General features: G+C 58.8%; 2 protein-coding genes and 1 long non-coding RNA gene across 6 annotated transcripts; 1 reads left to right on the forward strand and 2 right to left on the reverse strand.

Moving 5' to 3' along the window:
• Positions 1–2,878: 2,878 nt before the first annotated feature.
• On the reverse strand, positions 2,879–5,792 carry LOC131090391 (uncharacterized). 2 transcript variants are annotated; one of them, XR_009115318.1, is made up of 2 exons: positions 5,714–5,792; positions 2,879–5,463 (listed from the first exon to the last, which is right to left on the reverse strand). It is a non-coding gene; the product is annotated as an uncharacterized LOC131090391 (long non-coding RNA). The 2 variants fall into 2 exon arrangements; XR_009115317.1 differs by lacking the exon at positions 5,714–5,792 and adding an exon at positions 5,554–5,631.
• On the forward strand, positions 5,181–6,734 carry LOC131090387 (uncharacterized). Of its 2 annotated transcripts, none has more exons than XM_058035726.1 (2): positions 5,181–6,043; positions 6,102–6,734. In XM_058035726.1, the coding sequence occupies exons 1-2, from the start codon at positions 5,181–5,183 to the stop codon at positions 6,301–6,303; spliced, it is 1,065 nt and encodes a 354-aa protein (XP_057891709.1). In that variant the 3' UTR covers positions 6,304–6,734. The 2 variants fall into 2 exon arrangements, with proteins under 2 accessions (XP_057891709.1, XP_057891710.1); XM_058035727.1 differs by having other exon boundaries at positions 5,181–5,988; positions 6,077–6,734.
• Positions 6,735–6,830: 96 nt separating this feature from the next.
• PRKCB (protein kinase C beta) lies at positions 6,831–92,574 on the reverse strand. Of its 2 annotated transcripts, none has more exons than XM_058035724.1 (17): positions 92,390–92,574; positions 92,133–92,164; positions 53,032–53,114; positions 46,110–46,221; positions 44,263–44,391; positions 37,189–37,345; positions 36,605–36,739; positions 34,890–34,986; positions 33,188–33,334; positions 28,454–28,627; positions 25,105–25,196; positions 24,208–24,270; positions 22,926–23,064; positions 20,951–21,031; positions 20,602–20,709; positions 18,164–18,304; positions 6,831–7,381 (listed from the first exon to the last, which is right to left on the reverse strand). In XM_058035724.1, the coding sequence occupies exons 1-17, from the start codon at positions 92,560–92,562 to the stop codon at positions 7,229–7,231; spliced, it is 2,016 nt and encodes a 671-aa protein (XP_057891707.1). In that variant the 5' UTR covers positions 92,563–92,574; the 3' UTR covers positions 6,831–7,228. The 2 variants fall into 2 exon arrangements, with proteins under 2 accessions (XP_057891707.1, XP_057891708.1); XM_058035725.1 differs by lacking the exon at positions 6,831–7,381 and adding an exon at positions 11,981–12,226.
• Positions 92,575–104,110: the final 11,536 nt, after the last annotated feature.

A 104,110-nucleotide genomic window follows, 5' to 3' on the forward strand; every position in this document is an offset into this window, starting at 1 on the left:
TTGAAGGAAGAGAGGCTGAGACAAGGCGAGTTTGGGTCATAGCGATGCAGGGAGGTGCTCCAGCCCTGCCCAGCCTTCACTTCACTCCCTGCTCCCGGGGGCTGCGAGGGGATGAGGGCTCCGGAGCCTTGGGCACATTGCGCTCATCCTTCCCCACTCCTACGAGGGGATTATTTATATCTGCACCACTTTGGAAGCGCTGGCTGCAATCCCCTGGCTCCAGCAGGGCTCCAGTGGTGAGGCCGGGCTGTCCCTGTGTGAGGAGCTGCCAGGGGTGCCAGCGATGCCACTCGTGCCACACCACAGGGCCCATGGCACGAGCAGCTGGCTCGGTGCAATTCCCTACCAGCTCTGCTCTCCCTGCTGGATTTCCGACAGTTGAGCAGCAATAAAAATAGCAGGGCAGGAACAGAAATCCATTCTGATTAAGCTCTTTATTCTGGGAGATGCTGGGGGAGCAGGGGTGGCTGTGTGTGGGCCGGCCCCACGCACCTTCCGGGCCTGGGCGGCCGCTCTGGCAGCAGCTGTGCCCAGATCCGGCTCTTTGCCCGCGCTTGTGATGCTCCCCCAGCATTTCCCCCTCCGTGCTGACACCGACTCCCTGACAGAGGGGCAGCCAGGTGGGGCTCAGTCCCTTCTCCCAGGGAACAAGGGACAGGACAAGGGGACACAGCCCCGATTTGCGCCAGAAGGTTTAAATTGGATATTTGGGGAAATTTCTTCGCTGAAAGGGCTGCCGGGTGGCAGAGTCCCCACAGCTGCAGGGGTTTAAAAGCTGTGCAGATGCGGCACAGGGGACCATGGGGCAGTGGTGGCTCGGCAGTGCTGCAGGAGCAGTTGAACACGATGGGCTTAGAGAGCATTGCGAAGCCGAGTGGTTCCACGATCCTTCCATTCCCTGGGCAGACAGAACAAGCAGAGGACATGGGAAGGGATGGCACAGGACAGCAAGCATTGTGGCAGTGCCCCTGGGCTCCCACAGCCGCTCCATGGCCAGCAGCTCCCCACCTTCCCAAAGAGAATCCCTTCCCCAAGGTCAGACGGAGAGCAGCCTGCACATGGGACGGGTGGAAGGATGGACAGGGAACAAAGGCATCTGTGGGCAGCGGTAGCCCAGAGGCAATAAAAGAACAAATAGCAGAAGATTAAACCCATTCTGCAGTCAGGTCCAGCCGGACCACGCTGAGCCACGAGGAAAGGTTCGCTGCTGCTCCAGCCTGCCACAATTTAATTGATTTGATTTAAATCCTTTGAAGAAGAAGTGGATGAGGAATAATGAGGCAAACAGGATTGTAATGCAAATGAAAGAGATGAAAGATGGCTTCGGGGAGACGCTCTTGAAGGTCAGCACCCAATGCAGAGCTGCTGCTGGTCACTCGGTCCAGCACTAACGAGGCCGTGTTCCCTGGCGCTTTGGTGGATGCAGGGATGGATCGGGACCAGGATGCCCGGCCTTTGTCCCCTCGCTGCGGGCAGTGCTCCCTGCCGGCCGCGGGAGGGTTCACCTGGAGCCCGGGGAGCCGCGCTCCTGCTGCCCGCGTCACGCTGGGCGAGCGCACCTCCTAATCGGGCTCCTCCAGATACTCCGATGGAGGCGCTAACCTCAGAATTAATTAACTTCACTATCAAAAGCTGAGTCATTTGTCACAATGGTTTTGTCATTAGCTCCCATAATTAAGGAAAGTGTCACAAAACCAAATGTTTCACTTACACAAGCCAGGAGAGGCAAAGCGCAGGAGCGTTCCAACAGCGAGGCTGGGGAGGGGCTCAGCCAGGCACCCCAAATCTCTGTCCTGGCACCCCAAACCCCTGTCCCGGCACCCCAAACCCCTGCCCTGGCACCCCAAATCCCAGTCCTGGCACCCCAAACCCCTGCCTTGGCACCCCAAATCCCAGTCCTGGCACCCCAAACCCCTGCCCTGGCACCCCAAATCTCTGTCCTGGTACTCCAAACCCCTGTCCCGGGCTGGGGTGAGGGGAGAGCGGGGGCTGGGGCTCGGGGGCACCCCCAGGGCTGCCCAGCCTGGAGCAGATGCCAGGGGGTGCCCGCAGTGCCAGGGCTGGCTGAGCCGGGCATTTTCCCACCCCCGGGTGAATTGGGGTGTCCCTGGTGACCGTCAGCCGCATGGAGTGGCAGAGACGAGGCCATTTTGCTGGAAGCTTGGCTAACGTCCCCAAAGACAGGGGGAGAAGCCGCTCCCGACGCACTCACCCGGTTCCACACGGACACTTCCTAAAAACGCGGATTTCCTCGATGGAGACGGGCAGGGACGTGCAGGCGCTGCGGGGCTGGGCAGAGACTGGGGGTGCACCGGGCCAGGAGCCCCCACAGCCCCCGGAGCCGCTGCGGGTACCAGGGGATCCCGGAGGGTCCCGACCCCCCTGCCCAACGCCCAGCGCTGCAGCCGCCCGGTGCCCGCAGCCCGGCGCCCACAGCCCTGCCCGGTGCGGTGCCCCCAGCCCGGTGCCCGCAGCCCTGTGCCCCCAGCCCGGTGCCCGCAGCCCTGCCCTGTGCGGTGCCCACAGCCCTGCCCTGTGCGGTGCCCGCAGCCCTGTGCCCACAGCCCTGTGCCCCCAGCCCCGCCCGGCTCCAGGGGCTGCAGCTGCTGCTCCGGGGGAGCCTCTGCGGCAGCTTTAGTAGCTCATCAGCGGGCAATTAACTGACAATTAACCCTCTGTCCCCTCCGTGCCCCTTTCGGTACCGCCGCCTCTCTGGGGCAGCTGCACTCACTGCACAGCTGCGCTCACTGACCGCACAGCTGTGCAGGTTTTTGACCAAACCCCTGAAAATTCCCGGCATTTCCTGCTGTGCGGCCCCCCAGGACACCCCGACCCCAGAGACCCCGGCTCGTGGGCAAAGGAAGCCAAGCTCTCAGGGTTTCTTTAAAATTAAATATTTTATTTTTTCATACATGCAGCAAATTGAATCAAGAGTATATGCCCATCTAAAAGGAGGTCTTCATGAGAACCGTTTGACAACACACAGCAGGTAGTCTAGGATGTAGAAAAGTCATCAAATACTTGCAGGTGAAATCAAATTCACAAACACAAACTCATCAACAATAAACATTTTCTCTTTTTTTTTATTATTTTTTAATTTTTTTTCCCTCCTTGTTTTAACTGCCACTTTGAATGTGATCAGAAATAAAGAGCTCAGGCGACACTCCCATGCATGGAGCCAGAGGCTGTGCTCACACAGCTGCTCCTGCCCCAGGGCAGTGGGAGCAGGTCTGGGCACCCTGCAGGTGCCATGCCAGCCTCTGGCACAGCCCATCCGTGTGCTGTGCCCCAATGCCCTGGGCTCCTCCCGGGGTCACAGCTCTGGGACTCACAACCACCGGAGCACAGCACTGCCCTGCACTCACCTCCCTCTGCCTGCCTGGGCCGGCCACTGCACAAACCCCCATTTATTCATTCGTTAAATGGATTAATCAATCGATAGCTGCTTTGGCCATGCTCTCATGACGAGCGGGCTGCTCAGAGCCCCAACAGGGCACAGCAGCAGCAGCTCCCAGCCAGAACCAGTGGAGCTGCACTGGGAGCAGGGCAGGAGCTGGAGCTGCCCCAGAGCAGCAGCCAAGGGCTCAGCACAGCCCAGGGGCAGCTGGCTGACCCACCCTGTCCCAGGGAGAGCCTGGGCCCACTTACCTGTAGCACTGGGGTGTAATCCACGTGGGACAAAGCCAGGACGTGCCATCCTCGCATGTCCTGCCAACTCAGCCCCTCCTCTGCCCTGCCCCGGGCTCTGGGTGCCCCTATGCCACAGGGGACCCCTGCCAGCCCCACTGAATGCAGAGCTGAGGCCCCCTCCCCTGCCAGCCCCACTGAATGCAGAGCTGAGGCCCCTTCCCTGCATCCCCAGCAGCTCCAGGCAGGGATTCCTTGGGCTGTCTCCACACACCTGAGGAGCACCTGGGCTCTCCTGAGGCTCTGAGCATCCTCCCAGAGCTCTGCCTTCCCCATCCAACTGTGAGGATTAAATCATCAAATGACATAAAGAGTGACTCAAACCCTGTCACTCTGCCCTTCCTTGGAGGAGTCCACACAGATCTGAGTGTCTGTGCAGGGCCAGCACACCCCACTGTACATTCCCCCACAGGAGATACAGGACATCTGGAAGTCTTGCAATAACTGTGGCAAGCAGCAGAGCGGACAGGGTCAGGGATGCTCAAGGTATGAGTCCTGAGAGGGGGACCTGGCACTGGCCCAGCTCACCCTGGAGCGTGGATCTCAATCCCAAACTGCCTCCAAAGCTGCCTGGTGCCACATCCCTGGTGCCACATCCCTGGTGCCACATCCCTGGTGCCACCTCTCTGGTGCCACACCCCTGGTGCCACACCCCTGGTGCCACGTCCCAGCCTCCCTGCAGGTCCCCTCGGAGCCGCCTGCTCTGCTCAGCATCCAGCAGTGCCTGCTCCATGCACCAGTGTCACCCCAACACAGACACAGCAGCTCCAGACAGAAAGGTGTGACTGCCCCACAGCTGCTCCTGCACGGTGCCCCTCAGCCCCGAGTCCTCCCAGCACATCCCGGGGGCACCCTCAGAGCCAAAGGTATGGAAATGAAGAACATTGACCACTGAAGTGATACAGATGCTGCAGCAGCAGGTTTGGAGTCACAGGAACACACAAGCTCTGATGCAGCTGTGGTCTGCAGAGGATGGCCCATGTCCTCAGGGTGTGCCAGGCTTGGGGAGCCCCCAGCAGCCCCCAGCCCTGACCCCTGGGCCTCGCCTGCTGCAGAGCCCCTCGTGAACCCCTCCTGGATCTGGCACAATTTGCAGTTTTTCTGGGTTTGTTTGGGTTCCTCCAGCCCAGGGCAGGACCCGAGGCCACGGGCTCAGCCCTCACCCCCAGCAGGCCAGGACAGTGCCCGTGGCTGGGTGACAGGGAGGGGACACTCATCCCCTGACAGCGCCTCAGCTGCTGGCAGCCTCTAGTTCTCAAGGAATCATTAAAAGAAAAAAATAATTTCCAAAGCTCGAGTTTCATGTTTATAAAAGATCTACAAACTAGAATTTCCTCTGTAGAATTCCTCATGATTGATAAAATCCCCCCCATTTCCCTGGGGCCTGGAGGAATGGCTGCATGCAGCAGAACCAGGGCTGGCTCAGAAAACCCTCCTGGGGTTCTGCAAACCACTGTGGGCCGTGAGGGGAGCGGGGTGACAGGGCCTGGGGGATGCTCACCTGGGGCCCGGCCTCTGCCAACCCAACAGTCAGCCGGGCTCACCCACTGGCTGGCCACCGATGGGCAGTGCCCGCCTGTTCCTGCCCTCCTCTGCCTGCTCCTGCCCTCTTCTGTCTGTTCCTGCCTGCTCCTGCCCTCTTCTGTCTGTTCCTGCCCTCCTCTCCCTGCTCCTGCCCTCCTCTGCCTGCTCCTGCCCTTCTCTTCCTGTTCCTGCCTGCTCCTGCCTGTTCCTGCCTGCTTCTACTCTCCTCTCCCTGTTCCTGCCTGCTCCTGCCTGTTCCTGCCTGCTCCTACTCTCTTCTTCCTGTTCCTGCCCTCTTCTCCCCGTTCCTGCCCTTCTCTTCCTGTTCCTGCCTGCTCCTACTCTCCTCTCCCTGTTCCTGCCTGCTCCTGCCCTCTTCTGTCTGTTCCTGCCCTCCTCTCCCTATTCCTGCTCTCCTCTGCCTGCTCCTGCCCTTCTCTTCCTGTTCCTGCCTGCTCCTACTCTCTTCTCCCTGTTCCTGCTTGTTCCTGCCTGCTCCTACTCTCTTCTCCCTGTTCCTGCCTGTTCCTGCCTGCTTCTACTCTCTCCTCCCTGTTCCTGCCTGCTCCTGCCCTCCTCTCCCTGCTCCTGCCCTCCTCTGCCTGCTCCTGCCCTTCTCTCCCTGTTCCTGCCTGCTCCTGCCTGTTCCTGCCTGCTTCTACTCTCTTCTCCCTGTTCCTGCCTGTTCCTGCCCTCCTCTCCTTGTTCCTGCCTGCTCCTGCCTGTTCCTGACTGCTCCTACCCTCCTCTCCCTGTTCCTCCCTGCTCCCGCCCTCCTCTCCCTGCTCCTGCCCGTTCCTGCCCTCCTCTTCCTTCTCCTGCCCTCCTCTGCCTGCTCCTGCCCATTCCTGCTCTCTTCTCCCTGTCTCCCTGCTCCTGCCTGTTCCTGTCTGTTCCTGCCCTCCTCTGCCTGCTCCTGCCCACCTCTCCCTGCCCCGTCTCTCCTGCCCACCCGTGCCCACCCCTGCCTTCTCCCTCCTGTCCTTGCTCCCTCCTGCCCCTGCCCTCCCGCACGCCACGGCTCTGCCTCACAAGCAGCTGCTGGAATTGTCTCTTCTCACTCAGAATTTTAAAAAAATTATTACTGACTAAAACCCCCAGGAATTTGGTGGGAATCAGGGAAATCAGGATGTCTGTGAAATCCATGGGTTTGGAGCCTGGAAGAGAATAGCAGAGGGTGGAAAGTAGAAAAGTTTCCGTTATAAATAGCCCTCAGTGCAGCCCTTTGGTCTTGGGCGTGTTTTCAGTCGGTAAATTGTAAACCAAGAATATAAATGTGTTTTGTTTTGGCAGAATATTAATATCCTTTACAGAGCTGTTACATCTCAACAGCGTCTGTGAAAGATTTATGCGAGTGCTGACAGAGCGTATCAAAACTGCAAACTGTTCCAGATGTTACAAAAACCCCCCACCTCTCACTTAGAAAAAGGTTTGCTCTGATTTACAAGAACTGGCACGGGAGTGCTTGGGAGTCGCGATGCCCGAGGCAGGGAAGGCAGGTGGTGGGAGCTGGGCTGACCCTATGGACAATGCATTGGGAAATAGAGGTCTAGAAGCAGATTTTTCCACACTGATCAAATATATCCATGTCTTGAACAAAAGGCTCCTCTAAGACAAGCTCACACTCATCGCAAGCTTCAGCACAACGCTTTAAGCGATCAACCATGCTTAGCATTCCACAGCAACGCTTTGGGACTAGCTGGGCCACCGGGATCTCAGCGTCCCGCTGCGAAAATTACAGAGACCGTAGCGGTTTGGTATATTTCTGTTTAAAAACTCTATTAGTCACCACCAACTATAGTTCCTAGAAGTATCACTGACCGGTAACTGGCACCCCGGACACTCCGGCTAGGGAAGCCAAGCTAGCGAGTGGCACGGACACGGAGAGGCTCCGGGGAGAAGCGGCCGGCGTGTTGGGCGGGAGGGGACGTGTGTCTGCACTGCTAATCCCGGAAGACTAGTGTCCTATGTACAGGGCCACCTGGCGAGGGACAGCGAGGACAGGGCTGCGCCGCGACTACACGTTAATGACAAACTCGGGGTTGGTGTAGGAGAAGCCAGCAAACTCGTTCTGGTCCAAGTTCATGATGAAGAGTTTGTCCGTGGGCGTCAGCTCCACCGGCTGCCGGGTGAACTCTTTGTCGAAGTTGGAAGTGTCGCGTTTGTCCTTCTGTTAAATGGAAAGCACAGAGTTAAACTGGGGAAGGAGCGAGCCACCAGAGGGGACAGCACCACCAGAGGGGACAGCACCACCACAGGTGACAGCACCGGGGCTGTCCCCAGGGAGCTGCACTGTCCCAGCACTCCACACTCCACGCTGTTTCTCAAGCTGCCCCCGAGCAGGAGCTCCCAGCCCTGTGGAACAGAAGCAGCCCCACACCAGCAGCAGGAAGAGGAGAACACCGGTTTAACACGCCTGAGACACACGAGCAGGACACAGAGGGACAGGTGAGAGCCGTGGTGGGAAGGGAGCATCCCTCCTGCCCTGTTTGCTGCGGGAGAGAGAGAGCACGGAGCAGTACTCAGCATGCAGAACCCCCACTGCAACCAGAGCTCGGCACTGCACAGGAGGAAGGAGCCTGGAGGAAGCAACATGCCTCGAAATGGCAGCAACAGTCACTACCATGTCAAAATCTGCACAAAATAATCAGCTGTAAGAGCTCTTTCTGCTTTAGGCTTGATTTTTGAATGATGCCGTGATATGGTGTTAAGCAACACTGGTTCATTGATGGAGGATGTGATTTGCTCCAGGGTTATACAGAGAGAAAACACACAGCACTTCAAAACCTCTCAGAAGGAAAATTCCACATATGCAACATTTCCTCCTTGCATTTTCTTAAGGAGAACAACTTTGCAGCTACACCCAAGCCAAAAAAGGGAAAGAAAGGACGTTAGTGTCAGGATTAGCACTGGGAACCTGCTCTCAGCACTGCGGAGCCTGCGCCGGGAGCGCGTGGGCTGCTCCTCCACACCCTGCAGATCCCAGAGCGCCCGCCTCGGGGCTGTCCTGCTGTGGGAGGGGGCACAGCCATGGCTGGAGGGTGACTGAGCACTGAGGGTACAGCACGAGCACCCCAGGCCCCCACCCACAGTGACCGGTGGTGGAGGGACACTGGCAGCCAGGAGCTGGCTCTGCTCGTTGCCAAAGCCACCAGGGACAAAGGGCTTCTCCAGCCCTTCTTCCATGTCCCCACACAGGACAGACCCCAGCTCCCTGCTGGAGGTCACCTTCCCCTGCTGTGACACAGGTAGGACCCTGCCAGCCTTGAAGAAACTGTATTTGTTTTCTGTTTTTCCCAGACTTTGCCTTTGAAGTGTGGCCCCACCATGCCAGGCCCTCGCTGGGCTCTGCTGCACCAGGATTTCCAACCCTGGATGAATCTGCCGGCTTGAACTGAGGAAAGTGACTGTGGGGGTCCTGCAGTTCCTGCACCCCATCCCATCCCCATGGCTGAGCTCCCATGGCTGTGCTGGGGAAGGACCTGGCAGGACAGATGCTGTGTCCTCCCTGCAGCCCCTCCTGGCCCACTGGGACACTGGAGCACCTTCATCCTCGAGCAGGAGCATGGCCAGGACACCGAGCCAGGTCTTCCTGCCAGGCTGGACGGGCCAGGGGCACCACACTGCAGCTGGACTGAGCCCTGGGAGATGAGCCAGCAGTGCATCAGGACCTCAGGGGTGCTGCAGATTCCACTGCCCCAGCAGAAATCCCATCAGGATGGCTTCAGCCTCGGGGAGGAAGATCAGGAAAAGCCAAGGATGATGGAGCAGAGACGAGGTGGGAAGAAAACAGGTCTGGATGGAGCTCGAGGAGCCGAGAGAGGAGAAGCAGAAGAGGCAGGAGGAGAGGCAGGCTGTGCCTGTGCTGTCAGGCTGTGAGCACAGGGAGATGTTCCCCAGGGCACCGGTATCTGTGGCTCCCAGCCGGGCCCTGGGCACCAAGGTCCCTCCAGGGCACCTCTCTCCACCACAGAGAAGGAAGGAGATGTGGATTCAGGGGCACAGAGCAGGAGCAGGGAGCAGACAGGGTGACAGGGTCAGCTTCAGGTGCAGAGTTCTGCAGGCAAAGGGTGAAGCAGTGGGAATGTGAGGACAAGCCCACCTCGATGGCAGCAGGGTGCCCCAGGGTGCTCCCTGGCCGTGGCTTGCTCGGGGTCTCTCTGTGGAAAGTTGTCCAAGGCTCCTGGAGAGCGCTGAGATGGTTCCTGAACGCCACATCCATCCAAAGCAACGTGGGCCAGACAGCACTGTCCTACCAAGCCAGGAGCTTCTCCTGAGCAGGAATGCTTTGGGATGCTGCAAAGGGAATGACACATCCACATGTGACTGCTGCAGGCTGCCACCGCGGTCCCCAGCCCTCGGGAGTGCTCAGCCTGGGAGCCCTGGAGTGGGAAATCCCTCCTGCTGCTGCTTTTGGGCAGCAGAAAGCTCTGGGAGAGGCTGCAATGAGCCCGGGAGGGGGCTCAGGGCAGCCCACTCCCCTGCACTGCCCTCTGCAGCAGCCCCCACTCCTTGGGGCCTTGGCTGGAGGCTGAGCACAGCTAAGTGTGGGTTTGCTGGAATCTTACCTTGAATTCTGCCTGAACTGGTGGCAATTTGGCCTCTGTCAAGATGATGAACAACCTCTCTGGGAGCAGGCAGGGAACGGCTGTGCGGGTCTCACGGAGAGAGGGGAGCGCAGGGGAAAATCAGGGCTGGCAGTGCCTGCAGCGATGGGCAAATTGACTCTGGGAGGTGGTGAGGGGCACAGCGAGGAGCACAGCGGGGTGGCGTGGTGGTGACACGGCGCGGTGGTGGCACGATATGCTGGTGACACGGCGCGGTGGTGGCACGTTGCGCTGGTGGCATGGCTGGGGTCCCTCTGCCCCTGGCACTGTGCCCAGGTAGGGCTGGCCCGGAGCAGGATCTCTGCCTGGCCCAGGGAGCCCCCTCTCCACGGCAGAGCTGCAGCAGCTCCTGCTGATGGTCAGGACCTCTCGGAACAACCTTGCAGCGTCCGAACTTGGCAGCGGCCGATTCCCAGAGGCAGCAGGGAGGTTCACAGCAGCCTGTAATCCCTCTTTAGATGGAAGTGCCAACCGCTTCTAACGAGTGCTCCTGGGAGAGCGGGCAGGGATGGATGGATGGATGGATGGGTGGATGAGTCACACCGGGCTCTGCAGCTCGGGGAGTGCGAGGCGGTGCCAGGGATGCGCTGTGCCGGTCCTGGACCGTCCTTCCTGCCGTGTCCTCACCTCTGACTGTCCTTCCTGCTGACCCTGGACCGTCCTTCCTGCCGTGTCCTCACCTTGGACCATCCTTCCTGCTGACCCTGGACCATCCTTCCTGCCGTGTCCTCACCCTGGACCATCCTTCCTGCCGTGTCCTCACCTCTGACTGTCCTTCCTGTCGTGTCTTCAGCTCAGACCATCCTTCCTGCTGTCTCCTCATCCAGGACCGTCCTTCCTTCCATGTCCTCACCCCGGACAGTCCTTCCTGGTCTCACCCACACCACCAGCTCCTTCCCGGGCCATGTGGAGCCCAGAGCAGTGGGCACTGCTGCAGGAGGCTGTGGGCAGTCGCTCCCTCCCAGATGATGCTTCCAGCACATCCAGCTGGGGTTTTTGGGACAAACAGAGGAACGACGAGGAGCGGCTCCACCGCTGCCCCTGAGCCAGCATCCCCCCGCAGCCAGGGCGGCTTCCAGCCCCGGCTGTCGGCAGGAATCACCTGGCTGAACTGCAGAAACTCATTATTGCCAAACACAGGCAGGTTTCTGGGGCGGGTTTTCTTTCTTTTTATTTTATCGTCGGTATCAGAAAAAAACAAATTGGCACATTACAAATCAAGCAGATTGATACAGTGACAGCCCACGAACACCTGCAAGGGTATAAAAGGAAGCAGGGTGATTGTTATCCTTTGAAGAGAAACTCACCCTTCCCGAAATATTTCCTTTGATGCCAGAAACAAAACTCGGGCCATTTTTAAGGACAGAAGTACCCGTTGAAACAAGGATTTTACACCCTTCAAATCAGAATTCACAATACTGGTCAGAGTTAAGTACCTCCCATTACGGTCAATACCATTTTTGACACATTTAAAGCACAGGTAACAAACTCCATCAATGGCTTTGGCATTTGAGAAGAAGAAGAAGCTTTGCTATGGAATGGATGTTGGTGGTGTTTACTAGGGTGACCAAGGGTTCAAAGGCAGCTCTTCCAAATTTCCCATTTACCAGGGGATGTTTGCTTTGATTTTAAAAAATGCTACTTAGAAGCTGCACTATCAGGAGAAATCTCTGCCAAGGGCAGCTCTGCCTTCCCCAATAACTTATCCCACTGCTGGGGACCCAGCCAGCCCAAAGCATCTGTGCAGGGAAGGGGAGCTGTGCTGGGGCTGGACACACAGCAGGACACGGCCAAAAGGGAGCCAGAACCAGCACCTTGGCTCTCCTGAGCTTTTGGGAGGAGACACTCTGGGGAACGGTTTCATTAAAAACACTTCTTGCCACTAAGGCTGAGAAGGCTAAATATTAAATTTTCATGGTTATTTCAAAGACTAGAAAAAGGAAAGAGCAGGAATTAAAGCACATGATGAAGGGATTTCTCCCAGTTGTCACCATGTCTCCGTTTTTGTTGTCACCCACTGAGCAGTTTGCATTTTCTCCAAACAAAACGTTACAAAAGCCCATTTGCAGCACTTCTTGCACATCACTCCCCTCCAGCGACACCCCAGATAACAGGAAGACACTTGAGACATGGTCACTCTAGTAAGGAACTAAAGCAAGCCCATGGATGCGAGTTCTGCAATGGAATGTGTCACCACAACGACAGCGGGGACCCGACGACAGACGCGGGGATGAGATCTGCACAGCAGCTTAGCTCTTGGCTTGAGGCTTAGAAAACTCTGAGTTAACAAAGGAAAATCCTTCGAATTCTGACTGGTCAATGTTCCCGACGACTTCCTGGTCGGGAGGAGTTAGCACGGGCGGGTGCCGGGTGAAAAACCGGTCGAAGTTTTCAGCATTGCGTCCGCACTGGGGGAGGAGAAAAGAACGGAGGTGGGTGGGGCGGGAAGGTGGGATGGGCGGGGAAAGGGGCAGAGCACACCTGGGTGGTCATGGGGGCACGGCATGGCATGGCATGGCATGGCACGGCACAGCCAGGGCCGGCTAACCCCGCTGTGCCACGGAATGAACGCAGCAGGAATGAGATGGGCTGCGATGGCTCACGGTGCTCCTGCCCACACACACCTGGCACCTGCGCACACACACCTGGCACCTGCCCACACACACCTGCTCACACACACCTGGCACCTGCCCACACACACCTGCTCACACACACCTGGCGCCTGCGCACACACACCTGGCGCCTGCTCACAGGGCAGTGCCCACATGGGCATCCCCCCTTCCCAGGGGGTTTCCAGAGCAGGGGGTTCCCATCGAGGCTGGACTGCTCAGAGGTTTCCTCCTGGTCGAGGAGAGGAGAGAACCCACCCCAGGCCAGGCTGGACAGGGCTGGGAGCAGCCTGGGGCAGGGGAAGGTGTCCCTGCCATGGCTGGATGGGATTTAAGGTCCCTTCCAACCCAAACCAGGTTGGAATTCCATGGTTCTGATTCCCAGGGCCGTCCCTGCCCTACAGCCCAGTCAGACCACAATAGTCCACAGCCTTATGGCCCCAGTGGTGCCAAAACCCGATTTAATTTCCTTAGCAATCAGAACAAGGGTGGTGCAGCTTCCCAGGCTGCAAACCCTGATTTAAGGGAATAACAACAGCAGCAGCTGGGGTCAGGTGGATGCCAGGTCACTGCACAGCCACGGACCAGGATCCATCCCTGCCTGTCACCCTCGTGTCACATGCCCATGGATGGCACGGGGCTGGCACTGTCCCTCCTGTCACACCCAGCTCAGGCAGCAGAGCCCAGTCCCTTGGGCAGCAGCTCCCAGTCCCCCAAGGAGAACACACGCTCCAAGAGCTGCCACAATTTTTCCTGGGCATTTAACTTGCATTTGTTAAGTAAACAGATTTGCATTTTTAATAAACATCAGACTAAACGTAATAAAATATTAATGACAAATACATGCAGAAGTCGATGTTTCCCAATTCCTTCCTCTGCTCAGAGCTTTCAGGGAAGACAACACGAATATCCATCAGCCTCTGATGGGCTGCTCCTTTGGCAGCTCTGGAATGTCCTTACAGCACCAAGTGAGACCCTTGCTCTCAAACCTGTACACAAAGCTCAGGGACAACGTTTGAGTGGATTTAACCCCAGCTCCAGCCCCTCCAGCATTGAAACCACGGTACCCTTGCCTTGGTAGCACCACATCTTCACATTTCTAGTCTGGCTTGGTTAAACTGCAAGGCCTGAGCTCAGCAGGGCTGGACCCAGCAGAGCCCAGTGCACACCCAGAGCCCCCCAGAGCCCCCTGCCCCATTGCCAGCCCCAGTGCAGACAGGCAGGGCAGCCCATGTGCTGTGTCTGACAGCCCTGCCTTTGCCTCATGGCTACAGAGAAATCTGCTGCCTTAGGGAAAAAAATAAAATAAAATAAAATAAAACCAAACCAGCAACCCCCTCAGAAGGATTGGAAAATTAATCCTGATGAGAGGCTGCCAGTTATTGGAATAGGAAGCACAAATATATTTTAATATGCATATTGGCAAGCGAGGATTTCTCACTATCACGCGACGAGGGAAGAATATGTGGATGGAAAATCTGAAAAGTTGCATCTACCCATGGTATTTCCTGCCCTTCAGTGTGGAATTTATGGGCTTTCTGTTTGGATGCAGACAAAATGGATGGGTGAATTCAATACCTTGAAGTTGGAAACTGCCTTTGAGTTTCTGGAGGGCACATCCCAGCCCAAGCCCTGGAGGAGGGGAGTGCCAGGCTCCAGGTCTGGCCCAGCCTGGTGAGGGGAGCAGGGAGGCTCCTGCTGCTCAATCCCACTGCTCCGGGCAGGAATGGTCGCTGTCTGCACGGGCACCTTCTCTACAGCTTCCCAAACCGAGCTCCTGCTCAGTGGACACAGACGCCATATGAAATTTTACATTTATCTAAAGCCATCTAGTGAGAAATTGTGCTCATTTTAGTGTGGCATTAACGTACAGGCATCACTCCATCCTGCCTGGAGAAAGGGGGAGGCTGGGAATTTATCTTACATAAATCCCAGTGTGTCCTGCCCAATATTTATAGCCAGCACAGAATGGCTTTTCCTCCTGAGCTGCAGAAATAAACCTGTCAGCTCCAAAGATGGCCTTGTATTTAATCACCTCCCTGCTTGGTTTCAAATAGAGACAAAAGGCACAATAAAATATTTGCCATTGATCCCGGGATGCAGTCAAGGACCACCAGGAGCTGAGGATGCTGCTGCCCCCCACCCTCACTCCATGCCAAGGGGAGATGCTCACACCCTGGATTTCCCAGGGTTTGGTCCCAAATCGTGGCACAGCCACAATCTCACTGGCTTTGCAGGCACCTCCTGGGTGAGTCTGACCTTCCTGGGGCTGCTCTGGCTCCCTGCTGCACCCTGGGCAGGACCAGGGCTCTTCTGGCAGTCCCATTTAGGGGAATTTGGGTGACAGCACAGCCCTGGGGCCACACTGGGGATCCCTGTGCTGGTCAGGGGTGCCTTTCACTGTGTGTGGCTCAGTTTGGGATGCTGCAGCTCATCCCTTTATCCCTGCTGCTCTCAAAGGGAGCATCCAGTGCTCCTGGTGTGGGACCATCCCTCTGCCAGGGAAAAGCCAAATTTCTGCCCTGAAAACAGAGGCTGAAGAGTCTGGGAAATCCCAAAGCCTTTACAGGGCCCTGGGTCTCCCAGAGCAAACCCTGGCTGGGTTACCTGAGGTGTTTAACCTCAGCACATCCACCTGCCCAATGTCAGCCCCTCGATCCTTAAATCCCATCCAATTAGGAAATCACTTGTGCAAACATCAGAACTCACCCTGCCCAGGCTGGACTAAGGCTGCAAACCCCCGTGCACGGAACTGGTGTTTTCACACATCCAGGTCTGTAAGTGGCCTTTCAGCATTAATTAACTCCGAGCAGTTAGGGGGAAATTAATTTATGCAATTAAAAATTATTAGATTAAAAGCCATTTTTTTAACCCCCCGTGCTGTTGTGAATAATCCTGGGCTCTGCTGTGCGATTTCAGTGCTTTCAAAATGAGACTTTTCAAATCACTAGGCTTTATGTAAAGTAAAGGAGTAATTAGATACCAAAAACAATAATTATCTCAACGAGAGACAGGGAGAGCAGGGAAGTGTAAACACACTCCCAGGGTAGCTGCAGACCCAGGAAAGGAATTGTTATGCACCAGCCCGAGCGGGGAGCAGCCAAGCAGAGCCCCACGTCAGAACCACCAAAGACAAGCCAGCCCCTGATCTGTCTTGTTCCTGACTCTGTGATAAAGGTTAATCAAGCACAAAGCAACACAGGAGCTCCTGGGAATTGAGGAATTGGCTCTGAGCTGCGGCCAGGAGCCTCCATCCACTGCTGTCAGTGGGAAATGATGGAGCTTCGGGCAGGGATCCACGGCAGCAGCGCTGGGCAGGCACTGAGAGCCCCCCAGGACCCCCTGAGCCCCCACCCCAAACTGCAGAGGGACCCCAGGAGCACAGGGATGTGCCCAGAGGAGCCGTGGCTGCTGCTGCAGGGGCACAGGGGGCTCTGTGGGACCAGGAGGGGCTGGGGAGCTGAGCCCCAGCTCACAGAAAACATGAACTCTGAGGGGCAAAACAAACCTGGAGACAATCTGGGGAGCTGAGCCCCAGCTCACACCAGACACGGACTCTGAGGGGCAAAACAAACCTGGACACAACGTGGATGGGGCTCTGCTCCCCTTGGCTGGTGCTCCCAGGGCTGGGCATGCTCTGCAGAAGGGCAAGGCTGGGGACAGCAGCTCGGGCTGACTCCCAGCCCTCATTTGCATCTCACTCCTTGTTTTGAAGCTCTGGATACAGGCAATTACTGCAGCCTGACCTTTACAGATGCTAACTATGAAAAAATAAAAGGAAAACAAAATAGCCTCAAGCCAAGGAGAGGAGCCAAGCCAGCACCAGCCCTGTGTGCAGCAGCACTTGGCCCTGGTGTGGCCATCAGGACGATCACAGGTCACAAACACTGGGGCACATGTCCTCTGTCACCCCAAACCCTCCCTGCAGTGCCCAGCCCCACTGCCATCCCTGCTGCTCTGCCCTGTGCTGGCACCAAAGAAAGAGCTTTTTCCAGCACTGCAGGAGAAATATCAGCTATCAGCAGGTACCTGAGTTGTCTTAATCCTCCCTAAATCCCAAATCAGCTGCAGTTAATCTCCCTGTCCTATCACACAGGGAATTTTCCGGGTGCCAGCCGCCGGGGGAAGCGACAGCCGGCAGCTTACAGCAGGGCTGGTGTCACAGGGATTTCTAGAGGAAGGAGGCATCTAAAACAGGACAGAATTTGCACAGTTTAAAGCAGCAGAGCAGTAAGAAAGGGCTCTTGATGGAATTCAGTGGTTTTTCAGTGTAAAGCACCAAACACCAGGGCAGGCAGTGACACTGGGAAGGAAGAGAGAGATGGCAGGAGGGGACACAGCAGCAGCAGCTTCACTGGGAAATGGGCACAGAGGTGGGAGATGGCAGCAGCTGTGGGTTCAGGAGACAGGGACTTGTGCAGAATGACCCCACGGTGCCCCTTCAGTGAATCCAGGTGTGGACCAGGATCCCTCCACAGCTGGAGCTCGGGGATCCCCCCTTGTGCCTCAGCACAATCCCTGGCACAAGGGTCAGATGCCAGCCCCAGACAGCGAGTCAGGGGGGCACAGACAGCCCCAAACACTTGCACAGTGCTGATACCTTGATACCAAAGGTGCAGCTCTGCCAGCGATGCTGCTCCTGCAGGGTCCATGTCCTGGAGGGTCCCTCCCCTCCAGGGAAAGGCAGCAGGCAGCACCCAGACCCCTGTGCTGCCCACCCTGCATGCCCCCACTGCCAGGCAGGAGGGAGAGCAGCACACTGCCCCTCTGAGGGGGCACAGCTCACACTGTGAGGGCAGCTCTGAGCCAAGGACAGCACCACGAGCTCCCTGCAGAGGCTCCACTGCCAGCCCTGAGCCCGGGGGAGAACATCTGCCTGAAATTCAAACGCCAGCCCCAAACACAGGGCAAGGGGCAGCTCTCCAGGCCAGCACCCCTGCCCCATCCCTGCCCAGCCACCACAGGGGTGTTCCATCCCAGCTGGACCAGGAAAGGAGCTGTGGGAGGGAAAATCCTGCGGGAGCAGAGAGGCACAGAGAAAGAGCAGAGCTAGAGGCACCCAGCACCCTCCACCAAAGGAGCTCCCACTGCACGCTCTCCCTGAAAGCAGAGTTTTCCAAGCACCAAAGGGGCCCTCAAAGGAGCAGGGCATCTGTAAAGCAGAGGAAAAGCAGAGGTGCAGAAGGCTGTTATGGGCACAGGGACAGCGAGGCTGCAGGTGAGCACACAGAGCATTCCCGAGCTCTGCGCTGGCCTGGGAGGATGGATTCAGGATTAACGTCCCCACACTGACCACAAATAGCAGCCACGAGAGCAGATCCAGTGGGGATCCAGCTCTCTGTGAAACAGCAGAGCCCAGCTGGGGCACTGCAGCCAACAGCACCCGGGGGAGGCACGAGAACAATCCAAGCCTTGAGGACCTGGAGCCCCACAGAGGCTCTGCTGTGACCCTGCCAGACCCCAGTGACAAAGGGAAATCCAGGCAGGGACATCCCTGCTCCTGTGTGTACATAAGGGCAGGGAGAGCAAAGGGACAACACGGGGCCATGCAGAGTTTGGGGCACAGAGCAGCACCATGGGCAGGGACACCCACACTGGGGCTCAGGGCGGGACCCAGCAGTGGGACAGGGGGGGACACAGCAGTGGGACATTGGAGGGCCATCAGTGGGACAGTGGTTGCCCATCAGTGGGACAGCGGTTGCCCAGCAGTGGGACAGGGGGGCCCAGCACACTTACAGCCTTTGGCTTGAAGGGGGGCTGGATCTCCTTGCGCTCCAGCTTGTCCCAGTCGATGTAGCGGAAGAAGGCGTGCTCCTTGATGTCCCGCTCCCCCTCGGGGCCGCAGCCCAGGCGCTTGGCAGGGTGCTTGGTCATCAGCTGGGGACGGGAGGCAGGACACAGTCACACCTGTCCCTCTGCCCCCCAGAATGTCCCCTCTGGACGCCCCACATCAGGGCCCCACCTCCTGCAGGTGCATTGGGGCTCCAAGGAGAGGAGGACCCTGAGGAAGGAGCTGGAGTGACTCAGGGGCAGGGCAGGCTGACAGTGCTTTATGAGAGCAGACTGTGCAGATGGCAGGTACACGAGCACTGGCAGGATGGGCACATCCCCTTCCCGTCTGGGAATGGAACTGGCTTGCCAAGGAACATCCCCAGGAGCTGGCAGGGCTCCCTCAAGCACCTGGCTGCAGCAGGGGAGCTGCCCAGCCATCCCTTTGCTTGGCACAAACTTCTCAGCACCTGCAGGGTTAACTGCAAACCCCACTGCCCCTTTGACATGGTCAAGCTGCCCTTTGGAGGGAAAATAGCACAAACAGCCCATTAATGTTGTTTATCATCTAAACTTCTCCTCTTCCCTGGCTCAGTAAGGGAAAGGGGCCCCAGGAACCATGGGCAGCTGTACCACATTAATATCCTGGGGCAGGGTCTGAGCCCTGCTCACAGATCAGATGGAGATGCCAGAGATTCACAAGACGTCGATAAGGATGGAGAATATGAGCTTTGTGCTCCCAACAAAACACTGCTTCATTAAATCCGGGCAGTTCACCCTGATGCCAGGGCTGCAGCAAGCCTGGCCCTGTGTGCCAGGGCTGGGGGCTGTGAGACCCCCGTGGGGGGCAGGAGGTGCTGAGACACCCCCACCACTGGGTACAGGTCAGCCCTGCCACCCCAGGGCACAGAACAAACCTGCTCAGGAGAGCCCATCTTTAACTGCAACAGGGCACTGAAAGCAAGGGAAACCCTGGGAAAAAAACCCAAACTAAAACCCTGAAATGACAAAAAAACCCCTCCAAGAAATACAAGGAGAGAGCAAAGCCACCGACTGCTCTGTGAGCAAACAGCAGCGCATCCCTGCTCCAGCTGGGACAGCGTCTGCAGCTGGAGGAGTGCTGGAGAGCAGCAGCCTCTCCCTGGAAAGCCCTTGCAGAGGCAGCGAGGGGCTGGCAGGCTCTGCAGGCTGGGCAGCCCCTGCTCGGTGATTCACAGCTCCCAGCCGTGCCTGGGGCAGCAGCACACACCGAGTGTAGCCCAGCCCCTGCCAGGCCAGGAACACTCTGGATTTTCCCTCTGCATCCCAGACAGCACCAGCAAGAGCATGGCAGATGGCCACAGCCTCGGTGGGATGCCCCTCCAGCCACCCAGCGGTTTCTGAATGAAGGATTTGATTTTCCTGCTGGCTGTGGCAGGGCAGCACCCCCTCCCCGTGCCCCATTCCAGGTGGGAGCTCCTGCAGCAGCTTTTCCCCACGGGACAAGGGAATGCTCCTCTTTAGCAGCAGCTCAGAATCCTGGCAACGCCAGCAAGAGGCTCTGAAATGCCGCAGTGGGAGCGAGAAGCGCAGGATGTGTCATTTGGAGATAGAAACTCTATTTTGAGACACAGAACATTCAGATATTTTCAATATTAACTATTATAAGCAAACATTTCTTAAATTCCTACACAAACACTTATTTATAGCAGTGTGGCACTGGGGGGTGAGATGAGGCTCAGTCCCAGGCACACAGAACAGCACCAGGACCCCGCCAGCCTTTATCCATCACCTCCCAAATTAACTCAGGCTGCAATTAAGCCAGGCCTAGGCCCAGTCCACGGAGAGCCCAGCTTGTTATGCTGGGCAAGGCAGAGCTTCACTGCAAATTAAGAGGCAGGATAATGAAAATGCTGCCCTGACCTCATGGAGACACCAGCAGAGCTTCGGGTTGTCCTGAAGGGCAACTTATCACAGCTAAGTGGGAGGATGAAGGTTTTGTCTCTGATCTTAGGAAAACTGTTTTGGAATCACATCCGTTTTCCCTGAGCATCAGTTTTCACTTCAGGCAAAGCCCTCAGAGCTGCCCTGTCCTCACTGGCAGGAGCCCTCCCTGCCCACCCTCCAGCCAGCACCCCAGTTCTCCCAGGCCAGCCCCAGTCCCAGCTGCATTTGTGCTCAGTGCAGGGGCACAGGGAGGATGCAGGTGTCATTTTAACCTGGGTTTAGGACACACACACACAGTGGCACAAGCTGTGGCTTTAGCCCTGGCGGGCACAGGCACCAGAACCCAAGAGTGCCAGAGCCTGGCCATGGTGGGAGCAGTGGGGGGCTGGGACCCGGGGGGGCAGGCTGGGACCCAGGGGGGCAGGCTGGGACCCAGGGGCAGGCTGTCCCTCCCCACACTCCCCCAGCCCTGCCCTTACCCCTTTGCAGATGGCCACGGCCTCCTTGGACATGGACTTGGGGTAGGCGACGTTGTGCTCCATGATGGACTGGAAGAGCTCATCTTCATCTTCTCCCTCAAAGGGGGCCTGGAGCCAAGCAGACACAGCTTCAGGGGCCCTCCTGGGTCCCAAAGATCCCTGGGGCTGCCCTGCTCCTTGGCCTGGAGCCAGCCCCACAGTGACACTGGTCCTGTCACTGCGATCCCCAGACCAGCATCGCCCCCAGCTCAGAGGGTGCCCACCCACGTGCCAGGCGTGGCAATGCCACAGCAGCCTGTCCTGTGCCCACAATGGACCCAGCCCACCCAGAGGAGCCCAACTCAGTCACCTGGCCAGCCAGCATCTCATAGAGCAGCACTCCAAACGCCCACCAATCCACTGACTTCCCGTAGGGCTGGTAGGCAATGATCTGCAAACAGCAACAGCACAAAAATCACACAAAAATTACAGTGCAATATCAGTGCAATATCAGTGCAATATCAGTGCAATATCAGTGCAATATCAGTGCAATATCAGTGTAATACCAGTGCAATATCAGTGCAATATCACTGCAATATCAGTGCAATATCAGTGCAATATCAGTGCAATAGCAGCAACAGCAGTGTTACCCCCCAGCTCTGACACAGGGCAAAGCCACCCCAGCTGCAGTGGGTCACAGGGATGGGGTTATTCCCTGGGACACACTTCAGCACTGGAACCCCACCCCGAGGGACCCCAGACCCTCCCCTTGCTCTCTACAGTGCCCTGGGAAACTCAGGTGGGAGCAGTTCACACCACACAGGCCTTTAAAGGGAAAGAGCACTTGAAAGAAATCCCCTGTCCTGTGCTGTTCCCACTGCTGGTGTGGGAAGGTCACAGCCCTGCAGGTGACAGGGCCATTCCTGGGTGCCAAAGTGATTTGCATCCTAATTTCCCACTTGCTGTTCTGCTTTTGGAAAAAGACAAATTAGGGCAAGGAGAAGAAAATAAGAGTTAAAGTGAAAACACTTGGGCATACACAGGGAGAGCTGGTGATTTGTCCTGCTGTGAAGGAGCATTAATCACCCACAGTCACCAGCTCTGCACCAGCAGCCCCAGAATTAATCCTGGTGGGATGAGGGATGGATCCAGGAATGGGAAACCTCACTGGAGCAGCAAACACAATGTGGTTCAGCACACAAGAGCACTGATGTCCCAGCAAAGAGAATCTCTCTCTCTGAAATATCTAAATGTATAAATACTAACTTCATCATTGCAAATTCAGCAGAGTGACAAGAGTTTGGAGAGACACTTTTAAGTGAAGGGAACAGACATTTGAGAATAATTACTGCTCTGAATTTCACAAGTCTGGATTAAACTGTGCCCATACAGCACCTCATGGAAGTGTCATGTGTGACTCTATCACACCAGTAGTAACCAAATCCAAATTCATATTGCGGGGATCCAGAGCCATGGATGGGGAGCCTCTCCCCATCAGACATGGCCCCTCACTGCAAACAGTGAGCTAGAGAGATCCAAAGATTTCCCCTCCACGTGGAAATATTATTCACTAATAATCCCCCGTTTCTCACTAGTCATGTTGTGCTGGAAGCTTCTATCACACACAGTGAGGGGCAGAGCTGAGCCCTGGGTTTGCCATTTCCAGGAGTGAGTCAGGAACAACCTGCAGTGGGTCTGAGCATGCCAAGGACAGAGCAGGCTCAGAGCTGGCAGCAGGATGGACACAGGAAAACCCCAGTGAGGAAATCCCCCTGCAGGGAGAGCGGCATGAGGATGTGCTGCTCTTGGAGGTGGGAGCAGCACACAGCACCCCAGGCAGGCAGATCCAGCATCCCTGTTCCCTTAGGGGGATGTGGGGATGCACAGGGCCGGGGGCATGAACTCTGCAGGCTGATGGTGGATTCCTGAATGTCCCTGTTTCAGCTGCAGAGCTGCCCAAGGCCAGGAGGGAGCACAGGGAGCACAGGGATGGTGAATTTGGTGAATTCCTGAATGCCCCTGTTTCAGCTGCAGAGCTGCCCAAGGCCAGGAGGGAGCACGGGGAGCACAGGGATGGTGAATTTGGTGAATTCCTGAATGTCCCTGTTTCAGCTGCAGAGCTGCCCAAGGCCAGGTCAGGTCACCCCATGGCAGGGAGCACAGGGATGGTGAATTTGGTGAATTCCTGAACCCCTGTTTCAGCTGCAGAGCTGCCCAAGGCCAGATCAGGTCACCCCATGGCAGGGAGCACAGGGATGGTGAATTTAGTGAATTCCTGAACCCCTGTTTCAGCTGCAGAGCTGCCCAAGGCCAGGAGGGAGCACAGGGATCAGTTCCGTCCCTACCTCGGGCGCGATGTAGTCCGGGGTGCCACAGAAGGTCTTGGTGGTGACCCCATCCCAGATGTTCTCCTTGCACATGCCAAAGTCGGCGATCTTGATGTGCCCCTCGCTGTCCAGCATCACATTGTCCAGCTTCAGGTCCCTGCAGGGCAAAGCAGACCGTGACACAAGTTCCTGCCTCACCTGCACTCCGCCCCCTGCAATACAAAGCAGCTGTGTTTCCCCGTGCTGCCCAGCCCCAGAGTGCCTGTTTGTGGTACCAGCCCCCAGCTCTGCTCCTTTGCACCAGCTGCAGAGGTGGATCCAACCACACATCCCTGGATCTCAATCCCAGCCTCGAGCCACCCTCCAGAGGTGGATGCTGCAGCCTCAAGGACACCTCTGTAGCAAGCACTGGGCATTCTGGTGCAGTTTCTACATTCTGGCTGGGTTCAAGGCTGTGTTTTCTAATTATCCTGTCAGTGCTCAGAACCCTGACAGGCCAAAGGCACACGGACACGAGCTGGGATTCAGATTCCGAGGAAGGAAGGAAGCAGAGCCACTGGGGACCAGCAGACCTAGAATCTCTCCACAGCAGCTGATGGCAAGAAACAGCCCTCACGTCAAGTTTGCTCCACTTCTTTCATCTTTAGCATCTCCTGACTCCAGCAGCACTGCTGGCATCTCCCTTCACAGAGCCCTTAATGGTATCTGACACTCATTAGGATGCTGCGCTCCACCCTGGGCTCTGCCAGCTCTCCCGGCAGGGAGGAGCAGCGAGCGCTGCCTCCAGAGCTCAGCCAGCAGCCTGTGAGCCTGGTGCTGCGCATGGCAGCGACCTCTGGCTGCTGGCAGCACACTGGGGATGGCACTGAAGCCTCGGTGGCCAAGCAGAAGCGACAGGGTGGCACCGCAGAGCTCGGACAGGCCACTGGCACACGCTGACTCCAGGGGCAGCGTAAGAGAGCAGGGCCCTGCAGCCAAACCCAGGGCTTGGAGCTGGTCCCGGCTGCCAGGGAGCATTTGTGTTGTGTGGAGAGAACACATGGAACAGGGCAGGGGAGAGCCAGAGCTGCCTTCCCATCAGCTGGGGTGAAGCAGGAACCTCCCCCAGACCAGGGGCACCCACGGCTCCTTTTGGGACACACCACGTGCATGGCTGCACCCAGTGATCCCACAGGTCCTTCCCAACCCTAAGGATGCTGCCATGGTGCTGTGGGCAGCTGCCAGCCCATCCATAGCACGGGCAGGGACAGGCCCTGAGCAGCTCTGGGACAAGGAGGGAGGCAGGAACGAGCTCACCTACCGGTAAATGATGCCTTTGCTCTGCAGGAAGAACAGCCCGATGGCTATTTCTGCTGCGTAGAACCTGAAAGAGGAGGTTTAAAACTGACAATTACAGGAGATAAATAAAACCTTCCCAATGGGGTGGCAGCGAAGGGAGCGCGTCAGGCAGGTGCGAGCAAGGACAAGGCAGGGAAATTCCAGAGGAGGGTCACAGGGGATGATCCAAGGCAGCCTGAGCTGGCAGGGATGCCTCTGGGGGCTGGCACTTCTGGTGGCACAGATTAAGCAAGAGCTGGACCCAGGGCTGCTCCTCAGGACAGGCTGGCAGCACGGCTCAGAGAGCCATCCCTGCTCCTGGGGCCAGCAGGCACTGCCACAAGTACTGCCACACTGCCCTGGGGCATGCCCCGGGTCTCAGAGGGCTCTCAAACACCATTGAGCCCACCAGGCTGTGCTCAGTGTTTGTGGGTTTATGTGAGCACCTGGAGGCTCCCAGGAACACATCCTGCTCTGCCCAGCTCTCAAGGAACAGGAGCCAAGAGTTAACACCTGGCAGAGCAGCCAAACCTGCCCTGGGAAAGGACCAGGGAGAGCAGAGCCCTGGTGTCTCCCAGGAAGCCCCCACACCCTCTGCATGGTGCCTTTATGTGCCTACGTTTATCTATTTCTACTGCCTTTATGTGCCTACATTTATCTATATCTATTGCTTTTATGTACCCACATTTATCGATTTCCCTCAATTACTTACAATACAATGCACCCCAAGGGCGAGGTGGAGGCAGCAGCGCCAGACAAAGAGCTCTGCTGCACCTTCCCGTCGCTGATTCCTGCCAGGAGCTGCCCTGCAGAGCCCGGGCTCTGTCTGTGGCACAGTGCACCCCACAGGTACCCCGGGGTGCCAAAGCAGCGCACTCACACAGCGTGGGGCTCCTTGAACCTCCCGACCTGCTGGATCTGGTACATCAGGTCCCCACCGTTCACATATTCCATCACAAAGTACAAGCGATCCTGGGGGAAGAAGGGAGCAGTTAGCAGCAGGATGATCAGAGCAGGGAGCCTGCAGGGTCAGGAACGGGCGCCAAGGGGCCTGGCAGCCCCAGGCTGTCACTGCAGGGAGCACAGCCACCATCCCCGTGCTGCCCAGGGGCTGCTGACCACACAGAGCCCACGAGCATTAATGCCTTGGGACCGGAGCTCTGCCCCTCTGCAGACACATCCCCTGGAGAAGGCAAGTGCAGGAACCCCTAAACCAGAGGTTTTTCCCTGCCAGGAGCACATTTGCCCTTCCTGCAGAAGCCATTTCCAGAGAGCTGCTCTGCAGGTCCCCGCTGGCATTTCCCTGGCACTCCCTGGCTCCAGTCAGGGCATGCACAGAGACACGAGCAGTTCCCAAGGGGACTGAGCTCCATCCAGGGCCACCAGGGCTGGGCCAGGCCCAGGAGGGGCTGCGACACCCCCAGCCCTGTCCCAGGATGGCAGTGCTGGGGTGCAGGGCAGGCAGGAGGGGGCTGCTCCCACTGCTCACCCCTTCCAGCCTGCTCTGAGGGTCGCTCTGGCCATGCTCAGAGGGCAAAGGGGGTCCAGAGGGGAGGACATGGAGCATTTCCCAGCCTGGCAGTGCCCACCCAGCACCCACAGGGCATTTCCCAGCCTGGCAGTGCCCACCCAGAGGATCTTGGCTCCGCAGTGCTGCCCCCCCAGCTGTGGGGCAGCCCCAGGGATGGAGCACAGCAGCACGGGGCAGTGGGGCTGTGTAAAACACGCTGCACTCATGGGATAGAGCAGGGAATTGTGTAAAACACACTGCACTGAGGGGACAGAGCAGGGAATTGTGTAAAACACACTGCACTGAGGGGATAGAGCAGGGAATTGTGTAAAACACACTGCACTGAGGGGACAGAGCAGGGAACTGTGTAAAACACACTGCACTGAGGGGATAGAGCAGGGAATAGTGTAAAACACACTGCACTCATGGGATAGAGCAGGGAATTGTGTAAAACACACTGCACTGAGGGGATAGAGCAGGGAATAGTGTAAAACACACTGCACTGAGGGGACAGAGCAGGGAACTGTGTAAAACACACTGCACTCATGGGATAGAGCAGGGAATTGTGTAAAACACACTGCACTGAGGGGATAGAGCAGGGAACTGTGTAAAACACACTGCACTGAGGGGATAGAGCAGGGAATTGTGTAAAACACACTGCACTCATGGGATAGAGCAGGGAATTGTGTAAAACACACTGCACTGAGGGGATAGAGCAGGGAATTGTGTAAAACACACTGCACTGAGGGGACAGAGCAGGGATTTCAGCTTTTCACTGCCTGGGGGTTTGGGAGCACCCCTGAGTGCAGGGCAGCCCTGGCAGGGCGGCCAGCCCACGTGTGGCAATGTCACCTTGAGCAGGCAGAGCAGCGCTGGGCTGGGCTGCAGCTGCCTCCTAAATATATCGATCTGCTTCAAGGAGGAAGAGCATTAAAAACACTGCCTCTCGAGGCAGCCAGCTGAGCTCTAAAAGCAGGAGCTTTGGGTGGGGAAGGGAGTGCTGTGCCCAGCAGAGCCGGGAGTGACTCAGGCAGGCAGATGGGCTACAGCAGGGATGGGCACCGAGCTGGCCTGGCCCTGCCCCTGCCACCAAGGACAGCCCTGGGCAGCCCCCAGACACAGATGGAAATGCACTGCAGAGCCTGGCACGGAGCTGGTGGCACTCCCCTGTCCCCGGGCAGCCAGAATGGCACTGCCAGGGCTCCTTCCAGTGCCCTGCTAATGAACGGCTCCATGGCCTGCCTGGCTGCACGCTGGGAACAAGGGGCAGAGCCAGGACAACAGCCATGCTCCCCATCCACCCCTTACCAGATATTAGGGAGAAATCCCTCCCTGGGAGGGTGGGCAGGCCCTGGCACAGGTGCCCCGAGCAGCTGTGGCTGCCCCTGGATCCCTGGCAGTGCCCAGGCCAGGCTGGATGAGGCTCAGAGCACCCTGGCACAGCAGAAGCTGTCCCTGCCCATGGATGGTGTTCAAGATCCTTTCCAACCCAAACCATTGCAGGACTGTGTGATTCATCATCTCACACAATCTCAGTGAGGCTGTGGCTGCTGTGCCCTTCACTGCCAAGGCACAGCTCACCTGGGGACCCCCAGGGACCCCCTCACCCCCTGCCCGAGCCCAGGCTCTGCCCTGGGGCCTCTCAGATCCCCCAGCCCCAGGCAGGAGCTCTCTCCCTGCTCATCCTCCCTTGCTCTTTAAAGGCAGATTTAGGGCTTCTCTGTCTCCTGGAGCCGCTGAGCCAACAGCCCTGGTGGGGAACTGTGCTCAGGCCCGTGCTCCCAGAAATCAAAGTGCTTTGTGCCAGCCTTTGATAATACAGCCTGCTATACATTTTGATTACATTACAAATACGATTACTATTAAGCTACTATGGGTCTGCCAGGAATAATCCCGTGCTGACTCACTTCAGATGCCAGGAGATGCTGTGTGAAATAGCTGCTCCTGCTTCAGCCTGATTGCTGTGCTGCAAAGCCGGGCTGCAGGCTTTAAATACACCCAGTGTGTTTGGGAAATGAAATTTCTGGGACAATATTAAAATGTAATCCTCCCGGAAAGCATTGTCACCGTTCTAAAGGGCTCTGCTGGCTCCACTGATGTGCACCTGGACATTCTCATTCACTGCTCCAGGGCCAGGCAGGGATTGCATTGAAGGCGCCCTGTCCCCTCTGCGCTCCTGACTCACACAAACCCAACCCCACACCCATGGCAAAGTGGATTTCCTGCAGTTTGGATTCGCCTTCTCCCTGTGCTCAGGGCTTTGATCAGAGGATTGAGTCCTGGGCAAAGTGCAGCCCTTTGCTACTGAGCCCTAAGGGATGCTGCGGGCACCTGAGGGGCTGGGAATCACCTCTGGTGTCCCCACAGCTCCCTGCTGGACACATCTCAGGGCCCAGCTGTTGTACATGACCCTTCCATGTCACACACACACACTTTGGTCCTGGGGGCACCTTTGCCAGTGAACTGGAGAAGGTGTGAGGCTGCCAAGGCAGAGAACACACAATTGCTATGGCAGGTGCAGTGATGTACAGAGAATATGAAATCCTGGAGTGGTTTGGGGTGGAAGGGACCCTAAATCCCACCCAGCGCCACCCCTGCCATGGGCAGGGACACCTCCCATTGTCCCAGGTTGTCCATCCTGGCCTGGGGCACCATTCCAACCCATATCCCAGAGCGTCGGGCTCCCCGTGCTCAGGGTGCCCAGCCCAGCAGCCCTTACCATGGTCTGGAAGCAGGAGTGCAGCTGGGTGAGGAAGGGAGGCTTCCCCGAGAGCGCCAGCACGCGCTTCTCCACCATGGTGCACTCCACGTCGTCGTCCTGGATCACCACGTCCTTCTTCAGGATCTTCACAGCATACAGCTCGTCCGTGCCCTTCCTCTCTGCCAGCATCACCTGCAGGGGCACAGCACACCGAGGGGCACGGGGAGCTGCAGAGCCTCCAGCTGGAACGGGCCCAGCTGCTGGCTCCGCACCGGGGGCTGCCCCGAGGAGGGGCCAAACCACACACGGCTGCTCCCAAGAGCATCCAGGGATCTAAGGGTTAACCATCTCCTTCCTCACCACCTCAGTGCCTCCAGGAGCCGGCCCCAGGGCTCTGATGGTCCCTGAGCCCAGCTCTCCTCAGGGGTTTGGCACCCTCAGGGTGACACCAGCGCTGGGAGGGTGTCCAGAGGCTGAGCACAGAGCCCATCAAATTACAATGTGGTAAATAATTGAGGTGGAAAAGAGTTAGTCTCTAGTGAATGGTAATAAAAACCCCCATGATTTTCTGTGCCTCAGTGTCCCCCTCCAGAACAATGAGCAGACCCCATCAGGAGCTGGTTCACCACCCAGCCAAGGCACCTCTCAGCCAGCAGAGCCCACCCAACCTCCCAGTCCCACCCAGTCCCAGCCAGTGCAGGTTTATTCACTTCAGCAAATGGGATTCACTGCTCCTGCTGGTGCCAATCCCTGGGTTAACCCCACCAGCCCAGCCAGGGTCCCTGCCTGACCCAGCACATGCTCCATCAGCTCAAGCTGCTCCTTGGGCTGCCGGCACATAAACCCTCTCTGAAACCTCCTTTGGTTCCTGTTTTCCCTCCCTCAGCCTCTCATGGCCTCAGACTGGAGTGCTGGTGGAAATGAATTGCTCTTCATTGAAGGAGCTGGCACAGATCCTGCATGGATCAGGAACAGCAGCTCGGGGCTTCGGGGAATAAATTACGTGGAGGCACCATCGATAGGGTGGAACTGAAACGCGCTCCAGGCCGGGCCAGACGGGCAGAGGACACATGAGCGGCTCTCAGGGTGACTTCAGAGACACCAGGGCCAGCAGAACTTACAGAATTTACAGAATTAACCCTCTGGTGTTCCAGCCCTCTGCAGCTCCACAGGCTGCCCGGGCAGGGGGCAGTGCCACCCTGAGGGATTTCACAGATGGCAGATGTGGCACTTGGGGACAGGGGGGTGGCAGTGCTAGGGTGGGACTCCGTGTCCCAGAGGGCTTTTCCAAGCTCAGAGACTCTGTGATTCCAGTCTGGGACACAGCCTGGCATTAGGGAGGGCAGGGCAGGGGGCACAGCCTGGGGCGTGAGGTCTGTGGTGCCACCCACTGGTTTGGGTGCAGGGCACAGGGCTCTGCCATTGCCATGGGTGGGGCAGGGCTGCAGCCAGCTCATCCCACAGCAGGGCTGAGCCATGGGGGTGTCAGGGACTTTGGGATGGGATTTATTCACCTGCTCATCCTTGAAGAGCCCTGGGTACCCAGAGCAGCTCCTTGTGATGTGAGATGGAACCCAGCAAGGCTCAAGGCTGTGGCTGCCCCTGGAGCCCTGGCAGTGCCCAGGCCAGGCTGGACAGGGCTGGGAGCACCTGGCACAGAGGGAGGTGTCCCTGCCATGGCACTGGGTGATCTCTAAGGTCTCTCCCAGCCCAAGGCAGTCCCTGTTTGTGTGCCAGGGCAGCAGACACAGCTGCCTCACACAGTGCCTGCACCCCTGCCCTCCCCTGGGGCTCTGCTCAAATGGAGCTGCTTTGGTTCAGTGCCTCCATTTATCACCATTTTACACCCACTGAGCTTCACACGGCACCTCACACAGGTGCTAAAACCAGAGCTCATTTTAGGTGACAAAAGCAGAAGTGCTTTGGTTGCTCAAAATTGGTGGAAAAGAAGCAGTAACCACTGCAGGAACGTATTTTGAGGGCAAATTAAACCTGTTACCTGAGTGTAAGAGCATTATATACAATATCAGTTCTGTACAGACCTGCCTTGCCATCCACAGCCCTGTCAGAGGAAAGGTGACTAAAGCAGGGAGCCTCTGAGCCTGGCAGCTGCCTCTGCCCTGAGGGACCTTGCTGAGCACCTGGCTCCCAGCCCTCTGCAGGGACAGCCTGGCTGGGGTGCCCCCATAATGCAGAACCTGCTCAGGGCTGTCCATGCTGTGAGTGGGGCTCTAATCCACCCAGGGCTGCTCTGCTGGGGCACAGCTGGGCTGGATTCCCCTCTGTGTCACAGAACCCCAGAACCTCTGGGCTGGAAACCAGCCAGGGCTGCACTGCTGGGGCACAGCTGGGCTGGATTCCCCTCTGTGTCACAGAACCCCAGAACCTCTGGGCTGGAAACCAGCCAGGGCTGCACTGCTGGGGCACAGCTGGGCTGGATTCCCCTCTGTGTCACAGAACCCCAGAACCTCTGGGCTCTAATCCACCCAGGGCTGCACTGCTGGGGCACAGCTGGGCTGGATTCCCATCTGTGTCACAGAACCCCAGAACCTCTGGGCTCTAATCCACCCAGGGCTGCTCTGCTGGGGCACAGCTGGGCTGGATTCCCATCTGTGTCACAGAACCCCAGAAAACCTTTAGGCTGGAAAAGCCCTCCCAGCCCACTGAATCCCAGCTGTGCCCGATCCCAACCTTGTCCCCAGAGCCCCGAGTGCCACATCCCAACACTCCTTGGACACCTGCAGGGACGGGCACTCCAAACCTCCCTGGGCAGCCCTTGCCAGTGCCTGAGCACCCTTTCCAGGAACAAATTCCTGCTGCTGTCTGGAGGTGCCCAAACCCCAAAGATGCAAACAGCTCAGTGCCCCTGGCACAGCCCGGAGCCCAGGACAGGGACACAGATGGGGACAGGGGAGCAGGGAGCCAGCCTCGCCCGTGCCCTGCCCTGCTGCCAGGTGTCACACCCAGAGCAGAGCAGAGCCCTCAGCCCAGGGAACCCTCCCTGCCCTGGAGCCCAGAGCTGCATTGCCCAAAGGCTCCACCCTGCTCAGCAAAAAACACAAACCCCAAAAAGCCTGACAGCTCCAGAGCACCACAGATTGATCAGCTGCAAAAATATGAGCAAGCCACCTAATTTCCCTCTCCTCTATTTATAATGCAGCAAAGCAAACCCAGGCTGGCCGTGCCAGGCGCTGCCTCCCTCCGTGGGAGCGGCTCCAGCCCTATGGAGCTGCCACCAGCCCCATCCTCGGCAGCCCACAGGGACCCCAGGGCAGCAGGGGCACCTGTGTGCCAGGCTGAGCGTGCCAAGGCAGAGCACACAGCCCCACGCCCCTCTTTTCCCAGGCACATCCATTTCCACCCCCAGGCCTGGCTCGGGGATCTCCATCTGCCAGCGCGCTCGCTGGGAAGCAGATTGCATTCCTGTTTAACTTTTTATTGCTGCAGAAAAAAGCTGATATTTAACTTGATTTATTCCTGCAATATAGAGTGTTTGTTTGGGAATGCTCCAGCACAAGGACTGGAGATATTCTGAGCACAGAGAAAGCAAGTTTGTCAAACTGGACAGCCACCGAGGGCAGCGGGTGGGCACTGCTGACCCTGGAGAGAGCAAAACGCTGAGCAGGACATGTGGGGTGCCAAAGGGTTAACAGAGACAGACAGAGTTCACTCAAACAGTGCGACTGCAGCCCCAGAGCTCTGCCTGCCAGCAGGGACTGGCAGCAGGCACAGGAGCAGGCGCCAGCCCCGGAGAGGGAAGGACACGGTGCCAGCCTGGAGAGGGATGGCAGTGCCATGGGCACACCAGGAGCTGCTCTCCCTGCTCCAGACACCCCTGCCAGGCTCCTCCCGCACATCTGGCACCTCTGTTGGCGCAGGAGGCGGGGCCGGGGCGGCGGCACCTGGGCGTCCCCGTGCCGGGATGCCCAGGGATGCCTGGCGAGGTGCAGGCACACGTGAGGGCGAGGCCGCAGCCACCCGGAGGAACCAACGTGCTGTTTTAATTAGCGCTAATTAGCATATTTATAACATGCTGTTCCAGGGAACAGTTTCTGTCACACTTTCCCTTATATAAGGCAGAGCCGGCTGAGGAGTTTGCTAATGTTGCTCAGATTCAGGGGGAGAAGGCGGCGGGGACACGGCACAGGCACGGAGCCCCCAGATGCCAGCACGGGCTCTGGGAGGGGCACAGGGGACATTCCTGTGAGAGAGCAGCAGGGCAGGGGCACAGGGCTGTCCTGCACCCCAGGACGCCAACCCACAGCACGGGGGTGCCACAGACATCTTTTATAAAATTCCTTTCCTTGGGATTTCTCCTCCTGAGAAGCTGAGAGGCCTCAGGAACAAAATGCAAACATTGATTATCTGCTGCTGTGGAATGCAACAGGTGCATCTGGGATTGGTGAAATGAAAAAATGAAGGCTCCAAGTCACATAATCACCAGGAGAAGGAAATTCTGTTACTGCTCACAACCAGTCTGGAAAGTTAATTAAAATGTCCCATATACTTGTAACTGTTAGAGAAGAAGGAAACCCCAACCAAATAAAAAAGAGCTTTAAATACACAGCTTATCTTCCCAAAAGGATGCAGTTTGTGGTGGTGTCATCAGACATCTATGGGGTGCCCTGTGGGGCACAGGGGAGCCAAGCTGGGCTCCCAGTGCTGTGATACCAGTGCTCCCAGTCCCACCGGGGGTGTTCAGTGCTCCCAGTGCCCCCATGGGTGCTCAGAGCAGACACAGGGGCAGCTCACCTTCCCAAAGCTCCCTTTGCCCAGCACCATCAGGAAGTTGAAGTCCGAGAGCTTCATGCGGTCCCGGCTGCCGTTGTTGTCCAGTTTGGAGATGGCATTTCGTGTCTTCTCATCCGCAGCCTTGGAGCCCGTGCCAATCTTGGCTCTCTGCAGAGGGGGAGACGGGGCAGGGAGGAGAGCATCACTGGGGGCAGCAGGGACAATGGGCATTGCAAACCCAGGGGTGCTCCCCAAATGCCACCCGAGCAGCTCCTTCCCAGCTCAGAAACCAGCCTGAGCTTTGGGAGCCTTTTCCATGGGCGTGATGGGCACCAAGAAAGGCTCTGCAGGAGCCACCAGCCCTGGCACGTGGCACTGCTCTGCTGCTTCCCAGTTCATCCCGGTGATGCCAGAGAGCTGGGAATCACCTGTGGCCCTGGTCACCCCCGTGCCAGTGGGACACTGCAGCCTGCCCTGCCACCCTGCCTGTGCCCAGCCATCCAGAGCATGGCAAACAGCCCTAAGGAAGCTCTTCTGGGGCAAAAACTGCCTCTGACTCTTCTTCACCAGAAAAAGAGGGGTGAACATAAATACATGAAGGTAAAACACGGGACTTTTTATCCAGCCCCACATCCATTGCTGCCCTGTGGTCCCTCCCATTGGAGATGTCCTGTGATTGCATCTGAAACTGGAGGGGATGGCAGAGGAAGCCACGAACGCATTTGGAACAGTCCAGAACAGAAAGCCAGACAGCCTGACAGCCAGCCTGACAGACAGACAGACACACAGCCCCTCCTGCCCCTGGCCACCACAGCTGCCCCTCACAAAGCCCCGTTTTTAAGCCCCAGCCCCCAGCAGCGGCCGGTGCCCCCTGCCCAGGGCTGTGCTGATCCTGCTCCCCCAAGGCTCTCCCAGGATTTTCCCCCCTCACTCCCAGCACTGTGAGGCTGTGCTGGGCTCAGCCTAGCGTGAAATTCCATTAACCCGGCCCCGGCGGCTCCATTTGGCTGCTGCTGTGGCAGCCCCTGCAGACAGCCCCTCCCGGGGAACCTCAGCCTCTGCTGCTGCCTCTAATTGCTTCTCTCGAGCTGCTCCAGGCTGCAGAACGCCCCTCTCAAGGTCACCTGCAGCCCTGGGAGCACGGGAACAGCTCCTGCACTGCCAGCCCGAGCAAGGGGCTCTTCCCACACCCATTGGGGTGACCCCGGCACGTCCCAGGCCCCAGCACACCCCACTCCTCATCCTCATCCTCACTCCAGCACCAACCGCAGCCCAGCTGGAGGGGGATTCCTGCCCTGACACTGAGTCCCTAAGCAGGAGGAAAGTTGTGTATAAATAAGATAAAGGAAAAGGAGAGCAGGAGCTAACTCTCCAGTCTGTGCTGCAATCACAGAGTTCATGCTGAGAACCATAAGGGCAACTCTCTCATTTCTGCAAGGCTCATTGCATGTGGGTCTCCAGATGCACCACGCTCATTCCTGGGGTTCTGTGGAGGCTCCAGCTGCACGGAGAAATGGCCAATTTCTGCTCGCTCAGCAAGGTCTGCATCCATCATTCAGCAAGAACTGCCATGGCTTATGAGGCAGCAAACAGACATTTCCCCTTGGAGCCTCTGTGGGCAGCAGGAGCCTGCCCCACGTCCCTGCCCTGCCAGGGAGAGCCCCTTCCTGAGGGCATGGCAGGCAGCGAGGAACACCCCTGAGCCCAAGGACAATCAACTCACCTCAAACTTCTGCCTCAGCTCCTCGTTTCCTTCCTCTCCCTCGGGAGGCACGGGGACGTTGAAATACTCGCCCTCCTCCTGGCTGAGCAGCTTGAACCTGCAGGGACAGAGAGGGCACAGCTCAGGGCTGGGCAGGCAGGGCCCCCTGCCCCAGCACCCTCCCTGTACAGCACCCAGGGACCCTCCCAGGGATGTTCTGGTCCCTCTGTGTCCTGGGGACCCCCCAGCCCAGGGGGTGCATCCCCTGCCTGCTGTGGTGGGCACACAGAGCACTGGTGTCCCTGCCAAGCCACTCCTGACCCAAACCCACACACAAAATCATGCTTCTGGTGACTGTCACCCCGGTTTTTTAAGATTTTCTAAGCCTTCTGATGCTGACATTCTTGTAGTGAGCTTTCTCACACACTTTCTGTAAATAACTCATTGCATTGCATTCCTTTATGGAGGAGGAGAGAGTTGATGGACTGTTGGTTTGACCAGTGTCATTGCAGAGGTGGCACTGTCACCCTGCAATCCACTGTCACTTTTGGAAAACCATAAATGTTGGAGTCAGAAAATAAACTTCCCTTTTTTCTTCACCTTGAGAACAGCGGTGCGTGCTTGTGTTCTTTCATGTCCTGTAGTGACAGGTGACAGGCACAGGTGTGGGCAAAGCCCTTCCAGCAGCTGCCCCAGAAGGACAGACAGCACATGGCACATGCCAGGCTGGCACTGCCACCCTGAGCACACAGACAGGATGCTCCACAAAGGAGGAGGAAAGCTTCAGCAGCAGTGGCCAGAAATCATGGGAACTCCATTCAGCTGGCAGGAGTTTGACCCTGCTGGGGCACAGCCCAGGTGTGCCCAGCCCAGGTGAACTGGGTGTGATGCCAGGGGCTGCTCCAGGACAGCCCTGCCTGCCCAGACTCTGCCCTGAGCTGGCTCCTCCATTAACTGCAGCTGTTTGGCTATGAAATATGGATCAGAGCTCCTTCTCCTGCAGGTTATCCAGCCAGCACCGTGACAAGGAAAACCACTTAGATCTCCAGTTCCAAGCGTTTGAACAGGCTGGGAGGGGCTTTGGGAACTGGCAGTGCATGGCACACACACACACACACTCTGACAGGGCACTGGGAGCTGGGAAGGGACAGATCCCTGCTGGCCTCCAGAGGGGAAGCCCTGCCCCATCAGGGCCTGGCAGGTGACCAGCACAATGCCACCGTGTCACTGTCGTTTTCTGACAAATCCCTTCGCCAGGATTCTCCTCCTGGGAAGCTGAGAAACCTCTGAGAAAAATGGAACCAATCATAATCTGATTGCTTCTCCTGTGTTTTGCTGCTTTGGAATGTGGTTTGGACATTGTTTACCAACTGGTCACTGTTTGATTGGTTTCATGTGAATTGTTTTGATTTTTGACACAGCCAGGCTGTGTCAAGGCCCTGGAGAGAGTCATAAGTTTTCATTATTATCTTTTAGCCTTCTGTCTGTGCTCCTCCTCTCCATTTCCCAAGGCCTCCAGGCCACGGAGGAGGTCACACAAAGGCAGCCCATGGTCCATGCCCTGGTGCCACACAGACACCCCATGGCAGCAGTGATGCTCAGCAGCCCCATCCGTGGAGCTGGGAGGGCTCCTGGAGCAGAGGGCAGCTGTGAGGTCTGAGGGGCTGCCCCATCCCAGGCACAAACACCCTGGGCTGCCCTGTGACCCTGGTGGTGACACAACAAGGACATCTCACCATCCATCCACGCCTGACTTCTGCAGCTCAGAGATGCCAAAGGACAGGGAGCCCATGAAGTCGTTCCTGCTGGTCAGATCCCAGTCCCAGATCTCCACAGACAACCTCCTGTCCTTGTCTGCCTCCTTCAGCTGGCTGCAAGAGACAAGGGAAAGGGCTGGGAAAAGGGGTGGCAAAGGGATGGGAAAGGGGGACAGCAAAGGGATGGATGGAAAAGGGATGGGTGGCAAAGGGGATGATCCCACCCTGAGCCCCCCAAACTCCACGTGGACAGGGTGCAAGGGAAGGGATGGTCCCCAGGGCCTGCTGGGTCTCCAACATCTGATCTCAGGGCACATCTGATCTCAGGGCACATCTGACCCTCACAGAGAGCACAGAGCTCCTGCCCAGACACACTGTGCTCTGAGCAGGGTCATGGCAGAGCTTTGGGTGCTTCTGTGTCCCTTACGGAACAAAAAAGAATCATTTCTCACTTGAGTCAGCTCAATGCCTCTGAATAATTAAATCAGAGCAAATAAAGCCACATGAATTCTTGGTGGCGAGAAAATTCACTTTAGAAATTTAAACGTTTTCCTTGTACTTACAATTTAAATGTCTCGTTCCACTCGGGATTCAGGGAGCACTTGATAGTTTTGGTCTTCTGTTTGCTTTCGTTTTTGGGGTCAGGGATTAGCTTAAGCTTCACGTAGGGATCTGACAAGCCATTAGGGTCCATAGGAACTAGGTTTTTAGCATCTCTTACTGGGGAAGAGAAAAAGGATTAAATTCAGCATTCCAGCTATAAAAATACCCAACAACTGACAACTTCCCTGCGTGCCAAGAGCAAGTGTGAAAATAGTGATTAAAAGCAGAATTAGGCTGGATCTGTGCAGACACGGGCATTACATGAGGAGCGACGCCGTCAGCGCCGAGCACACGCAGCTCCCGTGCACGGGGGAGGCTGCAGGGTCGGCTCAGGAGATTATTTTTACTTTCTGACAGGCTGGTTTGTTGTTTGCTCTGGGCTTTAAGCAGTTTAAAGCTGATTTGTTTCCTCCTGGCCCCCGGCAAGCAGAACTGCAGCGAACTGTGGGGGCCTGGGGCTGGAGCTCCCCTCGAGGAGCCGGAGCAGCCGCGGGAGGGAGGTGGGAGCAGGAGCCCAAGGGCAGCACAGGAGCGGCCACATCCAGCACCCAGCTCCCCCAGAGCCCCCCTGGCCCTGGGGGTGCCAGGGGCTCCATCCTCCGCCCAGCTCGGGGGCCAGCAGCTGCTCCAGGAAGCGGCAGCAGAGCGGCAAGAGCAAACCTGAGGTGACTCAGCTGCTCCTAATTGGATTGCGGCTTGGGCAAATTAAATACAGCCAGCCCGAGCTGAGTCTCTTCGCCCAGATTAAGTCCAAAAAGGTCTGTCTGCCAGGAGAAGGATCTTATCTTGCCCCCAGGCTGAGCACAGATAGCAGAGATGGGAAGTCTGATGGGTCAGGATGGAGCCGAGCCATAACCTGGGGAAAAGCTGTTTGTGAGCAGGGGCAGAGCAGGGATCAGGCACAGAGGGTCCTGCCCTGCTGGGAACAGCCTGGAATCCCAGCAGCAGCTCTGGGGGCTCACAGGGGCTCAGTGCATCCCCCAATGCCATGAGGAGGAGGAGGAGGACAGAACTCCAGCTCCGTGTGCAGCACCACAGGATGCCCAAGGCACTTTCAGAGAAAAGGGTAAAACCAATTGCCCAGCTCCCAACTGACCAGCAAGGAATTGCTGATGAGGCTGGGGACCAGAGAGCTTTGAAAAGCAAATTAATGCCCCCCAATCTGCCATCTATTGCTGTCCTCCCGGAGCACTGCCCAATCTCCAGCTCCATGGAATCGAACTGGCGGCCAAAATTCAGCTCTGCGTTCATAAACGAGCTCGTTTATCAAAGGTGACAGCCCCGGGAGCAGCCTGGGAGGCAGCAGAGCTGTGGGAAGCGTGGCTGCCCCCCCATCCATCCACACTGAGGGGCCCTGCAGCAGCTCCAGCCCCTCCTGCCCGGAGGGTGGCACCAGCTGGGGATGCTGGCACAGAATCACCGACTCCTGGGGCTGTTTGGATCAGAAAGGACCCTAAAGCCCACCCAGTGCCACCCTCTGGGGCTCCCTTGGTGCTGCCAGGGCATGGGGAACGATGCTCCCAGGGTCTGCTGAGCCTGGGCTGCCCACACACCCCATCCCGAGCTCCTCCTGCCTCCTGTCCCCTCCCTGGCTGTAAATCCAGCACGGAAACGTGTTCTCAGTGCCCCCGCAGCACTGGGAGCCCCAGGGACAGCCCCTGGGCAGTGCCAGGCACAGGTGGCAGCGCCAGGGCGGGCACTGGGGTGGTTCTCACCCTCCTCCTGCCCAGGGGCAGCAGAAACACCCCAGGACCCTCGTGGGAGCAGCAGAGGGAGACCAGGGCTGGCAGAGCCTGGGGTCCCCTCACGGGGAGGGGACACAGAACGATGTCACACTGAGCCAATGCCTCACTGGATGATGTCACACCGAGCCAATGCCTCACTGGATGATGTCACACTGAGCCAATGCCTCACTGGATGATGTCATACTGAGCCAATGCCTCACTGAATGATGTCACACTGAGCCAATGCCTCACTGAATGATGTCACACCGAGCCAATGCCTCACTGGATGATGTCACACTGAACCAATGCCTCACTGGATGATGTCACACCAAGCCAATGCCTCACTGAACGATGTCACACTGAGCCAATGCCTCACTGGGAGGGGACACTGAATGATGTCACACCGAGCCAATGCCTCACTGGGAGGGGACACTGAATGATGTCACACCGAGCCAATGCCTCACTGGGAGGGGACACTGAATGATGTCACACCGAGCCAATGCCTCACTGGATGATGTCACACTGAACCAATGCCTCACTGGATGATGTCACACCAAGCCAATGCCTCACTGAATGATGTCACACTGAGCCAATGCCTCACTGAACGATGTCACACCGAGCCAATGCCTCACTGGGAGGGGACACTGAATGATGTCACACCGAGCCAATGCCTCACTGAATGATGTCACACCGAGCCAATGCCTCACTGGATGATGCCACACCGAGCCAATGCCACTCTGCTCCGTGTGCCGCTGTCCCAGAGCCAGCACAGCCTCTGGAGACCCACGAACAGCCCTCTGCTGTTTGTCCTTCTCCCCTTTAAGGAGCAGGAGAAGCCGTCCTGGCCCTGCAGTTAATCAGTTTATGCCCTGAAGCATGAGATTTGATTACCTCATGTTATTATCTCAGCGTGCAGGCCTCAGAATTTCATTAATGGGAATAATTTTATCTATTCATTTAAAAACCCGAAATGCTCCTGCTTGACCTTAAGAAACTCCCTGAGTTTTCAAGCAGAAAGCAACAATGGAGAGAAGGAAAAACGCAAACGTGGAGTGGCACAGCAGCGATCCCTCACGGCAGGGGAGCAGTGCTCCTCGCCAGCACTCACGGCATCCATCTGACAGCTAAATCTGATGTAAAACAGTTTTGTACCTCTCACATCCCGACAGTTCCGTGCATCATTAAGAAGCAGTAACATCATTATTAACAGAGATGAGCAAGGATGTTATGATTGCCTTTAAAGCCAGCCCTAAATCACTCTGGGCTCCCAGTGTGGCCAAGGAGATGGCACTGGGGGCTCAGCGTGGCCAGGGGGAGATGCTGGTGAGGCCTGGGCGTGTCTGGGGTGGGGGGCTCAGGGGGGCAAGGCCTGCTCTGCACACAGCATGGGGACACTGCTGCAGTGCCACCGTCACCTCGGTGCCGGGGTGAACGATACCTGAATTCCCTCTGCCAAGCTTGCAGCAGCCTCTCAATTACAGATCAGACAAAATCCCTGAATGGCTCTGGCAGCTGTAACTGCAGAGCCTGGGGAGAGACACCCACGAGTCCCTGGAAGGTGGGAGCAGATCAGTCTGACACACACCCAGAGCACGGGGGGCACGGGGGGCAGCCCAGGAGCTCCCTGAGGCTCTGGCACCAGGGCAGGGCCCTTCCCCAGCCCCCAGGCCCTCAAGGACAGGCAAGATTGATGCACTGCACAAACAAACCCCAGTGAGAGGTTTCCTGGCTCTGCCACGTGGCGTTCCCTCTGATGGGAAATGAAAAGAGAGCCCACAACGAACCCGGTGCTGCCCCACAGCAAACCCAATTCTGCCCACAACAAACCCGGTGCTGCCCCACACCAAACCCACTCCTGCCCATGGCAAGGGCTTGGAGCCAGATGGTCTTTAAAAAACCATTCCAGGATGGATGGATCTGCTAAAACCCTCCCAAAGCCTGGATCCCTGCAGGCTCAGAGCTGCAGACCCTCATCCCAGCCCATCACCTCTCCTGCCCTCGATCCCACAGCTCTTGCTGGGAATTTGGAGGGGATGGAGCTTGGGCTGAGTTGCAGCACCAACAGGCAGGGCAGGAGCACCCAGCACTCTCATTAACACCCTGTGAGTTAAAACAGCTAATTAATGCTCTGGTAAGGATGTATTTGTGCGTGCTCCTACAATGGGAAAGGCACAGCACTCATTACAGCTGCATCTGCCCGGGCCGGTGATTATTAATTAATGCACTTCCAGCTTGTTTATCTAATCAGCATAATTGGTTTCAGTTTTGGTCACTGTTTTCCCTCATCGGGTGGGTAAAGAGGAAGTTCAGGGCCGCCAGGGGGGCTCCACTGGGCACGAACTCCTGGGAACATTGGTAATATGGGCACAGGGACATCTCTGAGGGACGGGGAGGAGAACAGGGCACCCTCTGCCTTACAGACAAGACAGACACACAGACACACAGGGCATCCTCTGCCCCACAGACACACACACAAACAGGGCATCCTTTGCCCCCCACACACACAGGGAGCAGCCTGGTTAGTCAAAGATCTCCTTGCCCACGAGCTTTGGAGATGAATTTTAAAGGTCCCTTCCCATCCAAACCATTCCAGCACTCGATGATTCTGTGAAAATCTGAGTTTTCCACCAGGAGAGAAAGAGCAGCTTTACAAAGAGAAGGGGAACCCAGAATAGGAGAGGAGGGAAGCGCAGAGCGGAGGAGCACTGGGCACACCCTGCAGGTTTGTCAGCTCCACAGCAGAATTGGCCGTGCCCGTGCTGCCGCCTGCAGGCACCGGGCTCCTTCCCGCGGCTGCTCCGGCTCCACGGATCCCAAATTCCCGGGGGAGAGGGGAACGCGGCCCCAGCAGCAGCAGCAGCAATAGCCGCGCTTTCCCGAGCGGCAGGAGCAGGGCGGGCTCACGGTGCTGCCTCACAGCCCGCGGGGCTCAGGGGCTGCTCCAGCCCCCTGCATCCCCTTCCATTCCTCTGCATCCCTCTCCATCCTTCTCCAGCCCCCTGCATCCATCTCCCTGCATCCAATCCCCCCTTCGTCCCTCTCCAGCCCCCTGCATCCCCTTCCATTCCTCTGCATCCCTCTCCATCCTCCTCATCCCCCTGCATCCATCCCCCCTTCAACCCCCCTGCATCCCACTCAGCCCCGCTGCATCCCCCTGATCCTGCTCCATCCCCCTGCATCCCCCTCATCCCCCACAGAACTCGCCCTCGCTGGGATTCCTGCAGGGAGCCTGCAAAGGGCATTTCCCACCTGCAATCTGCTCAGAGCAGCCTGGCTCTGCCCACTCCCACAGCACTCCCCAGCGTGCCCTGCAGGGATTGCTCAGCTCGGGAGATTCCATCCAGTCCAGCCCCTGCTCCAGCACTGTCCCATGTCCCCAAGTGCCACATCCACGAGGCTTTTAACTCCCTCCAGGAGGAAATTCTCCCAAAATCCCACCCTGAGCTGCCCTGGCCCAGCCCGAGGCCGTTCCCTGTGCTCCTGCCCCTGCTCCCGGCTGTGCCCTCCCATCAGGAGCTGTGCAGAGCCAGAAGTTCGCCCTGATCCCCCTTTGCTCCAGGCTGAGCCCCTGCCCGGCTCCCTCAGGGATTCTGCAGCCCCTGCCCGGCTCCCTCAGGGATTCTGCAGCCCCTGCCCAGCCCCGTTCCCTTCCCTGGCCACACTCCAGCCCCTCACTGTCGCTGTTGTGAGAGCCCAGGGCTCCAGCTGGTTCCCCAGCAGTGCCAGCACAGCCCTGGGTGGCTCCATCTCCCCAGGGCTGGGTGCCCGCTGTGCTCTGGGGCCACCTGGGCTCCCCAGTGCCCATTTCTCCTCTCCCAAAGCACTCCCACTCGGCTCTGGAGAGCTCAGCACGCTTCCCTTCCTTTCTGGAAAAGCCAACAGCTGACACGTTTGCACCAACACCTCCAGAGCGGGCCAGAAATAAACCAGCCTTTCAAAGCCAGCTGAAGAGATGGAATCCAGCTGCACAGAACGGGGCTGGGAGCTCCTCCCTGCCCCTGGGGTGGTGGCAATACAGCACAGGGAGCCCGTGGTGCCAGCAGCAGGGTGGGATCTGCACCCACGGGCATCTGATGGAGGCTGGAGGGAACCTCAGGATCAATAGGGCTGGAAAAGACCTCCAAGATCACCGAGATCTCCAAGATCACCATGTCCAACCTTCAGGAGGGTGCCTGGGAAGCAGGACCTGTGCAAACATAGCTCTGCCTGCTTCACTGAGGCTCTCTCCTTTAAGGACAAATCCATCAAAAAATAAATTATGAAGTCCTCCACAACTTTTCCCAGTTTCTCATTAACATTTTCAACAACTTGCTGTTTTTCCTGAGAACAGCCCTGCCGGCTCTCGGGGGACACAAGCGCCCACCAGAGCAGCGAGGAGCACCACGGAGCCACCCCCATCCCGCAGACCCAACCCAGGATGTCACAGCTCCCCCGACGGTGCCAGGCTGTGGCAGCCAGGCTGAGGGAGAGCCAGCCATGGAGGAGGACCCGGGGCTGCCAGGTCAGGGTCCCACCCACCCGGGGCACTTCACACCCCTGGCTTTGGCTCAGCTGGGAACGACCCAGACAGCTCAGCCTGCTCTGGGCTGCCTGGCCCCGTGTGGGCAGGAGCCCCTGCCCAGCCTGCTGGGGAAGATGGAACAGGAAAGCCTTATCAACATGATTGCCTGGCAAAAGATTTTGAGAATATGGAAACTATAAGCGAGATTGAAATGAAAGCAAGCTTTGAGATCCCTCAGTTACTGAACAACTGGAAAACAATGGTGTGGCCAGTTGAAGGTGATCTCAACACCTTCTGCTTGCAGACAGCTCCAAGGGTCAGAGCAGACCCTACAGCTTGGCAGAAGGGGCCCAAAGAGGAGGTTTTAGGGTTTAATATGTAACACAGTATGGTAATGTAATGATTCTTACAGGCTGTATGTAAATGCTGTAGGATTTGTATCTTGTACTAGATTGGTTAGTGAGAATGAGAATATTCAGCACAGAAGAAGATTTATTGTATTGGAACGGGAACCTTGCTCTCTTACCCCTTTTACTCTCTTATGCTTTTGTTCTCTTACACCCTCACCCTCTCATCCTCTCTCCCCCTCTCTTCTCTCGGGCCTGCTCTGAGCTGTGGCAGCTCCCAGCAGGGCCCTGCACCCAGGCCCTTTGCCATAAACCCCAAATCCCAGCAGGGCCCTGCACCCAGGCCCTTTGCCATAAACCCCAAATCCCACGACCTGGCTGCAGAGATCTCTCGTCTCCGTCCACCCCGACTGTCCTACCCCCAATGCCTCTGGCAGCCCTGGCAGCCCTGGCAGCGCATACCTACGACGGTGAGCACGTCCTTGTCGATGTCGGCGCGGATGTAGATGCGGCCCCGGCGCTCCGTGTGGTCGGTCCCGCACAGGCTGGGCACGTTCATCACGCAGCGCTTGTGCACGTTCATCATGCAGGCTGGGGGGCACAGGGGACACAGGGCACACTCAGCACGTGAGCGGGGCACGGGGACAGCCTGCCCCCCTCCCAACCTGGGCCGATGTGAGGGGTGAACGCCGGGCAAATGGATCTGCAGGGGCAGCTGGAGGCTCTGCAGAGCCTGGGCTCAGGAATAACCCACAGGAACCCCTGCCAGCAGCTCTGGGCCCTGCCCGACAGACCCCAGAGGGCTTTGTGCCCTCACTCGGCTGCTTCAGGTCTGCTGGCTCGTTAAAATTCTCCCCCATCACCCCCGGGGTGCTCAGCTGGATCCAGCAGGAGCCAAAAGGGGCATTAAAGCCTACCCGAGTGTCTGCACACACAGGCAGAGGCACGGAGAGCTCTCTATCTATCTATAGAGACCCACATATCAGTATTTACATTTTGCAGCAGCTCGCTTCCCCTTGGCAGGGTTCCCAAGGTTCTAAGGAATAAGCTGTTCCCAGACAGCCGAGCTTCCCCATCCCCGAGCAGGGAGCAGCCCAGCTCGCACACGCTGCCTGTCCCAGTCCCCTTAAATAGGAACACACAGGATTAACTCGGAAAATCACCGATCCATCCCTTCCCTCCGCCGCCAGCCCCCGTGCTCCGCTCCCCGCGCATCGATTCCCCCGCCGCAGCGCCGGGAGAGCGGCAGCGCCCGGCCCGGCCACAGGGTGTCACTCGGAGCCAGCGCCGAGAGCGGCGGCTGCGGGGGGATGCAGGGGAGGCTGGGGAGCGCAGGGGAGCGCAGGAGGCTGCGGGGGGATGCAGGGGAGGCTGGGGAGCGCAGGGGAGCGCAGGAGGCTGCGGGGAGGCAGGGGAGGCTGGGGAGCGCAGGGTGCTGTGGGGGGATGCAGAGCAGGGCAGGATGCTGTGGGGGGATGCAGGGGACCGTAGGATGCTATGGGGGGATGCAGGGGAGTGCAGGATGCTGTGGAGGGATGCAGGGGATCACAGGATGTTGCGGGGGGATGCAGGGGAGTGCAGGATGCTGTGGGGGGATGCAGGGGACCGTAGGATGCTGTGGGGGATGCAGGGGATCACAGGGTGTTGCGGGGGGATGCAGGGCAGGATGCTGTGGGGGATGCAGGGGATGCAGGGCAGGGCAGGATGCTGTGGGGGATGCAGGGCAGGGCAGGATGCTGTGGGGGGATGCAGGGGATGCAGGGCAGGGCAGGATGCTGTGGGGGGACGCAGGGGATCACAGGGTGTTGCGGGGGATGCAGGGCAGGATGCTGTGGGGGGATGCAGGGGAGGGCAGGATGCTGCGGGGGGACGGAGGGGATCACAGGGTGTTGTGGGGGGATGCAGGGGATCACAGGGTGTTGTGGGGGGATGCAGGGCAGGGCAGGATGCTGTGGGGGGACGCAGGGGATCACAGGGTGTTGCGGGGGATGCAGGGGATGCTGCTCCGGGGGTGCTTCTGGAGAGGAGTCTGGGGGATGCTGCTGAAGTGGGGATTGTGGGGGTGCTGCACAGAGGGATGTGGGGGGATGCTGCTGCAGAGGGATGGGGGAGCCTCCCCCCAAGGCAGCGCCCTGCCCTCCCCTCTCCCTGCAGCAGCCCCAGGCACTGCCCACAGCGGGTGAGGAGGTGCCCGCTGGTGCCCCTCGGGCACTCAGAGCCCCGCAGCTCCACACTGCTAGCACAGGGCACGGGGTGTGGGCTGCAGCCCTGGATCTGGGGCTCCTGAGCCCCCTGCCATCATCACTTACTGTCACATTTCATGCCCTGGTGAATGAGCCCGTAGAGCAGGGACCCGCAGTGGTCACAGAAGGTGGGGCTGGAGTACGTGTGGATTTTGAATTTGTGTTTGCTCCGGGGGTCCTGGAGGAAAACAGAGGACAAGGATTATGAACTGGCATCCAGGGTTGGCAGGGCAGCCCTGCTGTGCCCGTTCCCAGTGCCAGCTGGCCCTGGAGGTGCTGCTGATGCACTTCAGTCAACTGCCACCGACTGGTGGGGACCCTTCCAGCAGGCACCAGCATCCAGCCTCGCTCCTCTTCATCCGTGTTGCCATAACAATGGAAAAGCAGTGCACTGCCTTGGCTGGGGACTCACTGTTTTCCAATAACTCCCTCTTTGCATGGAAAGCACCAGGTGAAGGTGGTGGGTACAGACCAACAGAAGGGCTGGACAGTGCCCAGCTTCCACACAGAGCAGGAAAAGCCACCTGTGACTCCATCTAAATTAAACCTGCCCGGGGAACATCTCCTGTGCTCTGGTGCCAGCCCTCTCCTCACAGGCATTGAATGCCTCCCTGGCATCCAAGCTGCTCAGGGGACACTTTAATATTTTGAGCTTTTTTACAAGCAAGGGCAGATTTTTGCCCAGCAGCAGAGGGTGCAGAGCCAGCAGAGCCCAGTTTATCCCTTGTGCAGGCACTGGGCAAACTCCTGGGCTCCAGCAAGGGTCAGCAGGAGTTAGAGCCAAACAAACCCAAATAAAGGAACCACAATGGGTTGGGAGGGAACTTAAATCCCATCCAGTGCCACCCCTGCCATGGCAGGGACACCTTCACTGTCCCAGGGTGCCCCAAGCTCCTCCAACCTGGCCTGGGCACTGCCACAGCTGCTCTGGGCACCTGTGCCAGAGAGAACTTCCATAAGGAACAGCTTCTGCACAGGGAGCCAGAGCCCAGCACGGGGACAGAGCACGGGTTGGCATTCCCTGGCATGTTCCATGCAAGGGAGGACACGGGACACAGTCCTGGAGCTCAGGAGAGCCTGGAGCAGGGGCTGGGCAGGGCAGTGCTGGGCTCACACCCAGCAGCAGCACAGGCAGGGAAGGCTCCAGCAGGAGCAGCTTGGTTTCAGCTCACGTTGATGGTTTAAGGGTTAGGGATGAGGCTCAGTCCCAGCTCTGTCATTCGAGCTGAGCAGCTTTTTAATGGCCTGGAAAGCTGCCCAGGCATTAGCAGAGACACCTTTTCAGGACACTGTGAGCAGAGTAAATAAATAAAGAGTGGAATCAGAAGCGAGCTATAACATCACCGCCAATACATTCCATCCCCCTGAAATTAATTTCCCAGCACTGTTGCATTGGAGCCTCCAGCTGCATTAATCACCAGCATTCTGCTCTGGTGCTCAGCACCACAGGAACCCCCAATGGCACCCAGGAGGGGAAAACCAACAGAGCTTCCTTTAACTTGGCCTGTGCCGTGCCAGGGATTGGGCACAGGCTCCAGCCAGGGCACTGCAACTGGAAATATCTCACGTTTTACCTGAGGAAAGTGCTGCAGACACAGCAGGGCTGAGGCTGGGAAGGCTGAGGGGACAAGGGGTCACAGTCAGCCTGTGCTGTGTCAGGTCACAGACCTGTGCTCCGGACACCCCAAGCAGCCAGCGCTGCCAGTGACTCTGCAGGTCTGAGAGCCTTCTCATTCCTCAGACATTTACAGGAGAGCAGAGAGTTTAAGCCTGGATTTTAGGCTGGAACAGGAGGTGGGGGCAGTTTCCCCATGAAACTCAGGGCAGGCAGCCAGGACTTGAGATGGATGGTCTGGAAAGTTCCATCCCAACCCACGCCGTGATCCCGATTCCCTTGCAATATCCTGGGAGAGAGGAGCTCTGGCTGCCCAGCCCTGCATCCTGCAGAGCCCCCGGGCACAGCACAGCACCCCTGCTCTGGGCAGGTGACGTGGGGGACACGGGGGACATGTGCCAGCCCGTGCCACCCACGGGATCACCCCCGAGCTGCTGCACTCCCTTCCAGGAACAGAGACTCCTGCTCAGGCAAGCCAGAGCATCAGTCATTCATAAAAAACACCAGCTCTGTGCAGAAGGAGGCAATTCCCACTCCACGAGAAGGATGTTGAATTCCCACTGGCACCCAGGGTTCGAGAAGCCAGAGCTGGAGAAAGAAAGAGTCAGAGCAGGATGGGCTCCCCAAAGCAGGGCTGACTCCCCCAGAATGGGGCTGGGCTCCCCAGAGCAGCATCCCTGCCCCAAGCAGGGCTTCCCCTCCTGCTCCCGAGCACAGGGGCACAGCCAAAGCTGCGATGGAGCAGCCAGGCTGCAGAGGAGGAGCTGCAGGGCTCTCTCTGGCTGAGAGGGGCACCTTGGGCAGCGCCTGAGAAAGCGCCAGAAAGAGGCAGTGGTGGGGATCATTGCTGAGCTGGGCTGCAGTGGCTGCACAGAGACTATTTTTGTACCACGGAGACAGGACTGACGAGAACACTGCGTATGCAGATGCTGAGACTTAAAACAAGAATGGTTAAAAAGAAGTTTGCCAAGAAAAGGAAAGGAAAAGGCTCCACTCCTCCCCCAGCAGCGCTGAGCCAGCCTGAGGAGCGGGGCAGGAACAGATTTCTGTGGAGCAGAGCTGGAAAATGCCATGAGCAGAGCCAGTGCATGCTGAGGCCCTTCCCTTCCCTTCCCATCAGTGCTGCAGATCCAGCACCCCCTGCAACATCCCCGCCCTGACTCACTGCATCTGAAGTTTCTCCTGTTTCCTTGTCCAAATAAGAATAAAATCCCTCCCTGGCAGGGTGGGCAGGCCCTGGCACAGCTGGGGCTGCCCCTGGGTCCCTGGCAGTGCCCAAGGCCAGGCTGGATGGGGCTGGGACAGTGGAAGGTGCCAGTGCCACCGGTCCCTAGAGCCCTGGAGCTCTGCTGCACCCACATGGACAGCCAGGGGTGTTTGAAACCTCTGCACTTGCGTTTGACAGAACACAGAGCCTTGCCTTCAGGAGTAGGGGCTGCTGCTCTCCCTGTCTCATTGCAAAGAAAGCTTTAAATTATCCCTGCTGAAGGAGAATTAGTGCAGTTCATGGGAAGAGACCATTTAAAAGTGAATTTCATAGTCATTTAAACAGCATAACAGCAAATACAACACGGCCACAGCTTACTGCCTGCTCTCAGCAAACCCTGGCAGGGACACAAACCCAAACCCTCGTGTCTGATCCCCACATTTCCCGTGTGGAAGTTCCCCTGGGCGTGCAGGGAACAGCTCCCAGCAGGCAGAAATGGTTCCCTGGTTTCCCTGGCAGGGCAAGCACGGATGGCAGGAGGCTGGGCAGGGGAGGGCACAGAGCCCACCACCCCTGTGAGCTGGGCTCAGACCCCTGCCCTGCCCCAGCCAAGGAGGGAAGGGCTGGGCAGGCACCGGGATGAAGCCAGGGCAGCCTGGCGGGGGGAGCAGAGGCTCCGTGGGGCTGGGAGGGAGCGAGGCTGAGACATCTTCATCCCACGGGAGCTGTCAGCAGCAGCAGGTGCCTGCTCCAGGGGCAGATGGCACAGCAGAGGCCTGGAGGAGTTAATTAGCAGGACAACAGAAAGCAGCAAGTCGCAGGAAGGCTGGGAGGGTTTGCCAAAATGCTGGCCAGGGCAGCTCAGAAAGAAAGGAGCTGTGAGAAAAGGAAGGGAGCTGGGAACAGGGATGGAGCTGGGAGCCGGGATCCAGAGGAAGGAAAGGAGCCAGGATCCAAAGGAAGGAAAGGAGCTGGGAGCAGGGATGGAGCTGGGAGCAGGGATCCAGAGGAAGGAAAGGAGCTGGGAGCAGGGATGGAGTTGGGAGCAGGGATCCAGAGGAAGGAAAGGAGCTGGGAGCAGGGATTGGGGTCCTGTCCTCAGGGACAGCACCAGGGTAAGAGGAAGCCTGGGGCACAGCACGGGGGAGCCCTTTCCATGGAGAAATCCCTCCTGGAATCCTTCCTGAGCTCCTCTCCCACAAACAGGGACAATTTACACACAAAATTGAAATGTAGCTACACCGGCCCCTTACCTTCCCAGAGCAACTCTGATGTTTATTAACACGTCCTGATTAGATGACCTTTAGCGGGATCACGCAAAGAAGGTCATCTTAATGATTATTTTCTCTACAATTTAAATAATTACGCATTCTGCTAATAGCTCCAGCTCTAATTAGGTTTGCCAACTGGCATACATTACCCAGGCTGGCTCGGGGTCCTGGAGCCCTCGCTGTGGGTCAGTCACACACAGGAGGGGCTGTGGGCTCTCAGCCCCTGCTCAGCAGCTCTCCCTTCTCCAGGAGGGACCCCAGGCACACGGGACACCAGTGAGGAGCCCAGGTCCTGCCCTGCTGCAGAGCTGTGCAGCACAAACACAGCCCCGTGCCTGCAGCACCGCTGCTCCCAGCCACTGCTCCATTCCCTGCTGCAAGAAGCAATTAATCTTTCATTTTTCCCTGCTTGGAGACACTATCATGTGTAATTAGTGCTCTCTCCCAGATGGAAGCTCCTGCTCCCTGCCAAGGTTAAACACACAGCCACACTCCCACTCTGCCCAAGGAGGCTCAGACTCAGCCAGATCAGACAGGAGCAGAGATGGGGACTGTGACATTTCCCTGTCTCCAGGGCTCTGCTCCGCTCCCCACAGGTTCTCGGTGCACACACCAAGCTCCAGCACCCCCTGAGCTCCCAGGGCACAGCTCTAGCCCAGTAATCAGAATTACCCAGCTGCTAAACTGGAAACTTGCAGGTTCACCACCAGCACTGCACAGCTACAGAATGGTTTTCTCCTCAATTCTCCAGCACTATGCAGACACAGAGTTCAAGGAGTGAAGCTAGGAGATATTTTGCTTTCAACACATTTTTATCCTTGGCTCCAGCTCTAGGCCATGGGGAAAGCAGCTCTGGGCTGGCAGCAAAGCCCCAGCCAGGCTGCAGCATCCCTGCCCTGCTCAGCAGAACCACTGGGCCACTGCAAGGTTTGACACCTGCAATAAAATTACCTCCTTTCTGTGGGGGTCATATTCATATTCATGAAGATTTACCAAAACCCACCCCTGTGAGCAGCAGAGCCTGAGGGCACCAGGTCAGCCCCCAGTGCAGGTGGCTCTGGATCCTCACTGTGGTTATCAGCAGGCACAGAGCAGAGGGAACTCCAGCGTTGGGAAACTCAACTCACTGCAGCGCTGGGAAACTCACTGCAGCGCTGGGAAACTCACTGCCCCTTGGGGAAACTCACTGCCCCTTGGGGAAACTCACTGCCCCTTGGGGAAACTCACTGCCCCGCTGGGAAACTCACTGCACCCTTGGGAAACTCACTGCACCGCTGGGAAACTCACTGCACCGCTGGGAAACTCACTGCCCCGCTGGGAAACTCACTGCACCCTTGGGAAACTCACTGCCCCGCTGGGAAACTCACTGCAGCGCTGGGAAACTCACTGCACTGCTGGGAAACTCACTGCACCCTTGGGGAAACTCACTGCACCTTTGGGAAACTCACTGCACCCTTGGGAAACTCACTGCACCTTTCATTGTTCCCAGCACAGCCCCTGGCCCTGGCTCAGTGCTGAGGCCACCAAGGCATTACTGGGTGCTGAAGCAGCTCGTCCTCTCCTGCTTCAAAGCTCCTTCAGGATGATATGATTATATAATTACAAATATGATATATGAGGGATATAATTATGCTGCTGGAAGAGCAAGACTGGCAGAGCAGCAGGAAGGAAGCTCGCCCTGCCTGCATCCCTGTGGCAGGAGCAGGGGTACCAGAGCATCCCTGCACCCTGGCAGTGCCATGCACAGGGAGCAGGGGTGCTCTGGTACCCCTACTCCTGGGACAGGCCCTGGCAGTGCCAGCACAGGGATGCTCTGGTGCCCCAGCCCAGCCTCACCCCTCGCTCCATGCAGGCACCAGCTCCTGCCCACATCCCCAGCACCACTCCCTGCTTGTCCCTGGCACAGGGAGCCCTCAGGGGCTCCTGTCCCTGTGTGGGTGACAGCAGTGCCACCCTAGGCTGGTGGCACGGGTGCAGGGAGGGCAGTGGGTGCCCCATGGGACGCTGCACAGACAGCAGGGCTCAGGAAAGGGGCACAGGCACCAGAACAAACCCCCCCAAGTGCTGCTGCCCCCAGAGCCTCATGCCCAGCCCTCTCCCCTGTCCCTGGCAGGGCACAGCCCCATTCTGGGCCACCAGGCGTGTTTAGCCTCCACCTCCTGCTGCCTGCTACACCGCCTGCTCCCACCACTTCTATTTTTAAGGGTGAGAGCTGTGGTGCTCTGTCGTTTCCCCAATTCGAGCTCCTCTCTCCCAGCAGTTCCCCAAATTAGCCAGTTTCCACGGAAAAGCCCAGAACCTGCCAGACAGACCTGAGTGCTGCTGGCAGAGTGGGCTCCCAGCGCTGCTGCCCCAAGCCAGGGATCCACGGGGACAGAAATGCTGGGGAAACAAGGCTGGGACTCTGCTGGCAGGGCTAGGGGGGTTTGTGACACAAGGGAGAGAAGGACATCGGGGCAGGGCTGCAGCTCAGCCCCAAAGGGAAATCTCTGCCTCCCGTGTTCCCTCTGCTCTGCTGAGCACGAGTTACTGCGTGCTTTGAGTGCTTTAAGTATCCCAGAGTCCCCACAGCTACAGAATCCCAGTCCCTGAAGGGCTTTAAAGCCATGTGCATGTGGCATGGGGGGAGGTGGGGCAGTGGTGGCCTTGGGAGTGCTGGGGAATGGTTGGACTGGATGATTCTTGGGGGCTTTTCCAACCTACACCACCCCATGAACAGTGAAACAGCAACCCTGGGGTGCTCTCAGCCCCAGGAGCATCTCCTGCAGGTGCTGCCAGCCCAGGGAGTGGAGCAGCATCTCCTGCAGGCGCTGTGCAGCCCAGGGAGTGGAGCAGCATCTCCTGCAGGTGCTGTGCAGCCCAGCAAGCCCAGCCCAGCACTGAACCTGTACTTACATCCGAGGCAGGGCCCTTGTCAGCACCGGGGCAGGAGAAGGTGACGAATTCATGGCACCTCTTGTGCACCACAAAGCAGCAAACTGCAAAGAGAGCACAGGGACAGGGTCAGGGCATGGCACAGGACTGGCACCACGAGGGCCAAGAAGTGACAAAACAAAGCACAGCCATGTCAGAGCCCAGAGGGAACAAAAGAAACCCCAGCCGTGTGGATTTCTGAGCAGTGTCAGGAGGGTTTTCAAGCAAACCCCTGGCAGGTTTTGAACCCTTATGGAATATCCCCAGGCCTTTTGGTGAAACTCGGCAGAACAAAGTGTCGGGTGCACGTCAGAGGAGGGCTGGGGACAATGCTGTTCCCTGAGCTCACTGTCACCCGTGGCACACGCTCTGAGGGCACTGCTGGGAATAAAAAGAGGGAGAACGTGGATCTGAGCTGAAAAGTGCATGTGGCCAAAAATGGAAGATTGTACCGAAGGGAACAGGTGGGCAATGTTCCTCCCACAGCTCTGCTTCTCTGCAGCATCTCCCCAGCCCCCGTTTGCCAGACCAGCAGACACGCACGTCCTCCTCCCCTCACACACGTCAATGCCAGCCCTGCCCTTCGGGAGAGGGAAACCAATCCCACTGCCCCTGCCCAGCTCCCAGGAGAGGAATCCAGAGCCGAACCCCATCCCACAGCCACCAAACCCCTTCAGCATGTGCCTGCCTGAAGCTGCCAGCGCTGTCTCTGCAGTTTGTGCAGCCAGAGCTCTGAATTTCAAGGCTGGTTTTTCCCACAAATGCCAAATAAGCACCTTCAAATTTACTGTCGTGCTGGGTTTTGTGACTACAGGCAGGGAAGGACATTGGGGCAGGGCTGCAGGCTCAGCCCCAAAGGGAAATCTCTGCCTCCCCATGCTCCCTCTGCTCTGCTGAGCATGAGTTACTGCACGGTTTGAGTGCTCTCATAGACACCTGTGAGAGTCCCCACAACTACAGAATCCCAGTCCCTGAAGGGCTTTAAAGCCATGTGCATGTGGCATGGGGAGAGGTGGGGCAGTGGTGGCCTTGGGAGTGCTGGGGAATGGTTGGACTGGATGATTCTTGGAGGCTTTTCCAACCTACACCACCCCATGAACAGTGAAACAGCAACCCTGGGGTGCCCTCAGCCCCGGGAGTGGAGCAGCATCTCCTGCAGGTGCAGACCCTAAAGAATCATTTGTCCCTTGCCTGTCCCACAGGTGAAACCTCAGCTCCAGGGCCCAAAGGGAGCCAAGGAACCAGCCCTGGTTCCTTCTGAGGGCAGCATCCATCCCTGCCGTGTCTGTCCCACACAATGACACAGCTCCAGGGCCCAAAGGGAGCCAAGGAACCAGCCCTGGTTTGTTCTGAGGGCAGCATCCATCCCTGCCATGCCTGTCCCACACAATGACACAGCTCCAGGCCCAAAGGGAGCCAAGGAACCAGCCCTGGTTCCTTCTGAGGGCAGCATCCATGCCTGCCATGCCTGTCCCACACAATGACACAGCTCCAGGCCCAAAGGGAGCCAAGGAACCAGCCCTGGTACCACACTCTGCTGTGCCCCAGGGCTCTCCCATCTACCACATCCCTTCCCAGAGCTGCAGTTACACTGAATAAGAGCCTCTGCAGGATGAGGAGCAGGGACTGGTTTGGAGACAGCACAGGAACCAAACTGAGCTGTGCAGGAACAGAGCAGGCTCCAGTTGCAGCACCACGGGACTTTTCCTAAGGAACAAGGAAAAGGCAAGTGACATCAGCCATGAACCTCACAATCCTCTCTTTGTGCCCTGCCACATCCAGCTGTAAATTCGTTTCCCTTTTCACATTTTCCATTGTGAACAAAAACAAACCCAGAAGGTTTTAGAGGCAGAACAGCTGCCAAGAGCTCTCTCCTCGCAGGACCTCTCACTTGCTTTTCTGAGTCAAACAAACAAACATTTTCTTGAAAGCATTGCTCACCATTTCTGTCATTTGTACAGGGAGACAGAAGCATCTGGGAAGCAGGAAGGAAGGAATTAGAGCTCTATTAGCAGGGGTTTCTCCTAAGTGTGTGTGTGCAAAGCCAGAGAGCTCTGTGGCACCCCGGGCATGGCTCTGCTGCCAGGGCTGGGCTCTGGGACAGGGCAACTGGGACCATTCCAGCTCTGCAGGGAAGCCAGAGGGACACCAGGCTGAACCTGCCATGGAATGCTTTGGGTGGGAAGGGACCTCAAAGCCATCCTTGGCATGTCCCAGGCCAGGCTGGGCAGGGCTTGGAGCCCCCTGGCACAGTGAAGGTGTCCCTGCCATGGCAGGGTGGCACTGGGTGGGCTCTGAGGGCCCTTCCCACCCAAAGCATGGCAGGATTCTGTGATTCTAACCTGTGCAAGGTAATCCATGGGAAGATGGGCGAGCAGAACATCCCTGCAGGCACGGGGCAAGGCAGAGCTCCATGTACCAGCAGCGCTGGGGGCTCTGTGCTGTCAAAGACATCTTTTCATGAAAATCTTTTTCTTGGGATTTTTCCTTCTGAGAAGCCGAGAGGCCTCAGAAACAAAGTGTAAACACTGATAATCTGCTGCTGTGGAATGCAACAGGTGCATCTGGGATTGGTGTCATGTAGATGTTTGAGATTAGTGACCAGTCACAGCAGAGCTGGCTCTCTCTCTCTCTGTCCGAGCTGCAGACCTCTGTTTTTTATTCCTTCCCATTCTATTCTTAGCTTTGCCAGCCATCTGAGATGAAACTTTTCCTTCTATTATTTTTAGTATAGTTTTAATGTAATATATTATATATCATAAAATAATAAATCAAGCCTTCTGAACATGGAGTCAACATTCTCGTGTCTCCCCTCACCTGAAAACCCCTGTGAGCACGGTCACACTGTGCCCCAGCAGCACTGGGGGCTCTGCACCCTCCACTGGAGCCCTGCCCATGCTCAGGTGAGAGCTCAGGTGAGTGCTCCATCCACACACAAGGAAATGAGGGCGAATCAGGAGCAGGATCTCAGGGCAGCAATCCTGTCCCTGCTCCCTTGACCTGCCCAGGGGTGTGAGGAGGCTGCAGAGACCCTCCCCGCTGCCCTGCCCTCCTGCTGCCATCACACTTGAGCAGCCTCAGCCCATGTCTTTGTCAGCTTGGAAACCCCAGCACGAGCGGCAGCTCTCCCAGGTCGCTAATTAGACAGTTAATTTGTAAATCTTATTATTTGGGTAATAAAGTTATCAAATCCCACTGGCTGGCTGGCTACAAACATCCCAAGCCATTTGTACACAACAAGAATGGAAGATTAACCTTTCCCATTCCTCACTGCATAGTGCAGGAGGGTTTCCTGGCCCTAAACCCTCCTTCAGGGCCAGATCCATTGGGTGTGGGGAGACAGCCCTGTTCTGGGAGCAGGGAAGGACACAAACCCCGAGCCCAGCAGGTTCTGTGGGACATTTTCTGGGATGCACATTTCCCACAGCAGCCCCTGGACAGTGCCTCAGATCTGAAAAGATCTGCACCAAAACACCAGGGCAAGATCACACACCTGCACTCCCTGGGATCCTGACACAGTCCTGGGAATCCTAAAGACCTCCTGGAAGGCTGGGTTTGAGAGCTAGGAAACCACAGCAGCAGCAGCAGGGCATTCTCAAACCCTAGGAAACGTCTTATTGTGGAGGATGGAAAGAGAGAAAATGCTAGAAAATGCTAACACCGTATTGCTCAAATATATATATATATATATATATACACACACACAGACAGAGAAAGGCGTCTTGGCTCAAAGCACTGCTCACAAACCCTCCAGAAAAACCATCAAGCATTTCCCTGCTGATTCCCTGCTGATTCCAGAGCTGCCAATCAGAGGAACCACATCAGAACGTGTTCCAGGTGTTTGAGGGCTGCAGAGCACACGTCTGGCTGCAGCTCCAGCAGGGCAGGGCTGGCCCTGGCAAGGGAACAGCAGCAGCTGCAGCTGCCCAGGTGTGCCTGGGGTGCAGGGATGCAGGACTGCAGGGGTGCAGCTCTGAGCAGAGGCTGCTGCATGCCCTGGAACCCTGCTGCCAACTCCTGCAGCAGCACAAACTGCAGCCCTGCCAGCCCAGGCTGCACACGGTCCCTGTTCCTGCAGGACGCTCCCTCCTCTCCCGTTTCCACCCTGTGAGCAGGCTCAGGAGCACTCCCTGCCATCCCTCACCTGACGCTTTGCCCAAAGATCTGCCCTCAGAACAGAAAAGCCCTCCCAGGCTGGGGTTTGTGCCCAGGAAAAGCCCTAAGGGCCCTTTGTCTGAGCTTCAGGCTGCTGATACCAGCACCAGGCTACCCTGGGAGCCAGCCCAGCCCAGCCCAGCTATCCCAGCAATGGGAAAGGCCTGGAAAGGCTCAGGGCAGAGCTTCACTGGCAGTGAAGGGCACAAACCCCACGGCAGCCCTGGCACACAGAGGAGGAGCAGGGTGGCAAATGCATTCCCAGCAATGGGAAAGGCTCAGGGCAGTGCTTCCCTGGCAAACTCCCGAGGCTGCTGAGCCCATCCTGAAGGGCACAAACCCCATGGCAGCCCTGGCACACGTGGAGGAGCAGGGTGACAAACGCCCTGGCACACAGGGTAGGAGCAGGGTGGCAAACATCCTGGTGCCCTGCTGGCTTCCAGCTGGCACAGGAGGGGCATTGGCCCCACGTCCCACATGGAGCACCCTCACCTGCAGGAGGGCCCAGCCCTGCCCAGCAGCTCCTGCAGGGTGAGCCCTGCCTTCCCCGAGCTCCATTTGGTGCTGATTGCATCACACGAACGCCTTGTCCCAGTGTTCTGCAGAAGGGAATCATCAATTTCCCCCGGTCCTTCGCTGAATGAATAATTCAGGGCCGTCACCTCCGGTGGCTCCTGAGCCCAGCCCTTCCCAGAACACTCATCCCCACCAAGGGAAGCCTCTGTTCCTCTCCTCAGGCCAGGGAGAGCTCTGGAAGAACCGGGAACAGCCTCGGATGCAGCACGTCAAGTGAGGGAGACAGATGGAGAGTTAACAGAGACAGGAGAAGGTTCAAGCAAGATTCATCTAAAAATCAAAGCCAGGGAGGGGTTCAAGCGTCCCCGGGGAGCTGCTGGAGCTGAGCTTTGGCAGATGGCTCCAATACCAGGGAAGCTCAGAGATTATTTCGAGCACATCTCAGTGTGAGGCTGCTCCCTTCCAACCTGTGGATATTCTCATTTGGATAACGACTCCTCTTCCCAAGGAACAACAGCTTTGGGAAACAGCTTGGAATTCAGATTAGCACAACTGAGGGAAACAAAATAACACCAAAAAACGAGAGAAAAAAGGACTTTTTAAGGGAGCTTTGTGCTTCTCTACCCACGCTGGGCAAACCCCCGGGGTCAGAGGCACCACCCGGCCCGGGGAGGCACCAAAATGTGCCCCAGGCAGAGCTGCCCACGGCTTTCCTTTCCTTTGCATGCTAAAAAATCACACTCACGACATCAAACAGAGCCAGCGAAGCATGGTAATCATAAAATAAGGGGAGAGAAGGGCTCCAGGAGGGGAAGTCCTGAATTTCTGACAGCGCTTTACAGCTTTTAATCACTTAGAGCACACAGAGAGAGGAGCTGAGCTAAAATTTGTGCTCTTTGGATTTAATCCCCAGCTTTGGTTAAAAGCTTTCTGGGGTTCTTACAGCGCAGCCACCGTCAGCTCCTCAGACTTGAGCTGTTTTCCCACTGTCAGCTCCGGTGAAATCCCAGCTGTGATCCTCAAGGATTTCTGGGCAGCACCGGGAACAGCTCCAGGGATGGGGAGGTGACATGGGGCAGGTCTGGGATCGCGGGCTGGGCGCTCCTTGGTGGGGGGACAAAGGCAGGGATGTCACCAGAACCCTGGGATGTCATCAGGGGCTCTGGGATGTCACCATCAACGCCAGGCTGCAGCAGAGCTGGGCACGAGTGGCACTGCAGCTCCTGGGGCAAGCCCTGGCCAGCACAGCTGCTGTGAACCCAGCGTCCCCAGTGCTCCACACCAGCCCAGCACTGGGCAGGAGGGGCAGGGAGGCTGCTGTGCCCCTGCTTCCCAAAGGGAACCCTTTACCAACCCCTCATTTTTCACTGAAAGGCTGAGTATTTCGGGCCCAGCCACGTGCTCTCAGAAGGGCTTCATGAACAAAACAGCCCGAGCCGCCTGCAGTTTTCCATGAAATACCAGAATGAAGTGACAACATCCTCTGCATGACAATGAACGAGCTGGAGCCAGCGGGATGAGCAGCATCAATCATCGCCGGCAGGGAAGGGGAGTGGGTGGGGACGGGACCATGGCAGCAGCAGAGCTGGGATGGGAGAGATCCTCAGTGTGTGCAGAGAGAGAGAGAGAGAGAGAGAGAGAGAGAGAGAGAGATCCTCAGTGTGTGCAGAGAGAGATCCTCAGTGTGTGCAGAGAGAGAGAGATCCTCAGTGTGTGCAGAGAGAGAGATCCTCAGTGTGTGCAGAGAGAGAGAGAGATCCTCAGTGTGTGCAGAGAGAGAGAGAGATCCTCACTGTGTGCAGAGAGAGAGAGAGATCCTCACTGTGTGCAGAGAGAGAGAGAGATCCTCACTGTGTGCAGAGAGAGAGAGAGAGAAAGATCCTCAGTGTGTGCAGAGAGAGAGAGAGATCCTCACTGTGTGCAGAGAGAGAGAGAGAGAAAGATCCTCAGTGTGTGCAGAGAGAGAGAGAGATCCTCACTGTGTGCAGAGAGAGAGAGAGATCCTCACTGTGTGCAGAGAGAGAGAGAGAGAAAGATCCTCAGTGTGTGCAGAGAGAGAGAGAGATCCTCACTGTGTGCAGAGAGAGAGAGAGATCCTCACTGTGTGCAGAGAGAGATCCTCAGTGTGTGCAGAGAGAGAGAGATCCTCACTGTGTGCAGAGAGAGATCCTCAGTGTGTGCAGAGAGAGAGAGAGATCCTCACTGTGTGCAGAGAGTGAGAGAGAGATCCTCAGTGTGTGCAGAGAGAGATCCTCACTGTGTGCAGAGAGAGATGCTTATCCTGCACAGAGAGATCCTCATTCTGTGCAGAGAGAGACCCTCACTGTGCACAGAGATCCTCACCCTGCACAGAGAGAGATCCTCACCCCACACACCCTGTGTGCAGAAACACCCTCACTCTGCTGAGAGACCCTCACTGTGCACAGAGAGAAATCCTTGCCCTGCACACAGAGACCCTCACTCTGCACAGAGAACCTTGCTGTGCAGAGAGAGATCCTCCTTGTGCAGAGACCCTCACCGTGCACAGAGAGAGACCCTCACCCTGCAGCACCCAGAGCCTCTGCAGGGACAGGCTGCGGGGCACAGGGGATGCCCTGGGTAGCAGCACCAGGAGTGTAGCTGGCCCAGGTTCCGTGGCTCTTGCTGGCACAGGAACCTGTGCCACATTTGGATGTGGTTCCTCCACCCAGGGCATGGCACAAGTGCAGCTCCTGCCTCCTCTCCAAATTGTTTGGGTCCAAAAAGCTGCTTGGGAGCAGCAGGCAGAGCATCCCAACATCTCTAGGGGAACAGCTCTTGCCCTGCCCTGTGCCTGTTAGTATCTTATTGCAAAAGTCCCATACCTTCTCCGTGATTTCTCATGGGCATCTCTCCACAGCACTGACTCCTTCTTCTTCACTGCACAACCAACAAGCCCCAGCTCATCTCCCCACCCAGCTAACCCACCCCTCTATAGCACTCATCATTATTAAGCACAGCTGTAACTTGTTAAAAACAAGCCTGTTCCTAATCTTTAGTAATTGGTACAACTGCAACTCCTCAAGTGTGAAAATCCCCTCTACACCATTTCCTTACACTCTATCCCTCCTCATGTCCTGTGCAGGTGCCTGGCCCAGCCCCACCTCAACAGAAGCCATGCAGAGAGCAGCAGCAGCAGCAGCTCCTGGGGCAGCCTCAGGGGGCTGTGCAGGGTGGGAATGGCCCCAGGGCGTGCAGAAACCATCACCCACTCCCCAAACACAGGGGCAGGGCTGGGGGCAGCTCCAGGCCAGGAGCAGGCACCGTTCCCCTGCAGCTCCTGCGTCCCTGCCCAGGGCAGCTCCAGCTCCCATCCACAGGAGCCCTGCAGGAACAGTCCCCCACCACAGCCAGCTCACACTGCAGCAGCAGCACCGTCAGGGAGGTTTTAGAGCTGGAATTTGGTTCTTTCCATGCCACCAGTCCATCCTAACTCGTTCCTAAAGCCTGGGCTATGAGCCCAGGGGGTTGGCAGGGTACACCTGGGCTGGAGGGGACAGCCCCACACCCGGGGCCACCGTGGCCAGGGCTAGCAGGGACACTGGTGATGGGGCAGGAGGAGCAGGCAGGGGCTGGCCAAGGCCAGGCAGAGGAGAAGCCCCTGAGATGCAGAACTGATGGACAGACTGGGCTGGTGCCTCAGACAAGCGGGGACAGGCAGCAAGGACACCCTGTGAGCCCAAACCTGACCCCAAGGGCTGGGCTCTGTCCCTGGTGCCATCCCTGGTGCCATCCCTGGTGCCTGCAGCCAGCTCCACTCACCCACACCCGCACACCAGCCTGATGGGGACCGGCCCCAGCCCACCACTGCGCCCTCAGCTCCTGCAGCAGGCAGAGATGGAAAATAAGCACCGAGTGATTAATCAAAGCCCCCAGGGAGCAGATTAAACGGTCCTGGCAATTAGTTCTGGGTTTCTCAGGAAGGCACTGGAAGCCAGTGGAAAGCTGCTGCAGTCCCTGAGGATGAGCACCGAGTCCTCCTAAAGCCCTGCACCAGTTACACAACTGTGGCGATGTGTTAAATTACAGATGGTCTCAATTAAAAGTGCAGAGATGGAAAGGAGGCTCGGAAAAAAAAAAAAAAAAAAAACTCCACATGAGAAGAAAGAGAAGATCATTAAAAACTTGGCAGCCTACTTTGACTCTGGTGACCTGGTAATTTAATATTGTAATTGAAACGGCGGGTCAGGCTCCTGGGAGCAGGGAGAAGGGTGGGAAGGGATCCCGGCAGGATCAGCGGTGCCCCGAGCAGAGGGCAGGCATTGGGAGAGGGCATCCCAGCACAGATAACCCCCAGCCTGGCTCCCTCAGCTCCCAGCCCCAGCCATGCCTGCTTTGAAGCCAGTCCTGTTTGTCACAGCGCATTAATCCTGTTCCAGGCAGATAAAAACCCAGTCCCCAAAGTGCTAATCATGCAAGTCACTTAAAGCTGGATTTCGGAGCTTATCTCCAAGACAGAGAGGGGAACTTCACTCACATCTTCTTCCTTGCAGCCCCCCTCCATCCCCCTTAATTCTGGCTATTCTGAGCACTGTCTTATTTCCAAAAGCAGAGCCCAGGGGCACTGCCTGCGCCTCCAAACAGGCCGGGACGTGCAGGGACATCAGGCTGGTGAAGTCTTTGGGCACTCAAAGGCTCTCAATTCCAGCTGTGCCTGCAGCTGGTGCCCACCCAGCTGTCCCAGCCCTGGTGCCACTGGTGCCACTGGTATCAGCGGTGCCATTGGTGCCACTGGTCAGAGGGCACATCCACAGAGGTGGCTCCAGCCTGGCACAGGGACGCCCGGCAAGGTGAGGGGATTGGGAGCCCTCCCAAAGGGGCTCTGCCAGAGCCTCACCTTCCCTCCAGAGGGTGCCCAGTGAGCCACGAGCTGGGCTCCAAAGCAGCCCCCAAATGTGACCAACCTCAGCTCTTTGGACAAAACCCCATCAGGAGCAGAGTGTGAGCCCAGAGTCACTGCACAGCAAGGGCTGGGAGCAATTTATACACTGCTAAAGAGCACGGGCTGTAATCCTGCTCCCCTCTGCATTTCTAAAAAAAACCACCACGCTGCATGGTCCCTTTGCTTTCCAGGAAGTGCAGAAAACAAAAATAATCACGAACACAACAGAAACATATTTCTGTGTGTCCGATATGAAGACTAATGACTTCCCTGCTGCTGCCTCGGGCTTATTTTCAGCTGGCAGCATCTTAGGAGGGCTTGTTCTCCACACACCAAACAATGTTTGAAGGGTTTCCTGAGCACCCAGGAACGCGAACAGCTCGATCCGACTACAAGTGAAAGCATCAATTAGCCAGGGCCCTGCTAGGGTGGAGCTGCCTCCAGAAGGTTTTCATTTGGTGCTGCAGTTGTGTGGCTGTGCACAGCCCTGGCTTCCCAACACCAAGCACTGGCTGGGAACCCTCTGTGGCCACACCGACAGTACAGCACTTCCCTGGGGCTGTGACCAGCACAGGACCCCACGAACTTGGGGTTTCAATGATCCCTCCCCGTCCAAACGTGCCCTGGCAGCATTTTGGGCACCAGCAGCTCCTGCCATGGCACACCATGGGCACCAGCAGCTCCTGCCATGGCACACCTCCTGGGCACACCAAGGGCACCCCCAGCTCCTGCCATGGCACAGCTCCTGGGCACACCATGGGCACCAGCAGCTCCTGCCATGGCACACCATGGGCACCAGCAGCTCCTGCCATGGCACAGCTTCTGTGCACACCATGGGCACCAGCAGCTCCTGCCATGGCACACCTCCTGGGCACACCATGGGCACCAGCAGCTCCTGCCATGGCACACCTCCTGGGCACACCATGGGCACCAGCAGCTCCTGCCATGGCACAGCTCCTGTGCACACCAAGGGCACCCCCAGCTCCTGCCATGGCACAGCTCCTGGGCACACCATGGGCACCAGCAGCTCCTGCCATGGCACACCTCCTGGGCACACCATGGGCACCAGCAGCTCCTGCCATGGCACACCTCCTGGGCACACCACTGAGCAAAGGACTCTCAGACCATCTCAGGATGCTTCTCTGTCCCTCTCTGTGCTGCTGTTGGATGTGTTATTGCAGCCCCTCCCTGCTGCTGCATGGCACAGCCTGGGTATTACCAGGGACCCCCAAGACCCCCACCCCTGCCAGCCTCCCACCCTGCCCATCCCTCAGGTGAAACCCTCCCAGGAGCACCTCACTGCAAACACTGCACACACTGGCCTAATCCCCACAGCAATGGGAAAGGGGCCATCCCCAGCCCTGCTGGGGTCACAGCCTCTGCCCACTGCCCCCTCCTGCAGCTCCAGGCCCAGGCTGGGTGTGAGCAAACTCCCACAGGATTTGTCCATCCTGCAGCGCTGCCTCCCACCGGAGACGGGGAGAGAGGAGAGCAGGGAAAACAGCAATGGAGAAGCCCAATGGGCTGCAAAACTTCCAGGCCTGGGAAAAAAACATTTGTCAAACACGGGGCTTTTAGCATGAGAACAAACAGCAGAGCTGGGGAGCAAGGGCAGGGCCAGAGCCAAGGATAAGGGAGGGATGGATGGATGGATGGATGGATGGATGGATGGATGGATGGATGGATGGATGGATGGATGGATGGATGATGGATGGATGGATGGATGATGGATGGATGATGGATGGATGGATGGATGGAGGGATGGATGGATGGATGGATGGATGGATGGATGGATGGATGGATGGATGGATGGAGGGATGGATGGAGGGATGGATGGAGGGATGGATGGATGGATGGATGGATGGATGGATGATGGATGGATGATGGATGGATGATGGATGGAGGGATGGATGGATGATGGATGGAGGGATGGATGGATGGAGGGATGGATGGATGGATGGATGGATGGATGGATGGATGGATGGATGATGGATGGATGATGGATGGAGGGATGGATGGATGATGGATGGATGGATGGATGGATGGATGGATGGATGGATGGATGGAGGGATGGATGGAGGGATGGATGGATGGATGGATGATGGATGGATGGATGGATGGATGGATGGATGGATGGATGGATGGATGGATGGATAATGGATGGATGGATGGATGGATGGATGGATGGATGGATGGATGGATAATGGATGGATGGATGGATGGATGGATGGATGGATGGATGGATGGATGGATGATGGATGGATGGATAATGGATGGATGGATGGATGGATGGATAATGGATGGATGGATGGATGGATGGATGGATGGATGGATGGAGGGATGGATGATGGATGGATGGAGGGATGGAAGGCAGGCATACATCAGGCACAGACAGAGCTGGGCACAGAGCTGCAATCCCCCCCAGTTTTTGTTCCAGCAACAGCCCAGCCCCTCCCTGCAGCCAGACCTCCCCAAAATACCGCCCTGCACAGGGGCTGGGGCATGGAGCACTCCAGCCATGGCTGGGGCACCCACAGCCTGCCTTCCAGCTGCTCTCAGCCCTGCTCAGCCCTAAACTCTTGGGAGGAAAGGAGGGAGGGAGCTGCCAAGATAAGAAACACTGCCACTTCCTGTGCAGGAAGCAGCAGCTGCAGGGAGGGAGGGCTGCAGCACAGCCCAGCACGGCCCAGCACAGGCCAGCACGGCACAGCACGGCCCAGCACAGGCCAGCACGGCCCAGCACGGCACAGCCCAGCACAGCACGGCACAGAACGGCACAGAATGCCACAGAACAGCACGGCCCAGCACGGCACAGAACAGCACAGCACAGCACAGCACAGCACGGCACAGCACAGCCCAGCACAGCACAGCACAGAACGGCACAGAACACCTTGGGCCACCCTGAGGATGCTCAGCCCCGGCTCCTGCTGAGGCTTTGGCTTTCCCAGGCTGGGCTGTGCTCACCCTCCCACTGAGGCAGACCTGGCCAAGCCCTGGCACGGGGCTCACCCCGAGTGCCAGCCCAGCCTGGCTGCCCTGGGGGGCGTTGGCACCTGGCAGGGCACACAGAAGGCAGGGAAGGAGGGAAGGAGGGATGCTGCTTGCTGCTCTGCTGGGCCCCAGCCAGGAGAGGGATGCTCACTTCCCTGAGAGGTTTGCCAGCAGCAGCAGAGCAGCAGAACCCCTCAGCACTGCCCTGGCAGCCGCAGCCCTGGGCCACGGGCAGGGGAGGGCATCCCACGGCTCTGCTTGGCTCTCCTGCCTGGAGAACAGGCCCCGAGTCCTGCCAGGCTGCACAGCAGCACCTCTGCTCCAGCACACCCAAAGGGCTGCAGCTGGCACCGAGCTCCTGCGCTTGGCACCGTGCTCGACGCTCCACGGACAAGGTATTAAAACAACATTTCCAACACGCAGATTTACTGTGGCTGCTGCCCCTGCTCCAGCCAGGGCTGCTCAGAGCAGGCTTTTACTGATGCTGCCAGACAGGCAGTGCAGAGCTGGAGAGTCACCTTGGTACAGGAGGAGTGGGCAGCTCTGTCCCTGGGATCTGTCTGTCCCTGGGATCTGTCTGTCCCAGGGATCTGTCTGTCCCTGTCCCAGCAATCTGTCTGTCCCAGTCCATCTGTCCCTGTCCCCAGGGAGGCTCTGGGATGCAGCAGTGTGTGGGACAAGCTCAGGACCCTGCTCAAGGTGATGCCATGGAGAGCTGGGACACGGGAGCACCAGCCCTGGCCAAGGTCAGCAGGGAAGGTGAAATCAGACACTCCCTGCAGGATCACATTAAGGGAAGGGTTTTAAAGCACGTTGCTGGGGAGGAGGAAATCAAACCTGCTCCATGGTTTACCTTATTTTAACAGAAATTATCCCTTAGGTGAATTTTGTTGTAACAAAGTGGCTGAAGCCTTTGCCTTCTGCTGCCCTAAAAAGCTCCACCAGCCCAGGGAGTGGGTTTGCTGTTCGTGGGGAGCAGTCCTGTGCCATCACACACCACTGGCTCCATGAGAGCCTTATCTGGGCTGGCAGCTCGAGGGAGGAGGGCAGGGGAGAGGAGAGGAGCTGCTTTATTTCCATGGAGCCCTGCAAGGGCTTTCCTGGCTCACTGTGCCCGTCCCCGTCCCTGCTGGCCAGTGGGACTTTGTTAATGCTTCCAACGTGCCCTACTTCTTCATGCAGCTCTGTCCCGCTGAAAGAGCCCATTTGCATTGTTAATGACATTTGGAGAAGCAATTTAGCAGCTCCCCAGCGAGCCAGGCTGCAGAAGCCTCACCCAAAGCACAGGGATGCAGCCCCAGAGCCCCTGCCGACCCTGGTGCCACCCAGAGTGACCCTGGTGCCACCCAGAGCATCTCTGGTGCCACGAGGGGACATTCCATCCCAACCCTGTGCTGGCACAGCGCCCACCCTGCCCCAGCCATGGTGCCCAGAGGCAGCTTCACATCCAGGCTGCTCGAGTAAGGCAGTGAAGGGGAGAGCTCCGTACATAACAGACTAAGTGGGACACTAAAAATCTGTGAGCGCGCCCAAAATGTCTCCCAGCTGTTCTGCAGCACTTGCTTTTCCATGCCACCAGTTTGGTTTTTGGAATAAAACCCTGATCTTCAGCAGAAGGGATGCTCATCCTTTACCTGTGACACACTGCAGGGCCAGCACCTCAGCAGGGCAGCTGCAGCAACTGCATCAAACATTTCATCCCAGCTCCCAGCAACCTTCCCACCAGGAGTTTCCCCTTCCAAAAGGAAGTGCAGCATCCCCACAGCACCACCCTGGCGCCTGGCAGCGGCTGCAGAGCGTGGGGAATGCTGCAGGATGGATGGATGATGAATGGAGGGATAAAAGGATGGATGGACAGGTGGGTGGATGGATGGGTGGATGATGAATGGAGGGATGGAGGGATGGAGGGATGGATGGATGGATGGATGGATGGATGGATGGATGGATGGATGGATGGATGGATGGATGGCCGGATGGATGGATGGCCGGATAGATGGAGGGATGGAGGGATGGAGGGATGGATGGATGGATGGATGGATGGATGGATGGATGGATGGATGGATGGATGGCCGGATGGATGGATGGATGGATGGATGGATGGATGGATGGATGGCCCCAGCCCTGCCCAGCAGCTCCTGCAGGAGGAACAGCGATCCTGGGAGGTTAAAGGCTGCCTGAACCCTCAGCTGCTTTACCTGAACCTGAGCAGCTGGCCTTGCACAGGGAGACACGTACCCAGCACCCAGTTCCTCCAAGGGGATGGTCCCCCTCCACACTGCCCCAAAGCCACTCAAAGTTCCTGCCAACACAAACTTGGGAGGGTCCGGGGTTAGAAAACCCCTAAAATAGGTGTCCATTGAAGCAGACCTGATGCCAGCCCGGCTCACAGCGCTGTCCCTCACACCCATCCCTGTGACCATGCCAGCTGCTGCCCTTCCCCGGAGCCGCACGCCGTGCCAGCCCCAGCCCAGATTGGCAGCTGCTCGGGGGCGGCTTTCCATCTCTGAGCGCACGGCACCCGCTCCTCAGCACATGATCCAGCGATAAATATTTGGAAAGATCTGTTATTTTTACATAAACAGTCACAACACATCGCCGGGCTGGGGAAAGAGCCGGCTCCGGCGGCTGAGCGCTGCTCCGGCCCCACTGTCCCCTCTGTCCCTGCTGTCCCCCCGTCCCACTGTTCCCTCTGTCCCCTCTGTCCCTGCTCTGTCCTGGCTGTCCCTCTGTCCCCGCACCATCAGGGAGCTCCAGGGCTCTGGGGCTCGCTCCTCCCGGCCTGCAGAGCCTCCCTTGGCACCTCCTCATTCCTCCTCGGCCCCAGCAAAGCTTTGCAGGAGCGCAGCTCCATCAGCTCTCCCATCTCTCTCTCCATAAAATCCCAGAACGGCTCGGGCTGGAGGGGATTTCTGGAGGTCACCGTGTCCCTCTGCTCGCCCAGGGCAGCCTGCCCGGACCGTGCCCAGCTGGCTTTGGGTATCTCCGGGCAGGGACACTGCACACCGTGCCCGGGCAGCCCGTTCCAGCCCTCCCCTCACCACAGGGCTCATCCTCCCTTCCCCTGCACCAGCAGCCTGGCAGAGCTGCCAAAGGCTCCCGAGCCCCCGCAGCTCGGAGCTGGCATCAGCTGGGTCCCTCTGTGAATCCCTGCCCGCCCCGCAGACAGCCTCTCCCAGCAGCGATGGGGGCTGGAGCTTTAGGAGAGGAGGCAGGTTCAGCCCAGGACTCGGCTCACTGCCAGCCACCCCGAGGGCAGCTCCCCTCTGCCCCTCGGCCTCTGGAACGCCAAACACCCACCAAAAGGTGCCTCCCCAAAAACTCACGCTTTGCACCCTGCCAGGTGGTAATTCACAGCAAACCGCTTCTAAAATAAACCACATTTACCCGGTGAACCTCCTCCTGGACTGCACCTTCTCCTGCCTCACATCATCCCCCAGGACCTTCCTCCCCTCCCACCCTCACCTGCATTGCTGGGCCACGGTCCCACAAGGCACCCACCCACCTGCGTCAGCTCCCTGCCAGCGGGGCCATTCATCACAATTACCTCCTAATTCCCTTTCATTACCGTCTTATTTGGGATGGCAAAGGCTGACCCCAGCAGATTCAGCTCGTTAATGGAATTACAGCTCCTTCCGGGCAGGGAGAGAGTGAGTGAGAGTGAGTGAGAGCTGCAGCCCCCAGTGCTGGAGCTGCCCTGTCCCTATCTCTGTCCCCGTCCCTGTCCCCTCTCTGGGAGCTGCAGGCACAAGGAGCCCAGAGCTCCCCGGCTTTGCCCTGGCTCAGGAGCAGCCCTTGCCCCCGTGCCCAGCCCACTCCGGGCTCTCACCCTGCCCTGCAAGCCCTGCCACGCCAGGCTCCCTCCCGAGCATCCCTGCAGGCCCCCAGCACTCAGCTGTGGGGAGCTGCAGGCTCACCCCACACCCAGAAATGCCCCGAGGGGTCAGGGGGTGACCAGGCAGGACTCAGCTGCTGCCCCAGCCCTTTTCTCTCTGGGGTATTTGCAGACCCACAGCCCTTTTCTCCCTGGAGTCAATGTTTGTGCTGCCCCAGCCCTTTTCTCTCCGGGGTATTTGCACACCCACAGCCCTTTTCTCCCTGGGGTCAGTGTTTGTGCTGCCCCAGCCCTTTTCTCTCCACAGCCTCTCCTCCCTGCCAGCCCCAGCTCCTGCTGCTGTCCCAGCTCCCATCCTGGGGTCCCAGGGCAGCATTCACATCTCCCTTCAGAGCAGCCCTTCGCTGTGAAGCTCTCACTCAACACAAGCCTTTGCGCTGCCCTTTCCAGTGCTGCAGCTTCCCAGAGGAGCAGGCGTGAGTGCTGGGGAAGGGCTGCAGCCCCAGCCCCAGCGCAGCCCTGGTTCCATCCCCACCCGAACGAGCCATGGGGGTTCAGAAAGCAGGAAAGGGTTTCCAGAAGCAAGGGAGGGTGAGCAAGCTCCCAGGGGCAGACCCAGCTCCTCGTCCAGGGCTTGGCCTGCATAGGATCCCATCCCTCCTGCAGCAGGCTGCTGACGGCCCCTCAGCGAGGAAGGAACGTTCTGGATGGTGCTTGTGAGAAATACCAAAGGTAAAGAAATGGCAGGAGCGCTGAGCATCTCCTCCATGCTGCCAATTACAGGCTGGGTAAGGCCTCCCCTCCTGTACCTGCCACCGGCGCACCTGACAAAGACAGCAGCCTCTGCACCGGCAATTTCAGAGAAAAATATCCCAAATATAAATTGGAGCGATATTAGGAGGCAAAATACTCTCTATGGCAACCTGGAAGGTCTTAATTATCCCCGCAGGTGGCAGAGGGAGCAGCCCCACACACACGGAGCTGGCAAAGTGGGCTTTGAGTGGGCACCGAGGGGAAAATCTCATTCAACCCCGAGAGAGTTCAGGCAGCTCCTTCAGCAGGGAAAGATCCTTCAACTCCCTGCACCACCCCAAAACTATTGTATTTGTGACTCCAGATCCATCTGAGCGCCTTGATAGCAGGGAGAGGGAATCAGAGGAGGTTTCCCACTCCAGAACGTTCCCGTGGCAACAGCAGCCCTGAGCTGGCTGGGAGCGGTGGGATGGGGCTGGGACGGCACCTGGGGGGCACAGAAACCCCCAAACCACAGCAGGCTTGGGCTGGGAGAGACCCCAGAGCCCTCCCAGTGCCAGCCCTGCCATGGCAGGGACACCTCCACTGTGCCAGGGTGCCCCAAAGCCTGGCCTGGGGCACTGCCAGGGATGCAGGGGCTGCTCTGGGCACCCTCTCAGTGAAGGATTCGTTCCCAATATCTAACCTCAGTGTCCCCTCTCAGTCTGAAGCCGCCCCACACTGTCTGTCCATGCAGCACATCCCAGCAATCCCAAAGCAGCTGGTTTGTGGAGATGTGCTCTGGTGGCTATCAACAGAAGGGCCAGTGGCAGCTGCAGGGAGGAGAAGGTGTTTAACCAGCACTGAAACACAAACTGCCTCCAGGGAAAAAGCCTCCAGGTGGGCACGCTCCAACTGGGAGTTACTGCTGCAGGAATGTTTTCTTTGGAAATTATCAGCTCTCCAGAGAATTCCTGACCAGCTGGTAAGACAGCGCTTAGACATCATTATTTCTACAAATACAACAACCAAAAAAACTAAAAAAACTCCAACAATCAATGTTCAGCAGAATCAGCCTGAAGTCAACTTCCAGGGGAAATTTGCTGAGTAATTCTGGTGCAGAAAAAGCTCCTTTTCATTTATTCCCTGGGATGGAGGGGCAGGCCCTGGCACAGGTGCCCAGAGCAGCTGTGGCTGCCCCTGGATTCCTGGCAGTGCCCCAGGCCAGGCTGGACAGGGCTTGGAGCAGCCTGGGACAGTGAAGGTGTCCCTGCCATGGCACAGGTGGCACTGGGTGTCCTTTAAGGTCCTTCCAACCCAACCCATGCCATGAGCTGGCAGCTTCCCTCCCCAGCACTCCTGCTCCCTGCAAACACCTTCCACGCAGTCATGGATGGAATTTCATTCTTTCCTTGAGAAAGATCCAAAGTTTTTGTCATTGGGCACGTGTGTGACTGCAGGGAGACAGGAACAGAGCTCAGCTGAGCCCTGCCAGGCACCTGGTGAGAGCAGCACCCAGCAGCCACCTGCAGCTGGCACGGGGCGCTGAGAGCTGCTGTGAGGAGCAGCGTTGGCACATGCCAGGGCACAGGGCAATGAGAGCTTGCTGTGAGGAGCGGCCTGAGCACATCCCAGGCTCCCAGAGAGCAGCAGGGGAGGAGCAGCACCATTCCCAGCTCCAGGCAGGTCGGTGCTGCTGCTTTGGAAGGCACTGCCCAGCCCTGCAGGGACATCACAGCAATGTGGCACAGCCCCCAGAGCAGCTCCTGGGGCAGCTTTGGGCCAGCCCTGCCTCACCTGGGCCATGCCTGGGTCCTGCCTGGGCTCACACAGCGCAGGGAACCCCTGAGCCCCCGTGTCCCCAAAATCCAGGCTCCCACCCCACAGCCCGGCCTCGGGCTGGTGCCAAACACAATCCCAGAGCGCGCTGAGCGCACCAGGGGAGCTCCTCCCGCACTCCCCCACGCTTTCCATCAGAAAAAAACCTCCTACAAATTTTATTATCAGCCTCTAGTAACAAGTCTGGAGCGAGGCACTGTCGAGGCGAAGGCTGGGGATGGAGCCCTGCTCCCACAGCTCCCACAGCTCCCACAGCCCATGGGAGCCGTCCCAGGAGCCCTCGCCCCCGCTGAGGAGCCTCCAGCACAGCCCCAGCATCATCCAGCACATCAGGAGGCACGAGCATCATTCCCACGTCAGGGGGAAGATGGACCGAGTCAAAACAGAGGAGGATTCCTTTGAAAGGGCCCTGTGCAGGGACGGTGCAGCGCTGCATGACAGAAGCAGGCAGGGTCCCCAGGGAGCCAGCCAAGACAGCTCCCTGCTCGCTGAGCACAAAGTGGGAGAGCAATTAGGAGGAACAGCAAGGAGCTGCTCCCCCTGCCAGCCTGCCCACTCACACCCCTCACAGACATGGTGCTGCAGTGCTGGGGACAGCCCCCCAAATCTGCCAGAGCCTGCAAACAGCCCCCCAAAACTGCCAGAGCCTGCAGGCAGCCCCCCAAAACTGCCAGAGCCTGCAGGCAGCCCCCCAGATCTGCCAGCATGGGCAGAGCCCGAGGCAGCCTCCCCCGGCAGGACCTGGCCCTTTGGGCACGGTGAGGGGACAGCCCAAGGTCCCTGGGGGCACTGAGTGTGTGGCTCCGGAGCAGCCCCTGCTCCAGCACCTTCCCAGGGCCAGGAGCAGCAGGACCCTGCCCACCGGGACCCTGCCCACCGGGACCCTGCCCACCAGGACCTGCCCACCAGGACCCTGCCCACCGGGACCCGGGCTCAGGCTCCCCAGACACAAAACAAACCAAGCTGAGGCCGAGCAGTGAGAACCCGCCGGTGTCAGAAATAGCTCTGGGGAAGTGATACCACAGACAGCGCTCTGGGGCACACACGGGGACTTCTGGGGCACAGCCCTGGCACTGCCCTGCTGCTGCCCCTTCCCGCTCTCCCACGGCACTGGCAGAGAGCCCCCCAGCAGCTGTGCTGCAGGAGAACCTGGAGGAACCCCGGAGAAACCCGGCTGAGGGTGATGCTGCTGCACCCCCTGCACCCCACGCAGCCCTGGCGGTGCTCTGAGCGCAGCCTGACCTCAGACTTCCTTTGGCTGCCCCACACCGAGGCACCAGCACAGCCCCACAGCCGGCAGTGCCAGCTCTGCTCTTGCCAGCTCTGCCCTGGGCTCTGTCCCAGCAGTGCCAGCCCTGCTCTGGGCTCTGGGCTCTGTCCCGGCAGTGCCAGCTCTGGGCTCTGTCCCGGCAGTGCCAGCTCTGGGCTCTGTCCCGGCAGTGCCAGCTCTGGTCTGGGCTCTGTCCCGGCAGTGCCAGCCCTGCTCTGCCCCCTCTGCCCCCTCAGCAGCCCTGTGCTGGGGTTCCCAGAGCTGGGCGTGAGTCAGCACAGCAAGGACAGCCTAAGAACGAAACTGAATAAAGTACTCATCCCAGGCCACGTGTTCCCCGAGCCAGGAGCCCAGGCAGGGCCGGGGGCACCGGGGGATGCAGGGGACAGTCGCAGGGCACCACCCCAGGAACGCCATCCCAAGACACATCCCTGGGAACACCGTCCATGCCAGGGCACCGTCCCAGGGACACCGTCCATCCCCAGGGACACCGTCCATCCCCAGGGACACCGTCCATCCCCAGGGACACCGTCCATGCCAGGGCACCGTCCATCCCCAGGGACACCGTCCATCCCCAGGAACACCGTCCATCCCAGGGACACCATCCATCCCTAGGGACACCATCCATCCCCAGGAACACCGTCCATCCCCAGGGACACCGTCCATCCCAGGGACACCGTCCATGCCAGGGCACCGTCCATGCCAGGGCACCGTCCCAGGGACACCGTCCATCCCCAGGAACACCATCCATCCCCAGGGACACCATCCATCCCTAGGGACACCATCCATCCCCAGGGACACCGTCCATCCCCAGGGACACCGTCCATCCCCAGGGACACCATCCATCCCCAGGGACACCGTCCATCCCCAGGGACACCAGCCCAGGGCCTGGCTCCCACCTCCTGCAGCAGAAGGCTCAGGGAACGAGTCCCTCCATCACACAGACATCAGAGACTGCGCTCCTCACTAGGCACAGGGGGCTTTGAGGAGCTTTTCCCCATCCTGCAGAGGTCACACTGCAGCTGAAGCCACAGCTGCCCACCAAGGGGAGGCTGGGCACGTTGGTGACTGGAGGCAGCCAGGGAAACCAGGGCCAGAAACGAGCTGGGACAGGCAGGACAGGCAGGAGGAGCAGCTCAGGCAAACCCTCCCTGCCTCAGCCTGTCCTCATTCTCCCTTCCCTTTTCCAGGGCTCACAGTGAGATTTCCTGACCAAGACTGAAACACCCCAAGGTCAAAGAGGGTTCTGAGACCTCACATTCCACAGATCCAAAAGCAATGCCTTAACCAGGTCTGAGCAACTCCCAGGGGCTGGGCAGGACCCAAACCCTGCCCTGGCACTGCCTGCTGTCGCTGGTGGTGGGGAAATGCTGCACCAGGAGATGCTGGGACACCCATCTGCAGGGTGACACCCCCAGGGATGGGCCTGGGGAGCTGCAGGAGGAGAGGGGCTGTGCCAGGGTTTGTGGGCATCCGTGGGCACGGCTGGAACACGGCTTGGGCCTCCTCAAATCCAGCAGGGAGAGCCCTCCCCAGGCACACAGAATGCCTGGGGCTGGGAAAGCCCTCTGAGCCCACCTCAGACCCCAAACCTGTGGGTGCAGTGGGCAGGGAGGGCAGCAGAGCCGGGCTGGGCAGTCCCGGGTGGGCAGTGGTGCCCCCCGAGTGACAGCCCCAACGCGGTGGGGGAGAAGACACTCACAGCAGGCCTGGAGCAGGTTCTGGCATTAAAGCAGAGCTGCCGAGTGCCTTATCCCCTGCCACCCTCCCAAGCAAGTGAGACAGAGCAGATGCCAGCCCCTCTCGTGGGTTTCTGATTCAATATCCGCGTGTAACCAGAGCTGCCTGGCGCTAACAAACCCTGACAGCAGATAAGTAACCATCATCCAGCCACCAGCCCTGCAAGAATCACACCAGACAATTAAACAGCCCTGCCAAAAATAGCCCACCTGACCTGCTAGCGCTCCTGACTATCAATCCGGCCCTCCCTGCAGAGGAGCTGCTACCGTTGAGTCAAACCTCAAAAATCCTCCCCCAAAATAGAGCCAAGCCAGCGCCGTGTCTGCAAGCGATCCTCCCCTTCCTCAATTTAGACTGCTCAGAAACCTGCACAGAGAGAAAAATCACTGGGTGTCAGGCAGAGCACAGGCACAGGCTGATGGCAAACACGGCACAGAGGGGGAAGGCTGCGAGCTGGGGTGGGACAGTGACAGGGACACCGCATGGGCACAGCCGGGGTGGGACAGTGACAGGGGTGGGACAGTGACAGGGACACTGCATGGGCACAGCTGGGGTGGGACAGTGACAGGGACACTGCATGGGCACAGCTGGGGTGGGACAGTGACAGGGACACTGCATGGGCACAGCTGGGGTGGCAGAGTGACAGGGGACATGGGCAGCTGGGTGTCACCTCCCCAGACACACAGCTCAGTTACCCCAAGCCCTGGCACAGCAGGCTGCTCCCCCACCTGCCACGTGGATGCAAACAAACTTTAACAATGACCCTTCCTCACACATTACACACCCTTAGAAATGCACCCTGAGATCCTCCATCTCAGCCCTTTCAAAGGCTGTGTGATTTTCATTCCTCTGCCAGTCAGAGTCACTCACAGGAAGTTCCTGCATGGTTTCTGTGTTAGCTCAGCACAGCCCCGCTCACAAAACCTGCCTCTTGCACAGAGAGCCCCACAAAGTGCCCAGGAAGGCACCGAGGACCATCCTGCCAGGAGCTGCCTCCTCCTGCCCAGCTCCCCAGGGTTTGAGGGACACCAGAGCTGGGTCCCAAAGCACAGACAGGGTCCAAAGGCAGCAGCACAGGGCCAGAGGCTGTGCAGGGAGGGGCAGCATCCCCAGCAGGCAGGGGAATCCCATCCACAGGGAGCAGGGCATTGTCCTGAGAACTGGACACGAGAAACCAGCGCTTTTCTGAGCTGTTCGGGCACGGGTTTGCTTGGTGCCCCCGGGTACCAGAGATGCTCCTGGAGCAGCAGCAGCATCAGCAGCGCTCCTGGCTGGCTGTGCCAGGGCAGCAGCACAGCTCCCGCTCCCAGCACAGCTCTCCCAGTCCCAGCAGGGGCTGCTGAGCCCCAGGGTGATGCCGAGCCCTCGCAATTAAGGCGCTCGTTTCAGTGTAATGGCTTGGCAGGGCCCGGGCAGCAAATAAACCCCGAGCAGGACAAGAGCTGAATGTGCAATGGGCCGATCAAAGGCACAGCTGTCCTGACAGGAGCCACCTCCCACGGCCACTGCAGAGCAATTAGAGACCCAACAGGCCCGAGGAGCAGCGAGGAAGATGAGATAGATGAGATAGGAGCTCGTTATCAGACATGCAAGGCCCAGCTCCTCACAGGGAGGGACATCAGAGGCAAAGGGCAGCAGGGTGGGACTGGAGCGTGAGCAGCAGCATCCACAGAGCCCTGAGCTGTTGAACAGCAGCGAGCCAGGGCTCCAGCACTGCCCCACGTCCCTGCAGCACTGCCCCACATCAGGCACACCTGCCCCAGGTTCCCTCTCTAGCACAAGCGCTCCCCCCTGCCAGCCCAGCGTCAGCCTGGTGCTGAATGGATGGGTGCCAGCAGCTCCCAGAGCCTGGGGGATGCTCCAACAGCAGCACAGGATGGTCCTGAGCACGCCCATCCCAGCCCGGGTGGGGCCAGGCCAGCAGCACCTCCCGTCTGGCCCCAGCCCGCCCCCATCCCTGCTCCCCAAACCCCCGTTCCCAAAGCCCAAAGCTTTAGCACCCCGTGCCAGTCAGCAGGGAGCTGACAGCTATTATTTTAGGAGTCTCCATATGGACCCAGTGCAGCATCTTGTGCTCTAATTTAGGGCACAGGCTGCCAGGGAGGGGATGCTGCTGCTGCCACCCCCGGGGGACGCTGGACTGGGAGCACCTTCGTGTCCCTACAGGGGCTCCAAGAGGGGAGGATCCCGTGGGGCTGCCCCTGCATCCCTGCGAGCAGCCAAGGCCAGGCTGGAGGGAGCTTGGGGCAGCCTGGCACAGGGGAAGGTGTCCCTGCCATGGCAGGGGTGGCACTGGGTGGGCTGTGGGGTCCCTCCAGCCCAGCTGGTCCCACAGAGCTCCCCTGGGTGCCCCAGCCCTCCCTGGGAGCCCTGAGCTTCCCCTTTTGGCAGGCACCAGATGGGCCACGTTATTCTGAACCCTCTGTGAGTGCTGACACAACACTGCTCCCTCACATGACTCTCCTCCTGCTTTTTAAAGAAGTTTTCGTGTTTCGCTCTGACACAGTGGAAGTGAATTTCCAGCCAGGCAGGAGCGATAAGGGAAGAAGCGGCTGCAGAGCCCGATCCAGGGGCGAGATAAGGGACCCACAGCAGGCAAGGGGGCCCAGTGCTGGGGCAGGCAGGGCAGCCCCCCACCCACAGCACCAAGGGCTTGCTGCCCCCACACCCCAGAGAGCAGGAGAGGTCCAGGAAGGGCAAGGTGGCCAAAATATGGAGTTGGGTGTGTATGGAAAGTGGAGAAGGCAAAGCCCAGCCTGGGGTGGGACAGGTGATGTGGGACACCAAGAAGCCACAGATGGTGGGGGACACCATAAAGCCACAGAGTCCTGGCAGGAGGGAGGAATGGCTGCTCTGAGGACCATCCCACAATGGAGCTGCTTCCAACCCCAGCAAGCCACAGCAGGAAGGGCTTGCTGCCCCCAAACCCCAGAGAGCAGGAAGAGGTCCAGCCAAGGGCAAGGCAACCAAAATATGGAGTTGGTTGTGTATGGAGAGTGATGGAGAAGGCAAAGCCCAGCCTGGGGTGGGACAGATGATGGGGGACACCATAAAGCCACAGGTGATGGGGACACCATGAGGCCACAGATGATGGGGGACACCATGAAGCCATGGGTGATGGGGACACCATAAAGCCACAGGTGATGGGGACACCATGAAGCCACAGATGATGGGGACACCATGAAGCCACAGGTGATGGGGACACCATAAAGCCATGGATGACGGGGGACACCATGAAGCCACAGATGATGGGGACACCATGAAGCCACAGGTGATGGGGACACCATGAAGCCACAGGTGATGGGGACACCATGAAGCCCCAGAGTCCTGGCAGGAGGGAGGGTTGGCTGCTCTGAGGACCACCCCACAATGGTGCTGCTTCCAACCCCATCAGCACAGTGAGAGCAAACCCAGCATGGGCCAGGGGAGCCTCCCCTGCCCTGGAGGGGAGTGCAGCCACAGGGAGATGTGGAGCAAGGCCCCCACAGCAGCCAGCAGGTACCCACTGCAGCCAGCCTTCCCTCACAGGAATCCAGCCTTATAATTTCTGCAATTAAAAAGGGAGTTCTTCTGCTGCGGGTTAAAATAGAAGTTTTTGTCACAAATTACCGGCTTTCACTCCCCTCATACCTGAGCTTAAACTGAAACTTAAATGGAAATTTACAGGAGAATGAGAAAGTGAGTCAGCCTGCCCTTCCCAACAGGCATTTATTTCCATCCTCTCGGACTCAGTTAATAGCACCAGCAGAGGAATTAAGTTTATTCCAAATGTGCAGAGCCCAGGAGAGGGGAGGTGTTTTGGAGGGAGCTCCCCAGCAGCAGCAGGGACCATGGGATCTGCTGCTGTGGCTCCTGTCCCCAGCCCAGCAGGCAGCACGGGCTGCAGGCACCTTCCTGCTCTGAGGGGCTGTCCCCAGGCAGGATGTGCTGGGTTGTGTCACCCTCGTTATCCCGTGTTCCCACCCACACCCCGGGGAAATGGCGCAAATGACCTCAAAGTTAAACCAGGCTCTTTCCTTGTAACCTGATGGGGAAACTGCGCCAGGTGACAGCAGAGGGACTGCGCCTTCCAAACCTGGCACAGAGGCCAGGGCAGCTGGGAATTCCCAGCTCAGGAAAGGAGCAGCCACATTCCCATCAAACCAAAGGTGAGGGCACAGCCAAAGGTAAAGGCACAGCCACATTCCCATTAAACCAAAGGTGAGGGCACAGCCAAAGGTAAAGGCACAGCCACATTCCCATCAAACCAAAGGTAAAGGCACAGCCACATTCCCAGCAAACCAAAGGTGAGGGCACAGCCAAAGGTAAAGGCACAGCCACATTCCCAGCAAACCAAAGGTAAAGAAAGGCACAGCCACATTCCCATCAAACCAAAGGTAAAGGCACAGCCACATTCCCATTAAACCAAAGGTAAAGGCACAGCCACATCCCCAGCAAACCAAAGGTAAAGGCACAGCCACATTCCCATTAAACCAAAGGTAAAGGCACAGCCACATCCCCAGCAAACCAAAGGTAAAGGCACAGCCACATTCCCATTAAACCAAAGGTAAAGGCACAGCCACATCCCCAGCAAACCAAAGGTAAAGGCACAGCCACATTCCCATTAAACCAAAGGTAAAGGCACAGCCACATCCCCAGCAAACCAAAGGTAAAGGCACAGCCACATTCCCAGCAAACCAAAGGTGAGGGCACAGCCACATTCCCAGCAAACCAAGGATGAGGGCACAGCCACATTCCCATCAAACCAAAGGTGAGGGCACAGCCACATCCCCAGCAAACCAAAGGTGAGGGCACAGCCAAAGGTAAAGGCACAGCCACATCCCCAGCAAACCAAAGGTAAAGGCACAGCCACATTCCCAGCAAACCAAAGGTAAAGGCACAGCCACATTCCCATCAAACCAAGGATGAGGGCACAGCCACATTCCCATCAAACCAAGGATGAGGGCACAGCCACATTCCCATCAAACCAAAGGTGAGGGCACAGCATCGCTCCCACCACAGAGCCTGCAGCATGAGCCAGCCCCAGGGTGTGGGGTTTGCTCTCATTCTGCACTTAAACAAGCTGACAACACAGGAGAAACAAACAAAAAAAATGCCCAAAACACATTTCAAAGTGTTGAGAACACATCTCAAAGCTCCTTGTCCTCCAGCAGCGGCGGAGCTGAGGCTCAGGAGATGCACTGCAAAGCTTCCTACCCTGCCACACATCTCTTGGGTATTCAGGTCAGCAGAGGGGCTGCTGGCAGAGCAGAAAAATCCTTTTAGGTACATAATAAGGTAGAATTGGATTCTGCTCCAAGGTGCAGAGACAGAAGCCATTTGTCATGCAGCACTCGCTGACAGGACATGTCCACAGCCCAGCCCTGCCTGCAGAGCTGGGTGCTGCAAACAAAGGAATTCACACCCCAGCTCTTGGGACCAGCGTCCACCCAGCTGCAGAGAGGGAGGGAACCTGAGCTGCAGTTTGAAGTTATTTTAGAAGAATTCTCTACCAGGGTTCAGCACCAGACCGAAATGCAAATCACCATCATGGCTTCCTGAGCAAATGAGCTATTGCTGCGTTTTTTCCAGTCCGGCAGCATCTTGCTCTGAAGATCTAATAGCAGCCCTACTGAGCAGCAGCTAATTAAAGCCTTTCCTCCTGCCAAAAGCCCAGACCCGGTCTGTGAATGACCCAGTAAGTGAGACTGGTTCCACCTCGGGAGCCCTGGGAGACACCAGGCTGGCAGCTCTGCCCTTGTGGCCGTGCCCTGCTGCCAAGGCAGAGCCACCAGGGCTGGTCCTGCTCCTCTCCCTGCTGCTCCTCACTGGGATGGCCCAGGTTAACCAGTGACAGCCCTCAGCCCTCCTCTGACAAGGCCCTGAGGCTCCTCTCCATCAATACAAGCAGCAACACAGATTTGGAAATGAATGGACTGAGCTGTTGGAGATGGTCCTCAGACACACCATCACACAAAAGGAATTAGTCCAGTTTTAGAGCCATGCCTGGGGCAGAAATCTGCCCTGCCAGGCTGGGGAGGGAGGGAGGGGACACACGGCTCCTGCTCAGCCTTTGTGCCCCTCGCACACAGGGATGGCAGCTCTGCCATGCTCAGAAACCCCCTGGCAATCACACGTGCTGCATGAAAGGGCACTTGGCTCCGATCAGACCCCCAAAAAGCAAATTACTCCATCCAACTCCCCAGAAACCAAGAGAACATGGAGCTGTGGATCCCTCCCCAGCCAGGGCTGGTTGCCCAAGCAGCCCACACAAATCCTGGGGCAGACATCAGCAAACCTCTCCCAGAGCCCCTCTCCACCATCAGAGCCAGCAAAGGCACCTCAAAAATGGCACTGAGGCACGGGAATCAGAAACAACCACTTGGGGAACCAATTCCAGCTGTGCAGAAATCTTCTGGGGGGCAGTGACTTATTGTGAGTGAGAACAGGGGGGCTCCAGAGCTGTCCCTGCCAGCATGGCACGGGCTGGCATGGCACAGCACAGCCTGGGACGGCATGGCTCCCGCATGACAGGGACAGTGCATCTGCCCCAGGCACCACTGCTGTCCCTTGGGCAGCCTCCTCCTCCTGGCTGCTCTCAGCTAAGGCCAGGCTCTGGAGCTCGGCCAGGCATTTCTCTAAGCCAAGCTCAAGTTCAGCATGGAAGTGCAGTGAATGCCAGAACCAAAGCCTGATCCTCAGACAGCCCCCAGACCCCTGCCAGGCTCCATCCCAATGGCACAGGCTCCATCATCCCTGTCCCCTCCCAGCTCCATCCCCATGGCACAGGCTCCATCATCCCTGTCCCCTCCCAGCTCCATTCCCATCCCCTCCCAGGCTCCATCCCCATGGCACAGGCTCCATCATCCCTGTCCCCTCCCAGCTCCATCCCCATCCCCTGCCAGGCTCCATCCCTGTGCCATGCCAGGTTCCATCATCCCTGTCCTCTGCCAGGCTCCATCATCCCCATCCCCTGCCATGCTCCATCCCCATGGCACAGGCTCCATCCCCATGCCCTCCCAGGCTCCATCTCGATCCCATGCCAGGCTCCATCATCCCTGTCCCCTCCCAGGCTCCATCCCCATGGCACAGGCTCCATTATCCAGCCCTGCCAGGCTCCATCCCCATGGCACAGGCTCCATCCCCGTGCCCTCCCAGGCTCCATCTCGATCCCATGCCGGGCTCCATCACCCCTGTCCCAGCACCCAGGGCTGCTCCCGGAGCTGCTCCCCCTCTGAATCCGCCTCTCCCCGGCAGCTGCTGCGCTGGGAGGGCTCCGGAGCCCGAGACACAGTAAATAATGACTTTGCACTGCGTCAGGAGCTAATCCACTCAGTGATGCAAATGAAATTCATGGGCCACTTCCCCCTCACTCCGGCTCCTCAGCGATATTATAAAACAATCCTGACTTCATCGCGATGTCACCGCGGCTGCAGGAAGCCTTCGGGGAGCCAGGACGACTTTCACTCCTCTTCACCACCTCACTCTCTCATTCTTCTGCTATAATTGGAAATCATGAAAATGCATTTGTTCATGTGCTCCGGGTGTCAGCTATTCAATGAGCCGGTGCTCTCTGTGCGGACCAGCACAACAAAGGCATTTAGCCGCTCCCCCCAAAGGTGAAGCTATTCCTGTTGCATCCTTTCACACGGCAACAAAAGGCAGGGAGGGATCCACCGGCAGGATCAGCTGGAGCACGCTGGCAGGCAGCACGAGGAAGAGGAAGAACAGCTGAAGGCTGAGATTTAGACATCTGAATCTTTTTTAGCTTCCCTGCTGCTGACTAAATACCAAATGTAGGAAGACGAGAGCAGAGCCACAAGAGACTGGAGATGTTAAACATAGAATCAGAGAACCCTGGGATGCTTTGGCTTGGAAGGGACCTTGAGGCTCATCTTGTTCCAGCCCTTGCCATGGGCAGGGACACTTTCCACTGTGCCAGGTTCCGCCAAGACCCGTCCATGCCGGCCTTGGGCACCGCCAGGGATCCAGGGGCAGCCACAGCTGCTGTGGGCACCTGTGCCAGGGCACAGCAATTCTCAGTTCCCAATGTCCCATCCATCCCTGCCCTCTGGCAGTGGCAGCCATTCCCTGTGTGCTGTCCCTCCATCCCTGTCCCCGTCCCTCTGCAGCTCTCCTGGAGCCCCTTCAGGCCCTGCCAGGGCTCTGGGCTCTCCCTGGATCCCTCTCCTGTCCAGTGAGCCCCCCCAGCTCTGCCAGCCTGGCTGCAGCCCTGCAGCAGCCCTGGGTTCCTCTGGCCTGGCTCCAGCAGCCCCAGTCCCCAGGCACAGGCACAGCTCACAGCCCTGCTGCAGACCCCCCTGCACAGACAGCAGCTATCCCCCATGTTCCCAACCACACCCCAAAAATACACAGCTCATCTCCTGCTCGGAGCTGGAAAGCTTCCCTTGTTCCAAAGACTGAGCTTCCCACCCAAAGAGGGAAGCTCACAGACTGGCTCCTCGGAAAAACCCAGATTTAAGTAGATGCAAAAAAGCCACTTTTCAGGGAGCTGTGCCATAACAAGCCTCAAGTTTGCAAATCCAGTAACTTCCATGTACCGGAGCTTATTAATATTGGATTTTTTGGCAGGCGCTGCCTTGTCCAGCTCGGATTAGCAGCAAGTATATTCTGCTTGTCAGATTTAAACAAGATGTATAAATCTGGCACAAAAGCAAGACCAAATATGGAAGCAAATTATTTAAATTGACAAGATGTAGCTCTGAGCACTCGCAGCCAGTGCCCATCACTGGGCAGGGAGGCTCCTGCTCTGGGCACAGGAGTGCAGCTCCCAAACAGGGGGCACACGAGGTTACCCACCCCAAACACTCACTGACTCCAGAGCAGGGCTGCACTGGGATTTATTTTGTTCTTCCACACAATGGGAAGAGCACAGGGGGATAAACAGCGGAGGGAGTGAGCCCAAAATCCCTGAAAAGCAAAGAGCCTGAGCAGAGGCACAGGAGGGACAGCGCGGCTGGCAGAGGTGACATAGAGCCCTGTCCCCATGTGGGACACGGGGCTGCAGGGGCAGGATGAGGCAAGGCCAGGGAATGGCCTGGGGATGGCACAGGGAACGGGCACAGGGAATGGCCTGGGAATGGCCCAGGGAACGGGCACAGGGAACGGGCACAGGGAACGGCCCAGGGAATGGGCACAGGGAACGGCCCAGGGAACGGGCACAGGGAATGGGCACAGGGAATGGCCTGGGAATGGGCACAGGGAACGGCCTGGGAATGGGCACAGGGAACGGGCACAGGGAACGGGCACAGGGAACGGGCACAGGGAATGGGCACGGGGAACGGGCACAGGGAATGGGCAGAGAATGGCACAGGGAACGGGCAGTGGCCAGCAGGGCCCAGCAGCTGCCAGGGAGCAGCAGCAGAGCAGAGCTGAGCCCCATCTGCCCCACGATGCTGCAGAGCAGAGCTGTCACCTCTCATGAAAGGCACTGCCCGTCACAGGGGCAGCCTCAGCTGTCAGAAACCACAGCCAGGGCTCAGCCAGCTCCCCACCACGAGCAGGAGTCACCCTCGGCAGGAGCAGCCAGTGCTGCTGGCAGGTTGTGAGTTACAGAGCTCAGGTGCCCCTCACAGCACAACGTTTCCATCGGTTTCGCTTTTCCTGTGGAGGCCAGTCCGAACCAGGATAGATCAATCCCCCAGAGCCCGCAGCAAAGTGCTCCCCAGAGCCCAGGGCAGCACAGCAAAGCCACACAAACCACCTGCACACAGGAGGAGCCCTTTGGCCAGAGCCATCCCCCTGGCTGGGCCAGCCCAGCCTTGGCCACCCTCTCCAAAGGGGAGACACATCTGGGGGGCTGAGAGACCCCTCTGGGGGGCTGAGAGAGGCAGCCCCCAGCACGCAGCTCTGTCCCTGCAGCCCCTCAGCGCAGCCAGAGCCATTTCCTTGGCACAGCCCCCCTTGGGATGGGGCACAGAGACCCCAGAGCCTCTCAGGCGGGGCCCAGGGCATCCCCAGCTCCTGGGTGAGGGCAGCCTGTCCCCGCAGGGCTCTGGGTGCTGCCAGCAGGAGCAGGCTGTGGTTTGGAGCTGTGCCTTCCCTTCCCAGGAACAGCCACAGCCGGCACTGCCCCTTCTGGGCATTGCTTCTGCTCCACACAGAATTCAGCTGCTACAAACAGCACCGGGCTCCCTTCCTGTCCCCCCGTCCCCTCTGTGGCCCTCGTGGGAACACTGAGTGCCTGGGGCAGGGTGCTGCAGGACAGGGCCAGGCTGTGCCTTCCCAGCCCCTGGCACCTGCCCTGCTGGGGCTGCAGGGCCCCAGAGAGATTTTTAACCTTCATCCATCGGGGCAGGGCACAACTGAGGCGGTTTCTGTGTCATTTCCCATCCCTGATGTCCACGGCACCTTTCTGCCTCCAGGGACTCCTGGCCGTGGCACAGAGGCCACCAACACCAGCCTGGACCAGCAGTGGGTGGGGGGATGGAGGGATGGAGGGATGCAGGGATGGAGGGATGCAGGGATGGATGCAGGGATGGATGCAGGGATGGATGCAGGGATGGATGCAGGGATGGATGCAGGGATGGATGCAGGGATGGATGCAGGGATGGATGCAGGGATGGATGCAGGGATGGATGCAGGGATGGAGGGGTGGGCTCAGAGCTGGGGAACAGCTGCCCAGAGCTGCCCTTTCCCTGCAGAAAGGCAAACCCAAGGGACAGCCCTGGTCTCTGCCACCCTGAGCCCCACATCTCTGTTCAGGTACCAGGTGTGAGGGCACTGTGCCACCCAGGGAGCCCCCGCAGGGTCCCTGCAAGGCGCACAGCACCTGTGGGTTCTGCTGAACCTCAGAGCACAGGGCTGAGCCATTCCAGGGAAGGGGAACGTCCTTGGCCAGGCTTCATTCCTGCAGCAGCATCACCTGGGAGGGCTGGAGGGGCTCGGAGCCCCCCGTGATCTCTGTCCCCAGCTGTGGGCAGCACACAGGGCAAGCCCAGAGCACGGGGCTGCCAACCCAGGGCTGCAGGCAGGACCCCCACACCAGCACCCCCGGTTTTGTGCCATTGCCGTTTCCCAGGAGCTCCTTTGTGCCAGGCTGCAGCCTCCCTGAGCTCAGAGCACGCTGCCCAGCACCTGGGGCTGCTCCTCCCCTGCAGGGAGCTCCTTACTCACCCTTGGAGCGGCTGATGGACGGATGGGCTGGCAGAGCAGTGACTCACGGAGCCACACGGGTGGCATCAACCTCAGCAGCACACGCCGTGCTGGCCCTGGGGCTGAGCTGGACCACGGGCACGCACAGGGGGTGTGTGCCAGCCGTGCCCTGTGCTGCCAACCCTGCCACAGCTGCAGGAACAGCCCCAAACCCTTCACCTGGGCACGGTCCCACCCAGGCACCACTGCAGACCCCCCCTCTGCCAGCACACACCTGCAGGACAGGGGACGGCACCTCCACCCTGCCCTGCTGAGCCCACCCTGTCACAGGGTGAGGCAGGCACCCTGCCCTGGCTGGGTCACAGGACAGCTGGAGTTAACTCCATCCCCAGGCACAGCCAGAGTGAATTCAATTCCATTCCCCGGGCACTCTGATCCTGCCAACAGGCCCGAGGGGCACTGAGGAGCCTCTCTGGTGCTCTCAGGTCCTTGCTGGGGAGCTGCAGGAGGAGGAGGAGGAGGAGGAGCAGTGCTGGCTGGAAGGAGGAAGGGCAGCAGCCACAGCCAGGGCTTGCACAATGCCCTCCGTGCCGCTCCCACAGAGCCCAGCAGAAAACAGAACCCGCAGCCAGAGCTGAGAGCAGGCTCGGCCCCTCCTCCTGCTCCTCACAGGCACCAAACCCTCGAGGTCCTGCTCCGTTTCACAGCCCAGACAGTGGGAGCCCACCCCCGGCTCGCTGCCAGGGGAGGGTGCCCCACACACCTGCAGGATCACACGTGTGCCAGCGAGCAGGCGTGCAGAAACGCCAGCCCTGTTTGCTGAGGAGTCTCCTTAGAGACAGCCCAGGCACCCAATTCCCCAGGAAGTCTCCATGGCTGGAGAATAACCATGGCAGAGGGGTGGTTTAACCCCTGCAGGGGTGTCAGAGCCATCGGGCACCGTGCTGCACACCCTGCTGCCACCCCGGTGCCCAGTGCCAGCTCCAGCCCCACAGGCAGCGTCCTATGGGCCAGCAACAAATACCCCAGCGAGGAACCAGGCGCCCTCATTAGCCAGCCCCAGATGGTTTTAGGATGCCAGCTATCTCCGGAGATAAGAAAGAAAAACCCACCCTGCACTGCGGGGGGAGGGCAGGAGAAACCACTTCCAGTGTGAGAGAGAGAGATGGGCGAGCCCTGAGTGCTGCATGGGGACAGCAGAGGGACAGAGCTGTCCCTGCCCTGCATGGCCCAAAAAGCACCCCAAAACGGGTCCCGACAAAAGAGATCCCTCCAAAACAGCTCCCTGCCAGCCCAGGGACAGCTCCAGGGCCAGCCCTGCAGGGATAGGCGGGGGACACGGGCTCCCATCTCTGTCAGCTCTGTGTGCACCGGGCTGTGCAGCACCACAGCCCATCCGTGCAGGCAGCAGGGCAGCCCCACTTCCCCTTTCTGCTGTGCCTGCTCTGCAGGGCTGCCCTGGGGACAGACTGGGGACAGACACACTGCCAGCCTGGGGACAGACTGGGGACAGACACACTGCTGGGCTGGGGACAGACACACTGCCAGCCTGGGGACAGACACACTGCCAGCCTGGGGACAGACACACTGCCAGGCTGGGGACAGACACACTGCCAGGCTGGGGACAGCCTGGGGACAGACACACTGCCAGGCTGGGGATGGACACACTGCTGGGCTGGGGACGGACACACTGCTGGGCTGGGGACGGACACACTGCCGGGCTGGGGACAGCCTGGGGACAGACACACTGCTGGGCTGGGGACAGACTGGGGACAGACACACTGCTGGGCTGGGGACAGACACACTGCCGGGCTGGGGACAGACTGGGGACAGACACACTGCTGGGCTGGGGACAGACACACTGCCAGCCTGGGGACAGACAGGGAACAGATATCCTGCCAGCCTGGGGACAGACACACTGCTGGGCTGGGGACAGACACACTGCCATCCTGGGGACGGACACACTGCCAGCCTGGGGACAGCCTGGGGACAGACACACTGCCAGCCTGGGGACAGACACACTGCCGGGCTGGGGACAGACTGGGGATGGACACACTGCCAGCCTGGGGACAGACACACACCCCTTCTGGCCTGGGGACAGCCTGGGGACACACACCCCTCTGGCCTGGGGACACAGTTCCAGCACCCAGAGCCGCGTCACCGCCGCACCAAAATCCCCTCCAAAATCACGTTTCCAATTTCTGCAGCATTATATAATTAGCATCGTTTGTGTTGCAAAAAAAGTAATTGCAGTAACATTTTTAATTAGTCTATTTGAACACTAACATTTCTCCAGTGTGCATAATATGTTGACACGAAATTACTGGGTTTGAGGCGGCTCGGGCTGATTGGGGTTTGTTTTGCTTTTGTTTCTGCCTTGTTTGGTGCAGGCAAGGGGAGCCCGGGCAGCCCGCAGAGGCTGCAGGGGAGAGCGAAGTGTGATGGGTTTCACTTCCTCCTGGGGGGAGGAAGGTGCCTTGGGAGGGCTCTGAGCAGAGAGAAATGCTCGCTCGGCCGGGGTGACATTTCCCAGCCGCCCTCAGACGCTGACTGGTGGGAACACAAAGCAGAAGGAGAGCGCTGGCCTTGGAGGACAGGGAGAGGCAAACCTGCAGGGAGGAATCCTGTGCGCTGCGAGCCTTGGAAGGAGATCTAATCTGAAGAGCCTCTCTGCTCACTGAGTCACAAGCAGGGACAAGAAGTAAACATTCTCCCCAGAAAAGTTACTGCGTGACACCCAAGCACACATCACCAAATTATGCTTTTTTTTCCCCCCCTTTCTCTTCAGGAAGAATCAAGATTCTCCTTTCCAAGAGCTTTGCTACACGGCACACACGAAAGCAGCGACAGATGCAGGTTATTTTTTGCTCCCAAGCGTGAATCATGTTCCCCTGCTCCTCACCTCTGCCCAGCCACAGCGGCTGCGGGCTGAGCACGCCCAGCTGCAGGGATCCCCCTCCCAGGATGCCAGCCCTGACCCGCAGGAGCTGCCTGGGCAGCAGCAGAACGGCCCCGAGGGTGCCAAGGCGGGGCAAACACCAGCAGCAGCACATTCCCACAGGGCGAGCTGAACTCGCTCTCAGAAGCTTCCAGAGCAGCTCCCTTTCCTTCAGCATCCCACAGCACCTCAGGAGAGCCAAGGCTTGGCTTCCCCAGGCTGCAGACACCAGGGGCTGCTCATCCCTGCCTCCCAAAGCATCCCTGGCGCTGGCACTGCCTGGATGGACCGCAGATACGCACGCAAACACACACACGCTGCTTTTCTCCATTCCGGACAAGTCCCTGCACCTTCCAGAGGGGAGAACCCCTCTGTAGCACGGGCCGAGAGCAGCCAGGGGGCACCGAGCCTCGCTCGGGAGCAGCTCACATCCTCCTGGCGGCTCCAGGCACATCCCTCGGCTTTCCAACACCCACGGGGTATTGATTTCTTTTTGTCCGGGCGCCAGAAGCAGCCCTGCTCCTGGAGGGCTGTGCTCAGCCTCCCTGCCCACACCCAGCCGCTTTCTGGCTCACCAGAGACACGTTGGCCCAGGAAGTGCTCAGATGAGCACGAGGATAAGGAGGAGATGGTGTGCGAGGATAAGCAGCAGATTAGCAGGCTATTAAGTGGCATTTTGTGGTACCCATTGGTATTTCAGGCTACAAAGAGTCGGTTTCTGCTAACTTCCTGCCAAAAGTCACAAGTAATGAGCTAATTAACAATCTAATTATTGCAAATGCCCTAGAAAGAAATCAGGGCACAGGTGAAAACCTACTTAAAGCGGGCACGGCTGGGAGCAGACAGGCGTGAGCCCCAGCTGCATCCCGGCCATCCCGCAGCACAGTGCGAGGCGCTCGGGGAAGGTGGGAAAGTTAAATTAAAGCTGTGCGCGGCAAAGGGAGAGCAGACCCTCACCCCAGAGCTGAGGAACCCCCGTACACAAACCAGCCCTGGCATTTTCTGCTCTGTGCCAATATTTGCCAAGCTCAACAGCAGCTGCGGCACAACCTGTGGGGCACAGACCCAAAGCTGGTGATCCCTGCTCAGTCCAGCATGGGCACGGCTCCCCTGGCACGGCTGGACAGGGCAGCGCCAGCCCTGGCATCCCCAGTTCTGCCTCACAGCAGGACAAGCCGTGATTCCAGAGCAGGTGGCAGCGGAGACACCTCTGGGTTGAATTTCTGAGCTGGAAATGCCCTGCAGGGACACGGAGCAGCGTCCTCCACCCTGGGGCACAGCTGGGGTGCCCTCGCCGTGATGGGCATCACCCCAGAACTGCCTCCCCCACGGGAATACCTTCCCCTGGGCACCCCAGCACGTCCCACCTGGCGCACAGATCGGTGATTTCGGGAAAGCTGAGGCTGGGCCGGTGTGCAGAGCTGGAGCTGCAGGATTCCCTGCTGCACAGTCAGTACTCCCTGTGGCACACACATGTCTGTAACACCACAGTGACCCCTGACCCCTGCCAAGGGGGTTCTGAGGCACAAGGGGATGTCTCAGACCTGTCCCACACCCCCGGGGGTGGCACTGACCCCCTGGCAGCGCTGCTGGTGCCACTGCAGCTCACAAGGGCTGCTGCCCCCCGAGCCAGGGCTGCACTGCCCAGCCACGCCGAGCCCAGCTGGGCTGCTTCAACCCTGCCCAAAACCATCTGAGGGCAAACCTTGAACCAGGAGCACCGTATCAGGTCTGGATAACAGCGCCTGACAGCTGGAGGAGACTTGGAAAGGCGCCAGGCACCCGGCACTGGATGCTCAGGTAGAACTGAGCAGGCTCTGCAAATAACGCAGGCGAACCCCGCCGGGCTGGGCTGGTGCCCACCCCTCCATAACACGCTCTGGATTTCACAGACACGGCGTTTGCACAAATACACCTCGCTGTAAGGGAGCTCAGGGAATTCATTCACAGCCAGGAATGCCTGGCAACACCAGACCAGGGCGCACAGAATTCCTCTCAGTACCGTGGCTGAGCTGGCCATGTGTGAAACCTCAGGTACCAGGGGAAGCTGTGACCTTGAGAACAGCCCTGGGATACGTTTTAGTCTCCACATCCACTCTCCTCTGCCTGCCAACACCTGTGCAGGCCTCCAGGCTGGGCTCTGGGAGGTGGCAGGGAGATGGCTTTGGTATTTTAAGGTTACATGTGTGTGGTAAGTGTTACGGATGAGGAGCAGCATCATTTAAATTGGATTAGGCTGACACTGCTCGTACAGGCAGCTGCAGGGATGCTCCAGACCCAGCCCAGCTCCTCACACCGTGTGCCACTCCAAAAGCCCAAGGACAGCTGCAAAGAGGAGCCTTTCAGAGCTCTAAAGCACGTTTGTTTTCATGCCAAATACCTCAACTTGGGAGCCAGCCACCCGCCAAAATAAACCTCTGTCCCAAATATTCACAAAAGGAAAATTTCGCTGCCAGCAGCTGCGAGAGCAGCTCCGATTGAACCCTCGCAGGTGGGACCAGGGGAGGCCGGGCAGGAGCAGCCCCCAGCTGGGCTGGCTACAGCCCGATAACGCCGGGGTGATTCAGCCCAATGTCCCGGGGGGACATCCCCGGTCCCTGCAGAGCCTCTCCGGAACCCCAGCATCATCGCAACAAAGAATTATGGTCATAGTAACCCGGCTACCGCAACATACTTGGTTATAAAGCCTCATTTTTTTCCCCAGCAACACAACCAAGCCATTCAAGCCCTCGCCGGCTGCGCAGTTCCAGCCGCGGAGCCCTCGCCCAGCCCGTTGGCCACCCAGCACATGTTTTGGCGTTAAGTACATTAAAAACAAACTCCCCTCGGCCTTTTTCGGGGGATTTAGCTGAACTCCCGGGCGCTTATCTCTGCTAACGAGACACGACCGGCTTAAAGGCACCGACTAGTTGCTGGGTTGATTAAAAAATGACTAAGCTGCTTGGCGGTGCCGCGGGGATGCTCGGGCCGGTACCCGGGGATGGTGCCCGCAGGGGACGCGGGGATGCTCGGGCCGGTCCCGGGGGACGGAGGCGGAGCGCGGACCCCCTGAGCCCCCCGGCAGCGCCACACTCACCTTGACACTGGAAGCCCTGCTTGCCGAAGCCCCTGCGGAGAGAGAGGCGCAGTGAGACACCGGCCCCGGCCCCGCGGCGCAGAGACCCTGCCCGAGCCGCCGGCCGGAGGGGAACGGGCACCGGGGCACCGGGATGGGATGGGGGGAGCAGGACGGGAGGAAAGGGGGGCCCGGAGGATGGCCAGGGTGAGCCCGAGGAGGGGTGTCCCGCCGAGCCGGTGTCCCGGAGCGGCCGCGGCGGAGCGGGCCAGGCTCACCAGATGAAGTCGGTGCAGTGGCTGCAGAAGGTGGGCTGCTTGAAGAAGCGCGCCGTGAACTTGTGGTTCTTCACCTCGTGCACGTTCTTCTGCCGCAGGGCGCCCTTGCGGGCGAAGCGCACCGGGCCCTCCTCGCCCTCGGGGGCCGGCGCTGCCGCGGGCGGCTCGGCCATGCTGCGCGGGGGCTGCGGGCCCGGCCCGGCCCGCTCCGCTAACGCCGCTCCTCCGCCGCCGCTGCCGCCGCTCCGGCTGCGCTGCCGGGGCCGCGCTCGGGGCCGCTGCCCGCAGCTGGCGGGAGGCTCCGACACCGCCCGCCGCGCCACGCCCCCTCATTTACATACGGCACCGCCCCGCCCTCATCTGCATCGCCGGCCACGCCCCCGGCACCTCGCGGCACCGCAGGCCCCGCCCCCCGCGCGCCTCGGCACGGCCACGCCCCCCGCTCGATTTGCATGTTGATTTGCATAGGGGCCAGGGCCGCCCTTCATTTGCATAGAGCGTCTGCATCCCGCGGGGATGCGCGGGGAGAGCCGGGCACGGACAGGGATGGACACCGGGAATGGGCAGGGATGGACACCGGGAGTGGGCTGGGATGGACACTGGGAATGGGCTGGGATGGACACTGGGAATGGGCTGGGATGGACACCGGGAATGGGCTGGGATGGACACTGGGAATGGGCTGGGATGGACACCGGGAATGGGCAGGGATGGACAGAGGGAATGGGCTGGGATGGACACCGAGAATGGGCTGGGATGGACACTGGGAATGGACAGGGATGGACACTGGGAATGGGCAGGGATGGACAGCAGGAATGGGCTGGGATGGACACTGGGAATGGGCAGGGATGGACACTGGGAATGGGCTGGGATGGACACTGGGATGGACAGGGATGGACACCGGGAATGGGCAGGGATGGACACTGGGATGGACAGGGATGGACACCGGGAATGGGCTGGGATGGACACTGGGAATGGGCTGGGATGGACAGCAGGAATGGGCTGGGATGGACACTGGGAATGGGCAGGGATGGACACTGGGAATGGGCTGGGATGGACAGCAGGAATGGGCTGGGATGGACAGAGGGAATGGGCAGGGATGGACACTGGGAATGGGCAGGGATGGACACTGGAATGGGCTGGGATGGACACTGGGAATGGGCAGGGATGGACACCGGGAATGGACAGGGATGGACACCGGGAATGGGCTGGGATGGACACTGCGAATGGGCTGGGATGGACACTGGGATGGACAGGGATGGACACCGGGAATGGGCAGGGACGGACACAGGACATGGACAAGGATGGGCACTGGGAATGGACACTGGGATGGACACCGGGAATGGACAGGGATGGACACTGGGAATGGACAAGGATGGACACTGGGATGGACACTGGGAATGGGCAGGGATGGACACTGGGAATGGGCAGGGATGGACACTGGAATGGACACCGGGAATGGACACTGGGAACAGGCTAGGATGGACACTGGGCATGGGCAGGCACAGACCTGGCCAGTGGCCTGCGTGAGGCAGTGTCACCAAGGCAGGGACATCGTCCTGTCCCACAGCCTGAGCTGGCAGGTGAGGGAACAAGCAGGATTCAGTGGGACGTAGATATGGATGTGTTTGTGCCGGCCATGGAGACGCCTGCACTGCCCCATGCCCTCTGCAGGACTGGCAGTGACACTGCTGGGTCCTCCTGGGTCCCAGACTTCCCACTGCTGAGGCCAGAATGTTTTCTTTTCTACCCTGATTTTTTGCACAACATGAGTCAAGTCCAGAGGGGATCCAGGCAGGAGCTCGGGCACAGCAGCTGTGCCAGGCTGGGCACTGGGCTCACACAGACACAGGGATCACACAGACACGGGGATCACACAGACATGGGGATCACACAGACACGGGGATCACACACACAGACACAGGGATCACACACACAGACACGGGGCTCACACAGACACGGGGATCACACAGACACGGGGATCACACAGACACAGGGATCACACATACAGACACAGGGCTCACACAGACACTGGGCTCACACAGACACTGGGCACAAACCACCAGCTCAGTGGGCCTCTGGGAATGATGTTTTGAATTTGAATTTGCAGTTGGAATAATGATCTTCTTTTACCAACCCCCTGCAAGCATCTCAGCTGGCTGGCACAGAGGAGTTTTCCAACCACATCCACCATTCATCTCTCTCACTCCCTGACAGCACCCACAGACATGGAAAATCAGATCCATCAGCCTCCTCCTCTGACATCCAGGTCTCCCTGGGCCCACCTCGTGCTGCATCGTCCTGCTCTGGGTGCTGAGGAGATGAGAATTCAAATCAAAACATGAGACAACTCCAAGGGAAACGTAACCCTATTTCCACAAACAAGCCTTTCTAAATTCTCACTTCTGGGGTTTAATTCTGGATCTGCATCCACGTGATCCTTCCCCTTTTGAGGCCCGGGACCATCCCTGCTCCGCTGTGATCCAGCCCTCCATCCTACATGCTCTTTCTGTGAAGAAAGCCCCACTCCCTCCATGGAATTAAACACCCGGGAGGCTTTCCCGAAATAGGCCCAGGGCTGTTATTATGCAGCTGCTCTAAAAGGCTCGCTGCAGTGATAAACCGGGGCTGACCTGTCCCGCTGATGTCACCCTCGCAGGAACAGCAGGCTGCCTCCATCCCTCAGCACCGGCTGGTTTTCCTGCTAAGGAGGAGAAATGAATGGCAGCCGGTACTGCTGGGGCTGGGAGGGGATGGGGGGATGTCCCCGGGGTGTGTGGGGGCCACACGTGGGGGTTTCTGTCCCCAGCAGCACTGGCCATGCTGGGGGACCCCTGCCCCGGGAGCCCTGATCGCTGCGGCTCACCGAGCGAGCTGTGAGGCACAAATAACTCCTCCTGCACGGGAAGGAGCCCAGCAATAATGGCAATAATTACAGAGCAGTTTGGCTCCTTCCCTCTGCACTGCTGGAGGGGAGAGGGGTGTTCCCCTCAGCGCTGCTGCTCTGCACGTGGAGCTGTTCCGGGCTGGATTCTGCTCTTTTTACTGTAAACTCGGGGCTCTGCCTGCCTCTGCCTTGTTGTTTTTACTGTGTGTTCCCGTTTCCCAAGGACAGCCCCCATAACTGCTGCATGTGGAATGCAGAGAATATGGCTTTCATTTCCCCCTACGAGTGTTGATAATCATGATAATCATGTTCAAACTTTTGTCACTGCTGGGCCTCTGTACAAAAGCACAAAAGCCAGGTACAGTTCTTGCTCTCAGGGGATTGCTTTCTTTCCTTAGTTTACGTAATTCCACTTAATTTTACTTTTTTCATTATTTAGTGCGCTCTGAGTCATGTCATATTAAAGGCAGGATCTTCACGGCCATGCTAATTTTCACAAAGCTGAGGACCCAGATGCCCCAGCAGTCTGAGACGTGGGAATGAACACCCCAGCAGCTCCTTCCTCTGAGGAAGCTGTTGTATTTGTTAAAGCAGGGGCAGTCCCCAGGTGTGCAGAGGGACTCTCTCACACACAAACAGCCCCGAGCAGCCGCTCTCGGGGGAGCGCAGAGGGGAAACCAGCCCAGCTCCCTCCTGTTCCCATGAAAGCCTCTGCTCTAGTGCTGCTTTCCCCTCCACCAGCTCCTGCTGCAGAGCAGCACCAAACCCAGCGCAGCGAGGATCTCACTGCCTGCCAGGCCGCAGGGATCTCCACGGAGCTGCCACAGCCCCGCTCGGCTGCCGGGGCACAGGAGGCAGCGGGAGCAGGGCAGCCGCCCCTGGAGCGTGATTCACATCCTCAGGAAGGGACCTCATCCTCCCCCTCCTCATCCTCCCCCTCCTCATCCTCCCCGCAGGCAGCGAGGAGCTGCCCTGGGAAGGGGGAGCAGGAGCAGCCACGGGGAAATGTGGGAGCAGAGAGCCCGGCGTGAGCTGCGGGGTCGCGGCGGGAGCCGGGAACCTGAACCCTGCTGGGAAATCCCGCAGCCCCAACAACCGGGCCCGGGTGACAGCGAGGGATGGGCTGGGCTGGACAGTGCCAGCCCCGGCCTCACCCAACACAGCCAAAGCCAGCGCCCAGCAAAGGGACAGACCCCAGAGCCTACAAAGGGTCAGAGCCCCAAAGCCCAGCACAGGGACACAGCCCCAGAGCCCAGCAAAGGGACACAGCCCCAGAGCCCAGCAAAGGGACACAAACCCAGAGCTCAGCACAGGGACACAAACCCAGAGCCCAGCAAAGGGACACAAACCCAGAGCCCAGCACAGGGACACGGCCCCAGAGCTCAGCACAGGGACACAAACCCAGAGCCCAGCAAAGGGACACGGCCCCAGAGCCCAGCACAGGGACACAGCCCCAGAGCCCAGCAAGGGGACACAAACCCAGAGCCCAGCAAAGGGACACAAACCCAGAGCCCAGCACAGGGACACAGCCCCAGAGCCCAGCGGAATTTCCCCATTTCCTGGGAAAGCTCTACCCCACACATGTGAGAGCCCCTGGGTGTGCGGGAGCTGCGGTCCCGGTCCCCTCCTGCTGGCACTGCAGCCTCCAGCCCACACTGATGGGGGGATGCAGCACCGGCCTCCTCTGGAGAGTTCCAAAAAGCTGGAGAAGAGATTCCTCTCTCTCTTTTTTTTAATCTCTTTTTTCTTCAGGACCCAAATCCGCCACAGGAAGCAGGTGGAGGAAAAGTCCGGCTCTAATTAAATATAAAGGTGCCTGAGCAGCACTCGGCAGCCTCCACATCCGTTTGCCCTCTTGCCCTCACCCTGCAGGCCAGGAGGGAGCCTGGAATGGGGACAGGGATCCTGGAATGGGGACCGGGATCCTGGAGAGGGGACTGGGATCCTGGAATGGGGACAGGGATCCTGGAGAGGGGACAGGGATCCTGGAGAGGGGACAGGGATCCTGGAGTGGGGACAGGGATCCTGGAGAGGGGACTGGGATCCTGGAATGGGGACAGGGATCCTGGAGTAAGGACAGGGATCCTGGAATGGGGACAGGGATCCTGGAATGGGGACAGGGATCCTGGAATGGGGACTGGGATCCTGGAACAGGGACAGGGAACCTGGAATGGGGACAGGGATCCTGGAGAGGGGACAGGGATCCTGGAACAAGGACAGGGATCCTGGAGAGGGGACAGGGATCCTGGAATGGGGACAGGGATCCTGGAACGGGAACAGGGATCCTGGAATGGGGACAGGGATCCTGGAGAGGGGACAGGGATCCTGGAATGGGGACAGGGATCCTGGAACAGGGACTGGGATCCTGGAATGGGGACAGGGATCCTGGAATGGGGACAGGGATCCTGGAACAGGGACTGGGATCCTGGAATGGGGACAGGGATCCTGGAACAGGGACTGGGATCCTGGAGAGGGGACTGGGATCCTGGAACAGGAACAGGGAGCCTGGAATGGAGACAGGGATCCTGGAACAGGAACAGGGGTCCTGGAGAGGTGACAGGGATCCTGGAATGGGGACAGGGATCCTGGAAAAAGGTCAGGGATCCTGGAACAAGGACAGGGATCCTGGAACAGGAACAGGGGTCCTGGAGAGGGGACAGGGATCCTGGAGAGGGGACAGGGATCCTGGAGAGGGGACAGGGATCCTGGAGTAAGGACAGGGATCCTGGAGAGGGGACAGGGATCCTGGAACAGGGACAGGGATCCTGGAACAGGGACAGGGATCCTGGAGAGGGGACAGGGATTCTCGAGATAGGACAGGGATCCTGGAGAGGGGACAGGGATCCTGGAATGGGGACAGGGATTCTCGAGATAGGACAGGGATCCTGGAGAGGGGACAGGGATCCTGGAACGGGAACAGGGATCCTGGGACGGGGACTGGGATCCTGGAACAGGGACAGGGATCCTGGAGAGGGGACAGGGATCCTGGAATGGGGACAGGGATTCTCGAGATAGGACAGGGATCCTGGAGAGGGGACAGGGATCCTGGAACGGGAACAGGGATCCTGGGACGGGGACTGGGATCCTGGAACAGGGACAGGGATCCTGGAATGGGGACAGGGATCCTGGAGTAAGGACAGGGATTCTCGAGATAGGACAGGGATGTTCTGAGGCAGAGAATCCTCTCCCTGCAGCCCCTGGGGGATGCTCTCGCTGCTGACAGCAGCTGCTCCTCAGCCCCCGCTCGCCCAGAGGCTGCTCGGGGTCCCCGGGGGCAGCACAGCCGAGCTCAGACCCCACGGGACAAAGGGCCGGCGGCAGCCCCGCAGCTGGAGCCGCAGCTGGAGCCGCGGCTGGGGCATCCCCGGGGAGGGAGAGCCCTGCCCCGGGTTCCGTGGGGACACTGGGGCCGGACGGGGTGACAGGCACCCCCCGCAGCCCGCCGGCATCAGCTGCTCCGGCTTTTCCCGTTCTGCTTTCACAGTTTTCGCGTGTTCCACGTCCTCCGTGCGGCGGGGATGGAGCAGGGAGAGCGAGAGGCTGCGTTCATGTGAGGAGAGACCCAGCTCCCCACGCACCGGCCGGCGGCAGGAGATCCTGCACACTGCTGGGCGAGAAAAACCCAAACCCCGCAGCCTGAGCCGACACAGAGCTCCGGAGCGGCTGGAGAGAGGGGACAGCCGCGGGGACCGGGGACAGCCGCGGGGACACGGGGACAGCAGCAGGGACCGGGGACAGCTGCAGGGACACGGGGACAGCAGCAGGGACCGGGGACAGCTGCAGGGACCGGGGACAGCAGCAGGGACCGGGGACAGCCGCGGGGACCGGGGACAGCAGCAGGGACACGGGGTCAGCAGCGGGAATATGGGGACAGCAGCAGGGACACAGAGACAGCCGCAGGGATATGGGGACAGCCGGAAGGACACAGGGACAGCCGCAGGGATATGGGGACAGCCGGAGGGACACGGGGACACAGGGACAGACACGGGGACACAGGGACAGTAGGACGGACACGGGGACAGCCGCGGGGACATGGGGACACAGGGACAGACACGGGGACACAGGGACAGTCGGAGGGACATGGGGGACAGACACGGGGACACAGGGACAGTCGGAGGGACACGGGGACAGCCGCGGGGACCGGGGACAGCGCCACCCGGCTGGCACAGCCCCTGCTCCCTGCACTGGGGGCACTGCCCAAAGCCCCTCAGGCTCAGGCACTCGGGGCGCTCGCATGGCTCGGCACATGCCAAACATGCTTAGGCTATTTAAATATTTCATATTCCTGGCTGCTGGCTTGCAGGGAGAACAAATTAATTCTGTTTCATGTACCCAGAAACGGCCCACATCAAACCGCCTTCCTGCACAGTTGGTTGAGCAAAGTTTGTGGTGAAATCCTTGGGGTGTTGTTGCTTGGTTCCCAAACCATCTGATCGATAATTGGCTTCCGTGTCCTACAACTCCACGGGAAGTTGTCATTATCCCTTGCTATTGATCCAACTTTTTGGTTTCCCTCTGTGCTCACACTGGGTTAGTGCACGGTGAGGTCGGGGTGGTGGCAGGGGCAGGGTGGCACTGCCACCTCCACCCCTCTCACTGGGATGCAAAGGGGAGCTTTGGCTTGGGACAGCCAGGGAACAGCCCAAAGGGTCAAGGACAGCGTTAAATTTTTATGCTGGATTAAAAAAGCAGGACTCAAACTCAACAGCAACAAGACTGAGCTGTGAGTGATGGGCTGGAGCTGTGCAAGATGAAGAGAAATCCTGTGGGATTTCCAGGAGAGCTGCAGAGGGGACAGGGGATGGAGGGACGGGACACAGGGAATGGCTCCCAGTGCCAGAGGGCAGGGATGGATGGGAGATTGGAATGAGGAATTGTTCCCTGTGAGGGTGGGCAGGCCCTGGCACAGGGTGCCCAGAGCAGCTGTGGCTGCTCCTGGATCCCTGGCAGTGCCCAAGGACAAGACTGGGAGCAGCCTGGCAGCACAGCCCAACTCCGGTGGCACAGCCCAGCTCTGGTGGCACAGCCTGGTGGCACAGCCCAGCTCCGGTGGCATAGCCTGGTGGCACAGCCTGGTGGCACAGCCTGGTGGCACAGCCCAGCTCCGGTGGCACTGCCAAGGGGAAGCAGGAGGGCAGCAGAGCCACCAAGCCTGTGCTGTCCCCGGCCGTGCTGCAGCACCGGCCCCTCCGGGCCTCACAGTAATTCTGCTTGTGCCGTGGCAAACTCCAGCTGCTCTCCCGCAGGAGCTCAATTTCTCTGCAGCTTCCTTCTCCCGAGGGAAGGCTGCTTTTATACCCATCATTCATCACACTGCTCAGAAAATTCATCTCATAATGAATTCTTCACCCAGCCCTTCCAGGAGCCTCATTTAAATAACAACGAGGCTCATTAACGGCGCAGGGCTGATCCCTGAACAATGATTTCTTCATTAAGCTGTGCCTGGGAGGCTTTTCCTCCCAGCCGAGGCAGCAATCCCTGCTCTCACAGCCGCTCTGCCGCTCCTCGCTCAGGGTGCAGCAGGGGCAGGGATGTGCGGGGTTCTTGCTTCGAGAACCGTAACCCGGGTGCCTCAGGGCTGGGATGTGGGAATCCCAGGTGTTCCTGCGATGTTCCTTTGGCCTTTGGCCACCCCCGGCTTATCCGGCCTGCTCCGGGTGCTGAAATCCTCGCGGGCAGGCGCTGCACAGGGCATCGGGGCCGGCGGGGTCTGTGCCCCGGGGCACCGGGCTGTGCCCCTTCCCTGGAGCCCCGGCCTGGCTGTCCCGGGCACTGCCCAGCACGGACCGGCCCGGGATGGAGCCCCAGGCCCGGATGGAGCCCCAGCCTGGATGGAGCCCCAGCCTGGATGGAGCCCCAGCCTGGCTGTCCCGGGCACTGCCCAGCACGGACCGGCCCGGGATGGAGCCCCAGCCTGAAAGGAGCCCCGGCCTGGCTGTCCCGGGCACTGCCCAGCACGGACCGGCCCGGGATGGAGCCCCAGGCCCAGATGGAGCCCCGGCCTGGCTGTCCCGGGCATTTCCCAGCACAAACCAGCCCGGGATGGAGCCCCGGCCTGGATGGAGCCCCGGCCTGGCTGTCCCGGGCATTTCCCAGCACAAACCAGCCCGGGATGGAGCCCCAGGCCCGGATGGAGCCCCGGCCTGGCTGTCCCGGGCATTTCCCAGCACAAACCATCCCGGGATGCAGCGCAGACCCCGCAGCGCCGGGCGGGGCTCGCTGTTTCTCACCGCCTTTATCTCGTGTTCTTTTCCGCTGCAGTTGATTCCATCCTGAGGGCGAGCGGGCAGGCGGGAGCTGCGGCCGGGAGTGCCTCGGTCCTGCCTCGCTGTCCCCTGGTGTCCCCCTGGTCACCCTCCCCAGTGCCGCATCGTGTCCCTTCAGCTCCTCGCCCGGAGGAAAATCTATGAAAAAATATTGCAGGCAGAGGACAACATACCTGTCATGAATTTCCAGAAATATTTTGAAAAAAGTTTCATAAAAAAAGAAATAATAACAACATCAGAAATCCCCTAGAAAGACTTGGGGCTTCACCAGTTTAGGACCCAAAATAATTTTGGAATGGAAAACACTCGCACGAGGCTTTCCCTGGTCTGTGCTGAAATGACTCGGGCTGGTTTTGCAGCGGTGCCTCGGCTGCGCCTGGGCTCGCTGGCCCCGAGGGCAGCAGGTGGGAGCGCACGGTGTCCCCGGTGCCCTGGCGGTGTCCCCGAGGTGCCACGCTCCTGTCGCAGCGCTGTCCCCGCCCGGCCCGGCGCGGGGATGGGCACCCGGCGCTGTCCGAGAGGGAATTCTCTGCAGCAAACCCCAGCGGGTTGTTTTACTCCAGAGCCGCGAGGTTTATTTACCCCCCCCACTCTTGCTCGTCTGTGTTTGCCAGCCAGATCGCACCGGTTGCCATCTGCAGGAAGCTGGAAATCGTTCTCTGGCTTTTCCCTCTCGGCTGCGGCTCCTGCAGCTCCTTCCTGCTCCTCGGGCTCCGCAGCACGGGCACGGGCAGCGCCGGGTCAGGGTTAGGGGTGCGATCCGGCAGGGGCACAGAGCCCCCGCGAGCTTTTGGGGTTGTCCGTGGTGGCGTCCGTGGGGTTTGCCCGTGATGGTGTCTGCGGGCATTTCCTTGGGCATCGGGCTGTGGCCGCCCCCTGGCTGTGCCGTGCCCGGGTTGAGCCGTGCCCGAGTTGTGCCATGCCCAGGCTGTGCCGTGCCTGGTTTGTGGCGTGCCCGGGTTGTGCCATACCCAGGCTGTGCCATGTAAGGGCTGTGCCGTGCCCAGGCTGTGCCGTGCCAGGGTTGTGCCCGGGCTGTGCCATGCCTGAGCTGAGCCATGCCCGGGCTGTGCCCCGTCTCTCGGGGGTCCCGCTGGCACTGACACACGGCAGGGGCTCGGAGCCCACCCCATTCCCCGCTCTCCCTCTCTATTCTTTCTCCCAGTGAACCCCAGCTGCTCCTGCACCCCAGGACGGCCCGTGCGATGCCACCCGGGCGTTCTCCCTGCTCCGGGAACACGGAGGGTGAATTCTCCACAATCCCAAATGTTCCTGGCTCGCATCCATCAGGTCCTGCGAGCTCCTTTATTAAGGGACATTTGGATGCTAAGGGCCGTCCTGCTTTCCCCCCACCGCACCGCGTTCATTCCAGATGGAATCTCCTCCCCTGAAAGGACTGGCAGGGCTGGCAGCAGGTGCTCGGGTGTAATTAAATCGCGCTGCTCTTTCCGCTGCAATGGGAGCGCTCCGGGGGATTTCCCTGCCCGTGGGGACCCCCCGTCCCTGGGATCCCCCACCCTGGGACCCCCGCCCGTGTCCGGGGCGGCTCCGGGGCAGCCGCGCTCCCTGCGCTCCGCCCGGCTCGGGACGTCGGGATGTCACCGTTCCCATGGCGACGGGAGTTCTGCAAAAAAACCAAACCAAAACAAGGAGGAAAGGAGCTGGGGGAAGAGCTCGGAACGGGAGGGGGCTGGGACAAGAGCAGCCCCGGGGGTTCGGTCCCCAGAGGCCACCCCGGCCCACGGGGACATCCCGGGGATGCTCAGGCGGCCCGGAGCACGGCGGGGGCACAATGGGGACCCTGGGACCACCCACGGGCCGAGGCGGGACACCGTCAGACCGGCAGCACCGCCACTGCTGGGGCGGGCACAAGGGACAAGGGGACAAGGGACAAGGGGACACGGGGACAGCCACCTCCCCAGCTCTCCTTTCGGAGCCCACCCCGGGGTGAGAGACCCTGGCAGCTCAGCATCCCCTGCCAACCCCCCAGGTCTCCTCGGGTCCAGCCGTGCCAGGCCGAGCCGTGCCAGGCCGAGCCGTGCCAGGCCGGAGCAGAGGCAGCCCCGAGGCGCCAGCGCCGCCTCCATGCGCGGCCCGAGGGTTCCTCCATCAGCCCCGCGCGTTCCCTGCACAGTGTTGATCATTTTGATGGAGCATTTGTTTTAATTTCCCAAATGAGGAAGCAATCTTGTAAATATTGTGCGGTAATTAAAGCGGCTATTTATTGTGCGGCATTCTGGCTGCTGCCGGCGCGGAACGCGAGCAGCGCTCCCCCCGAGGCCTCGCTCCTGCCGGCCCCGGGCAGCCCGGGGTGACGCTGGTGACGAACCGGGGCAGCCGGCACCTCCCGGGGCTGGGGAACGGAGCCCGCAGCGACAGCAGCACCGGCTGCCGCCGAGGATGGCCGGGCTGACCCCGGGCTGCCGCTCTCGCCGCATTTGCATGAGCGCGAACGAGCCCTCGGAGCCTTTCCCGGCTGTGGTTTCTGTCTGTTATTTCTTCTCCACAAACATTCAAAGTGGCAAAAGCCGAAAAAAAAAAAATAACACTTGCAAATAAACGTCTGTGCAA

The sequence above is a fragment of the Melospiza georgiana genome, chromosome 16 (assembly GCF_028018845.1).
Source record: "Melospiza georgiana isolate bMelGeo1 chromosome 16, bMelGeo1.pri, whole genome shotgun sequence".
In the NCBI taxonomy this organism is placed as follows: domain Eukaryota; kingdom Metazoa; phylum Chordata; class Aves; order Passeriformes; family Passerellidae; genus Melospiza; species Melospiza georgiana.

Coding starts and splice junctions, on each gene's coding strand:
- LOC131090387 (XM_058035726.1), top strand. CDS start 5,181: ATGCTCACCTGGGGCCCGGCCTCTGCCAACCCAACAGTCAGCCGGGCT. Junction 6,044..6,101: donor CTTCTCCTGCCCTCCTCTGC/CTGCTCCTGCCC, acceptor GCCTGTTCCTGT/CTGTTCCTGCCCTCCTCTGC.
- PRKCB (XM_058035725.1), bottom strand. CDS start 92,562: ATGGCCGAGCCGCCCGCGGCAGCGCCGGCCCCCGAGGGCGAGGAGGGC. Junction 33,335..34,889: donor AGCTGAGGCAGAAGTTTGAG/GTGAGTTGATTG, acceptor CCCCCTCTGCAG/AGAGCCAAGATTGGCACGGG. Junction 20,710..20,950: donor ATGAGATGCTGGCTGGCCAG/GTGACTGAGTTG, acceptor GCTTGGCTCCAG/GCCCCCTTTGAGGGAGAAGA.